The sequence below is a fragment of the Pogoniulus pusillus genome, chromosome Z (genome assembly GCF_015220805.1).
Source record: "Pogoniulus pusillus isolate bPogPus1 chromosome Z, bPogPus1.pri, whole genome shotgun sequence".
NCBI lineage: Eukaryota > Metazoa > Chordata > Aves > Piciformes > Lybiidae > Pogoniulus > Pogoniulus pusillus.
Genome location: NC_087309.1, coordinates 102,628,318 through 102,772,496, shown reverse-complemented (window position 1 = coordinate 102,772,496; position 144,179 = coordinate 102,628,318). Strand labels below are relative to the sequence as shown.

The window sequence follows — 144,179 nt, the reverse complement described above, 5'->3', positions numbered from 1 at the left end:
ATTGGGCCTAATCCTGTTGCCACTTGAAAAGGAAGTGCCTTCTCATTGCCAAGTGTCAACAGGCAAATCCATGGCAGGAGTGCTAAGATGGATGAAGAACAGCAGGATGAATTCCTGATGGAACTGGGAAAATGGTTGAAAGTCTGTGCAGACATACAAGCTAATAGCTTCCTTTTTATTTTTCCCCCTTCTCTGTGTCTTGCCTAAGGCCAAAATAAGACAATGACCCAGCTAAGGAATGGATGTCTTTCAGTGGCCAAAATAAGACAACAATCCAGCTAAGGAATGGATGTCTTTCAGTGGCCAAAATAAGACAATGACCCAGCTAAGGAATGGATGTCTTTCAGTGGCCAAAATAAGACAATGATCCAGCTAAGGAATAGATGTCTTTCAGTGGCAAAAAAACATAGACATCCATTATCCAGAAGGTCTTACTTAGAGGAATCAGTAAAGCCAGCCAGGGACAGTCTTTGAAGACTTGTTTTACAAAGTAAGATGCATTACTTATTTACAAAGCAATAAGTATTAGGCAATTTGGGAAGCTTCACAATTGGCAAACTTCGCACAGGAACTTGCCACATGTTTTAAAATAATTAGAAAACAGGGGAAAAAACACCACCACCAAAACAGTGCAGCAACACATATCTCTCTCCAGGAAAGCCAGCAGGTGGGTTTTTTTTTTTTTTGCCTTCTGTGTGTCTTGCACCAAGCCTGCATGGGAACAAACCTCAGCCATCCGTCTGCTCCCTTTGGTTGGAACTGTTTTCTCAGGTGCAATGCAACAGTGAGACAAGAGAGGGAAAGTGAGATCCAGAGATGAAAGCAAGGAGAGGCAAGATATGGAAAACTAATGAAGGAGAAAGATACTGAAAGGCCAAATGGCAGAGCCATACTACTCCATCAGGCTCAATAACATGGCAAGTGGCTCAGGACCCTTATTGCCTTGTTACAAGTAAATCACAGGTGTGTCCAGGGCAGCCAAGTGCTTCATACTGCTTGGCTTTGGCCATACAAAGCTTCTCCTCTTCTCTTCTCTTCTCTTCTCTTCTCTTCTCTTCTCTTCTCTTCTCTTCTCTTCTCTTCTCTTCTCTTCTCTTCTCTTCTCTTCTCTTCTCTTCTCTTCTCTTCTCTTCTCTTCTCTTCTCTTCTCTTCTCTTCTCTTCTCTTCTCTTCAGGTTTCCTTCTGTGGCATTTGCTGATGTAGTTCAATTTCTGGCAGTGAGAGAGAACATGCTAGCACATGGCATTTAACCACGGCCAGGTAGAGCTCCACTCAAAATGTTCAGAAAGTGTCTCTCTGGCCAAATCCCAGTTTTCACAAGACCTAAGTCATGTCAGGCTATATCATTTGCCAGCTGATTTAAATGAGTTTGGATGGAGCACTGTGTGTGGGAAAAGAGGTGAGAAGGCACTACCATTTTCAATTTCTCCAATCTCTGATAGGCTTTACTGAGGAAAAACCCATCTGGAAACAAACAAGTGAAAAAAAGCTATCAAAACCCAAGGTGTAAGCTAGTGGCCTCATAGACTGCATGGTTTCCAGGTGCTGGGACTTTAGAAACCTGTGAAGTGCTTCCAGGAGCTGGTGCTTAAGAAACATGTGCCCAATTTGGGCTGGGGGAAGCAGCTGGGGACAGTTGAAGCCAGCACCCCAGAGGGACATTTTTCAAGGTCCATATGCACGCCTGCCTAACTGTATCACATATGGCGTGGAGTGGAGGGCTCTGTGAGCAGAATGGGGATGAAAGGCAAGATACAGCTGAAAAAAATGGTGCCATGCCTCGTGCTGGACTTGAGATAAACCATTGTTGCAATTTGGACTTGCACCCCACCAAATGGAAAATTTACCTCCAGAGGAAACTGCCTTAGTTCTAACTTAAATTCCCAGAGACTCAGATATATTTGATAGAACCAATAACAGATTTTTAGAGTGCCCTTCCCTCTTCCCCCTTCTTTCCCAAAAGAAAGAAAATTAGATGTAGAGAGAGGAAAAGGTAAGCACACCCAAATAAATAATCTCACCCTGATTTAGAAGTTAAAAAGAAGAAAAGTTTAACACTAAATTAAAAGGTATCTGAGGTGGGGAAGTTACAAAGGTATAGGGAAAGGAAAACAAATACAAAATGTGTAAATACAAACAGATTTTGATGGTAATGGCTTTGTCCACCTTGTGGGTGATGGCCACATGGTAAGAACAAAGACAACCAGGAACAGGATGGTGATGCAGGGAGGCAGGGAGTGCAGAGAGACAGTGAACCGGAGGTCCCCTGCTTTTATAGACCCTTAGACAGGCAGGGGGAGTGGGCTAACCATGAATCACCTGGTGGTGTTCAGACCCACCTCTGAGGAGGGGTCAAGACCATCTAGGGTCAGGTTCAAGGCCACTTCCCCCTGGAGGGTTAACCCTGTACAGTAAACTTACCACACTGCTCAGAATTTTGGAAGCTAAGTGAAATTATACTTACAAAGGTACTCTAAATAAAAAGTAATAAACATATGCAAGGTAGATTTCACACAGAAACATCCAGGCCAGAAAAGACCCTCAGGATCACCAAGTCCAACCCTACTCAACAAGATTCACCACATCCAAACCACTCTTAAAGACATCCAGGGTTGGTGACTCAATCACCTCCCTGCGCAGCTCACTCCAGTGCCTGACCAACCCTCTCCATGAAAAACTTTCTCCTAATGTCCAGTCTAAACCTACCCAGACTCAGCTGGAGGCCATTCCCTCTTGTTCTGTCTCCAGGTACCTGTGAGAAGACACCAGCACCAGCCTCCCCACAATGATCCTTCAGGTAGCTGTAAACAGCAATGAGGCCAAATTTACAGTTCAAAACCAAGACAATATCCACTGGTACAAGATTTCAGCTCTTCCTTCCCAGACAGAAATAGATCCAGAGGGCCTTCTGTCTCCCCCCACCTTCTACCTTTACCAGGAGTCAAAATATCCAGCAAGCAAGGTCAAGAGAGGCGAGCAGCAAGCAAAAAGTGACAGAGACAGAAAAGGCACACTTGTACTCCAAATGTAAGACACTCCATAGATGAATGGAATTACACACATTTACCTTACTACTATTATATGTCCAGTCGCTATAACTCTTTAATCTAAACTTGAACTCTCAGGGGAAAAAAAAAAATGAATAAATTCAGGCATAGCCTTACATTGAAAGAACCACACTATGAAACTGTGAGGCCACTCTTTACCAATGCTCCCACCTAGTGCTGTAAATAAACAGAGAAGTAGGAAGCAGAAGTGGGGAAAACCCCGAAGCCTTTCTCAAGAGGAATTTTAGCTGAGAAAAAGCAACATAAAAAGCAGGAGCTCTTTTCTTCAGCTGACAGTTAAACACGAGATGAGCTGGAGGAAAAACCTTTCACTTTCACACCCTCTAAAGAGGCCCAAACACATTTGTCCTCCCAAAATGCCAGGCTTTGCTTTTAACTCCTCCCTCGCCACAGCAGGTCTTTCCTCAACAGCTGCATCCTTGATGCTCTGCTTTGCTAATTAGGGGTGGATAGTCCTTAAGAAGTTGTAGTGTACTCATCTGTGTACAGAAAGAGGTAGAAACCATTTTACTCCCAAACAACTCTTCAAGACTTTTTCCATGGAGTGTTTTCTAATGATGTGAATTGATGTGCAGAAAAGTCAGATTTCCCAGTTGTGCGGCTGGGCTTTTTCCTATCTTCAAAGCCAAGCTATTAAAACTACCTTGGTGCTTTCTTTTATGCTCTTTCCTTCTGCAATGATGGGCAGGCTGCTTTTACTTTGCTGCAGTGGAGTAACGACAAGGCAGTGTGGGTTAAATGAGTTAGTCAGAGTGCAGATGCGTTTTCCAGGGGCAAGAGGTTTTGTCATCTGGAGAAGCATGTATCCATTACTGCCTTGGTGCCTGGCAGGCACAGTTGCCTCACCCATCCTGGCTCTACCTTCTGCATTGCAACTGTCTGAAAACATCTCCTAGTTGCTATCTCTGTATGAATATATGGCAAATTTTCTCCTTCCAGATGGAAAAAAAATCCTCTGTTAGAAAAACAGGGATTATAAAATAGATTTTGTCTCCCTTGATCAGTGAAGGTTGTACTTTTCTTTGTGAACAGCTCCCCTGGGGCTGGGGAATTGTGTTGTGAGGTCCAAGTAAGTAGAGGCAGAAACTGCTCACTGCAAAACAGGGAATGTTGCAGATGAGTGAGGTTTAGAAATTAAATGTAGGCCAAAGTTTTCATTGAGGCTTACATGCAAATAACTTATGAAAAGTTACTAAGAAGTCGTTAATGTGTTGCCTTAATCAATTTTTACTTTACAAGGGCAATGGGTTGCCTCTAGCCACCAGCTATTTCAGAGTTACTTGAAATCCACCATGACAAGCACAGGACATGAAATGTTTAAAGTCTTTCATCAACCTACAATAAACCTTTTCCAGCAGAACTTCCATGCAGGTTATGACTGGAGCTGTTACACAGTGCATGGTAGCCTTCCTGTTTGGATAGTGTCCTGCAAAGTGGACCTAGGATGACACAGGATGGGGTGATTTGCTTTTCCTGTCGTCTTGTCCAGGAGAGCATCTCAGGTTTGGAAAACCAAAGAATGACTTTAATAGGGCTGTGCTGATCTGATTCATGGGAATTGTAGTTGTAGCCCTATAGCAATATTGAATTAAAAGTTACAGGGGGTTATCACTAAATCTACTAAAAGAACAACAAAGAACAAACCAAAACAAAATTGCTAAATATTTCCTAAAGCTTTATTTTCAAGGCATGTGGCTGTAAGAAGCAATTTGGCATAGGGTCTTTCTGTTTTTTTTTCCCTTCTTTTAGGGTCACTTTGGGAACAGTTTTTCATCTTTGCATATGGTTGTACCACTCAATGTGATAAAATTCCCATACTGGTCCTGTGCTCAGAAGATTTATTTCTTATTAAAGGATCTCTGTGACTAGCCAAAAATTCCTCCCAGAACAGTTTCATGGAAAACAGTTGCCAGCTCAAAGAGTTTTGATTCATTAAGCAGACTGCTGATAGGAAGTGGACTGGGAACAGTCTTGAATGACTTGTATGAAGTAACTCTCAAACTTTCCGATTTGTTTGACCAGCCCCTGTGTGCACACAGCCACCCTTCTCTTGCCTGGGACTTCAAGAGTGATTCCATGCCTGCAACAGGGACAAGCCAAGACTTCTCATGCAGATCACACTTACCTGCTCATTCAGTCCTACTAAAACCAGTGCAACCAGCAGCCATGGATGATCAAGTCAAACAGGTCAGATGAATGGGAAGATATTTAATGGCATCCAGCTATGGAAAAGTCATACAGTTAACAGCATGCAGCTACAGAGGAGAAAAGCTTATAAAACAATGAAATTGTTTTATATTGTGACACAAACAACATGAACAGAGCACTGTGAAAAACAGGGAGGGGAAATGATCAGGAAATATACATCTATCATGTATCTTCTCAAACTCGTGCTAACTGCTCCTTGCAGTCCTCACTGGTTTGTTTTTTTCCAGCAAGACTATTTCAAGTTGTGGAATCCAGAGAGCATCAGAAAACATCTTGCCTGATTCTAATGTTTGCTGATTGAACGGACAGTTTTGTAATTGAATCAGTGTCCTTGGAGGAGTGACTGTATATTTGTCCAAAAGCATTTTAAAGGGCTTAGCAGCAGCTCGAGACACAACCTCACACTCCACACCACCAAATACACAGCTCATGGGTTTAGCACGCCACTTCCCTGACAGACGGCTTCCTCCTATCATCCAGTCCAACCCATCAGTCAGCCCTATCCAATCCACTATGAATTGTTTGTCCATACACAATCAACCTGTTTTGCCTAAAATCACAACCAAAAGGTGGTGTCTTTTCAAAGCTCCTTTAACACCTTCAATTTGGTGTTTCAAGTAATACCTGGTTAAACATTATTTCTAATCAATTCATTTATTATCCTTAATATTAATTATATTTAAAAGAAAACAAACCAACACAACTAGAATCATAGAATGGCCTCCAGTGGAAGGGATCTCAGAGATCATAGAATCATAGAATCACAGAGAGAGTGATTTCCCATTGGAATAGGCTGCCCAGGGAGGTGGTGGAGGCACCGTCCCTGGGGGTCTTCAAGAAAAGACTGGATGAGGCACTTAGTGCCATGGTCTAGTTGATTGGATAGGGCTGGGTGCTAGGTTGGACTGGATGATCTTGGAGGTCTCTTCCAACCTGGTTGATTCTATGATTCTATGATTCTCCTTCACTTTAACACACAAGGGCAGGCAGACCAGAGCCTCTCAGATAGTTCTTTCTATAAAATGAGCTTATTTAGAGGGGGAAAAAAACAACAACAACAAACTCAGGTATAATTTTGCTATGATCATTACTCCTGTGCAAAACTCCAGACTTCTATTTTTTCCTGCTGGAGTAAACTTTCAAAACATGTCCTTTGACTCAACCCAACAGATCTAAATCTGCTGTAAAATTCCAAGCTGTGCCTAGGGACTCTCTCTACAATTAGGACTTTATAGTTCTAAGTGCTGCAGAAGCATGCAGGAAAGAGGATGTTTTGCCCCATATCTATGACAACATGCAACAAGCAGGGGAAACGAGCACAGGGAAAAAGAGGAGAGAGCAAGACAGCAATATAAGAATCACAGAATCATAGAATGGTCTGGGTTGGAAGGACTTCCAAAGGTCATCTAGTCCAAACCCCTCTGCAGTCAGCAGGAACATCCTCAACTAGAGCAGGTTGCCCAGAGCCCTGTTGAGCCTAATTTTGAATATCTGCACGGATGGGGCTCCAGCCACCTTCCTGGGAAACTTGCTCCAGTATTCCACTCCCCTCATGATAAAGAACAAGGGTAGCTGAGGTGCTGCAAGCTGCTACCAGAAGTCAGGTTGCTGTAGATCTGTTTTCTCCTAGATTGTGCAAACTGCTTCTGCTCTTCTGGCACTTGGACACAAAGACTTGCTGAGACTGGATGATCTTAAGGAATTATGCCTGGCACATGCAGAGCTATTGTTGACAGCTTTCACAAGGTTAAGGGGTGAGCTCTGAGTGTAAGTAGTTGTACCTAAAAATGGAAGTTCTGGAAGAGAAGAATACTGGTACCATTTCACCTTCAGGTACTGTTCTTGAAAATGGTGTGATGCAGAAATGGAAGAAATCCTGGCCTGTATCAGGAACAGTGTGGCCAGTAGGACAAGAGAGGTTATTCTTCCCCTGTACTGCATGATTTTAGATATGTAACTGGGTTGCAATGATGATGTGCTGGATTTTTTTCAAGTTGGTTACTTTCATTAAATATAAAACCAAGCGTGTTTAATTAATATATTCTACTATAACTGTATCCTGCTTATACAAGAGACAAAGACATGGTGGAAATTGAGCTCACTCTTCAGAACTTGGAGGAGCTGTACTGACACCCTAAAATAGGAGTGGGTACCCTACCATGGACCTGGTGGTTCTTATCAATCACTTGTGTGACAGACAGAGATACAGGCTGGGGTTGGAGTGACTGGAGAGCAGCCAGACAGAGAGGGATCTGGGGGTGCTGATTGATACCCACCTGAACATGAGCCAGCAGTGTGCCCAGGTGGCCAAGAGAGCCAGTGGCATCCTGGCCTGCATCAGGAATGGTGTGGTCAGCAGGAGCAGGGAGGTCATTCTGCCCCTGTACTCTGCACTGGTTAGACCTCACCTTGAGTACTGTGTTCAGTTCTGGGCCCCTCAGTTCAGGAAGGACATTGAGATGCTTGAGCGTGTCCAGAGAAGGGCGACGAGGCTGGTGAGAGGCCTTGAGCACAGCCCTACGAGGAGAGGCTGAGGGAGCTGGGATTGGTTAGCCTGGAGAAGAGGAGGCTCAGGGGTGACCTTATTGCTGTCTACAACTACCTGAGGGGTGGTTGTGGCCAGGAGGAGGTTGCTGTCTTCTCTCAGGTGGCCAGCGCCAGAACAAGAGGACACAGCCTCAGGCTGCACCAGGGGAGATTTAGGCTTGAGGTGAGGAGAAAGTTCTTCACTGAGAGAGTCATTGGACACTGGAATGGGCTGCCCGGGGAGGTAGTGGAGTTGCCATCCCTGGAGCTGTTCAAGGCAAGATTGGACGTGGCACTTGGTGCCATGGTCTAGCCTTGAGCTCTGTGGTAAAGGGTTGGACTTGATGATCTGTGAGGTCTCTTTCAACCTTGTTGATACTGTGATACTGTGATGGTAGATAGTAGGGTGAAGACGAGCCAGCAGTGTGCCCAGGTGGCCAAGAGAGCCAATGGCATCCTGGCCTGGATCAGGAACAGTGTGGCCAGCAGGACAAGGGAGGTTATTCTTCCCCTGTACTCAGCACTGGTCAGGCCACAGCTTGAGTCCTGTGTCCAGTTCTGGGCTCCTCAATTCAAGAGAGATGTTGAGGTGCTGGAGGGTGTCCAGAGAAGGGCAACAAAGCTGGTGAGGGGCCTGGAACACAAACCCTATGAGAAGAGGCTGAGGGAGATGGGGATTGTTTAGCCTGGAGAAGAGGAGTCTCAGGGCTGACCTTATTGCTGTCTACAACTACCTGAAGGGAGGCTGTAGCCAGGTGGGGGTTGGTCCCTTCTCCCAGGCAACCAGCAACAGAACAAGGGGACACAGTCTCAAGTTGTGCTGGGAGAGGTCTAGGCTGGATGTTAGGAGGAAGTTGTTGCCATAGAGAGAGTGATTGGCATTGGAATGGGCTGCCCAGGGAGGTGGTGGAGTCACTGTCCCTGGAGGAGTTCAAGCAAAGCCTGGGTGAGGCACTTAGTGCCATGGTCTAGTTGACTGTCTAGGGCTGGGTGCTAGGTTGGACTGGATGATCTTGGAGGTCTCTTCCAACCTGGTTGATTCTATGATTCTATGATTCTATGAAAGCAGGTAATGCCACATGGGGCAGCTCTGGCTGCCAGAGCATTGCTGGTTCAGGAAGTGTTTGGGAGATAAGGAACATGGTCAGAGGTCAGTGCACTGCTGCTATGTGGCAATCAGCATGTCCAGCTGCTGGAAAATGAGGAACTCTCCTTTGATTTTAAGGAGGATACCTTTTATCTGCAATGGTCAAGCTGTCTTTCAGCTGCCTTAAATACTTTCCAGGCAGTTAGATTTTTCCAAATCACCTCTAGACTTTTAAGGAAGAAAAGGTCACAACAACACCTCCTCTTGCAATAGTCCACACCACAAGAATGTCCAATAATTCCTTCACCATCGCGCTCCTGAAATATGGATTTTTCCAGCTGCAGGGAGAGAGTTACTAAGGTGCACAAAACTACTTATGGTGCTTTGCACAGTTTCCCCAGGAGCACACATTTTGATTCACTTTAAGATAATTTAAAGACAGACTAGATGATTAATCTGCCTGTTCTGAACTCAGAGCGAAAGTATCCAGTGTTAATGGATTTCCAGATTTCCGTTTCACCGCAGAGAGAAGACAGCTGTGAATGAAGAGGTTTGATCTGTTGCTCCCAAGGTCCAAAGTCATTAGAGTTCTGGGGGACTGGCACCCAGGCATTTGGGCTGTAAAGTGCTCTGGGCCATTCTAGGGTGCAAGAGCCTAGATGGGGACATTTTCTTCTTGCTGCAATGATATTTCTTTTTTTTTTCCTCTTAGGTGCCCCGGGACAGATGCCTGCCTGCCTTTCTCTCTCTTTAGTCTGCTCTTAGCTTAGATTTCAGCTGGGATTCTTGACAAATGTTTCCTGAGTGCTGGTGTTTGAGTTGTGTCAGCATAGGAATTAAAACCTATTTCCATCTCACAGTAGCCAAAGAATGATACTTACAAAAAAAAAAAAAAAAAAAAAGGTCTTTGTACTGGTTTTGCTATTTTCCTCAGAAACTGGCATTGCTTCCAGGGAAACACAGCTGACACGTTATTTCCATGCTTTTGCATGTCAGCCTCTGTGTTTATGGCCTGCAAAAAGAATTGGATCTTTGGCTTTATACCATTCAACAATTTTGTTCCTCTGGTGCAGGATGGAATGGCCACAGCCTTCTGGCATAGCCTTGCTGCAGACCCTGGCGCAGCCTAACCAAAGCAAGGAGGGGTGCAGTTAGTGTGTTCCTGGGATCCCGTCCTCAAGCAGAAGGATCAGTCCCTGGGGACACAGCATCCAACCAACTGTACTACATCATCAAAGCTTCTACCCTCTGGGGTACTGGCAAGCCTCTGAACAGTGGTTCACAAAGCTCCCAGAAATGATGCCTCCAGGTCACCCACATGTTAAGAATCTTCCATCTCTCCAAGTACCAGTGGTTTTATCTACCTTTCAGCCACCAAATGCTCAGTCAAACCCTGAGAAACAGCATTCTGGAAGGAATGGCTGTGTTGGAAAATACTGGAAAATACAGTGAGTGAGACAAACCTCCCTCAATTACCAGTGGAATGTCAAACTGATGTTGCAGTTGGTATTGACTGTTATTTTTTCCTTCCATTCGTCAGGTTTATTTCTTTTCTTTAGCCTTTTTGAAACAATGTGATGCCTGGATGATCTCCTCCACATAATACCTTTCACAGTGGCTAGGTGCAAGGATTTATTAACAGTGTTACAGGCTAACATATAACAACACTTCAAAGTGAGTTATCCTATAAGCTGAGGTTGCCAACAGGATGATTGTCTCAACATGTTGTTTGAGCTCCAAGAGCCCTGTCAACCCTTTGTACATTGCCAGAAGATCAGCACTGACAGACAAACAGAAGGATGGGATGTGCTCAAAGATCATAAGGATTTAGGAGAGGTGCAGAGTGCCAAAAGAGAGATGTATGTGAAGCAGGAAGATGATGCTTTTCAGCAAACTGTGATGGTTTGGGAGTTACCCTCCTCCCTACTCTTATGAAATCACCCAGACTAGACTCAGCTGTCTGGCAGTTAAGGAATGAAGCTTTATATTCACAGCTTAGCACAATACACAAACAGGTATTTACAATATAGTACAAATATATACAGCTATATACAGTAATAGAGAAACACATTACCCCTCCCAGACATCAGAGTCCCCTGGAGAGGCTCCCAACCATCCTTCTGCCTTCTTGCCAACCCTCTACCTTATCCCAGAGCATGCCTTATGTGACTTTGGAGGATTGGCAAGGGGGGTTAGAAGCAGAATTAGGTGAGTTACACAGCAAAAGCCCACGGAGGAAAGCACAGTCACCAACTCCAACAGGTAGAGACTCTCACACTGTCTTATCTTTGTTTTTGTTCTTGTTTTTGTATGTCTCAGCAAACCTGTGAGGGAAGTAGACATCACCGTTGTTTTCTTTTCACAGCCTACAATCTAATTTGTCTAATTCAGGTATTCCAGTTTGCCTCAAACTAGCACACCAGATATGGAACTATTAATCTTTAATGCTGGATGATGTCCTCGCGTTGAATGTGCTTGCACCTGTCTGATCTTCCACTGAAAGATTGGCTCTGAGTAAGATTTGGAAGGCACATGGTCTCCTCTTTGGCAAATCAAGGGGGAATGGATCAGCAAAGGTACTTTTGCTGCTGTTTGAGTTTATGCTAAAGAACTCCTAGCAGTTGTGGGTAGCTCTGCATCCTGCAGAGTCATAGAATGTTGCTGGCAATAGCTTATCAGAGCAGGGAGGGTGAGAGCTCAAGAAATGCCCAGCACTAGGAAAACTTCCCTTTCCAAAGCTACTGTTAATATTAGTACCCATTTCAAGGGAAGGGTAGCACCAAATGCTATGGAAGCAGTAATCTCTGTAACCATGAGGAAGTCAATTTAAACAATTGCACCACATAAATATTTACCTGGGTGTAAACAGTGTGTGCATTGGCATTGGATTGGGTTGGAATATCCAAGGCAACAGTTCTCAAAACAGTTTGTAAGGACACTGTTCCCTGGATCAGACAGACAGGCTCTGCTTTCAGTTTCTATTCCCTCTTTGCAGCCTCCATGCTTTTGTTGGAAGGTAGGAGAGCCCTGCAGAGGGACCTGGACAGACTGGATGGGTGGGCAGAGGCCAATGGGCTGAGATTGAACAAGGCCAAGTGCAGGGTTCTGCACTTTGGCCACAACAACCCCAAACAGTGCTACAGGCTGGGGTCTGAGTGGCTGGAGAGCAGCCAGGAAGAAAGAGACCTGGGGGTACTGGTGGCTGAAGATGAGCCAGCAGTGTGCCCAGGTGGCCAAGAGAGCCAATGGCATCCTGGCCTGGATCAGGAACAGTGTGGCCAGCAGGACAAGGGAGGTTATTCTTCCCCTGTACTCAGCACTGGTCAGGCCACACCTTGAGTGCTGTGTCCAGTTCTGGGCCCCTCAATTCAAGAGAGATGTTGAGGTGCTGGAGTGTTTCCAGAGAAGGGCGACAAAGCTGGTGAGGGGCCTGGAATATAAACCCTATGAGGAGAGGCTGAGGGAGCTGGGGGTGTGCAGCCTGGAGAAGAGGAGTCTCAGGGCTGACCTCATTGCTGTCTACAACTACCTGAAGGGAGGTTGTAGCCAGCTGGGGGTTGGTCTCTTCTTCCAGGCAACCAGCAATAGAACAAGGGGACACAGTCTCAAGTTGTGCTAGGGAAAGTCTAGGCTGGATGTTAGGAGGAAGTTGTTGCCATAGAGAGAGTGATTGGCATTGGAATGGGCTGCCCAGGGAGGTGGTGGAGTCACCGTCCCTTCAGGTGTTCAAGTAAAGCCTGGATGAGGCACTTGGTGCCATGGTCTAGTTGACTGTCTAGGGCTGGGTGTTAGGTTGGACTGGATGATCTTGGAGGTCTCTTCCAACCTGGTTCATTCTATGATTCTATGATTACCCTAAAACATCTCCCTTCCTGCTATGAACACCTCTCCATACTGTGAATGTCATCACACCATCTCTTTTCTAGAGTCTTTAGTCAGCTCATTTTTACTTTTCCCGCACCAACTGCTACTGCTCATTCACAAACCAAGAGGAAATGCAGTCAATGCTCCTAATGTGTGGCTGTGCTTACGTATGAGGGATCATCCAGTTGAAGAGGGACAGGGATCTGCTGGAGAGGGTCCAGCAGAGGGCTACAAGGATGATTAGGGTACAGGAGGGCATGGCTTATGAGGAGAGGCTGGGGGACCTGGGGCTTTTTAGTCTGGAGAAAAGAAGACTTAGAGGGTATTTGATAAATGCTTGTAAGTATCTGAAGGCTGGCCAGGAACAGGGTGGCAGGCTCTGCTCACTTGCTAGGAGAAGGAGCAATGGGTGTAAATTGCAGCAAAAGAGGTTCTGCCTCAACACAAGTGGTCTAAACCATTTGGTTCATGTGACTTGTTTCTGACTTTTGTTTCTGACATTCAGGTTATATCCTCTTACTGTCAACAGTCCAAAGTGTCTCTTCTTTTGTTATAAAATTTTATCATGACAGAGTCAACACAAGGGGGAACTTCTTTACTGTAAGGTCACAGAGCACTGGAATAAGCTTCCCAGAGAGGTTGTGGGGTCTCCTTCTCTGGAGACTGTCAAGGCCTGTCTGGATGTGTTCCTCTGTGATCTGTGTTAGATAGTATTGTCCTGCTCTGGCAGGGGGATTGGACTCCATGATCCCCTTGGGTCCCTTCCAACCCCTAACATCCTGTGATCATTTCTGGAAAGACCTCCAGCAGCCTGTCCTCATTCAGCTACTTTATTTCTGGTCATGCTGTCAGAGTTTGCTGTTTCAGAGTTTGCTAACAAGTGATCACAGTTCAGCTCAGGCTCTTCATCTCTCCTGCTGCAGCCCTCCAGCGGAGGCGCTTTCTGGGATTTGCAAGGGCTGGTGATACACTGGGCCCCACCTTGCGGCTCAGAAATAATCCTTGGAGGTCAAAAATGCTAGGTATTTTGTAAAGGCAACCCTGTCTTCATGCCTGGAGCAGTGAGCATTCCCCAGCTGTTTCAGATCATCTCTTTTGGCCAATAAAATCTGTGCCAAAAGCATCCTTCATCCTGTCACCTATACATTCTGCAAGTTTTCCACTCTGCAACATCCCATGACCTCTGTTTATTATAAACATCACAACATGGCAAAGATTTCTCACAGGGGAGTGAGTTGCCCTTCAGCCAATGGACAAACCTGGCAAACACCTCCTGGGAACAACCCCCTGAAGATTCCAGTTGGAACTGTTTTGGATAGGTGAGGAAGGGACCTATGGGCCAAACACTACACCTGTATTTCTGGTTGTCCTCCACTTCACTTTTGTTTTGCACGTCAAGTGATTAGCTGAAAAAGAAATGCACTAAATAAAGTCACTTTGTGTACCAGTGTAAAATTTGTTGTAGCTGGATAACCAGCTAGGTAACAGGTAAATACAGTGAATAATCAAACTAAATGGTGATTAATTTTATTCTCTGCTCTTTCCCTCTTGTTCTTGACTCCAAAATGTCTCAGAAACTTTTATGACATGGATGGCATACAAATCATAGTGGCAGGTTTGTAGGAAATGGTGAGTTTGGATGGGAATGTTTCTCTGAGACACACTTAACAGTGTCAGTTGAGGATTCCCACTGTTTGTGAGAAGTATTTCATTTTTCCCACTATCAGCAATAATTACATCTGAGGTGTTCAAAAAAAGGTGGTAAAGCTCTTCTTTGGGAATCTCAGCCATTGCATCCGTGTAATTTCAAACTAAGAACTTGATCCTCACCTTAAAAAAAAGGGGAAGAGGACAAATGTTATTAGGATAATGATAAAGACAGTAGGAAATCCAGGTTCAAAGCCAGTGCTCACCCAAGCATTATCACTGTCCCACAGCCACACCTGTAGCCTTTCACGCCCTGCTTACTTGCTGTTGCAGAGACAACCCAGATCCTTGTTACTTTTTGCCTTTGAAGTGGATCAATATGGACCTCAGTCTTTGTTTTTATTCTCATGAGTTTTCAGGGGTTACACACTGCCAAAGGCAGATTTAGCTCGTGCTTGGAAAGCAGCAGAAGCAGTGCCTATGTTTTAGCTCACGCTTGGAAAGCAGCAGAAGCAGTGCCTATGTTTTAGCTCACGCTTGGAAAGCAGCAGAAGCAGTGCCTATGTTTTAGCTCACGCTTGGATAGCAGCAGAAGCAGTGCCTATGTTTTAGCTCACGCTTGGAAAGCAGCAGAAGCAGTGCCTATGTTTTAGCTCACTCTTGGAAAGCAGCAGAAGCAGTGCCTATGTTTTAGCTCACGCTTGGAAAGCAGCAGAAGCAGTGCCTATGTTTTAGCTCACGCTTGGAAAGCAGCAGAAGCAGTGCCTATGTTTTAGCTCACGCTTGGAAAGCAGCAGAAGCAGTGCCTATGTTTTAGCTCACGCTTGGAAAGCAGCAGAAGCAGTGCCTATGTTTTAGCTCACTCTTGGAAAGCAGCAGAAGCAGTGCCTATGTTTTAGCTCATGCTTGGAAAGCAGCAGAAGCAGTGCCTATGTTTTAGCTCACTCTTGGAAAGCAGCAGAAGCAGTGCCTATTTTTTAGCTCACGCTTGGAAAGCAGCAGAAGCAGTGCCTATGTTTTAGCTCACGCTTGGAAAGCAGCAGAAGCAGTGCCTATGTTTTAGCTCACGCTTGGAAAGCAGCAGAAGCAGTGCCTATGTTTTAGCTCACGCTTGGAAAGCAGTAGAAGCAGTGCCTATGTTTTAGCTCACTCTTGGAAAGCAGCAGAAGCAGTGCCTATGTTTTAGCTCACTCTTGGAAAGCAGCAGAAGCAGTGCCTATGTTTTAGCTCACACTTGGAAAGCAGCAGAAGCAGTGCCTATGTTTTAGCTCACGCTTGGATAGCAGCAGAAGCAGTGCCTATGTTTTAGCTCACACTTGGAAAGCAGCAGAAGCAGTGCCTATGTTTTAGCTCACGCTTGGAAAGCAGCAGAAGCAGTGCCTATGTTTTAGCTCATGCTTGGAAAGCAGCAGAAGCAGTGCCTATGTTTTAGCTCACGCTTGGAAAGCAGCAGAAGCAGTGCCTATGTTTTAGCTCACACTTGGAAAGCAGCAGAAGCAGTGCCTGTGTTTTAGCTCACGCTTGGATAGCAGCAGAAGCAGTGCCTATGTTTTAGCTCACGCTTGGATAGCAGCAGAAGCAGTGCCTATGTTTTAGCTCACACTTGGAAAGCAGCAGAAGCAGTGCCTATGTTTTAGCTCACGCTTGGAAAGCAGCAGAAGCAGTGCCTATGTTTTAGCTCATGCTTGGAAAGCAGCAGAAGCAGTGCCTATGTTTTAGCTCACGCTTGGAAAGCAGCAGAAGCAGTGCCTATGTTTTAGCTCACACTTGGAAAGCAGCAGAAGCAGTGCCTATGTTTTAGCTCACGCTTGGATAGCAGCAGAAGCAGTGCCTATGTTTTAGCTCACACTTGGAAAGCAGCAGAAGCAGTGCCTATGTTTTAGCTCACACTTGGAAAGCAGCAGAAGCAGTGCCTGTGTTTTAGCTCACACTTGGAAAGCAGCAGAAGCAGTGCCTGTGTTTTGGTCCTGGTTTTATAGACTTACATCTTGATGATCCCAAGGGTCTTTTCCAGCCTGAATGCTTCTGTGACCTGGAGTTGTTTTTCTGATTGCAATGGGACCGTCTGGCACTGACGGACAAATGAGACAAGATCGTGGTGTTATGGATGACACTGATGCTGTTTTCTGTGCCTCATCTCACATGATTTTAAAGACTGCTTAAATGGTCTATTTTAGTAAGAACTTCAAGCCTGAAACGATTGATCTCTTTCCAGGGTATGCCTCCTGCAAATCTCTGTGAGCAAGTCAATCAGCTTAATGCAGAAGTAGTTCCCACCAGTGTGTTGAGCACTGCAGCAAATCTGACACAGAGATTTCATAAAAGGGGAATGCTGTTTCCTCCCTGAGAATGGCTGCTGGCCTGTCTGAGGAGCATTTGTTTGTTCTGATAGACAAATGGTCTTATCAAATAGGCACAGATGGTTGGCGTGTGTTCCAGTTAAAATGATGTGGTGGTGCCTTATTTTCTGCCTCCAAGGAGATGTCTAGGGACTGAAAAAGGTATTGGCATCCTGAGTATCTTGAACATCCCACTCTGAGGCATGCTGCTGGGCATCATGGGAAGCTCTGTGCTGGCTTCAGCATCTGAGACCATCAGTGAGAGTCATGATGCCCTGCAGAGCAGGAGCCTTCCCACCCAAATTTCTCTGCATTCAGCAGAATCTCCATTCTATCACCTTTAGTGGCCTGACAGAAGGCAGCTGATTGGTGAGTTCAATGTGTTGTCAAAACAACGTAAATGCTCTAGTGGGAGATGTCCCTGCCTACAGCAGGGGGTTGGAGCTGGATGATCTTTGAGGTCTCTTCCAACCTAGACCATTCTATGATTCTATGAGAGGACTTGTATGTGCCACGAGACTGTTAGCACTCCTTAATGGCAGTTGTTTTAGAAGCAAATCCCTTCCAATGACACCAAACTTGTCACTCTCAGATGTCATATTCCCATTCAGTTATGCTTGCAGTTGCAGTGGGAAGTCCATGCTGCCTTTCATTGTGCCACTACACAGAGACAAGAGTCTGACATGAAGCTGGCTTTAAGCCACGGTACTACCTTTTTGCAGGTTGGCTGAACTTGTTTGCTGCAAAGAAATTCAACCAGACAATGTCAGGCTGATTGTTTCAGAAAAAGCATGGCTAAGGGCATGCCCTTGGCCCTGGTGAGGGAAACCAGGAGCACATTTCCAGAGGTCACAAAGAGGAAACCCCAGCCAAACTCAGTACAACAGGAAACAGAGGGGCTGGCAGCTGGATGGCTTGGGCTTCGTCCCACAGAAAGTCCAGTGGAAACCAACCCCAGTCAGATGGCAGATGGCCGACGAAAAGTCAGTTCAACATGGTCATCAGGGCCCTTTTCCTCTCTGTATTAGACACTTCATTGTGGTATTTATGAATGAAATCTCTTAGTTGACTCTGGGGAATTACCATACATGAAAGAACTATAGACTCAGGAGAGAAAACCAGGATAGGTCACAGAATCACAGAATTAACCAGGTTGGAAAAGACTTTTGAGCTCATTGAGTCCAACCTATAATCCAACACCTTCTAATTATCTAAACCATGGCACTAAGTGCCTGATCCAGTCTCCTTTTAAACACCTCCAGGGCCGATGACTCCACCACCTCTCCAGGCAGCCCACTCCAAAGGCAAATCACTCCTTCTGTGAAGAACTTCTTCCTAACATCCAGCCTAAACCTTCTCTGGTGCAGCTTGAGACTGTGTCCTCTTGTTCTGTCACTGGTTTCCTGGAAAAAGAGACATTCCCCCATCTGGCTACAACCTCCTTTCAGGTAGTTGTAGAGAGCAATTAGTTTCCCCTGAGCCTCCTCTTCTGGTCAGGGAAAACCCAGGTCATGTTTTCACAGGGTGTTGCAGTTTCATTCTCCCATTCAATGGCCATCTCACCCACTAGTGAGTTTGGTGCTGTAGGGCACAGCCACCATACTTCATAATGGATCTCTTGTTGTCAGATCAGTCTGCTTTAACAAGTGCTGCTCTGTCCTGTAGTCACATTTTGGAGCTGAATAGCTCTGCTGCTTGTTTTTCAGGCAGAGCCCATTTGCTCATCTCACCTCCCAAGCACCATGGGCTCAGAGGTCCACATGGTCCCACTGATTTTTCCATAACCCAACTCAGCAACTGTAAGGACTTGAGGTTCTTTGAAAGATAAACCTGCTGATAACCTCAGCCTTTCCAGGCTTTCAGGAAATACAGCTGTTTCCTGCTGGACACTGCTTCAGCATCCTACCTTTCCATAGGTCTTTTAATGGCTTCCTCATCTTCAGCCCTGCATCAGGTCAACCCTTGCAGTCTTATTAGTTCTCTGGCAGTGGTTCAGCAAAGCTTAACTGCATGGAGTTTTTCACCTTTAGGGTGAATCCATTTTATTTACCTTTCCCTACTTTTCTCCTTTTGGTGTGTCCTCATTAAATGTATATTTTGCCTTCTTCCTTCATTACTAGTTTCTGGTGTCCACCTGCATTCTGATGTAACTCCTTCTTTCTTCTTTCCTGTCCAAGCTCTTCTCCAAGAGTGAGGTAAGTACATTACTAATCAGCTGATGCCTGAGTTGACAGTGAGTCAGCTGGGTGACTGAGTTGCTCAACCGAGGGAACCGAGTTCTGCACCAGAAATGGTCTCATTTCCTGGTGGAAATGCTCTCCCATGGAGATGTTGACTTATTGCTCTGGGTTCAGAAAAAAAACCACTATGAAGGTGGAATTCAGGATGGAAACGGAGCAGAGAGAACAAACCTACTACCCTTAACTGAAATGGAAACATTAGCTATTGAGGGGAAATTGCCTAGTCATATACAGACTGTGGTAGAGCCTGGCATCACCTCCATCTGGGGAGACTTGGCACAGTATTTCACTCAGCTGGCTGTATTTCCTCTTTCTTTTAATGACTCCTTGCATTTGTTGACCGCGTTGTGGATCACCATGTTACAGGCAGGAACAGAAAGGAAGGCACAAGATGGCACAGTGACCAAACCACTGCATCGTTTCATGTGGTGGTTTCATGCACAGGCACTGGGCCCCAGGAGCGGGGCATGCACAGGAACCGCAGCCACAGAGTTTCTCAACACTGCTGGCTGCAGGGGTAAATCCAACCATTGATGGGCTAGGGATAGTTAGGAGAGAAGGAGGAGGCAGAAGCCCACCCAGCCTGGTGGTGTGATTACAAAGGCTCATGTAGGTTCACTGATGAGCAATTCTTTGGTGAATGAGTGGATTTGCTTTGTTTTTCATTCTGTGTTTGACTTGCACAGGCAGTGCTAACTAATGAAGTCACGGTTTCCTTTATTAAAATCACACGTATGTCACTGTCAGCTCAGAGCACACAACATGGCTTCCTAGCAAATTTATACACTGTGTGATTCCCTCCCCCCCCCTTAATGAAAAACACACTGTTTTGCTTGGACCATCTCCAGACTTTTCAGTTAAGGAGTTACTCACTGAAGGTGGAAGTATGTGGGAGGTTGCTTTAAGGAACATTACTAGCAAAGCCACTCACTCTGAATATTGGCTGCTCTTTTACTTTATTTGGATGAAGGGCAATATTTTCAAACCCGTCTGAGCTACTTACGAGCCCATGGCCTGTACCAGAGAAATTTCACTGGTGCATGCTGGAGTGAGTGTAATGTTTCTGCTTCGAGAGCTGCACCTTCATGAGGCACTGGAACAAAGGCACCTTTTACCAGTGCAGTTTCTTCTGGTCCCTGAACCAGAATAACCTAAACTGGCACAAGCAATGGTAGACTAGCACGGATGTATTGTTACAAGCAGAGTTGTGTCTCTTCCACTCTACTCAGCAAAATGAGTGGAGCCACATTTGTGTGCGACTTAGGGCACTTGGGAAGAAAAGTGCCTTTGAGCTTCAGCCAAAGTATTCTACCAAAACTTTATGCTTCTGCAGCTGTGTGAGTTCTTTGGGGAAATGCTAGACTTGCCAGTGTAGGCACAGAGCACTAATGTTAAAATAATTACCTCTGTGCTGTGAAGGCTTTCTTTTATAGCACTGTACACTAGAAAAAATAGTAACTTGAATTTTGCATAGAGGACTTAGATGTTTTTTTCTTACATCACTACCTGCTGTCTGCTTATTAATAAAATGTGTAGTTTGGCTACAGCTGTGGTGTAGTAAACCTCCAAAATGCTAGTCAAATGCTGAAGAGAAAGAAAATCTTGAAGCCTGTTGTAACATGTGGTGTGAATGAATAACACCAGTAGCATCTACTGTGGGACACATCCTGCTGCCACAGTTCAACCTTCCTGCAAGCCACTGGAGAGGCAGAGCTGTCATTTTTCCCACCTTCCTGGTACGACCCTTTCATAGCAACAAAGCCATATATGTTCTCTGACACAACCATCTTGGCTGAGTTACAGCTGTGGTGCAGGAGTTAAAGTCAGTGCTGAGGAATCCCTCCTGAGTTCGTTGTGGAACGCTGCAGTTGACATTTCCTGATAACAGCCATTCAAGCCTCAGCCCAGGCAAAATTTACATCCTTGCTTTCTGGGACAGGTATGCAATTACTATGATCCACATTATGGATTCATTATGAGTATATAATTTCTTCCATCCCAACTTGGTTGGGTTCTGCTGTATCCCAAACAGAGATTTTGTCTCTATACAAAATACTAAAGGCAGGGAAGAGGTTAGACCAGTCTGGCTCCATTTCATATCACTGCTTACAAACATATTTTTACCACATCTCTCTTCCAACACAGCCATGTGGCTTACCTGTGGCTGCTGTCCCTGCCAAGGCTCTCCTGACACAGCTGTCTTTCCCCTTCCCTCTCACCTAGTCTTCTTCTCTCTTCTGGTGAGACATAGGCATTCCCCTTCCCTTCCACAGCCCCCTTTGGCCTTTCTCTCCACCACTACAGCCAAGACAGGACAGAAACTGGGGAGGGTGAACAAAACCTCCCCTACCATGTACCTTTCCCTGAGCTCACTAAGCATAGATCAAATTCATAAAATGGCATGGGCAGTTCTTAAGGACTGCAACCTTTCTATAGCACCTGGTTTAGACTGTTTAAAAAAAAGGAAATTGTCATTTATGGATGGCAATTAAAAAAAACAACCAACCAAACCAAACCAACCAATCAAACAAACAAAACACACACAAAATCATTTCTCCCTTTACAGTTGTTCTTTGTGTTTTTCCTGGATTTTGCAGCACCTTGTTCACTAAAAAAAAAAAAAAATTAAAAAAAAAAAAAAGTCTCTCAGTTTTCTGCACAGAAATATAAAAGCAGAATAATTAAAAAAAAAAAAAATCACACAGTGCTAAGTGGAAGTCTTCTAATCCTGCAAGATTTCATGGAGTTTGTCTAAGTGAAATTACTGCCTGTGTTGCAATTGTGTTTTATTTGTGCACTTAGAAGAAGTCATTAAATCTGCCTGGTGTTCCCAGATAAAAATAGACATCACAGCACTGACACTAAGCATGTGTCCAGCTGACAAGAAAAGAGGTCTGACAGTTGAGGGCCCCATTTCTTGCTTTTCTGTCCTGTGCACTCCCTCTGGTAGATTTGGTGTGGATGGATTGTGCTTTTAACCATGAGGATTGAAAAGATGTTTTGTAGTGTGGGTTGGGTTTTCCAATTTTATTTTTTATTCCCCCCCAAGCTATGTTTTTCAGGAATGACAACCCAGAAGGCAGATCAGTGCTTCTGAACTGTCGGCATCTTCTATTTCCAGCACGCTCTTCCTGCTGCCATAGGTCTGTGCAAGCTTGATGCGACCATGCCCAGATCTGTGGCAATCCCTTCCCCTGCACAAGGCTGTCCTCCCTTGCAGCCATTCCCCAAAATACTCACCAGCTCACACTCAGTGGCCCCACCCAGGCTGCTGAAACTGAGATCTCAAAAAGATCTTTCCCTTCCCAAAATGGGGAAATCCTCTCTGTCCCAGCAGAGGAGGGACATGGTCACAGGCACAACAGGTTGCCATTTCCACGACTAAAGCTATCACCAACCCAGATTGTGAGTACATGACCCTTTGGCCAGCAACTTGAAAAGTCTGTTTGCTGCTGAATCCCCATTTGTTGGGTACTGTATGCCCCCCAGAGGAATGTCCCAGCCTGGATATCTAAGGTAAGTGATGTGGGAAGGGCAAAAGAGCCACAGATAAAAGTAATGACAAGAATCAGATTTGTACAGATGTCCACAGGACTACATTTTAACCTTTCATTTTCTCAGATATGGGCTCAGAATCTTCCTCATAGTTACTGTAGTTGTGGTTGTCATTGTCATCCTCCTCTGTCTTTGCTGGACACCTCCAACGGTTAGCACTGACAAAACTTGAGGTCTAGAAGCCCACATGGCATTTCTGATACTAGTAGGTTAGTGCAAGCTTGTGCTGGCCAGATCTGGACCATTCTTGAGACCTATGACAGATCTTCTCCTCTTTCTGCCCCCATGTCTATCCCAAGTCATGCACTCTTCATCCCACTTCTCCTTCCACTGACAGTAGGAGTGCCACGGACAGGAGTGTGTGTACCTCTGACCAACAGGGGAAAGGACAGATGATCTGAAGATTAAACAACAACTCACCTCTATGCTTGCCCATGATAAGATGTAGGAAAGATGTTCCAAGACATAAAACAAAGCCTTTTCCAAACTCTTAACTCAGTTCAGCTCAGGATAGCCTGGTTCCCTAATGTGCCTCTTTAAGAAGTGCCCACCAGGGCAGTCAGCTTGCCTGCACATAATGTCTTTGCTGTAAGAACACATACATCACACTGGCATCTCCCCTGACACAAGAATTCCTAAACAAAGTAATTGTCACTTGCTAGCATCTAGCCGTGGCTCAAAATCAGACCTCAGTGTGAGCAAACAGGATGGGGGTCTGGAAGGCAACAGCAGCTGGACTATCTCAAACCAAGCACATTTTTGAGTAACTCCCTTGAACTAAGGAGTGTTTACATATTTTGGAAAAGCAGGATTGCAAAGAGACACTTGAGGACAAGAAGAATGTACAGACTTCAAAATCTGTGGTAGGACAAGCATTAAAATATCCAGATATCATGAACTCTGTAAAAACAGAGAAGTAAAAAAAAAACAAACCCAAAATCAAAACAATCTAAAACATCCCCCCTCCCCAAAAAAACCCCACAACATCCAACAAAAAAAAAAAAAAAACACCAACCAACCAAAAAGACTCCCAAACAGACAAACAAAAACCCAACCCCCCCAAAAAACCCACCCCCACAGCCTATGGCAGTTCTTGAAGCATCCTTCAATCTCTGAATGGTAAAACACCATTTATATAGAGACAGTTTAATTTTGTTTGTGTTGAGAGTGGGTGGGAAATTGGAAAGCTTCTCCATATTTCAGTTGTCCTTTTGAGCTCTTGATAAATGAAATACACCTAAACCAACAAAGTCTTCCATCAGACAAAAAAAAAAAAAAAAGAAAAAAAAAAGAAAGAAAGGAAAAAAAGAATGTCATAATTCCATGAAAAGGGCATTGTTCTTTCTGAGAGGAAAAATCCCACAATCCAAAATCCATTCCTGAACTTGCCAGCAAGACTTTGAAAGGGTCACAGACCAAATCCTGCAGAGAAGGCAGAGAGTTTTTCCTTGTGCTGTGCCTCCCTGCCCCAACTGTTTTTTTCACTTCCCTGTTCTCTAAGCATTGTATTTATTTATTTCCCATAGAGTCACATAATCATTCATACTGCAAAAACTATTCAGATCATAGAGTCCAAACCTAACACTGCCAAGGCCAGCACTAAACCATGTACTTCAGCATCACATCTACACATCTTTTAAATACCTTCAGAGACAGTGACTTCGCTACCTCTCTGGGCATCCTTTTCCAATGCTTAATAACCCTTTTGATGAAGAAATTTTCTGTAATACCCAGTCTAAACCTCCCCTGGTACATCTTCAGGCTGCTTCCTCTTGCCCTATTGCTTCTTACTTGGAAGAAGAGACGGATGCCCCCCCCACTACAACCTCCTTTCAGGTAGTTGTGGAAGTTGTGGAGAGAAATAAAGTCTCCTCTCAGCCTCCTTCTCTCCAGGAAAAGCAATGCCCATTGCCTTGGCTGCTCCTCACAAGGCCTGCTTTTCAGACCTTTCATCAGCTACGTTGCCCTTCTGGGGACACGGTCCGGCGCCTCAATGTCCTTCTTGTAGTGAGGGCCCCAAAACCGAAAGCACTATTCAAGGTGCAGCCTCATTGGTGCTGAGCACAGGGCACATTCCTGACACAGGCCAGGATGCTGTTGGCCTTCTTGGCCACCTCACCATGCTGCTGGCTGATGTTCAGCTGACTGTCTACTAGCAGCACCAGGTCCTTTTCTGCTGAGCAGCTTTATAGCCACTCCACCCCAAGCCTGTAGTAGTGCGTGGGGTTGTAGTGACCCAAATGCAAGACCTGACACTTGCCCTTGTTAAACCTCATACATCTGGCCTCACCTCATCAATCCATCCTGTCTGATCTCTCTGCACAGCCTTCCTACCTTTGAGCAACACAAATGAGGAACTGGGGGGGCTCTCTGGAGGAGCAACAAGCAACTCTGACAAGAGGTTGATCATGCAACAACTACAGTAGGGAGCAGCAGATCCAGAACCACGTGAAGGTGAAGTGGTAAAGAAGAAGGCTTTAGGCAAAAGTAGTCACATCTGCTCCTGCAGCAGTCCTGTTTGTCCAGCCATGATTGACCTGAAGGAGCAGACCTCAAAAAGCACAAAGCACGATGCGAGTAATCCCATGCTCAGTGCTGGGGAGTATGCCATGGACTCTGGGCATCATCATCCTGGCTCTCAGAGCTCCTGCTCTGCATGCTGCCTACTGCGTGCTGGGGCCATGTCCTGCGTCGCTGCACGTGTTGTGTATTTAATGTTAGCAGACTGTCACATAAACAGCCCAACCTTGCCAGCAAATGCTGATCCAGGGCTTCAAATAAAGAACTCCAGAGGCACTGCCATGCAATTTTCAGCAGGCCTGGTTTGTTTAGCAATTGTGTGTCTTGGCTTTTTGCATGTTATGTCCAGCGATCAAGCTCTGCAGGGCTGCTTTACTTTACACATGTCATACCATGGAAAGCTCAGCACTAGAGCATTAGTTACAAGTTAACAAGGTTTGGGGAAATGGAAAAAAAAAATCAAATTCTTCCTTTTTTATAGTTTTGTGTTTACTAAGGCCTCAGGTGGTAATTAATGCATTTAGAATCATAGAATCATAGAATCAAACAGGCTGGAAGAGACCTCCAAGATCATCCAGTCCAACCTAGCACCCAGCCTTATCCACTCAACTAGACCATGGCACTAAGTGCCTCAGCCAGGCTTTTCTGGAACACCTCCAGGGACAGTGACTCCACCACCTCCCTGGGCAGCCCATTCCAATGCCAATCACTCTCTCTGGCAACAACTTCCTACTAACATCCAGTCTAGACCTCCCCTGGCACAACTTGAGACTGTGTCCCCTTGTTCTGTTGCTGGTTGTCTGGGAGAAGAGACCAACCCCCATCTGGCTACAACCTCCCTTCAGGTAGTTGTAGACAGCAATGAGGTCAACCCTGAGCCTCCTCTTCTCCAGGCTAAACAACCCCAGCTCCCTCAGCCTCTCCTCATAGGGTTTGTGTTTCAGGCCCTTCGTCAGCCCTGTTGCCCTTCGCTGAACATGTTCCAGCACTTCAACATCTCTCTTGAATTGAAGGGCCCAGAACTGAACTCTTACCTTAGGAATGCCAAATTTCTGACACTTGGCTTCTCTGAGTGCATAAATGTTATGGGTCTCTAACAAAAGGCAGGGACTGAATCAGACCTTCATCTAAGACCTCTTCAAATGTAAAATAGGAATTAGCATAGAGTCTTAAACCAGCTATGCTCAAACATCACTGAAGTAATAATTTATTTATTTTTGCATCCAGCTTTTCCTATTTCCTATGGCTTTGCAAATCTGTCTGTGTGGACAGCTTCATTTCTATACATAAGCTGAGCAGCTTTGGTTTAGTCGTTGTATCATCTTCTATGGTTAAATCAAAACTAGGGGCACAGAGTAGAAAAAAAACATGTCTGTGCACAGCAAAACAAGGTAATGGGAGGAGAAATGAGATGGGAAGAGGGAAGAGGAAGAAAGAAATGAAGAGGGAAAGAGGAAATAAGTAGTTTTCTCTGTTCTGGAAAGCTTTTCTACAGAGAAGCAAGCACAGGCTAGAGGTTAAGCGATCCAAGTGTGGATTTGAAAGGAATAAAGACAGGCAGGTAGAAATAAGGATGAAAATTAATTCTTAACTAACTTGCATGAAGTAAGCTCTGTCCCTTTATTGTCTCTGTTCTACTTCACTCCTGAAACAGACCAGTCCATGCCTCTACACAGACACACTTTTATGAGTAACTCCCCTCCACAGCCAAAATACCAGCTCTCCCAACGAAGGGTATTTCTTGCACACTCCACATTGCACATGCTAAATACTTTATTGTACTGGATACAACCTCTAAATATTTACAGTAAGTGCACTAAATACCAATTATTTATTTTTTTTTGCCAAGCCTCACTGGCTTTATCCATGCCTGTGAGTTACAAACATGCTTTTGTTTAATCAGGAAAACAAGTGAACAGATTCCTGAGTCTCCCACATACACTTCTGGTTATCAGAAGTTTATCACAGGCAAACAGGAACATTTCATAGAGGCTCTCTTGTTGAAATGCCAGCAGCTTATCAGTGGGGTTGGATTTCCGTATGTCTCAGAAGACAGCAGCATAGTTTAATTTCCTTGTTTTGTTGGTACTTATTTTTGGTGTTTCTTGTTTGTTTCTTTGTTTTGTTATTGTTGCTGGGTTCTGGGAGGGAATTTTTTTTGGGTTTTGGTTGTTTTTTTTTTCCTACCAACTTCCTTTTGCCTCTCATAGACATAGAAAACTAGATCAGGGTGAAAAACTTCTTGGAAAATCCTTCAAGAGAATAAAAACAGAGAAGAAAGTGGGATATTTCCTTGAGCAGACATGGCTGGACAGGTGAGTGACCTACACCAAGCCTTCACTGCCAGCTTAAGTCATGCCACAGCTGTGACTTCTTTGCAAAGACAGAGTTAAAAATTTAGTAGTAGATCTTGGGGAAACTATTTGAAAACCCTTCATTACTGGTTTACTACAGTCAGACAGGTGTGCTTGGTTTCAGGAATCACTGAAAAGGTACTTCATAGATCTGCCCTTCCTCCTCATGCCAGCTGTCTCCTCGGTGTTTAGCATCCTGGTGAGCAATCAAGAGACGCCAGAGGACATGGTGGTTGGGAAGAAATGCAATGTGTGTCAAACACAGAGTGCATTTTCAGAATGACATGTAAATGCTGTGATGAACACCTCTGCAGACCAGTCCCTCTTTAAAAGTGATAGCAACAGGGAGTTGAAATTCTATTTCATGACCTTTCGTAGAAAAATCAGAGCATTTTCTTTGACCTGCAGATGAGTTCATGATTTATATTCCTTTGAATGCACAACTCTCCACCACTGCAATTGTTGAAACAAACACCACTGCATTTGAACCTCAAGAGGATTTACTTGGACCAGAGGCAGCCAGCAACAAGAATTTTAATGACTGTGGGAGGATCGCTGGTATTTTAAGAAGTCTTCTAAAACCTTTTGAAGGATTTGAGATAAGCAAAAATAAGTGGAGCAATTTTTAATTCCCTATGCACTTTACACCATGTTTCCACATAGCAGAAGCAAGTCCTAAAACTGCACAATGAAGCTGAAGTAGAAGTAAAAGGTAGAAAACATTTGAGATGAAACCAAGTGGCATGGGAACCACTCTAATGAAGAGACTGAATGAATCCCTCTATTCCAAGCTCTGTTTTTTATTCTCTTTGCTCACAGCAGCTTTAATTTCATAAGCTTGCAAAGAAACGCTCAATCCACAGATCAGGTTTCTCAAGGACATAGGGAGATCATGTCAATGAAACAAAGCACTAATTGAATTCTTAAACATGCTTGGTGAGTTCCTCTAGTGGAGTTGTACAAGCAATGTTTGTATCCTGCTGTCTTTGATCTAAAGCACTGCACTTCACCTTTCAGAAGAAAAAGCCACCTGCTGCCAGAAATGCTCCTGGATAAATCTACCCCAAGACTGAAATTTAACTGCTGTCAAGAGTTAAAAAAGCCCAGCTTCGTGAATTGTTGAGAAGGGCTGATCCTTGTATCCGGGCAGCAATTTCCACCTGTGTATCTGTCTTCACAAGGGACTTCTGGAGCCACCTGCATGTTACAAATGATTGCACTCCTTGTTTAAAATTCTTCACCTTTGGCTTCTCCAAAACCATTACACTTCCACCACAGTACACTGGGGTGTACTAATTCTATTAGCTATTTCTTAATATCATCCTGACATCCCATCCAGGAGAGATTCAACATAGAACATGAAAACAGCAGTAAAAATGGCACTTGGAATGGTCAGTCATACCCCTCACCTCATGTGGGGAACCTGGGGACAAGAAACCGTGCTCTCCCTGGATCCAGGGAAGAAAGCAACTATAGGCACTGTTGAGAAAAGGAAACTGCTTTTCAGTCATATGTCCCCTGTCTTTGGAGGCACTCAGCCTCTCCTGTCTTCTGCTTACCTGCACTAGCTCAACCATCACACAGGCACTAAGACAAACTTATGAGTGGCTTAGCAGGCAATTGCTTTTAAACGAGGAAGTTAATATAGCCTGCTCTTCTCTTTCTCAGTACAGTGGAGAGTACACATATCCACAGGGAGTGTATATGGATGAAAAAAAAAAACCACAAATCAACCTTTACATTCACCTACTCTCAAAAACAGGCAGGAAAATAAAGAAAGGTTTTTTTTTGTGCAAAGCAATTCAATACCTTGGTTAACTGGCAGATAAAGCTGTGTTTATCCCCTCTGCCCACTCCACTCCAGTGTCCACACACATTTGGCTTGACAGTAGAGGTGAATTTGTTTTACTGAAAGCAGTGACCAAACTTTCACTTTATTTAGTGAAGCAGCAAAGGACAATTTGCTCAAATGATCTTCCATCCCTCAGCAAGGAACTTTCTTTTCCAAGTAAATTTATGCTTATAAGCATAAAATCCAAGCATCTCTTCAAAAAAAGAGATACTAAAACCTGGGTTTTTTTTTTTGCTGGGCTGACCCTCCTCTCTCTATTTCTTCCCTTCCCAAATGGAAGAATATTGTCCCTTATGTCACATTCCCATATGGTACTCTGAACAATACACTTCTATTTTTTTTTCACTCTGGAACTTTTTGTTGTTGTTGTTGTTGTCATCAGAGAGCCAAATTATGACAAGGAAAACAGCCCCAAGAATTTACTGTTGAGATATATTTTACATTGTTAGGAGAACAGTTTCCCACAGAAAGGTCCCAAGTTTTTTATCTGCAAGATCCCATCTTTGCTCACATTCCCCCCTGTCAAGTTGTTCTAATTAATGTCATCAGTGCCTCTCGGTAATAGAGATTCACACAAGTGGCATTTCTCTTGAAACAGCCACACGTGAAGGACCCCATGTGTCAGCTCAGCTGTTCACAACCATGTGCATGCATAGCTATTATATGGACTGATACATGCACCATACACAGCACAGTGTAACCACTTGCAGCAGATGACTGCTCATGTTGTCTTGGCACAACAAAACAAAGTTATGTTCTCAGTAGCCCACTGCTTTTGAAATGAGGGCTACCTGACTTAAGAGATACCCTGAAAATATTTTTTCAGTGCAAAAATGCAGGTGTTTTGTTTTCAGTTACAAGAAAGGTTCTATTAAAAAGAACCAAAAAACCTCCAAACATATAAACTGCTTTCACATTAAAAATCCCTTTGTATTCTGCCATGAATAAGAAAAGCATTCCAATGCCAAAAGTACCTTCTAGTAATACATATATATATATATATGTATGTAAATCTACTAACTCTGTACGCCTGTAAGAGCTTCAGGGAAGTGCTTTAGGAACTTGTCCATAAAAAGACTTGGGACCCTTCACCTATTACACATGTCACACCACACTTCAAAAAAGAACATTAAATACCTTGTGACTAGAGTACTGTTTATTTCATAATCTAAACAAACACTGGAATACAGTCTATGCTTTTCTACTTTCCTGCAGACTTTACAATGAGCTTTTTTTTTTTTCTCCTTTTTTTTTCACCTCCCCCCACCCCGTAATTAAAACAATCTGCATACACACAGAACATGCATGCTCTCTAACACCAGTAACGAAGGTAAGAAGAGCCAGTTTCCATCATCTTCTTGTTGCCTGTATTAGAAGAAAATACTTTAGTTTTTACTGTAGTTAGGGCACTGTGGCTAAGGATACGAAGACTAGAGCAGAGTTTTACTCCCTGCACAGAAAATGTTCATCACAAGCATGCTGATGGTGATAAATATTACATGTCTATTAAATGATAGGCATACTTTTATCCCCTTTACTCCCTTTTTAAAAAGACTAAGTGGCTACATGTAAATGCGGTGAAGCAGGTATAAGCTTAATTAATCAGAGTTGGTTCAGACTGGCACCAAGACGCAGCAGAGTCTGACAAAGTCTCGGGAAGGCTTTCCACGGGCTATTGATGACCTCCACCACAAGGCATCTGCCTTCTACTTTCTGAAAGTAGAAATCAAAGGCCTTGCAGCACGGCCAGTCCTGCAGACAAAGTATACTGCGCCGGTGTGTCGCGCTCCCTGGAAAAGAAGCTCTTGTAGTCCATTAGTGTTTGAGAAAAACTTGTGAGTGGGTTACCTTCCCCGGAGACGCCTACCCACCCCGCGCCGCAGCGTAGCCCCGCTGCCTTTCGTCAGCCACGTGGCTGGCTGAGGTTTTACACCACTGAGTGGTCATTGCTGTGGACACCAGCCAAGATGGTGTGGTTGAGTGAGGACGCTGACCGGTCTGAGCCTTCAGTCGGGCCATTGGCGCTCTCACTGCGCTGGCAGCAGAGTATCTGCTTGAAGGTTGCGCTCATCTCCTTGTCCCGGTAGGAGTAGATGATGGGGTTCATGGCAGAGTTGAACTCTGCCAGGAGCAGGAAGAATTTTTCATAGGCCAGGACGTTGCACTGCGGACAGCAAACATCTAGGAGCAGCAAGACTAATCCTGGGGTCCAGCAGATTATGAAAGCACCTAAGAAGAGAAAGAGCAGACAAAACACACCAAAACCCACAGATATAGTAATGTGCAATTACTCATCAAAATGCCATGAAAATCATCCAATTGGAAGGGGTAACACTTAATTCTTGTCTTTCCAGAATATCATTCCCACTCTATTTCTTCACCAACCTGATGAGAGGGATGCCTTTCAAAGATCTGTAAATGGTTACGGGCAGCACATCAAAAGAGCAAGGCACTCCCCTCCACACTCACCAAGTGAAACTGCTTGGCAAATACATTTGCATTTGAAGTTGTTAATGAGGGACATTTTTTCCAGCTAGAGACCTCTGTCTAATCAATCTCTTGATCAGGAGAAACAATGCTGCAATTTACTTCCCAAACTAACAACAACAAAGAAAACGTTTCTGTGAGTGCTGTGACCAAAGCATCAGTAAGACAGAAAGAGTGGCACAGGCAGCAATTCTCAAGAAAAAGAAAGCCTGGGTCTTGTTAATCTATTTCAGCCCCATTATGTAATGGAAAGTCCTAAACACACATCCTTCTTGCACTGAAATGCTGTCCCTTCAACAGATCTACTTCTTTTCTTAGGGCTCTATTCAATAGACATTCAGAAGCTCCGCGGGCTTCAATAGTGTAAATACCAAAGAGCCTTACCCTGATTAAAATGCTTTCCCCCTCCTTTCTCTGATTTGCAAAGCTCTGAAGGGAATATGGGCCAAAACAAAATCCGGAGTTCAACACAGAAATAAAACCAGATGCTTTGCACTTTTTTGGAAGTAATGAGTTAAAGAAAGATGCTAACTCCTTGCAAGATAAAAGAGACTTTTAATACAAGCATCACTGGGGAAACCCTTACACATCTACTGTGTCTGAACAAAGATGGTGCTCCTGAGATTTTCCAGGTTGACTTGCTTGACCGAGGTGGAAACCAAGGTCTTACCATCAGCAGGCATGCTGAGTGCAGGCAGCAGCAATAAGGGCTTCCCAGTACTACCCAGTGAGTGCTGTTTTCAAACAGCTTACCCTGTGACTCTGGTATTTATTTGTTAACATATTGCCTCTGGTTTTCCCTGCAGCACCATCCTCTGCAGGTCTAGCATCTGTCTACAGTCAGCCTCCATAGCAAGCGGAATTTTCACCATGCCTGCCAAGAGGGTGCCAGCTATTTGCAGCTTGAGTGGTGGTGACTGTAAGCGGTGCAGACACCTTTCTGTTTGCATACCAAACTTACCTACACGAAACAGAAGAATGTTTTCCAAAGGGCTCTGCAAACATGCTGGGCGTGCCAGGCTACAGTCACTGGTTGCCAAGCAGGCAACCACACACACAGGCTTTATAAATACCAAGAAGTATCAATAAACTGAGCTTGCTTGCAACTGGTGATGCCACAGTGCCACCCAATGCCTATCACTTTGGAGACCAACAAAGCCCACAAAGGGGGAGAAGCTGGAAGCCAAACTGCCAGCTGGCAGTACAAAGCATCAATGTCTTTGGCCAAATGACTTTGTTTGGCATTGGCAGCAATTTTACAGCACAAGGATGAAACTCTCCCACGCTAAAGTGGCACCAAACATATGAACCCACTTCACAGCTTTTGTTTGCAGTTGTTTTATATCCCAGCAGTCTCAGAAAAGAGTACTTGAAACCCATGCAAAGGACTACATTCTTCTGTCCCTTTATCAGTTTCCAGAAGAGCAGAAAACTGCATCTCTTTACTTGCAAGGTAGTTTGCACTGATACAGAGTCTGTGGAGCAGCTCTGATGAGCTGGTTTCTGCAGAAACTAGCCCAGCGTTTCAAACTCAACCACTCACCACTGAAACTTGATGCTGTGTTCAACATACACTGATCTAGTGAGCCAGTGAGGCAGTAGTGTTCCAGTTTGAGCATGCATTTTCTGCCTCAGGAAAAGATCTGAGATGGAAATGCTGCAAGTCGTGGGTTCTACACTCAGGGACAAAAGACAATGACAGCATCCTCATCAGGCCTTAGCAGAGAAGTCCAATGTGGGAACAATGGAGCTGTCAGGAAAGCTCTCCTAGTGCTGTTCAAAGTTGTAATTGAAAGCTTCCAATTTGCCAACATCTTTTTTTTTGTTGTTCTTGTTGATTTTTTTCCCCAGATCTTTTATTAAGAAACTAAATAAGCCAAACAGAATATACTGTTGATATATTTTTTGAGTATGTTAAAAGAAGCAGTACAGTGAGGCAATTAGGATTTTGGCCCTGAGAATGTCCCACAGTCTTTGACAACATTCTGTATGCAGCCCACTTCACTGAACACTGGTCTCAGATGGAGTTTCTGAGCCTTTCCAGGCTTGACCGAAACTCAGATAGCCCACTAGCCTGTATGCTGAGGCCTGACATGGCTGCACTCAAGAAAAAGTGGACTGTGGTTCAGCAAGCAACTAAACACTCTACACGGAGCATGTTAATGCTGAAATAAAGGTAAAAACACAGCGTCACCTTCACACCCAGCTGTCATAGTCTTTGGTTGAGATTATTTCAGCCTTTTTAAAAGAAGGGAGTAAAACAATAAGGCTCTTGGTGAATTGGAGTACAGAAAAGTTGTATTTAAAGATGTGCAGGAAAAGATATGGCACACATGAATCCTTAACACCTAATACAGACACAGGATACATGAGAATTGCCCCCAAAACCTTCCCCGTCAACCAAGCTAAACCACCAAAACCCCAGTGCTCATTTTCTGCCCCCTTTCAGCTGCCTCCCATTCAGGCCAAACAGTCTGAAATCTGCTGCAGCTGGGACCTTGGAGGCTGCAGGCCACAGAGTACTCCTACATAATTACCCAGATAAGAATCCCTCTGGAGAGCTGAAAAGGAAGGGAGAAGAGAGAATGCACTGACTTTGCTGCCCACTTATAAAGTGTTGGCAGGATTATGGGATTGAATAACAAAATGAGGACACCTGAGGATCATGGTATCACAGTATCATCAGGGTTGGAAGAGACCTCACAGATCATCAAGTCCAACCCTTTACCACAGAGCTCAAGGCTAGACCATGGCACCAAGTGCCACGTCCAACCTTGCCTTGAACTGCCCCAGGGACGGCAACTCCACCACCTCCCCGGGCAGCCCATTCCAGTGTCCAATGACTCTCTCAGTGAAGAACTTTCTCCTCACCTCCAGCCTAAATTTCCCCTGGCACAGCCTGAGGCTGTGTCCTCTCGTTCTGGTGCTGGCCACCTGAGAGAAGAGACCAACCTCCTCCTGGCCACAACCACCCCTCAGGTAGTTGTAGACAGCAATAAGGTCTCCCCTGAGCCTCCTCTTCTCCAGGCTAAACAATCCCAGCTCCCTCAGCCTCTCCTCGTAGGGCTGTGCTCAAGGCCTCTCACCAGCCTCGTCGCCCTTCTCTGGACACGCTCAAGCATCTCAATGTCCCTCCTAAACTGGGGGGCCCAGAACTGAATACAGTACTCAAGGTGTGGTCTAACCAGTGCAGAGTACAGGGGCAGAATGACCTCCCTGCTCCTGCTGACCACACCATTCTTGATGCAGGCCAGGATGACCAGGATGGGTCTCTGTAGTTTTTTAGGGGAACCCTTGGAACCCCTCAAACCATGACACCAGCTCTAGAACAGAATGGAAGTCATTACTCTGCAAGTTACTGCTCTGATGCTCATGCCAGGCTTGGAGCTGGGTCAATAACAATGTTGGCAGCCAGAGCATCAAGAGGAGAAACCCTTGCTGCCCATCTCCAGACCCTCCTGGGCAGTGTGAGCTTTTCACTGCCCTGCCTCCCAGCTGCAGACCAGGCTGACTTTCCAGCCTGTGTCCTCCACATGGCAGCAGTGGTAGCAGAAGAGCATGAAGCCTCCGGGACCATACCTTTGTGCAAGCAGGGCTGGCTTCAAGCTTCTCCACAGACTGCTCATCTGTCACCAGGGGGTAAAGGCCATTGAAGCTAGCCTCATTCAGTCTAGTAGGTTTTGTTTTATTTTAGCCCCCGGGATTTTCCTAGCAAAACTTCCCACCGTGCTAACGGCTCCCGCAGCTTATTAAGCTAAGTGCTTGCAAATGGTGACACAAACAATGCCTTGGGTTTTCTCCTTTGTTATTTCACTGTCTGTCCTCTGGAAAATACTGGAAAGCATCACTCACAGTAAGGGCAAGTTAGGTATAATGCAAGTAACGTACAGATGTTGGGCTCCTGTTCAGATTTAGTAAACATAATCTGTTAAAATATTGAATTCTTTCCCTGGAAGGATAAAGGGGAAAAAAAAAAGGACCTGAAATGCTTATTAAAGTGAAATGATACTAAGGTAGGAGTAAGGTTAAATTCTTCTCTTTCCAGAAATATGTTGTGTATTGATTTCATCAAGAATGAAGAACTAAAAATATCACATATAATGAAACAGTGAGATCCAACAGCTCCCTGCTGCCACATTCTAAGAAGCCCTAAGTATAGAGGAAAATTTTGTTGGCTTTTTCTGCTCAGGAACAGAACTGACAGCAGTCCAAAGCACAGCATGAGTAATTTCCAGGTCCATTTTACAGATCTGGCCAAACTCCCATTAACAGTAACATACAAAGCATTCAGTGAAATCAAATCTTCTTGTCTTTGTGGATATGTCATTGTCATGCCATGGTACTAGGAGAGACCAAGACACACAACTAAAATTGCAGTTGGAAAGTACTTGGGTGGCTGAAGACCACTGGTGCCTGAGGTGACACCTCCAATCCTGGCAGTCCTTAGAAGCATTGGCACTGTACAAAGCTTACTGAACTGTTCATTTGCAGCAGGAGGAACACTTCTAAGGTGCACATTCTGCCCTGCGGGTCTGGAAGGCAAGGAGTGTGTGAGGAAGAAATGCCCATCAGGCAGAGAAGCAAACAGCTAGCCATGAGGCAGGAATGCTTGAGGCAGCCAGAGAAATGGCATAGCATCTTCTAAAAGGCCTCAAGAACAAAAGAAGGGAAAGGTCCCCATAGGCTGAGAAGCATTTATCACAGCAGGAAATCAAAGCAGTCATGACATTTATCTCATTTTCTATTGCTGTGTGCTATCTGCCACCCAGGGCTGAATTTCCAGCTCCTCATGAGGAGTGTCTTGCTGCACTGTGGCAGAAGTCCTCTGGAGGCTTTTCCAATGACCACATCACTTCTGTCTTGAACCCTCATCTGGGGCAAGAGTGTGGACTGTATTTCCATGGTAGGTGGATGTTTGGAAAAATCCAGGATAAGCATGATGTAGTCTCCTGGCAAGATTTGATTGCAAGAAAGTAAAATCTGTTGTGGGCAGTAGGTTTATGAAACAACCATGATAAATCACAGACAAAAAAAGAGTTACTAGAAAAAAACAAGAGAACAAAAACCAGTGGAAAAGAAACAAGGCACATGAGAAAAATCAGTCACTCATTACTAGGAGACCAGACTGGATGGCTACTCATGAAACTTCTCAGGCTTGCAAGCAAAGCATTTCATGAGCAATGGGTTTTGTTTTGGTTTGAGGTTTTCTTGCCTTTTCCCTTGGACAGTACAAGTCTGCATTGGTTCTGTGAACATTTGTTTTCCTCTAATTCAACAGTGAAATAAAAGAAGTGTTTCCGCTCCTGCCAAGTCACACAATTCCGTCCCTTGGAGGCTCCAGTGGGAGGCAGCTCTTGTCCATCTATTCTGAAACATCCCTTTAAACCCCCTTAACCATACTGTGTCCCTTGCATGTGCCCTCTCCCACCCGTCCTGAGTGTTGCCCCTGACTTCACTAATTTCTGTCACAGTCTCATATACATCCTGCAAATATAATATTCTGGGATGTATTAGAAGGGCTGTGGTTAGCTGGTTGAGAGAGGTTCTCCTCCCTCTCCATTCTGCCCTGGTGAGTCTGCATCAGGAATATTGTGTCCAGGTCTGGGCTCGTCAGCTCAAGAAGAACCTCAGGGAACTGCTTGAAAGAGTCCAGGACAGAGCCACACAAATGATTCCGGGAGTGGAACATCTTCCTTACAAGGAAAGACTGAGTGAGCTCTTTAGCTCTTTAGCTTGGAGAGGAGGAGACTGAGAGGTGACTTCATTAATGTTGATAAATATATAAAGGGTGAGTGCCAAGGGGAGTGAGCCAGGCTCTGCTTGGTGATGTCCAATGACAGGACAAGGGGCAATGGGTGGAAGCTGAGGTATAAGAAGTTCCATGGAAACATGGGGAAGAACTTTTGCACTGTGAGGATGACAGAACTCTGGAACAGGCTGCCCAGGGGCATTGTGGAGTTTCTCTCTCCAGAGATACTCAAGACCCACCTGGATGCATTCTTGTGTGATCTGGTATAGGTGATCCTGCTCTGGCAGAGGGATTGGACTGGACGAGCTTTGTCCATCTGAAGCCCATATGGAGGGGAGAAATATGGAAATGTGCTCTTTTAGGCAGCAAATAGAGAGAATGGGGAAAAAAGATCTTGCTTGACATTACAGTTTTGGTAAGATTACAGAAACAGGATAAGGCACTACTATACCTAAGACAGAAGAGACCTCTTTCAGCTGAACTGCAGGGATACTGATATTCTGCCTGCGCAAGTCCTCTCTAAATCTCCTGTTCTCAGAGTGGCATTTTTGACGTGTGGCTACACCACCTCTTCCACTGAGACAGCATCAAGAGCTGAAAGCACACCTATCATCACTGCCAGTGACCAGCAGGGAGGAGGGTCTTGTGGCACTTCCTTCAGGCTGAAAACAATGATGTGGAGAGATGATTTGTTTAACAAAACCATGGCCAAAAAAGGCCTACAAAAATGCCTGTGATTTTCCACATCCCAGTACAATTCCACCCTCAGCAGGGAAAGCCACTTGCTATGCTGGTTGAGAAGCAAACTCATTAACTGCAACACAGCTGCCCTTCTTTATGCCCTAGCCATCTGTAAGTTGTATCAATAACCCTCCTTATCACACTGTGGATTATCCTGTGCATAACATGAACAGAGATAAGTCCTGCATGAAATAGTGTTTATTTATAACTACATACTCTTTTCCCCAGATACAAATGTTGGAGAACGAAATCTAAAACTGAATGCTGAGCTATTATACATGCAGAAGATCCACAAAGATCATTTATCACACAGTAAACCCCCAGAGTGCAGGAGTAATTCTTTTAATTCTATTCTGACATCATGTTCTCCAACTCACAACATTACCACAATAAAGCTTATAGTTCTTGGTGGACAAAAACACTTGCTGCTGCTGGGTTTTGTGGTCAACACTCGGGTAAGGTTTGTGTCCATCCATGGAATATTTATGTGGAAGGGGGGAGGAGGAAAGGTTACTACCATATATGGACCAGATTAATACATGCAAAATGATTTTATGCTAAATTTGGCAAATTTTGCAGAACTTCAGATACGAGAGGCTCATCTCCTCATCCACAGTCTCCAAGAGGCTTGGGGAGAATGGCAGTGAAAGACAAACCTTGAAACTCATCCCAGGCTGGGCAGAGCAGCATGCAGCACGACAGTTAGGAATGGCCTTGTTGGAAAGGTGATATCAAAATTCCTTCATTTTAATTAAAGTATCTTGTTCTGGGACTTTGAGCATACTTTATATGAAGTAATGGCTGGATAGTGTAGTAACAAAGAATGTGTGTCTTGCTCCAAAACTTACTTCTCATTCCCAGCAGGAACACAGTATGTGTCTGCCTGAAGTATAGGCTTTCACCTTTGAACTCCTGTGTAGAGAATTTACTTAGTGTTTAAAGCATATCTACCTCTGTCAACAAACCACCCCCTTGCGGAGGTGCCTGACTGCTTTCCTCTTGAACCACTTATCCAGTTTAAAACATGCTAATGATTGAACAAGAGAGCTTCCTTGGGGCTCTGCATGTGCTCTAGCAGAAGCAGCAAGCCATGCCCCCAAAGACTGAGGTTCTAGTATACATTATCACCAACTCACTCTGGGCCTTAATATTTAGTATTTCACCTGTGCCCATTCATCACTTTAATCCTCATCACCTTCTTTCCTTTCAGGAAAAAAAAATTATAAAAGATAATTTGAAACTCTTCCTAAATGGACATAAATTCTTGACCACAACTGACAATCCTGCTGGCATATAGATTCCTTTGCTAAAGGCTGGCCTTTGCTCTACCTGTTCTCTTCCAATGCTTACATCCCCACATTGCTCTTGATGACTTATTCAAATATTCACTCTTACACATTGTGACCTACACATTTAGGTCAAAGTCCTCCTTTTAAACCAGACACATTTGTGCATCTGTATCTGCTGCAGGTAGAGCCAACTGAAGAAACAGCTGACCCACTGTGACATTCACAGGGTGCAGACAACACCCATTAGCCACTAACCCCATTGGCACCACTAGCCACACAATCGCCATCCTTGAGCACAGACAGAAAATGCCTATGGTTCATCTACAACCATCATACCCCTTCAGTGATACCTGGAATGACTGACACCATTGGTCTTCTCTTCCTGCATCAATGTGCAAGCCCAGACCAGAGGTAGTGAAGAGCAGCAATTTTTCCTCAGCAGGATATTATAAAGGACATGTTTGAGTCCTCATGAACTTGCTTTCTGCAGCACTTTGAGCTTGCTGCCAAGTGATGGAGGCAGGGTATGCTGACACTTGGCCTCATGGCTTTCCTTTGAGAGGTCTTGTCTGCTGTGTGAATTGCTATCTGGACCCTGTGTGGCCTTTCTACAGAGCCTGGCACCAGCTACAGATGTTTCAGATACCATGTGGGTCGCCAAATCCTTGCATATCTCTGTAGAATCTGAAACTCTTGAAGTTTGAAACAGCAACAGATAAAAAAGCTGGGCAAGGATTGATAATAAAACAAAACAAACTGAAGAAAGAATGAGATGTGGGTAGGAGTAAGCTATCACAACTAACCCATCTATTTCATGGGTGCTCATTCAACTCTAGCCTAGGTTAGCATTTTCTTAGTCATTCTATGATTTCTGTTTGCAGTCCTGACAAAAGTGTCTGCTGGTCTCTGCCACCTGATCCAGCTGCCCTCAAGTATTCCTTGGCTGGCATCTCTGAAGGAGAAATCAAGCACTATGGGTAATGGAGGAGATGGGACTATTTTTCAACTGGCACCTGCAAACCAAAGAAAGGTGTTCAAATACCTCCTTGTTTCAAGTGTGCACTTGTCATGGTTTTAAAGAACACCTGGCAAAGACAGCACGTGCAAACTGCTTTCCAAAACCAACCAAACAAAAAAATCTCGAGCCCATGGCAGCTTATCTCTGTCCATTACAATCCCACAAGTCAGAAGGTCGTTAAGGAAAAACGGAATTCACCACTGACTTAGTGACTCCAGGAGAGACACAATGTTCCTACTGCCATCCCCTGCTAAAGAGGAGAGTAAGCCTTTTATCTACAAAAAGCATTTTAGACAAAAACAGGAAGTCATTAAACACCAATGGTCAGGATTCCAACTGATTTCTAAATTCATAAAGATATGTGAACCTAATCTCTGAATAAAAGCCTGGCTGTTGCCAAAGCAATCTCAGTATTTATCTCTGTGTAAAGACAAACAGTAGTCCCCATGGAGTTGTGCTGTTGCCAAAAACCTGACACGCAGGGGAAATTTTGGTGCCTTTTTCAACTCCCAGGCAGCCTATGTGAGCCTTTACGCTCTATTATGGACACAAAGGCTCCCATAGTCCCAAATAAGTGATGGGAGCTTGGCTCAAAAAAAGATCACAAAAGCACTCCTGAGGCTCAGGGTACTGGTTTCAGAGGGTCACTGTGACAAAGGACAGAGACAGGACAAAGAAAAGCAGGCAACAGATGTCTAGGGGAAGTTAGAAGCAAGAAACTGCCTTTCAGTCCATATCTGGCAATCTACTTGCATTCCCTAGCTCCAGCTCAGCCAAGATCCTCTTTATGGGTACTGATTGCTCATGGTCATGACTTGGGTCACTGGGCGGGTGACAAACTCGTCCCTAAATGGCAAGAGGATCCTTGTTGTAGGGGTCTGTGTGAGGCTTTCAGGTCCCAGACACAGAACACTCTGGAGGTGACCAGGTCTAGTGGCAAAGAGAACATGCTTACAGAAACATGAAGGCTTGCAACGAGAGGTCATCTGAGGAGGAGCAGGACTGCTGGTAATCTGCAGGCAGGGCTCACAAATCAGTCCTTGTTCTGCCTGCCTCTGCAAGGTATATTTAGCATGCCTGGGACTTGGGTGTTTGACCACTTCTCAAGTACCTGCAGTTTTTGATCACAGAAGAATCATTCATGGCCACGTTGAAACCCTCCTGCTTGGCCCACTTGACCTTTGGAAATCCATAGGCCACCCCCACCCAGCCCCCCCAGAACTCTGGTACTTTCCCGGGGACAGTCGCAATGCAACACTCAGACAACACATTCTGTTTAGCAGATTCCAAACAACTTTGCTACAAAAGATTGTTTAATTGTATTTTCTTTTGTTGTTAAGGACATTAAGTGTTACAGTTATTATGTTTGGACAAGCTCCAGTTGCAACACGAGTTTCCAAATGAAGGCTGGGTTGGTGCAATTTAATATGTAAAGAACTGCTTTGATTCTTACATAAGATGAAACTAATAATATTAGGAGATACTAGCCTCTCTCTGCTTCCTTAATAGGAATAAAATTCGTTTCTCCCATGCTAGTACCAGGCTGTGAATAGGAAAAAGTGTAACAAAAAGGTAGAGATACTTCAAGTGGCTGTATCCGTCAGTTCTATCTCAACTGCAACACAAACGTGTGTGCTTACATTTCTATACAAACATACTGCAATTAATGTGATAATAGCTAGCTGGTTAAGCTGTGGTAGACACCCCTCGAGGGGACTGAATTAAAACCAGTTACACAAACCAGTTTTAAGAAGCAGAATCCACCATGGAAGCTACACTCCCCTGGGAAAACAAAGCGCTTGAGCTTCAAAGTCAACAACGGGGGTTAAGACTTCTTGGTTAAAAAGTACCACTGCAGAATAAATCTTCCTGGAAAATAAGTTCCTCTCTTGGGTATGTTACAATAGCCTGCACCCCCCCCTCCCCCCTCCCCCCAAGACCTTCTAGTCTCTACTTAAATCTTAAATGAAAATATTGCCTTAAATCAGGAGCAGCCCTTGATAGACTACTACAGATAGCACTGTAGCAAGTCACTTTTACACATCACCACTCAAGCAGGACCCAAACTTTCCTAGTGGTAAGTATATACTGACATCTTATAAGAAGAGTAAATTCCATTTTTTTTAGCAACTAATTTTATTTAATCATTTAAACTTAGAATCATAGAGTCCTTTGGGTTGGAAAAGATCTTTAAGGGTCCAATCATTACCTAACTCTACCAAGTCTGTGGCTAAACCATATCTCTCAGCACCAATAGCTGAGAGCGTTCAATAGCTCCAAGTGCAGGGTGCTGCACTTTGGCCACAACAACCCCATGCAGAGATACAGGCTGGGGTCGGAGTGGCTGGAGAGCAGCCAGATAGAGAGGGATCTGGGAGTGCTGATTGATACCTGCCTGAACATGAGCCAGCAGTGTGCCCAGGTGGCCAAGAGAGCCATTGGCATCCTGGCCTGCATCAGGAATGGTGTGGTCAGCAGGAGCAGGGAGGTCATTCTGCCCCTGTACTCTGCACTGGTTAGACCTCACCTTGAGTACTGTGTTCAGTTCTGGGCCCCCCAGTTTAGGAGGGACACTGAGATGCTTGAGCGTGTCCAGAGAAGGGCAACGAGGCTGGTGAGAGGCCTTGAGCACAGCCCTACGAGGAGAGGCTGAGGGAGCTGGGATTGTTTAGCCTGGAGAAGAGGAGGCTCAGGGGTGACCTTATTGCTGTTTACAACTACCTGAGGGGTGGTTGTGGCCAGGGGGAGGTTGCTCTCTTCTCTCAGGTGGCCAGCACCAGAATAAGAGGACACAGCCTCAGGCTGTGCCAGGGGAGATTTAGGCTGGAGGTGAGGAGAAAGTTCTTCACTGAGAGAGTCATTGGACACTGGAATGGGCTGCCCGGGGAGGTGGTGGAGATGCTGTCCCTGGGGCTGTTCAAGGCAGGATTGGACGTGGCACTTGGTGCCATGGTCTAGCCTTGAGCTCTGTGGTAAAGGGTTGGACTTGATGATCTGTGAGGTCTCTTCCAACCCTGATGATACTGTGATACTGTGTGATACTGTGATACTGTAGGTGCTTTTTTTTCCCCTGTGTCAGAAGGGTGTTTGCCATCCTACAGCATACAATTTTACTGTGGTAAAGACAGTATTTCCCATACTTGAAGTGGGAAATACAATGAACAAGCCTGGAAATGTTTCATTGCTGGTGGTAAATATATGGATTCCAGAGGCACCTCCTCTGTGCTTTCATTTGTACTTAACAGGACAAAATCTATACTGATTTAAAGTCTTCAGGCAAACACAGAAGACATAGCTGAAAAAAACATACCTTTATTTCAAAGCATAGCTTCACGAAATCACATTGCTAAATCATGCATAATACAGGTCGGGGGGGAGGAAAGGAGGAAGGTGCATCTTCAGCAAGCCTATTCTCTTCAAAATATAGACCTGTGGAAAACCATGGGAACTAACACAAAAGTTAAAATCGTAGAATTATAGAATCATTTTGGTAGGAAAGGACCTTTAAGATTATCAGGTCCAAACATTAATATAGCACTGCTAGGTCACCACTAAACCATGTCCCTCAGCACTCACATCTACAAGGCTTTTAAACCCCTGCAGGGAAGGGGACTCGTCCATCACTTTTCCAGGCAGCATGTTCTAGGGCATGAGCCCAAGGTCATGCTGGTGGCTGGTGTCACTGTGGTCACTGGCATATGGAAGCCCACTGGCTGCTTGCTGCACATCCCTGGAACCTTTGCTCCCTGGAATGTCAGCAACCAGAGTGGTGGTGTTACATCAAGGTCCTGGGCTGGCAGTTGCCAGGTTGCCTGACGTAACCACAAAGGCTGAAAGTGAGAGCCACTCTCAGATTCAGCCAGCCCAGAAGCTGGAGGAACACTTCTAAGCCTTCAGTGTCTCCTGTGCCATTGCCAGCACAGAAGGGCAGAGGAACAGCCAGCCCAAGCAAGACTGCTTCCTGCTTTCCACCAGGAACTGGTGGGAGAAACACAGGTGGGAGAGGATGGAAGCTGCTGCTGACCTCTCAGACCCAGAAGAGCTGTTGCTTGGTTCCCTAAGTGTCTCAGAGAAACATGAACAAGGCCATGGATTGGGATGACCAGTCATCCCTCCAGAAGAACTGGTGGAGGACATGTCTCTCTCACCTGTGTAGAAGTAACAATTGCCATACAGTCAAAGTAGCCCCTGGTAACACCAGCAACACCAGTGGCAAAGAGACACCCCCAGGTGAAGAAAACACCTCAGTAGAACCTGTTTGCTTGAGCTTAGATTTCTTTTATGCTTCCAGTTTTTAAATATTCCTAATTAAATCTCCATTTAACTAAAAAAAAATGCCTTCTAGTCACCTGTGCTCTGGATGATTCTCTCTCTGACCTCTAGTCAAGCACTAATTTTTCAAGGAAGAAACCAAAGTATCTGAAATCATGACACTGTGGATTCCCTTCATTTGGTTAGTCACTGTCATGGTTTCAGGGGTTCCAAGTTATTCCAGAGTCCCTTAGAAAACTAAGGAGTCAGGATCCATCCCAGGGTATGAGCTGGTCACCCCTGGGTATCATAATTACATTATTCAATCCCATAACCCTGCAAACACTTCAGAAGTAAGCAGCAAGGCCAATTTGCTCTCTCTTCTCCCTGCCTCTCCAACTCTCCAGAGGGATCCTCATCTGGTAACCATGCAGTATATGCCCTGTAGCCCACAGCTTTCAAGGCCACCAGCTGCAGTGAATCTGGCTGGGGCCTAAATGGGAGACAAAAGGGGATAGGAGAAAATGAGCTCTGGGGTTTTTGGTGGTGGTTTTTGGTTTGATTGAGAGGGAAGGTTTTGGGGGAATTCTCATGTATCCTGTATCTGTATTAGGTGTTGTATCTGTTCCTGCACACTTTTAAATACAACCTTTCTGTATTTTCATCTCCAACTCAGTGAGAATGTTATTATTTTACTGCCCTTTTTTCCTTAGAAGAAAAGCAGAATAATCTCAATCTGTCACACTCCTGCACAAAAAACTACTACAGTCACATAAATTTGGAGAGGGAAGAAGGCATCATAGTTTCATTTGCAGGTTTCTAATGCCATTGGTAGAAACCAACAAAAGAAACAGAGGAGTCAACCTCTCCATCCAGTTATCTTCCAAGCTGGCCACTGCTCAGCACAGCACACTCTAACCATAGAATCATAAAATCATGGAATCAACGAGGTTGGAAGAGACCTCCAAGATCATCCAGTCCAACCTAGCACCCAGCCCTATCCAATCAACTAGACCATGGCACTAAGTGTCTCATCCAGTCTTTTCTGGAACACCTCCAGGGATGGTGACTCCACCACCTCCCTGGGCAGCCCATTCCAATGGCAAATCACTCTCTCTGGGAAGTACTTCCTCCTAACATCCAGCCTGTACTTCGTCTGGCACAACCTGGGATTGTGTCCCCTTGTTCTATTGCTGGTTGTCTGCGAGAAGAGATCAACCCTCACCTGGCTACAACCTCCCTTCAGGTAGTTGTAGACAGCAATGAGGTCAACCCTGAGCCTCCTCTTCTCCAGGCTAAACACCCCCAGTTCCCTCAGCCTCTCCTCAAAGGGTTTGTGTTCCAGTCCCTTCACCAGCCTTGTTGTCCTTCTCTGGACATGTTCCAGCACCTGAATCAGACCCCTTGGCTTGCTCAGTATAGAAACAGGAGTGAAAATGCCCAGCTTGCAGCACACAGGTACACAGCACAGCACAGCCAGTAACACATCTGACCCTGTAATGGGGCACATACAGTCTTCTCCTGATCTTGACAGAACTCCATAGCTAATTCAAAACAAGAAGAAAGCAGACACTGATGCACAAACATTTTGCAACACAATGATCATCTAGACTGATAGTATCCCAGAATCACATTATCATTTCAGTTGGAAAAGACCTTTAAGGTCATCAAGTCCAACCATTAACCCATCACTGACAAGTCACCACTAGACCAAGTCCCTCAGCACCACATCTACGAGTCTTTTAAACCCATCCAGCAACAGGGACTCACCACTGCCCTGGGCAGACTGTTCCAGGCCCTAGCAACCTTTTGAGGAGGAAACTGTTTCTCATATCCAACTTAAATCTCTCCTGGTGTAACCTTAAGCATTTTCCTCTCATCATTCAGAAGAACTGCCTTATGAAGACCATGTTCCAAACTTGTCTCTCCCTGAAATTGCTTAAGTACATTTAAAGTTAACACCTGAACCGTGTTGGCATGTATACCTGGAACATAACCAGCCACGGGCCAGGACAAAACCTACCTCATCTTCCATCACCTTTACCAGTAGCAAGGCTGTTACCTGAAAGCTTGATCAGGTAATTACAACAGATGTTGACATGCATCCAATAAACCAGCCATCAGCCATTCAGGTCCTAAGGAGAGGTATCTGGTGCCACTATAGGTACCTAAGGGCTTCTACCAGCTGCTACTCCAGCAAGGCACAAGCCTCCCTAATGCCTGTATCCTGCTTACCTGTCTCTTGTGGACATTGTGGTCTTTCTACGATGACACTGGACATCCACACTTAGAAATCTGTACCACTTCTGTCCTAGAATAAAACTGCACTTAAGCAGTGAAGCACTGATTTAGGCACAAGGACAAAACTTCCCACTATCATCAGATCAATCTGCAGCCTCTCTCAACAGAGACCACCTAGGAAATGACCCATTTATACATCTAACAGCAACAGCTACTACTGTGTTGCTTTTAAAAACAAACGTATGTGCACTGGAATCAACAGTACCTGCAGGATTGCAAATGACTATTTTTATCACAGGTCAGGAATCAACTAATAGAAAAGCTAAAATCATTGAATCATAGAATCATTTTGGTTGGAAAAGACCTTTAAGATCATAGAATCATAGAATCAACCAGGTTGGAAGAGACCTCCAAGATCATCCAGTCCAACCTATCACCCAGCCCTAACCAATCAACTAGACTATGGCACTAAGTGCCTCATCCAGTCTTTTCTTGAAGACCCCCAGGGACGGTGCCTCCACCACCTCCCTGGGCAGATCATCAGGTCCAACCATTTACACAGCACTGACAGGTGCTAAGCCATCTCGCTCAGCACTGCATCTACAAGGCTTTAAAACCTGCAGGGAAGAGGACTCCATCACTTCCCTGGGCAGCCTGTTCTAGTCCATGGCCTAAGGCCATGCTGGTGTCTGGTGTCACTGTGCTCATTTGCATGTGGAAGCCCACCGCATCCTTCAGGACTGAACTGATCCTGGTGTTTTCAGTCGGTTTTCAGGAACAGTGCTCTGCCTTTAGCAGTCTGCTCCTCTGTTCTAAATTTAGCTCCGGTTAAGCAAAGTATAGCACCTAAAAGTGTCCACAAATAGTGCTTGCCTTTTAGCTGCTGTGTTAGCACCACATCCCGTGTCACTGTGGCTTAAAGGTTTGTATATAAATAGCCTCTGAAGCCACAAAAAAAAAAAAAGAGCACTATCATGCAGTTTTGAAGGTTGCTCAATCTGCATGTTTCTGAGGATCTGACTCCACTGACCTCTGGCACACACTTTGCTCCATCATCCCCAAAAAGACTGCAGATTTTGGCTGTGATAAAAAGGAACAATAATAATAATAATAATGAAGAAAAAAAAAAAAAGGAAAAGTACTAAGTCTTCTCTTTCAGTTCAGTTACTCCCACCTATTCATGAAAGAACGACTGTATTACAGCAGGATACTGAAATACTTTCAATGCTGAAACTGGGCTGGTTCCCAGATACCTTCGTCTCTTTCAAGGGTGTTCATGAGACGTACCAGACAAAGGTCATTTAAACTCAGCCCCTATCTCCTAATCAAGGAAGGAAGGCAAATTAGCATTGCTGCTTTCGCTGTAGAGTGCCTTGACTGCAGCTCAGCTTTGTCCCGTGTCTTCTGCTGCTGGGCATGAAAGAACTGTCTCTGTTCCCACTGAACTCTTCTTGGTCTAATGAGACTGCCAAGGATGAAAGTAATTATTTTCTACCGTCACCTCTCTTCAAAGGGCAAAGCAAACTCGACTCTCAGAGAGGCACAGAGAAGGCAAGCTGCTGCATGGGCGGAGTTCATGGCTGTGCTCATGCAAGCCCTCCTCACCGGCCTGTTGGGGAGTGCACTGCTTCTGCTTCTGCAGGACAGGAACCTGAAAATTCTTCCTTTCTAGCATTCCCTGATTGCCAGGGACTTCAGCCCTGAGGGGATAAAGGATTTAAATGACATTCAGTATAAGATCTTTGGCACCTGAAAACTAAACCACGTACAGTTTTTCAAAAGGCATCTTAAAAAATCCTCAGAGAGGCAGCCCAAGCTGATCTGGTAATAATTCACATCAGCATTATGTATGGCAGGGCTGCACTTTACATCTTAAAATAAACACTAATAACAGTTCAGTTAGATGTGGAAGATCAGCTGCACATAGTGCAGACCACACCAATAACTGCTAGAGGCAGAAGATACCTACCTGTGAAAGCATTTGCTTCACACTTGGAAAGCCTCAGGCTGCCTGCAGAGAATGACAAAGCAGTAGCTTCCAAAACAAGAAGCCTAATTTGTTCTGCATGCTCTGAATGGCCCTTAGATACACTTAACCCCCCCTAGTTGATATTTCACACTTTGCCCACTGGCAACATCTGCATGGCACACTGCTCTGATCACTCCATAAGTGCAAGTCGTATATGCAGGGCTGAGCTGTCTGCTCAAAGCACTGCACATAAGCAGGGAGTCAGCTGTCAAAGAAACTGCAATTCTGCCGAATTCCAGAAGCAGTTTTAAAACCAGCTGCAAATGGTGTATCTACATTGAAAGAAAGCCTCTAAAAGAGGGGAAGGAAAAAATAAAAAGGCTCCTCTGTTCTCTTTCTGTGGAAAAACACAAGAAGTTTCTGCAAGGTTATCAGTTCTCCAGAGAAGGTCTTGCTATGTCAAAACCACCTACTGAATTTCAGCCTTCTGTTTTACACAACACAGGGCTGACATCACAGATCTGTGTTGCAAAACAGAAAATCTAAGTAGCATAACACCAGCTGTTGCTCCCCAATAAAAGAACCGCGGAATCAAAACTGTTACCAAAACACAACGGCAACTTCCAGCTAATTGCCTTCAGCAGCTGCATGGGTCTGCAGCTCACCTAGGGGGCTGAGGAGGCAGCAAATGGACCGACGACTAACACAAAATCCATGATGATTAATAAAAACACCTCTCCCAGTTCCTCCTGCCAGCTTCTGGGTTGGTCCATCATAAAAAAGCCCTGCAGCACCAAGAAGATAGGCTGTGCTGCATTGTTCAGTGGTACCAGTGTGTCCAGGAGGTGGGACCTGAAGACACTGGAAGCGTCTTCCATTGCAATGCCGCCTAACTAAAGAACCCACAATGAGTACTTCGCCTTCAGCACACACCCAAAACACTGTATGCAGGACCACTCCGACGTCTTAACGCAGCGATTCTCACAGTAGTTTAAGTTGGATTATTTTGGAACAGACACGCTGATGTATAAATTCAAAAGGTTTCTATGGATGTTTGTTCAGCAGAGATTTCTGGGCTTGCACCTAAGCAAATGGGCGGCTGCATGAGATAAACTGAGAGCTTTGAGGCAAAAGGCTCTCTGATAAGGAAATTTTAGGTTAAAGCAAAGACAAAAAAAAGCAATTATTACGTTTTAAGCAAATTGCTTGAAAAATCCTTCCAGTCAGTGAAGTAATTGCTTCCAAGGAGTAGCTCTGCTGGTTTAAATGAAACACACAGCTCTTGTTTTCTTCTTCAGGAAAGAGCAAAATCGTTATTCACTCGGCAAGAAGCTGAAGGAAGCCAATCAGAGCTAACGTTCATTTCTTTTCAAATGCTTTAACAATGAAAGGAATATTGAAGCAACATTGAGGCAAGTTCCAACACAGAAGCGGCATGTAGAGGAGGTGCTTAAAGGAGGAGCCCTGATGCAAACTCAGACCGGACTTTGCTGGACTTCATTTAAAAGTCTTGTTGATAACATTCTGGCTTCTCACCGTTTTTCTGCAGAGTTCAGATCAGTGGCCATAACAAAGCCTGGCTAGCAAAGCTAGGTATGAATACAGCAAGGCAGAGAGGCCACGTCAGTGCTGCAGGAAAAGCCCATGCCTACAGCTGTTTGTCTTTAATAGGCAAGCTTTGTAGTCTAGGGATTGATCATGGTTGTCTCAAACAATAAAGATCCAAACCCACCTGCATAACAGGATTCAGATCTGCAAATTATGAGGTGAGGTGAAGAGCACAGGTTTTGCTATCTCTTCTTGGAGAGCTGAGCAACAAGGGATGAATCCACTTGCTCCTCCTCCAAAACAAGCCTTCTTTAGTCACCTGGTGATGCCACAAGCATTTTTGCCAATACCAGTTCTCTCTCTGCTGTCCTGCTATCTGAACTTTGATGTTGTAACTGTGCTCATTAACGCCTTGTCTATGCACACAAGAATATGTGGCTGGGAACAGGGTAGCTATCAAGTAGATTTTCCAGACAGACTTCTTGCAACTTTAATGATTCTACAGTATTTCCAGCGCAAATTCTTCTCAAAACATTCACTGCTTATATTTATCATTGAGTATGCTCCTGCCTTAAAGAGCACTTATCAGAGGGGGGCACACACAAGACACGGAATCACAGGAACATTCTGGCTGGTAAAGACCCTCAGGATCACCAAGTTGAACCAATAACCCTACTCTGCAACTTTTACTCTAAACCATATCCCTGAGCACCAACTCTAATGCTTTTTAAAGGATGCAGCATTGGCATACTTTCTGAGGCAGAACGTGGGTACAGGTGCAGAGCAGGTAATGTCATCTGGGCAGGACAGAGTCTTCATTTCCTGCTAACTGAATCATCATTTGGCTGATCTTGTGTCTGAAGTTGACTGTGCGTTCTTCAAAGCATGTAACACTGGGTTCCCATCCGAGCCAGTTTAGTTGGCAAGCTCCAATGTTGTTCTATTTGAAATTCATCCACCCTCCTTCTTTACTATCAGGCAGTTTGTTGTCCTCCTACCTGATTCACAGGCTGGAGAAATCTTGCATTAGTGCTCAAACCACTGGGGTTTTGCAAAACCTCAGCTCCGCATGCCTAAGGAACAGAATGAGTTCTGGACAGATGGGCAGAGTCCAATGGGATGGGGTTCAATAGCTCCAAGTGCAGGGTGCTGCACTTTGGCTACAACAACCCCATGCAGAGATACAGGCTGGGGTCGGAGTGGCTGGAGAGCAGCCAGATAGAGAGGGATCTGGGGGTGCTGATTGATACCCGCCTGAACATGAGCCAGCAGTGTGCCCAGGTGGCCAAGAGGGCCAGTGGCATCCTAGCCTGCATCAGGAATGGTGTGGTCAGCAGGAGCAGGGAGGTCATTCTGCCCCTGTACTCTGCACTGGTTAGACCACACCTTGAGTACTGTGTTCAGTTCTGGGCCCCCCAGTTTAGAAGGGACGTTGAGATGCTTGAGCGTGTCCAGAGAAGGGTGACGAGGCTGGTGAGAGGCCTTGAGCACAGCCCTACGAGGAGAGGCTGAGGGAGCTGGGATTGTTTAGCCTGGAGAAGAGGAGGCTCAGGGGTGACCTTATTGCTGTCTACAACTACCTGAAGAGTATTTGTGGCCAGGAGGAGGTTGCTCTCTTCTCTCAGGTGGCCAGCACCAGAACGAGAGGACACAGCCTCAGGCTGCGCCAGGGGAGATTTAGGCTGGAGGTGAGGAGAAAGTTCTTCACTGAGAGAGTGATTGGACACTGGAATGGGCTGCCTGGGGAGGTGGTGGAGTCGCCGTCCCTGGGGCAGTTCAAGGCAAGGTTGGACGTGGCACTTGGTGCCATGGTCTAGTCTTGAGCTCTGTGGTAAAGGGTTGGACTTGATGATCTGTGAGGTCTCTTCCAACGCTGATGATACTGTGATACTGTGAGTGAGAACACAGAGGGGCAGAAGCACTGCTGGACCCTGCCTCTACTGTCTCAAAACCAGGAGAGTTTTGCCCTAGCATAAATGGGGTCACCCTGTCTCACACAGTGCTGGCTCCTACTTTTCCTCTGAACCAGCCAGAGATATTCCTGTAAGTTAAAGCCTGCTACTTTTGCCTCTCACAGTGACCATCCACTGGCACCTATATTCTGTATATTACTGCAGCTGGATGTACATTACTTCTATAAAGAAATCAAGAAGTTGCCTGCAACCAGTCCACAGCCTGGACATTTCTCACCTCCTCCCCCTTACTTGGCATCACAGAATAATACCTATATTCATCAGGGTCACTCTGGGTAGGAGGTTGTGGTTGGTAAGAGAGCAGTGAATGCAGAGATCTCTCAGGGTTCAGACATGGCTGTCAAACACTGCTGCCCAGAAGCACTTTGAGTGGAAAATTCAGTCACTCTGAGAAGATGGCATAAGGTGCAGGCAGAGGCAAACACATCAAAAAGCAAGGAAATGAGTTTGTCCACACAATACAGCACACACTGTCTGGAGGCTTTGAGATAAGCAGTGAGATACTACATAGAGTAGAATGAGCGCAGAGAAGGGCAGAGGAAAACCCAGGAATGTCTGTTAAGCGCACTGCACGGCGCTGCAGCAGACACAGGTAAACATCTGCAGATGCAGTGTGAAATGTAACCTTCTGCCCAGAAATGTTCTGCAGAGAAATGGGTAAAACAGATTTAAAGTGGCAATTCCAAAAAAGTTGTTTAAAGCACAACAGGGCTGTCTGTGACCTACCACCTCTTTGTCTTTCTCCCTAGTTGTGTTTTCTAATGACACTACGGAAAGCTGTCCCATCAAGCTGGCATCACAAGAGTATGAGCTGTCTCCTTCCTGTCCAGAATAACCAGCAGTATGAACTTGCTGACAAAACCCTTCCTTGCCACAACTCTTAGGTAAGTTTTCTGGGAACACTCATACTTAACACAATCTGCAACGAGCTAAGAGAAGGAAAGGAGTGTGAATTAAGGACCAACCCTGCTGTCTCTCCCCGGCTTATTTAGCACTGCATGGTTTTTCAAAAGCACATTGTTATCACAGGTCTAGAAATTATGTAGCATCACGGCAGCAGTGAATTTGTGTTGCCTGATTGCTAAGACATCTAACTGGTTTGGGTCGTCGTTTTTGTTTTGAGGACTGATGAAAGACAAAAGACTACAATGCTTCCTTGGCAGGGAAAATGACAGCACTCTCTGACAACTGTTGCTGTAAGATGCCCTGGAGGGACTAAGAGAAGGAGTTAAAGCAGCTTTCACTTGTGGCTTCCTCAGAGAAAAGGGCCAAGCAGTTTACAGTAGTTCCCCAAGGGAGAGTCATGGCCACTCTGCATAACATTCCTTGACATCATGGCAATACCAAGGAGCCAAAAACCTCACTCATCAGAGGGAGATCCAAGTCCCAACCCAAACTTTCTACCCTAGTCATCCGTTTGGGTTCAGAAGCAATGAAGCAATGGCTATAATCAGAATTTGAGGGGCTGCTCTTCCCAGGACAGACTCAACACTTACACCGGTACTGGGGTTTTGTTTCAAGCATTTGCAGAAACTCATGGAAAGGACACAATGCAACATGTGCAGACCAAAGGTATATTTTATTAACTCTAGGGCTCATAAACTCTAAGTGAGACCTGGATCCAGAGCTGACTCTGCCACAAGGACAGCTTTGGTCACAGCAGTGACAGATGCCTTGGAAAAAAACTCACACCAAGGGCACAAACTGCAATATGCATGCACACCCTTTAATCTCAAAGGATGAAAATAATCTATTACAAGTTCTCTCCACTTAAATTAAGGAACAGTTCAAACATGAAGTGAGATAGCAAATAACTGAATATTTCCAGATGTTTTCTGTTACTGGTATCTGTCATGTTGGTTCAGGAAGTTTCTGAACCTATCACTACCCTAGCAATTCTTCCCTCACAGCTCTTCAAAATGCTGGGAGTGTGCCAGCCTTTCCCAAGTACTTCACATTTAATTTTCCTAGGGCATGAAAAATGGATGTGTTTAAACAAAGAAAATACACTGCCAAGCTTCCAAGCATGTAGACTGTTGGCTTTTTTTTTTTTTTTTTTTGTTTGGTTGGTTTTTTTTAAGTGGTCAGTCCATGTCACAGAAATGGAGGAGATGGTTTCAGCATGTGATTATATACATCTCTTCTTACCACAATTTTCAGCACAGATGGAACTCCACCATACCAGACCATTGCAAAATGCTGCTTGCAAACTCATATACATGCAGTTTGACAGGCAATTATATCAGGATGCCAGTGCCTTTTCTAAGCACTGTACCAAGACTACTTTCATAACAATAAAAAGTCCTAGCTCTTTAAAACTGCCAGAAGCCTTCCACTTCTGCTGACTTCGTATTGTTAACAGAATCACAGAATTAACAAGGTTGGAAAAGACTTTTGAGCTCATCAAGTACTATCTATCATCCAACACCTTCTAATTAACTAAACCATGGCACTAAGTACCTGATCCAGTCTCCTTTTAAACACCTCCAGGGACGGTGACTCTGCCACCTCCCTGGACAGTCCATTCCAAAGGCAAATCACTCTTTCTGTGAAGAACTTCTTCCTCATGTCCAGCCTAAACCTGCCCTGGCACAGTTTGAGACTGTGTCCTCTTGTTCTGTCACTGGTTTCCTGGGAGAAGAGACCACCCCTCACCTGGCTACAACCTCCTTTCAGGTAGTTGTAGAGAGCAGTAATATCTCCCCTGAGCCTTCTCTTCTCCAGGCTGAACAGCCCCATCTCCCTCAGCCATTCCTTGCAGGGCTGGGCTCCAGCCCCCTCAGCAGCCTTGTTGCCCTACTCTGGACATGTTCAAGCACCTCAACATCTTTCTTAAATTGAGAGACCCAGAACTGAACTCAAGGTGTAACCTAACCAGTGCTGAGTATAGGGGCAGAATGACTTCCCTAGTCCTGCTGGCCACACTATTCCTGATACAGCCCAGGATGCTACAGGCCACCTGGGCACACTGCTGGCTCACGTTCATCTGATTGTCACACATTACTCCCAGGTCCCTCTCTGCCTGGCCACTCTCCAGCCACTCTGTCCACAACCTTTTGTGGTTTATGCTTTTTCACATACATTCAAAGAGATGCTTAGTTATCTTCCCTCTTTAAAAAGAACAGCAGCAATAATAAGCAGTGAACTTAAACTTCACAGAATCACAGAATGTTAGGGGATGGAAGGGACCACGAAAGATCATCTAGTCTAGCCTCTCTACCTGAGCAGGACTACCTATACCAGATTACACTGGAATGCATACAGGTGGGTCCTCTAAAAACAAAAAAAGGATGTCAAAGCTTCTCTAATAAAACTTCTTGCAAATATATTTTCTTCAGTAATTTTGGGGGTTTTGGGGAGATTCGCAGTCAGCAGTGCAATTTGTCCTAGGGATATCTAATAACTGACATTTTGCAAGACTCCCTTCTACTCTGTGAGTCAAGGGTAACTCTTGAGAGTCAAACTGTGAACACAGGAGACCATTCTCAAAACTTTTGGGAGAGAAGTATTGTTGTGGAGTGAAGTGCACAAGGTACAGTGCTTACGAATGGACAGAGTTTTTTCACCATTTCCTAAGGTCAGGACAGGTTTTCAGTAAAACCCTGGTGTTAACCAAATTTAGGACTTCTGCTTCACTCAGCTCTGTATCCAGATCTCTGCACTTGTTTTAAATTGAAAAGGAGATGTTGGAAATTTGAGGCACTGTCCTATGCAGTGTATCTCAGAAAACCACTGTGTCTGTGGCTGAACATCCCTCCTGAAGGGAAGTGCTCACACAGGTACAATTTCTTTCTGGATCAAGCCCTGGCTGGACAGTATCTCTATGCAATCTAGTTTTTCAATTGTTGCTGCTGAGTGAGGTTCTGAGCCTGGCAGCCCATTTCAGCTCAGAGGCACATAAGCTGGGTCCAGTGATGCTGTGGGACAGGGCTGCAATGGTCCTGCAACATCCTCCCATCGCTCATGCTCTCCCACATCATGCTGGTGGCTGGGCTGGCTTTCTGAAGTGCACATGGCTTTCATGCAAGCAAAGCCAGTGCTGTGTATCTGAAAACCTTCTGCACTTTAACACCATCACTCAGCAGTACTTCATGAATGCAGTATGTGGGTATTCAGTGGATTAACAGACTGAAAACTGAAGTGTTCAGCTGAAGAACGATATGTTAATTATTTCCAGTTAATTAGTTTGCTTTGTTTATTTAAATTGATCTCTCCTCACTCTAGACTGAACCACCAAGCCAAGCTTTTCTACTGGAGAAACTACCACAACTCATTTCATGCAGAACACTAGCTAAAGAGCCAAAGATAAGATGCTGGTTACCCTCAGTGAAAGGCCACTTTAATCACTATGATCTACAGAAGCCATATGGCATAATAACCAATATGCATTGCCTTTACCTCTTTTTGTGTGACAATAATAGGAAGGACATTAAGCTATAATGCAGTCTGATATTACTCTCCTTTTGCTGAAGGAGAATAAATCCAAAATGCAACTGGAAGGCAAAGGCCATTCACAAGGCTGAACGTGAGGGAACAAATAAGCAGCAAGTAGTGATCCCTTGGGGTCTAGCAACCCTGCATCTACAATTCCCAATGCTACTTCTGCCCAGGACAAGGGCTTTCTGGGAAACTGGTTGCTAAATGCACAACACACCAAGTGACATTGAGGGGCTGAGGAGAAGAGGGAGATTTTGCAGGTAGTCATTTCATAGTGTGGGCAGGAGCCCCTGCAGAAACATAGGGAGGAAAGAACAGCCAACTGCCACATTAACAAACCTCTGGGGGATACCCAACCCTCAACTGGGGTGACAGGCTTTTTCAACAGAGAGCTCGTTAATAACCCTGTAGTGTGCCTGAGGATAAAAAAAAATGGAAGAAATGCCCAGTTCTTCACATCTTAAGGTAAATCTTGCAAGTCACCCTGCATTCTCAAACCAGAAGGAGAGCAGAACAAGCAAAAAGCCAATCTGCTTATTTTTCCACTTTACTTTGTGACATAAGGAGCACACATATCGAAATAGTAGTAAAAAAAATCTGTAATCTCTTTAAGGAGCAATACATTCCACTGCTGTATATTGCAAAAGATACTTCCAAAAGGCACGTTGTTGAAATAAATTCACAAATCCTCATGGAGCATGCAGACAAGCATTAACTGTGCTTGTAGAAACGAAACAATGCCAGGCATTATCTAAAATGTCAATGTCTTCTGTACTTCACAGCATACACAGTGATGAAGTACTTCAGTGACCAAGGTACTGCAGCACTCCTTCCACTCTCACCTAAGGGTGGAAATGTAACCTCCTTTTCTTTGATATGAATTGTTGGCTTCAACACAAGAATTTCAGTCAGCACATTTCATTTTCTGGGGAAATCATTCTTGAGTTTCTTAAATGCCACTTGTTATGAACTGGTATGTGGGAGTGGGGAAAGAAAGACAGAAAGACAGAGGAAGGAAGGAAGGAAGGAAGGAAGGAAGGAAGGAAGGAAGGAAGGAAGGAAGGAAGGAAGGAAGGAAGGAAGGAAGGAAGGAAGGAAGGAAGGAAGGAAGGAAGGAAGAAGAAGAAAGAAAGAAAGAAAGAAAGAAAGAAAGAAAGAAAGAAAGAAAGAAAGAAAGAAAGAAAGAAAGAAAGAAAGAAAGAAAGAAAGAAAGAAAGAAAGAAAGAAAGAAAGAAAGAAAGAAAGAAAGAAAGAAAGAAAGAAAGAAAGAAAGAAAGAAAGAAAGAAAGAAAGAAAGAAAGAAAGAAAGAAAGAAAAACTTTGCTGCTTCAAATTAACTTTATGGGCAGCTTAAGCTCTGAAACAAAGTACAACACAAATTAAAATTTGACCAATTGATGTATTCATCTTGCCCAAATGTCTTTCCTTCCTTTTACTGTCAACCCTGTAGATTTATTTTCTTTTTAGCCTTTAAAGCTTGTACACCACCCCATCACATCCATTCTGCATATTAAAACAGGAAACCCTTTCAGTAACCCACTGGAATCCGTGTGGCTTCTAGAAGCACAACCTATATTTCAGGTGACTTCAAGCAAGTTAGGTTGAAGACTTGCAAAAAATATCTTCCCTGGACCTGAAAGGTACATCCATCTCAATGCAAACCTGTTTTCATCATTCACACCTGAAACTGAAGTAACTTTGATATCTCATTTATTGCTAGTGCAGTTACCAAGTGGGAAACTGTTGCCTTTCAAACACAGAATCACAGAATGTTAGGAGTTGGAAGTAACCTCTAGAAATTAACTGGTCCAAGCCTCCCTGCCAAAGCAGGATCACCTTGGAAAGGCTGACAAGCAACATACCCAGCCAGGTTTTGAAAGTCTCCTGAAAAGGAGACTCCACAAATTCTCTGGGCAGCCTGTTCCTGGGCTCTGTTATGGTCACCATAATAAAGTGTCTCCTCTTGCTGAGGTGGAACCTCCTGTGTTCTAGCTTGTACCCACTGTTCCATGTCCTGTCTCAGCACCACCAAACAGAAACTATCACCTTCATTTTGACACTCACCTCTCAGATATCTACAGACATTGATAAGATCCCTTCTAACCTTCTCTTCTCATGAGCAGGCACTTAAAGAGTCTACACTAGAAATGTAGCTGATCCTGTGAGCTTTTTGCTATTCTGAAATTGCATGAAAAAAACCTCCATATTTGGCTGAGAAACTATACACTTGAAAGAATCATAGAATCAACCGGGTTGGAAGAGATCTCCAAGATCATCCAGTCCAACCTAGCACCCAGCCCTATCCAGTCAACTAAACCATGACACTAAGTGCCTCATCCAGTCTTTTCTGGAACACCTCCAGGGACGGTGACTCCACCACCTCCCTGGGCAGCCCATTCCAATGCCAATCACTCTCTCTACCAACAACTTCCTCCTAACATCCAGCCTGTACTTCCCCCGGCACAGCTTGAGACTGTGTCCCCTTCTTCTGTTGCTGGTTGCCTGGCAGAAGAGACCAACCCCCACCTGGCTACAACCTCCCTTCAGAGAAGCAGCAGATTTAAAAATGGACATTTAATTCTGATTTATTTAAAATGTGAATCATGACCTCTCTGTATCCTTCACAGGTAGGGAAGATGACATATTTTTCCCAGTTTCACATGCAGGATGAGACTGAAACAGATGAGGATGTCTGTGGAACCACAGGATACTATGTTCATGTCTTGGCTTAACATCCTATGTCCTTCTTATGATGAGGTCACCAGAACTGGACATAGTATTCAAGGTGAGGTCTCACAAGAGCAAAGGGGCACAATCACCTCTCTTGATGCACCCTGCTTTATACAGCATGGTACGAGACAGGAGGAGAGGCTCCAGGCCCCTCACTGGTGACAAAGCTGATGAGGGGCCTGGAAAATAAACCCTATGAGAGGCTGAGGGAGGTGGAGTTGTTTAGCCTGAAGAAGAGGCAGCTGAAGGGCTGACCTCGCTGCTGTCTACAACTACCTGAAGGGAGGTTGTAGCCAGGTGGGAGTTGGTTTCTTCTCCCAGGCAACCAGATCAAGGGGGGTCAGTCTCAAGTTGTGCTAGAGAAGGTATAGGCTGGATGTTAGGAGGAAGTTCTTGCCAGAGAGAGTGATTGGCATTGGAATGGGCTGCCCAGGGAGGTGGTGGAGGCACTGTCCCTGGAGGTGTTTACGAAAAGACTGGCACTTAGTGCCATGGTCTAGTTGATTGGGTAGGGCTGGGTGATAGGTTGGATGGGATGACCTTGGAGATCTCTTCCAACCAGGTTGGATCTATTTCTTTCTATATTTCCACTGAGGAGATGTTAGTAATTTTTATTCTTACAGAACTTCTCTCCTTCGACTTTCACAGCCCGGAGTTAAGTGGGGTTTTTTTGTTAGCCCTTTTGCCAATTAACTGAGAGCAAGGAGCTGTTTTTCAGTCAAAGCTGACATTTATTATGTATTGAAAGAAACCTATTTCCCCATTAAATAGTTGTAACCTGAAAGCAGACACTTCATTGCTTAAGGTAATATATCTAAACTCATGACTATGACACTAAAGGTTTAATTGCAACCCACTTCCATCAAAAGCAGACCTTGTAGCACCAACTGCTGATTAATAGACACAACATGATTGACTTTTTAATAGTTTTTCATTATATTCTTCAATCCTCACACTGCATGCCAGCTGAAGAGACAGAAAAATCCTGCCTGTTCCTCCTATGCTGAAATTAAACTCTTTTTGGCTGGTTGGTAGATTTTTTGTATATTTGTTTGGTTTTTTTTTTGTTGTTGTTTGGTTTTGGTGTTTTGTTTTTGTTTGTTTATTTTTTTTCTTGCTTGGTTTTGGGTGATGTTGGGTTTTTTTTAGGGGGGAGGGAGGTGTTGGGTTTTGGTTTGGATTTGGTTTGTTGGTTTGTTGTTTTCTTTTGCGTAACTGTGTAGAAAGTTTTCCTTCTAGATCCTGAAAGCTGACTGAAATGCACATGTAATAGTGCTAGCACCAAAGCAGTGGCTATGAGGTGCAGCACAGAATCATAGAATCAATCAGGTTGGAAGAGACCCCCAAGATCATCCAGTCCAACTTAGCACCCAGCCCTAGCCAGTCAACTAGACCATGGCACTAAGTGCCTCAGCCAGGCTTTGCTTGAACACCTCCAGGGACAGTGACTCCACCACCTCCCTGGGCAGCCCATTCCAATGCCAATCACTCTCTCTATGGCAACAACTTCCTCCTAACATCCAGCCTGTACTTCCCCCAGCACAACTTAAGACTGTGTCCTCTTGTTCTATTGCTGGTTGCCTGGGAGAAGAGATCAACTCCAACCTGGCTACAATGTCCCTTCAAGTAGTTGTAGACAGCAATGAGGTCAGCCCTTCAGCCTCTTCTTCTGCAGGCTAAACACCCCCAGCTCCCTCAGCCTGTCCTCATAGGGTTTGTGTTCCAGGCCTTTCACCAGCTTCATCGCCTTTCTCTGGACACCTTCCAGCACCTCAACATCTCTCTTGAATTGAGGGGCCCAGAACTGGACACAGGACTCAAGGTGTGGCCTGACCAGTGCTGAGTACAGGGGAAGAATAACCTCCCTTGTCCTACTGGCCACACTGTTCCTGATGCAGGCCAGGATGCCATTGGCTCTCTTGGCTACCTGGGCACACTGCTGGCTCATCTTCCGCCTACTATCTACCATGTCATACAAGAGATTGACAAGCAGCACCAGGTCCATGGTAGGGTACCCACTCCTATTTTAGGGTGTTGGTACAGCTCCTCCAAGTTCTGAAGAGTGAGCTCAGTTTCCACCACATCTTTGTCTCTTGTATAAGCAGGATGCAGTTATGGTAGAATATATTAATTAAACACACTTGGTTTTGTAGTTAATGAAAGTAACCAACCTAAAAAAATATCCAGCACATCATCATTGCAATCCAGTTACATATCTAAAAACATTTAATGGCTTGGTTTTGGGGTTTTTGTTTTTTGTTTTTGGTGGTTTTTTTTAAATTTCCTTTGGTACTCCTTTTATGAACTACAGTTTTCAGTCCTACTTTGTTTAATGCAAGAAAGCAGAATCCACTCTATAAATATGCAACAGATTTACATAGCTTTTTCTCTTTCTCCCTACATACACAGCTCCTGCTTGAAAAATCAATTTCTATGTTACTTCTTGTGCTTCTAGAAATGTAAAAAGCAAGCACTTGAAAGCAACTTCAAACAAGGGATGATGAGAATTATCAATGCCATATGTCAGAGCAGGGTTCTAAGGTTACACCAATATCAGAAGACGGGAAACAGTTCCCAAAACTGCTTTCAGGAGAACAAGGAAGGTAGTGAGGCCAGGGTTAGAGGAAACGATTTCCATGAAAAGAAGATAAATGCAGGAGCTGGCAGCTTTTCCTGCTTGTAAAGCTAAATTCCCTTCCTTTTCTTCAGGACTTGCTGACTTCTTTCATGAAGGAAGATGTTTTTAAAAATCTTAACTGTCCTTGAATATGTGTGGTTATATTAACACATTCCTACTCAGATATCAAGTGCTTTATGGAATTAGAAAGTCACAAGCAGAAAGCTCTTACTGCACCAGAAAGAAATGCTCTTGCACTCCCATCAAACTTATCTGAACCTTTTTTTTTTTTTCCTTTTCTCTTCTTTAAGTAACACCATTGTTTTTTAGTACTAACATCAATGAATTACTATGTCAACCTACTGCAATATGCAAAAGCTGCTCTCCTATTACCATCCCTATGGCAGCAGACAGCCAGTCCTTTGCCATGTATGTCTGGGATAGCTTTACAGAATAAATACTCACTGTGCCATCTGCAGAGCTGAAGGTCACCCTGCCCACAAACTTCAAACCATTCATTCCTGAACACTTCTTGTTCACTGGTGGGCCTGGAAACTAGGTATTTTCACTTAGGGTAGTTCTCCTTAGTCCACCACTTCATAGAATCAGCCAGGTTGGAAGAGACCTCCAAGATCATCCAGTCCAACCTAGCACCCAGCCCTAGCCAGTCAACTAGACCATGGCACTAAGTGCCTCATCCAGTCTTTTCTTGAAGACCTCCAGGGACAGTGACTCCACCACCTCCCTGGGCAGCCCATTCCAATGGGAAATCACTCTCTCTGTGAAGACAGACCAATGCATGGCACTTGAGTGCAAAAGAGAAATGCTTCTGACTTAATAAATGATGCCATATCCCCTGAAGTCAAATTGCCTTCCATCCAAGTTGACTCCTTCTACCAGCTCTCTAGGCATTGATGGAGCTGGATATATGTCCACCAGCAGACCTGCCACATGCACAAGAAGTGCACTTGAATACAGCATTCGTGTATCTCCACATGGATTCAAGGAAAACAAACTTCAGAGATTTCTTTTTTTATAGGCAGAGCAAAGTGAAAGTGTGGCAAGGAAGTTTCCTGAATGAAAACTGCAGAAAGCATTGGGATTCTCTGTTTGTTCTTTGTTGTTGTTGTTGTTGTTGTTGTTGTTGCCTTCAGCGCTACAGAAGAGCATCAAATTAGTCAGTGTGACAGAAATTTACTTAAAAAAAAGTAAAAAAAAGCCTGTCCATCTATGAGCTCAGCAACAGCATCTCCAGCTGTATAAAAGAGAAAAATAGGAAGCTGTTCTGCCAATAAAGCCAGAACTAGAAGAGCTCAGAATCACAATTTTCTTTAACATTCAGATTCAAAATGTATTTACTAAAAAAATGGACAAATGAAGCCCTTTTCTTGAATACTCTTTTCATGCTGAGACAAGAGGGAAGCACAAAGGCTGTTGTATGAAGGCTATCACTCACTACTGACCATTTCCCACCCCACTGACCAGCTGTTGTACCTCAGATGTCTCAGCAAGCTTTCCCACTGGCAAAATTTTGTGTTTTCATGTTAAGAGCCATAGTGTCATTGAAACTACAAAGGCAAAAATGTCGTGGGGTTTAAAATGGTATTGTTCTGTTTTGACAGATTACCTCAGGAATTAGACAACCCAAAATACTTACTCACACTGCTCATGTGCATTGAAGCAACACACAAGAAGGAACTTCTCTCCCACAGAACAGCCTCTTGTTCTCAATGTTTTCCACTGGTGGAAACAAACGGTTGTTCAGTGCCTCACTGAATGCCGTTTTGCAATGTGACAAGTTAACAGCTGGCATTTTTGTTCACATAGTTTCTTAAGCTGAGGGCTTGCTGTATAGTTAGGGGTTGGACTAGATGACTTTTAGAGGTCCCTACCATCCTATGATTCTATGATGTATTTGGACAGTTTTCAGTGAAATGAAGGCATCCTGGCCTGCATCAGGAACAGTGTGGCCAGTAGGACAAGGGAGGTTATTCTGCCCCTGTACTCAGCACTGGTCAGGCCACACCTTGAGTACTGTGTCCAGTTCTGGGCGCCTCAATTCAAGAAAGATGTTGAGGTGCTGGAACATGTCCAGAGAAGGGCAACAAAGCTGGTGAGGGGCCAGGAGCACAAATCCTATGAGGAGAGGCTGAGGGAGCTGGGCCTGTTTAGCCTGGAGAAGAGGAGGCTCAGGGGTGATCTTATTACTGTCTACAACTACCTGAAGAGGCATTGTAGCCAGGTGGGGGGTGGCCTCTTCTGCCAGGCAACCAGCAATAGAACAAGGGGACACAGTCTCAAGTTGTGCCAGGGTAGGTATAGGCTGGATGTTAGGAAGAAGTTCTTCACAGAGAGAGTGATTTCCCATTGGAATGGGCTGCCCAGGGAGGTGGTGGAGGCACTGTCCCTGGGGGTCTTCAAGAAAAGTCTGGATGAGGCACTTAGTGCCATGGTCTAGTTGACTGGATAGGGCTGAGTGATAGGTTGGACTGGATGATCTTGGAGGTCTCTTCCAACCTGGTTGATTCTATGATTCTATGATTCTATGATAAGGAAGGGCAACTGGTATCCCAAAGCTGAAAACACAAGCTGTTGGCTGGACAGGGACATCACCCTAGTTCTTCCAGACTGAAAGTGCTTTGCTTTAACAGTTGGAAACGATGCATCATTTCTAGCTGAAGATGCAAGAAGTTTAACCCAGAAAATCAGTGAGGAAATGAAGCAAAACGTTTACAACTGAACTCCCCACAGAACTATGTGCAGGATAACAAAAATCTATCTTGCCAGCAGCCATTGTGTGAAAGCAGTCTTGTTGTTGCTGCTGCTTCTAGAGGATACATTCCCACCTTCTGTTCCAAAAAAATTAAGCTCAGAAAGCCTGAGATCAGTAGGTCTTGGTCACGTGCCAGCATTTTACATGGAAGTTTCCCTGCACACGTCAGTTTTCCAATTTTTACCTTGGTAACAATTTCTACACTGGGCCTTCAGATCTTCCCAGATACTCAAGTCAGAGCAAATGTCCCACATCACATCCCGCTCTCCACGACTGTGAGGAAGCCCAGATTGTTGAGAACTCGCTGATGGATCTAATGCTGCTAAGCGAAGTCATATGGCAAAGTGAGATATGGCACTAATTCATTTAGTGTGGATTTTCACTAAGTGAACTTCACTCCTTGGGCAGCAGTTTGTTATTTCACCTGGATCCAACAGAAAAGGTTGGACTGTTTTGATTGGGGGTGAGGGTGTGATTTCAAAATCCTAGCATTCATGAGGAAAAATATAAATCAGTTTGATTGGCCTAATTGAAAAGAACACCTACTTTTGCCCCTGCAACTCATTTTTAGAAGACTTTTGGAAACAAAATGCAATCCATGCAAGCAACTGACCTTGTGGTTGTTTTCTGTGGTTTTGGCTTGTTGGGATTTTTGGTTGGTTTGGTGTTTTTTTGTTTGTTTTGTTTTAATCAAAAGCTGAACATGAGTACAAACCAAGAACGGTGCAAGGTTTATCCCTCTCTGGACATTCTTAAAGGAATGCAGGGAGCTTTTCTTTGTCCTTTAAATTTATTTCTTCCCTGAAAAGGTAATAAATTATACTGAAGTCAGGGGAAGGACTTTTATTAAATACGGCCTCATTTCCATCGTATGTAAAGGACTGGATTTACTAAAGGGATTTCCCCCCTTGGAAAATGAAGTAAAATAAAACCACATTCCTGCCTTGGGAAATGATGGAAGTTTCTCAAAGCACAGTTTCAAAGTATCTCAAATGAAAATAAATAATACTTATTCTTAACCGAAGGGAGAAAGAAGGGGGAAACTTCCAAATGCTTTCCCCAGGGTTAAACAATGAATTACACAGGGATACTTGGAATACTTTAAAGACAAGACAGTTACCAGGGATGCATCAGCTTTAGCTGGGGATGCAATAAATTTAATTGGGAGAGGCAGTAAAGAAATTAATCCAGACATTCAGAATGAGACTTCCAACACACCCGATGATGCTCCAGGTCCACAGAAAAAGCCACTTGGATCCAAGGCAACAACAACTTCTGCTTCTGCAAGGAGAGCTTATATGGGCTTGCTTAGAAGAACAAAGTACTTGTGAAGTCTATTTGACATATTGACAACAGTGTAATTTCCAGATGCTGTGTTTATTCGCTTTTCCCTTTCATTACCCTTGCCAGGCAAGCAGTACTGGAAAGAGAATTGGTTTAGGGCTGCTTAAGGAAAATGTCAAAAGATCAACTGGAATTCATTTTACAGGACTCCAAATGGCAATAAAAATGATCAGTGAGTGACACTGAGAAATAGATAAAGTGTCAGAGAGCGCATGTAGTATTGCTTTTACCAGTAGCATCCAAAAAAAAAATCAAATTAGTCTGAAGTGCCTTAAATTTAAGAAACATTCCAATCAGTGCATAATTACATACAGATTACAGCTTAAATCCTTACCAAGTCTTCACATCTCCATTATTTTAACTGAAAACAGAAACCTCTTTTGCTGATGAAATTTAACTGATTTTTAATAGTCCTCTGTGCAATTTTGTCTTCCTTTTATAAAACACTGTTATATTTGTCTAATACAGTAATCAAGCTGTATTTAAGTGAAAAGATGAACATGCATATGTATGAATACAAAAATATTAGCCAACATATTGTAACAGACTTTCTGAAAATGCTGCTTTCTCTCACTGAATCTGAGTGATTTCACAATGAAATCTGCTAATGAATATAATCAATAATATGAACACTTCTAGTCTGCTTCAGCTACTTACAAGCTGAGCACACACTTCTTTTTAAACTCAGTATCAAAATGTTATGAAGATGCATTAAAAAAACCAAAACTTTATCACAGAATCATTAAGGTTGGAAAAGACCTTTAAGGTAATTGAGTCCAACCCCAAGCCAGTTATGATGACCACTAAACTATATCCTGAAGTACCACATCTATGTACTTCTAGAACACATCCAGGGATGGTAACCTCACCTCCTCTCTGGGCAGCTTGTTCCAGTGCTTCACCACTCACTAATGGTTTTTTTCCTACTATCCAATATAAACTTCCCATGGCACAATTGAAGCCCATTTCCTTTCACCCTCTCATCCTGTCACTAGCTAGCTTGGAGACCAACAACGTTCTCACTTACAACTTCCTATCAGGCAGTTGTAGACAGCAGTAAGATTTCTCCTTAGCCTTCTCTTCTCCAAACAACCCCAGCTCCCTCAGCCACTCCTCATATGACATGTCCTCCAAAGTCCTCATCAGCCTCATTGCTCCTCTCTGGACACACTCCAGTACCTCAACATCTTTCCTATACTGTGGGGCCCAGAAGTGATCACAGTACTCAAGCTGTGGCTTCACCAGGGCTGAGTATAGAGGTACAATCACTTCCCTTCTACTGCTGGACACACTGTTTTTGATATAGGTCAGGATGTTGTTGGCCTTCTTGGTCACCTGGGCACACTGCTGGCTCATTCATGCTCATACGGCTGGCCACAAGCATCCCCTGATCCTTTTCCACCAGGCTGCTTCCGACACCCTTCCCCAAGCCTGTAGTGTTGTTTGGAGTTGTTGCAATCAAAGCTAAACCTCACCCCTTTGGCCTCAGTTCATCAATCTAATCTGTCCAGATCGATCTATATTATAGACAGCACCATTGGGCCCTGGAAGCACCATCACACTCTGTATGTGTTAGTTTCCTCCAAAGATCAATCACAACTACTCCACCACTAGTGAGAAAAGTCCTGTAGAATAAGGTGTGCTATAAAAATACCCAACAATGTTAGGATTTCAATGGAGATTTCAATTCTTCATGCAAATATTTGATGATACAGTTTGAAAGCACTGTCACTGTGCAGTTCTGAAAGCACTTATGTGTATTATGTATATACAATAGTTTTGAGGATTAATCTTATAAACCTTATGAGGAGCACTTCATTTAGACATCAGCCACAATTTCCCAGTTTACCCAACTATGGGTTAAGTTCACAGCTCATGTACTTTTAAAATACACTTATCTAAGAACACTGGGACTGCACATAACTGCACCCTGTATGCTAGAACAGAAAGTCATTGATGCTCAGTCTCGTATGGCTGGTGCCAGCTCCAGAGTTTATTGCCCTGTTTTTCTGTCAGGATTAAATCAATATACAAGTGACATGACTGTGACATAGGGGTCAGGCAGGGTTGGTGACTCTGAATGAGTACTCATGCTGGTCACAGGGTAACCTTGTGTATCTGTGGCTTTACATTCTCCCACTTACAGAGAAGAAGCTGTGAAACATGCTGCTCTCGTCTGAACTCCAGCATGATCTCACTGCCCTCCGCAGCTAAGCAAAATCTAACAACATGAAGGAGGAAAACCAGCTGGATGCTGCTCTTTTACAAGGCTAACTCCAAGCTAAGACATTCTCATTTTCAGTAACTTCAGTCAAAATGTTTCTGGAGAGCTTAGCTCTGTTTGTGCCAGCATGGCTCCTCAGGGAGGAGGTGAATAGATGATGTTGTATTCTTCCAGTCACGGGGCTCAGTGTAAAACACTGGCTTCTCCACAAGATCCTCTCACCAGTTGCATTGTACTGCCACAGCTGCCCAGGTGGCCAAGAATTCCAATGGCATCCTGGCCTGTATTAAAAACATGCCCAGCAGAAGCAAGGAAATGACGGTGCCCCTGCACTTGGCTCTGGTGAGGCCACAGCCTGTGTAGCTGTGTTCAGTTCTGGGCATCACAATTTAAGGACACTGAGGTGCTGGAGCATGTCCAGAGGAGAACAACAAGGCTGGTGAGGGCTTTGGAGGACATATCATACAAGCAGTGGTTAAGGGAACCAGGGTTGTTCAGTCTGGAGAAGAGACCTCATCTAAACAAGATCATTCCAGGACCTCTTATTTGTTAACTGGTGAATTATAGGCTCAAAGTCTTAAGATTTGGAAGCCAACAATGATAGGCCATCCCACTTAACCATCTCACACTGCATGAGGATTATAAAAACAAAGACATGACTCTGGCAAAACACAGGGTGCTGTCATTCAGACTGTGGTACTACCTCACAATCTTTTTCTTTCCTACTGGAAATTCAAGTGCTCTTACTCCATGAAAGGAGGAAGCAGGAAGAGATAACTTCAATGCCAGAAAAGACAGCACAGATATTGAAAAAAAACTTTTAAAAGATCTGTCTCTGCAGAAGTTCACATTTTTGATCTTGGAATAAAATGCTGCATATCAAGCAATTAGCAGAAAGGTAGAAGTTACAAATAATGCACATTATTTGCTTAACTGCTGGGCTACAGCATATGTTGACACTCACATGAGCTACCATAGTTATTTGCTGCTTTCCGTCTCTATTTGGTATGTAGCTGTGAAAGAAAAGCTACAGAAGTACAAAAATAAGTCTGTTACGACTGTGGCAGAAAAACAGGGCAGGAAAAAAGCTGTTGCTGAGCAGTTCCACACTTCCAGATGTTTACACTGAACTTCCAGATGTTTTCTTGCATTCATTGGTTTGCTATAATAAGTAAGGAACTGTCTTCAAAGACAGCAAGACAACATTAAATCAAACTGTTTATACAAAAAGAAACTTCACTTAAAAACAAAAACAAAAAAAAATCTATGTCCACATTAGTTTCTAAATCTTACAGAATAAACCATGTTCCTTAAAACAAAGTGGATGGCCTTACAGTCAGGAAAGACCTAAGTGTCTTTTCAGATTCTGTTAAAGAGTAAGCAACCATGAATTCATTGTTTGCCCTTCTCACATCCTGGGGGCTAGCTGTAGGGCCTGACTCAACAGATATGACTAATTTTGTCCAAGCACCATTAAGAACTCACCCAACATAGAAGGGTAATCGGTAAGATTGGTGAAATACAAATAAGAAGGGTTGCTGCTAACATTGTTACCAAAAATTAAGTTATAAAACCTCAGTATCATAATCTTACAGTCTAATGTAAGAGAAGAATGCCCAAAGACATTTTTGGGCACATAGAGAAGATTTATTCGCAAGAGAGGGCAAAATATGGATGGGTGATTAATCAGCACTCAAGCAGGAGAATACACAGGCTAACCCTGCACAGTAACAATCCAAGCCAGTAGTTATCTAGAAGTGCAAGCATCTAAGAACCCCCAGCCTTTTGTGACATTCCAGGCCATGGAAATACAGAGCAGCAGTTTTTCCAGTCCTATGCTCTGAAATTCTTTTTGAGTGCTTTCACTGCTTCTTAAAGCAGTCGTTAGATATTGTTATCCACTGTGGGGACAAACCTGTGGCCTAGCCAACAGTCTTCATCAGAAAAACGGTTTAGCTCTGTCCATAGGAAAATGCAAAGGATGGAGGAGATGACACAAGCTTTCATTTCTCATATCTGCTATGTTTCTGCCAGTTCCCTTGATTACTCGTTTGAACCTAACACATGGTGGTGGCAAAAGACAGCGTCACTGAGCTGTAAGCCAAAACAGACCCAACTATATGGTTATGTGCAATACACAGACTAGCCCTGCCTTAGCCTCAGCACAAAGGAAAGGAAGGCTCTAGAGGAAGAGCTTTATGTTCCTTGTTACTTTTGAAAGATTTCAAAAGCAGCTTTGTTAAAAGAAAAAAGAGCTCAGCTATGAAATCACTTCCTTCTGTTTAAAATATTTTAAGAAATTTAAAAAAAAAAAAAAAAAAGGCATGAAAAGGGGGAGTGGGGGTAAAATAAAATAAAAATCTGTTCTCTGATTTCAGCTTGTCCCTAGGATTCAGCATCCCGCCCGGCTCTGTGGGATGACGCAGCGTGCCAGATCCCGACCGCTCCAGCCAGCGCGTCAAGCGCCCGCAGCCCTCCCCACACAATCCGCCTCTTGTCAGCGGCGGCTGGCGCCCGCCCCGCACACGCTGACAGCATCGCGGCCGGCAGGGCTGCGGCCCCTTCGGAGCAGCCCTTCTCCTCCCGGAGCGAGGCAGCGAGGCTCGAAGAGAGCAGGCCGTGTTAGGCAGCTAGCAAACAAGCAGCTCTTGTGTCAATTCCCTCCTGCCCCGTCCCTCTAAAAGCCAGTGTGTGGATAGGAGCAGAGGAAAAGATGACGGTGTGCTTGCAGCAGCGAGGCTCTGCCTGGGAGCGCAGCCAGCAGGATGACTTCAGGGGCACTCGTTTGTGGAAGTTTAGAAGTTAAACGAACACTTTGTTGCTGCCATAAATCACGAGGGGGTTACATATAGCTGAGCAGCATTTTAACAAGGATCCTAAGAACTGGCTTGCCTTCCTCTGCTAAATCTACCGGCGTTCCAAGCTGCAATCCCTCGCTTCCAAAGGCACTCTCCCTCCCCTCTGAAACGAACTGTCTTCTCCGGGGTCAGTGGGCTGACACACATAGCTGTGGGGCAGTACAGGAGGAGGAGAAGAGATTTTAAGAACAAACTGAAATACTTCCTTTCTCTTCCTCACCTCCAGTAAAAAGTTAGTTTCTGCCTCAACCACAATGTATTCACCCAATCTGCACCACTGAGAAAGGCAGAGGGTCTTTTCCTCTGTTACTGAGGTTCACTGATGCAAAAAACAGCCAGACTGCATGAGATTAATATTTGGCAAGTTGCTCCAGGCAGCCCAAGGCATTCACCTTTTCTGGCTTTCCTGAAGCTGAGGCAGATAAACTTGCAGCACGGTACAGTGACAACCTCTGCGAGAAGGCATTCAGGAAGTATTGAAAAATGAAATTAAATCTTCTCCATCTGAAAATCATAATTCAGACTGGCAAGCAGACTGGAAGCAGTGCCAGAGCACCAGGACACCCATCTGATCAATGAGGCTGACTGAATCATCTACTCAAAACTGAGAGACTGCCCAACCTGTGCTTCAAAGTGATGCTTAGCCTTTTTTCCCCTCTTGTCCCCTATTCTCCATTGGAAGTGAAGTTTGACTAAGAGATGTGACAGAATCATAGAATCATAGAATCAACCAGGTTGGAAGAGACCTCCAAGATCATCCAGTCCAACCTAGCACCCAGCCCTATCCACTCAACTAAACCATGGCACTAAGTGCCACAGCCAAGCTTTTCTTGAAGACCTCCAGGGACGGTGCCTCCACCACCTCCCTGGGCAGCCCATTCCAATGCCAATCACTCTCTCTGGCAAGAACTTCCTCCTAACAGCCAGCCTGTACTTCCCCCGGCACAACTTGAGACTGTGTCCCCTTGTTCTGTTGCTGGTTGCCTGGGAGAAGAAACCAACCCTTCCTGGCTACAGCCTCTCTTCAGGTAGTTGTAGACAGCAATGAGGTCAGCCTTGAGCCTCCTCTTCTCCAGCCTTAACAACCCCAGCCCCCTCAGACTCTCCTCATAGGGTTTGTGTTCCAGGCCCCTCACCAGCTTTGTTGCCCTTCTCTGGACACCTTCCAGTATCTCAATATCTCTCTTGAATTGAGGAGCCCAGAACTGGACACAGCACTCAAGGTGTGGTCTGACCAGTGCTGAGTACAGGGGAAGAATAACCTCCCTTATCCTACTGGCCACACTGTTCCTGATCCAGGCCAGGATGCCATTGGCTCTCTTGGCTACCTGGGCACACTGGTGGCCAAGGGAGCCAAGTGCATGTGTAACTCAGGGTGGCACTCATTAGTTGATGACAATCAATGAATGTTTCTCATCATTCCTCCAGCATTCTGCTTAACACTCAGAAGCATAAACATGTAACTTCCCAAAAGTCTGTCGTTGCCCCTGGGCCTGATTCTTTGCTTTGGGGTTTGGTTGGTTGGTTAGTTGTTTGATTTTGGGTTTTGTTTTGGGTTTGGGGTGGGGTTGTTTGGTTGGGGTTTTTTAATTGGTTTCTTGGAGTTTTGTTTTGGGGTTTTTTGTTTGTTTGCTATTTTGGGGTGTTGGTTACATTTATTTAGAAGAAACAAACAACCAAATCCACAACTGTTTCCCAGCCATCTTTATCTTGCAGCTGTGTCTTGCAGGTGGCAAGGAAGTAAAAGTATTGCTGCTTCTTTATGCTATAGTCCTGTGACTGACATCCTTCAGCCAAAGAAACCACACAGCTTTGGAAGAAAAACACTCAGCCAAACCCTGTCTTTCCAAAATAACACCAAGGTGGGAGATCTAAATACAGGACAAAGTCACAGACTGCGGGTGTCTTTTGTGTTCTTCAAACAGATTTAACAAAATAACACATTCTCTCTCTGTAAATGGTGTTTTATACATATCAGAAGAGGTGCTAGAGGGTGTGCATAACATGGAAAGACTTTAAGTGCACCAGTACAAGAAATAAGATCCTAAGTGAATTTTGAAGAAAGCTTCAACATGTACTACTTGCAGTCCTGAAAAGTCTTACTCCAAACTGCTCTGAAGAATCAGAGATATTAATGAACTATATCATCTGCTAAGCATGAGTCACCTTCAGTTTGGCTAATACTACATAACCTCTGGAGTTGTTCCACTGTTTCCAGAACAATACCTGGAAACAATAAGATATGAGGTATTGCAAGCCTCTACTGTTGTGGCCACACTGGGTGGCCTGTACATCTTCTCTGTGACCCCTGCATGAATGGACTTGCAGTTACCATCTAACCTTGTGGCTGTATACATACCTCTAGCCCCAGACTCGTGTGAGATTAGCTGCTGACTTTTCACTTCCATCCTTTTTTTTTTAAATTTTATTTAAACTGAACCAATCTTTCACATCACAGGAAATATTCCACTTCAGGAGGCAAAACAAGGATCAACCTCCTAAAGAGAAGGCTGCAAAACTTGAATTTTCTGTGTGTTCTTAACCTCATCTTGCCTTCTGTGAGGAATGTCTTGGAGGCAGGGAAGGACAGGTTTTTGACTACCATGCAGTTTTACCCACCACTACAGCTTCTCTCACAAAAATTCATAGAATTTCTTTCCCTGAAGAGAAGAGCAGGATGCATAGGAATGACTGACCAGGTTAGCCAACTACACAGGTCATATTTTAACTACAAAGATAATCACTGTTCCAGAGAGCAATAAGTATATTCTTAAATTAATGTATGAGTTGACACAGTGAGTCACATGAAAAATACTCTGCCATGTTTGTGCAGATAGTAACTGCTAGAAAGCATAAGCTACTGTGTAAAGCCACAGAAATCAGGATGCCAAAGCAAGACCTGGGGCTTTGCAGACTGAGTACAGGTGCATTTCTGGATTTGCAGGGCAATTTCATGATGCAACAAGGTACAAGTATCACTACAGATCTGTGCACTATACTGCAAGATCTCATGGGTGTAAACACAGGTTGAGACAAAGAGACAGCTGGCACCATTCCTGTCTGCCTGCAGCTCACTAACATCTGCAGCAACAAAGAACAACAAACTGCAAAGAACATCACAAGGGAATGGTTCCCAGTATCCAGGCTGTTTTTGCATAAGGAAACTGAGAGCCCTAGATGAAACTCAAATAGAGCCATTCACAAAAAGACAGGAATCTTCCAGTTCCAAAGTGTCTTGTATTTGCCTCCTGTTTCTTTGTTTTCCAAACCCTGAAGCTTAGGCACATCCTGAGCACTGTGCTGAAGCACACCACTGCCTCACATGCTACTGTTTTAGTGAACTGGAACATGTGCCAAACATGAAAGACCAGAGCAAACCGAACATGCAATCCTGCTTAACATGCAGAAATCTTTTAATTAATCAGTAGCTTGGAGCCTCTCGTTCTCCAGATACAGGAATACTGCCTGAAAACACATACAACACTTTTTTTGGGTGGCAAAAAAGATTGAAGAGATACTTCAGTGGAAGACTGAGTCTTCCTTGTACCATTTTAATGTTGCAGATGTTTGGCATCGTCAGAGGCAAAAAGAAAGCTGCTACAACAGCTTTTAAATGTGTATTGCTGAAACAAAAGCAACTTTCATCTCAAGGTCCTAGATTTTCATTAGTTTTGTGTTACAGGGTTGAGTGACCACATCGACAGACACTTCCATAAACAGGGATTGATAGTCTCAACACAGTAACAAATACTGGGGATTACTATTGCCTCCCACCTCTACTAGTCTCTTCCAAATGCTGATGACCTCCCAGGAGCTGGCCATGCATTACTGAAATCATCTGATAAGAAATGGAGCGGGGAGAACAGGGGAGACAGAGCAAGCACTTACCAAGCACAATGACCACAGTCTTTAGGAGGCTCATCATGGTGTCTCGATTCCTGCGGGGTCCAGAGCTGTGTCTGGACATTCTCATAGTCCTTTGGCGAACGTATCCAAAGATATGAGCATATAGAACCACCATGACCACAAAAGTGACCAGGTTGAAAATAGCCCAGAAGACCAGGTAGGAGTCACTATAGAGCGGTGCCATGTTGGAGCAGTGAGTGATATCACAAATACAGTTCCATCCGACGCTTGGTATGGCACCCATGACAATGGCCATAGTCCAGATAACAACAATCACCACCACCACTCGCCGGTTGCTCATCCGAGTGTGCAGCTGCATTCGGAAAACTGTGATGTGCCGCTCAATGGCAATGGCCAACAAGTTGGCTACAGAGGCTGTCAGGCTAGTGTCAATGAGACCCTGACGAAGAAGCCAGGTGCTTACAGTTAATCTTCTAGTGTTGGGTCCTGTGTTGAACATTAAGTAAAAGTAGGCCAGCCCTGCAAAAAAGTCCGCAGCGGCTAAGTTGGCCATTAAGTAATAAATAGGAAAGTGGAATCGGCGGTTGACATAAATAGCCACCATAACCAAGAGGTTGGCCAGCATTATGAAGATGCAGACGGTAATCCCCAGTCCCATTACAAGCTTGCTGACAGTGTTCCATTCAGTGGCTAGATATTTTCCACTTCGGTTATAAAAGAAGGCAATGGTTTCATTGTAGTAGCACTGTGGTTCACTCATGACTGTGGACTAAAAGAAGAGGAGGGGAAAAGGGGAGGAAAAAAAAAAAAGAAAAGGAAAGAAAAAAAGAATGACATCAGAACTGAAAACATATGTACGTCTCCATGGACAAGACATGCACAGGGAGTGGGGAGGGGGACAGGAAGGGAACACGCTTCAGGACAAATTTATTTTTTCAGACCAAATGGCATTCCACAACTCACAAACAATTGCTCTGAGGAGCCTAGTAACAGCAACCAGATTAGAAGCAACCAGAAATGCTTCCATCTGCTCTAGGAGCTGACATAGTTATAAACTGTACATCAAATGAACTTCTGACCAAGCAGACCTGCTGAAAAATTTACTCAGAGAGATGGCCATTCCTTATTATTAAAGTTAACTTTGTTACAGGACACGTTCCTTAGTTTATCAGTGGGCAAAACTGTTGCTTGGAGTGGTGATGAAAGAAGAGCTCCTCACAGAGGAGGATAAGTGGTTTACATTTCTCAGCATAATTTGGCTCATTCAGGTCTCCATCAGAAACATGTCACAGAATCACAGAATTAACCAGTTTGGAAAAGACCTCTAGGATCATCACATCCAACCTATCACCTAACCATTTTAATTAACTAAACCACAGTACTAAGTATCTCATCCAACCTTCATTTAAACACTTTCAGGGATGGTGACTCCACCACCTCCCTGAGCAGCCCATTCCAATGTCTTCCTGTCCTGTCTTAAAAAAAAAAATAAGAACTCTCTAAAAGATTATCAATGTGTCCTAACACTGTGACTTGCCAGGGCCAGGGGCTATGTCTGTTCCTACAGCATGAAGTACATTTATGAACAACACAAAAAGCAAGCCACTGTATTTCTGTTGAACGTGCTATTTTTTTTCCCATCAGCCTCATTTTTAACCAGGATTTGAAATACACCATGATTTTAAGTATAACTCATCTGAACTGGCTTCCAGTCTGAAACGCGAGTGAAGCAAGAAATAAGTAAAGCAATATACGACTTAAATAGATTAAAAAGCATCAAACTTTACTATTAAATTATATTTTGTTATGACTACATCAGGGGACACATGATTAATTTTCGTCACAGAGCACTCAGCGGAGCACAGCTACACATGCAACAGACAAGCCCCATACACCACCAGAATGCAGAAGTTTTACATAAAACTGCTGGCTAACAAGAAAATGCTTAATGAGTTTCCTTCTTCGTTTATAATCAATTACTTGAGGTGCAATTCCCAAAAGGCAAAGCTTGGAAAAAATTAACCCCTCCGAATAACCTAGTTCCTTGTTTAGTATGGCTTAATGATGAGGACATAAAAGTAGTAACTGAAAACAAACCAACCAACCAACCAACACAACACCAACAACAACAAAAACCCCACCACCCAACAAACACAAGTCAAAAAAGACTCTTTCAAAAGAGACAGGACTCTGACATTCTGCTTTAATGTCTGTAAAACTCTATTGACTGAACTTGAATTTTCACAAAAAGAAAAAAAAAGGTGTTTTTAGCATGAATCTAAATCAAAGAACAAATCAAAACCATTAGCCTATGTGAAAATCTTTCCATTAAAGTATGCAAAAAAACCCAACAACCCTATGTTTCGGACAGCTCCAGCCATGCTGCAGGAAATGCTGCAGCTAACCTAAGTTCAGGTTGAAACCAGAAATGTACAGGATTGGGAAAAAGAATTAATAACTGGACTCAAGTGAAAATAATTCCCTTAGAATTGCTCAAATTTATTGCTATTTCCTTTCGTTTCCCTGTGTTTGTCAACACAATTAAGCTAATTCCAATAAAGCAACATAGAAAACTTTTCACCCCAAATGCATTACATGACATTTAGGCTCATGTTAAAGAAAAAAATACTTTTTATAACTGTTTTGCCTGCAACCTAAACATTGATCAGAAACATCTGCGGACACAAGATAAAGAGAAGTCAGGGTAAATAGTATTTCTCAGAACAGTGACTATAAAAGCGTTCATTGTTCCTCTAGGGTACAGCAACTCTTAGGTTAGAAACCTTTCAGCCTTAATTATTTCAGACATTTTAAAAGTTCTTATGTAGAATCTCTCTTGCATAGGAAAAGAAACCAAACAAAACGATTTATAGGGGATACTTCACAAAGGGAGACCTAGCTACAAGACATGTGGCTTTAATTCTTTGTTTAAAGACCATGCGGTAGTAACAGGTCAAGTATAAGAACCCTTGAGGGAGAGAGGAAGTCATACAAATGAATTGTGGCCCTTCTTAAAGCTTGCCAACATCTGCATTAATTATGTGAGTGCCCTGGGTTTTGGTTTAGGTTTTTTTTTTTTTTTTTTTTTTTTTTTTTTTTTTTTTGGGTGTTTTTTTGTTGGTTTGTTCAGGTTTTTTTTGCTGTCTGCAAGACTATCTGGATACAGTCTTACAGTCTGAATTAGAGAGGAGGTCAAGACTCCAGGATCTAGTGGATTTTTGCAGTACTGAAGAAATTCTCTTTGTCCATTTATTTGTAGATCTCAATTTTTGTTTCAGATGACTGCTGCCCGGGGTTTTGGTTTAGTTTTTGTTTTGGGGTTTTTTTTTGTTGGTTTGTTCAGGTTTTTTTTTGCTGTCTGCAAGATTATCTGGATGTAGTCTTACAGTCTGAATTAGAGAGGAGGTCAGGACTCCAGGATCTAGTGGATTTTTGCAGTACTGAGGAATTTCTCTTTGCCCATTTATTTGTAGATCTCAATTTTTGTTTCAGATGACTGCTGCCCGTAGGTAGTGACTCCTGCTCTGCTGTAGCTCCTGTGGAAGGATGCCAGCTACACCTGGCAAAACACATTTTTACTTCAGAAGTTTAAAATGGGGCAGTTAGCACTTCCATTTTGGTGGCTTTGTTTTGCATCTGGGCTTAGAGTGTGGGTTACTTTGATTTTATCATATCCTTTCCAGCATTACCTGCCAGATACCTGCTGGGAACTCAACACAGCAGAGAGGTGGCAGTCTAGGTTTTTAGAAAGTATAGAAGATAACTTTCTAATACAGCTGGTGTGCCAGCCTACCAGGGATGAGGCTCTGCTCAACCTGCTGTTTACAAACAGAGAAGGGCTGGTGGGAGATGTGGTGGTTGGAGGCTGTCTGGGGTGCAGTGACCACGAAATAATGAAGTTTTCAATAGGGAGTGAAGCTAGGAGGGGCATCAACAAAACATCCACACTGGAATTCCAGAGAGCAGACTTCAGCTTATTCAAAGAACTCAAGGAGTGCCTTGGGAAAAAGACCTTAAAAACAAAAGAGTCCAGGAAGATTGAACCTGCTTCAAGAAAGCAATCTCGAAGGCACAGGAACAGGCTGTGCCGATGTGCCAAGAGCAGTGTTGCCGGGGAAGATGACCAGCCTAGACAGGCAAGGGACTTGTGAAGGAATTAAGGGGAAAAAGAGAGCATACCACCTTTGGAAAGAGGGGGTGGTAACTCATGAAAAAATTAAGGATGTTCCTAGGTTGTGTGGGAAGAAAATGAGAGAGGCAAAACCGCAGTTAGAACTTAGACTGGCCACTGCTGTGGATGATAACAAGAAGTGTTTCTATGAATATATTAATGACAAAAAGGGGCAAGGATAACCTCCACTCTTTACTGGACAAGGAGGGAAATGTAGTGACTAGAGATGAGGAAAAGGCAGAGGTATTTAACACTACCTTTGCCTCAATTTTCAATAGCAAGGCAGGTTGTCCTCAGGACAGCTGGCCTCCTGAGCTGGTAGGTGAGGTCAAGGAGCAGAACATCTTCCCTGTAATCCAGGATGAAGCAGTCAGGGACATGGTGAGCCTCCTGGATCCTCACATGTCTATGGGACCAGATGGGATCCATTCTAAGGTGGTGAGAGAGCTGGCAGATAAGCTGGCCAAGCTGCTCTCTATCATTTAACAGTCCTGGCTCACTGGAGAGGTCCCCAATGACTGGAAGCTGCCCAATGTGATGCCCATCCACAAGAAGGGTCAGAAGGAGGGCCCAGGAAATTACAGACCTGTCAGTCTCACCTCAGTGCCATCCAAGATAATGGAGCAGATCATCCTGAGTGCAATCATAGGACACCTATAGGGTGGCCAAGGGATCAGGCCCAGCCAGCACAAATTTAGGAGGCAGGTCCTGCTTGATCCATTTGATCTCTTTTTATGACCAGGTGACCTGCCTAGTGGACATGGACAAGGCTGTGGATGCAATCTACCTGGACTTCAGCAAGGTCTTTGACACTGTCTGCCATAGCAAACTCCTGGCCAAGCTGGCAGCCCTTGGCTTGGACAGGGACACTCTGTGCTGGGTTAAGAACTGGCTGGCTGGCCAGGCCCTGAGAGGCACAGTGAATGGTGTCACACCCAGTTGGCAGCCAGTCACTAGTGGTGTGTCACAGGGATCAATGCTGCACCCAGTCCTGTTTAATATCTTCACTGATGATCTGGATGAGGGAATTGAGTAAGTTTGCAGATGACACCATGTTGGGAGCAAGTGTGGATCTGTTACAGGGTAGGAGGGCTCTGCAGAGGAGCTTGGACAGGCTGGGTAGATGGGTGCAGTCCATGAGTTTTAACAAGTCCAAGTACTGGGTTCTGCATTTTGGCCACAACAACCCCATGCAGCACCAGTCTGCGGACGGAGTGGCTGGAGAGCAGCCAGGAAGAAAGGGACCTGGGGATACTGATTGACAGGCGAGACTGAAGATGAGCCAGCAGTGTGCCCAGGTGGCCAAGAAGGCCAATGGCATCATGACCTGTATCTGTGCTGGCTGTGTGGCCAGCAGGACCAGAGAAGTCATTCTGCCCCTATACTCAGCACTTGTTAGGTTACACCTTGAGTACTGTGTCCAGTTCTGGGCCCCTCAAATTAAGAAAGATGTTGAGGTGCTTGAACATGTCCAGAGTAGGGCAACAAGGCTGCTGAGGGGGCTGGAGCACAGCCCTGCAAGGAGTGGCTGAGGGAGCTGGGGTTGCTCAGCCTGGAGAAGAGGAGGCTCAAGGGAGACATTATTGCTGTCTACAACTACCTGAAAGGAGGTTGTAGCCAGGTGGGGGTTGGTCTCTTCTCCCAGGTACTCAGTGACAGAACAAAAGGACACAATCTCAAACTGTGCAAGGGCAGGTTTAGGCTGGACATTAGGAATAAGTTCTTCACAGAAAGAGTGATTGCCCATGGGAATGGGTGGCCCAGGGAGGTGGTGGAGTCACCATCCCTGGAGGTGTTTAAAAGGAGGCTGGATGGGGCATTTAGGGCCATAGTTTAGTTAATTAGAAGGGTTAGGTGACAGGTTGGACTCAATGATCCTAAAGATCTCTTCCAATCTGGTTTATTCTGTGATCCTGTGGTTCAAATGAAATCTGAGACAAGATTTAATAATTAATACCAAGCCAGGGCTGAACATATGCAACACACATAAGAGTATGTTAAGCACTACAGTCAGTCTTGTTGAATTTAGAAGTACTTGAGCAATTTCAGAGGGACAGCATGAGGCTCACTGGCTGCTTCTCTCATTTTGAAAACAGGAACTGTTTATGTAATGTATTTTGGATAAATTCTGGGGTTAGGGTGTGCTAACAACTGGGCTCTCATTTACAAGTAATCTTTTCAGTCTCAAGGGAAATAAGAACAGAAAAGGAGGCAGTTTGCTGACGGAAGTTCAAAAAGGGGACTTCCCCATGATGGGCTCTCTCAGATGCTAGTGTATATTTTACAGAAAGGTTTGTGACCTCCCAGTTCATGAATATACAAATCCCAAAGCTTTTCATTCACTGGTGATGCTGCTGTCTAACTGAAAAGGCTGAGACAGGGGGGGAAACTCAACATATCCCTGAGTATCGAAAGTGTTAACATACCATAATGGCATATGACCATCCCCTTTCCTGCCCCTGAAGGAAAAGGGGCAGGGAAGTTTATATTTTAATTTCCTGAAGTTTCACTCAGCTTGTTTCATCGCCTGAGTAAGCCAGATGTGCAGTGCCCTGAGATTTACCTCATTCATTTACTACATCTCAACAGCAGTTTCAAACAAACTGAGCTGCAAATTGCCCACATTCACTAAGCCTCTACAACACATTTGTGAAGAAAAATACAACGTCTGAATTATAAACCAACAAGACAGATAAAGTAAATCAGAGTACAAGCAGTCCAAACACAATGCCTTCTTTGACCATGTCAAGTTGATTAAATACTTGAGACACTGTTGTCCCAAATCAAAGTACATGAAAATTCTGAAAACATGGAGTCAATCTCTTAATATTATTAGATGTAATCATAACCACGGTACATACAGACCTGGACATTTGTCACCAAGACTGCTCCTACAGTCAACACCTAGCCATCCCATGGCTACAACATCACCTTGGCACTGGCCTTTCCAGCCACTACCTGTTATACTTGTAGCAGTGAGGAGACTGTAAAGAAGAGCTCCCTTAAGCAATATTCCACGGTTTTGTGCTTGACTGATCCTGCTGCTGGCCTGGCCCTTCATCACACCTTAAAGAGTGGGGTGAGGATTTGGATCCACAACCTGGTGCCACTTGCTCATGGGATTTCCCTGCATCATCAGCACATTACCTGCTTCCTCTCTTATGGAAGAGATTGAGTGGAAAAGGCAATGGCTGCCTGAAGCAGGAAGGTGAGAGGGGACCTCTGGCTTCTGCCGACCCAGTGATGAGCGACAACCCACCTGGTGGGGGTTGCATACAAAGAGATGCTTAGGGTGGAAAACTAACATCAGTAAGTTTTCATAAAGCATGAGTTAGCACAAGGTGACTGAGGGACAAATGACCAGTTTACAAACCTCACTATGATATGAGAGCTGACAGCATTCCTAAGGCCACCTAACAAAAAAAAAAAGAAACAAAATAAAGAAAAGGAAAAGGAAAAAAAAAAGGAAAAGGAAAAAAAAAAAAGAAAAAGAAAAAAAGAAAAGGAAAAAAAAGGGGGGAAATGAAAAGGAAAAAAATGAAAACAAAAAAAGGAAAAGAAAGAAAAGGAAAAGAAAAAAAAGGAAAAGAAAAAAATGAAAAGAAAAAAATTAAAACAAAAAAAAAAAGGAAAAAGGATAGAAATTAAAAGAGATACCTACCTCAGCATGCATGGGTGCACTTATTTCTTGCCAAGAGAAACAGAGCTGCACATTCTTAGAATACTGAGGTCTAACTTTCACAGAGCTTTTAAACCTTGGAAGCCACAAAAATTGTTCTGTATCTAAGAAAAAAAAAAATTAACTCTATGCTCCCCGAACAGTCTGCTCCTGTTTTGTTCTCCCTTTACTGAATTGACCTTGACATGTTACTGTTTTCTTACACAGCACACAAAGAGGAGATGAAAAACAATTTATTTAGCAATGAAATCTGAGGAAAATGACAATTCTGCATGGAATGAAATGCCAAGTACAAGTCATGCAGGCTCCTTAAAGCTGACAAAACTCTGAGATTCATTCTATACAGGATGAGCTTTAAATTCTGAGGTAGTTATCTTCAAAAATAGTATTTGTAGTTCTAAGTGCTACCCAGAAATCCATAAGACATTTCAGAGGAAATGCAGAACTGAAAATGGTTTATAAGGATTCCAGAAGAGCAACAGGTGTCTTGCAGCTTCCCATTTTGTGCAGCAGTAGCACTGATCTCAGCTGAGGTAAATACTGTGATGTTTACCAACACATCAGGAAAGTCAGAGCTGATAAAACTTTTGGGAACTGTCAGCTTCTAATTAGTATTCCCTAAATACTAATTAACAATATGTTTAAAATAATTATAAGTAAGCACAGGAATAACAGAATCAGTATGTAAGCACTTTCTCATCCCGCAACTGCAAAACTGTGAGTTTTGTGAAAACAAAGTTGTAACAGATGAAAAAAAAACATTCAGTATGCAACAGAAATTTCACCATCACCTAATGAAAAGCACAAACTATTGTTCGAACTGCAGAACACTAAACAAGAGGCTCAAAAACAAAGAGGGCAATACAGTGTTCCCTTTACAGACAAAAGCGGAAGTTGAAGAGGTGTTTACCCAAAATTTAAGTGAAAAAAAAAACCAAGAAGTTTCAAAAGTGTTGATTCATTAAACTTTTATCTGTACAAAAGGCATGGTAGGCATAATTTTATCTGCATAATTAAAGCGTGGAACCCTACCACCAAGATGTAACAGCTCCTTATATACCCTTTACCCTAAGTAATGGTTCAAAGGAATTAGAGAAGAGATGAGATAAGATAATAAGATAAGATAAATGATAAGATATGGTGGTTCAGTCACCAATGAAGAACTACTTAATTTCACTAGACTTATTTTGCCCCTTACATCTTACAGAGCTGAAAAGACAGGATGAAATGAGCCTCTTTATAAAGGCTCTTCATAGCCTTTAACTCTGCTATAACATGATAAAGCATAAATTGACTTATGGATCATGTGGTGATAGCTAGCATATCTAATAATTACTTTATTACTGTGCAGTCTCAGAGCTGATAAATGTTCCAACTACTAGAAACTGAACTGAGAAGTTCCTATAGTTCATGCATGAATGTGTAACCCAACGTGTGAGCAAGACCTGGACAGGGTGGAGAGTTGGGCAGGAAGAAATTTAATGAAGTACAACAAGGACAAGTGTAGAGTCTTCCATCTGAGAAATAATAACTCTATGGACAAGTAGAGGTTGGGGACTGATCTGCTGGAGAGCAGCTCTGGGAAAAGGACCTCGGGGTCTCGCTGAATAACAGGATAACCATGAGCTAGCAACGTGCCCTTGTGGCCAAGAAGGCCAGTGGCATCCTGGGGTGTGTTAGAAGGAGTGTGGCTAGTATGTTGATTTCTGGACACCTCAGTTCAAGAAGGACCTCAGGGAACTGCTAAAAAGAGTCCAGCACAGAGCCACAAAGATGATCAAGGGAGTGGAATTCCTCACTTAAGAGGAAAGGCTAAGGGGCTAAAGCTGGGGCTCTTTAGCTTGGAGAGGAAGAGTCTGAGAGGCGACAGGTGAGTGTCAGGAGGAGAGAGCCAGGCTCTTCTCAATGATGGCCAAGGGCAATGGGTGCAAGATGGAGCACGGGAGGCACCATGTGAATGTAAGGAAAAAGCTTTTCACTGTGAGGGTGACAGAGCACTGGAATAGGCTGTCCAGAGAGGTTGTGGAGTCTCCTTCTCTGGAGACGTTCAAAACATACCTGAATGTGTTCCTGTGTGATCTGCTCTAGGTAACCCTGTTCTGGCAAGGGGGTTGGACTGAATGTTCTTTCAAGGTCTCTTCCAAGTCCTAATACTCTGTGACTCTGTGATCTACACAGTCAGTGTACCACAGAGACCAATCAGTCACCAGCAACACTGGAAAAAGAAGCAGTTTGACTGCTGGAAGGTATAATTCACAAGTGACACAGATCCTGTTGGAAACTATGATTACAGCCTCCTAGGCTGACTGTAAAACCAGGGAGGGTGTTGGCCTTTCTTTGTGCTTATTCACTCTCAACTACTATAAACCCAAGTTCAAAAATAGCTTCTGTGGGTTAAAAAAAGGGATGGGTCAGAGCAGGAGGTCCAGCTAATTCCAAAAATGCCTTTCTTCCAGAAGATGCCAGGGTCACTATCAGGTCTGAAATACCTCAACTTAGCCCCACAGCTTTTCAGGATAGATAAATCAGAAGCTGTGCAATTCAAACATAAGAGCATTACTGAGCTGCAGGTCAGAGACACACTGAGGCTGGCCCAACAGGGCCCTAAATTGCTGGCTCTGTGATTTCACCCTGCACTTTCTGCTAAGAAAGTGTGTTTATGCAGTGAGCATAAACACACGCACAGGCACAAGTGCACATGCACATGAAGTCTTTTTCAGTGAAGAATTTCTTAAGCAAGAGGAGATTTAGGACATTTAAAAGTTAGAGGAACTGAGAGGAAACATGCACAGAAAGGCAGAGTAAATCCTTGTGTTGTTTCTCCTTTTCCACAGACACTGAACTTTCAGAGGAGCTGCATCCCTCACAAGCACGACACATATGTTCTAATGAGTGATTTCCAGCTGAGGCAGAGACTCTTTAAATCAAGGCATAGTTCTACACCATCATGTACCTCCTTACATTGCTAGAGTGGCTTAAGCACTTTGATTACTGAAGAATTTTTTTTCTCAGACCACACAGCAGTGCACAGATATTGCAAAACTAAACTAGTTGCTTTTGCCACCAAGAGAGATTGATAGGGCATGGTGAGGCCAAATTGGGTAGCTGAGCCCAAATGCCTCATACAGAGTAAAGAAAGAATTCCTGCTAAGTTCTTCAAGCTTAATTTTCTTTCGGGGGAGCTTTCATGACAATTGGAGCTTCACAAACATTAGCCAAACAAGGATACAGGTTCAATACCTCCTGATAGTCTATCATCTAATTTTGTGACTGAAATGTGCCCACTCTTAATCTTCAAAAAAAGTCTGTGTCATAATGCACACTAAAATTCTCCACTGCTTCAAACAGTTCACTTCCTGGTTGCTTTATCTTCAACCTGAACACCATAGCCAGAGATCTGACTCGCTGTGAGTCCCTGAAGGCTGCTATGCAGGATGACTGCAAGACTTTCCCCAAAGACCCCAGTCCTGGGAACAGCTTTCTGAAGAGTGCAGCATGCAGTCTCTGTGTTGCTTTAGAAGTTACCGGAGTGGAGAAAAAAAATAAATTGAAAATCTCCACCTCCAAAATCCCTAGTGAGTTTCCATGCATAATGAATTACCACATGCATCCTTTGGGCCCAGTATGGTGCTCAGTGAGCCAAGCTGGGAATTAATTCTTGGCTCTAGTAGCTGAGAGTCTGGCCTTTTACACTAAAAATTGCAGTAGGCTACTGGGACTACTTCCATCTCCAGGGCACACCTTCCATAGGTCCTCAGCACTCAAACCAGAAAAGTGGGAGAGGTTAACTTACAAGCAAAATGCTTATTCAAAACGATGTTAATAAACATAGAAAATGTGATTTTTGGAGTAGAAACTGAGACTTCCAAACAGAAATAAAAAGAATGTCCTGTGTTTATCATGGCAAATACTTTTTTTTTTCCTTGAAATACAGGTCAGTTTGCATTTCTTTTGCACTGTTTTGTGAAATATATAAATAGAATACAGAAAGAAATCTTTCTCAGGGCTCTGGTGGCAATGGATTCTCCCTCAGTAACTTGGCCATACAGTACTGAGCAGCTGCCTACTTTGAGCAAAATGGAGATGCATTTTGAACCTCTTCTAATCTCATCTACTACGAAAGCAAACAAACAGATGGAAAAAGATATACTGGTATTTATGTTTCCTCTATGATGCCTGTAACTGGGTGGGTATACTTTAAATCACAAAGTGTTTCTTCCAATCTCACCATTCCCTTTTCTTCTCTGGTCTACATTACTGACAACCACCAGAGGCCTGTTTTGGTAAAAAGGTTCCTTTGTTTACATCTCCAGAAGGTAGGAAAAACAAAATCTGCATATTTGTGGCTATAGAAATTTAATCACCAAATCAAAAATGCAAACTGTCTTTGGCTTTGTTGGGGAAAGCAGTAATAACAGATGTGCCACCTTACAGGAGTCTGTTCTCAAACATCACTGAAAGACAAAAAAGCTACTGAAGATGACCATTCTGTGTCAAGGACAGTCTGAATCTGTTCCACTCTAATTCGAACACAAATACAGGAAAACAGAGAAATACTCAGTATCAGACAGTGGGAGAATTGGGTTTTTGTTCTGGTAACCACATAGCCATGAAAGACCACTATAATGGAAACTGGTCTGTATTTCTCTTTGAAATGGCTGCAAGGCAGTTATCTAAATGTACTCATTTATTTCTAATAAATGGTAGGATCCTCTGTTGGCAGAAGCAGAGAGGGAACGAAGAATTTTTGTCGTTTTCTTGTTTTAAGCATTTCTGAAGCACTGTTGGAAGTCCCTGGTTCATTAAGCAACTGGAGCCCAAATCGTTTCTTCTTCAAAGCAGAATTCATTTCATGTCATTCACAAAGAGAGAAGATACTAATCACTCAGAGTACATTAATCAGCTTAGATCACCATTTGCTATGTTTCCTTTTTGCAAATGTCAAAGCCCACTGGGATGCTAAAAGTTTCTTACAGAATTATTTAACTTTCCACTTACTGCTTTATCAGACTAATCGGGTTGCTATAATATAAATTTCCTTATACATAGTTGAGGTATGAAGTCATTACATGTACCACAAAATATCCCTAACTTAAGCCCCAGAAAGTTCTGCTGCACTTTGTTTCTCTGAGAGCAGAATGGCTTATCGAATCTGAATTTACTAGACTATGCCTTAAATTAAAACTCTGTTGCCAAAAAACTCAAAGCACATTCTGGCTTTTTTTTTTCATTTCATTGACTTAATTGACATATTGTGAATGGTGCCTCAGGACTATTTTCTGCTCCAGGTTTCAGCTATGGATAGCTAAACTACGTTGAAATATTATTTATCCTTCACACTTGAACATAATCAAGACGTATTCAATTTGTTCTCTTAATCACTACTTCCTGCAGCTGGTAACAAGATGCTGGAGGAGGAAGAAAATGAAAGCAAGGAGCTTTGCACAGGTCAGCGTGTAAGAAGATATGAGGAGATGTGACCATAGAAAATGTGTTGCTTCAGCAGAGGATTGCAGAGAGCACCAAGAGCAGTTCTTATGTTTACAAGCTATGATTAAGACTACTTTGAAAGAGCAACTACAGCTTCATACCTGGTATCAAGAACTGGCTTTCTAAAACTTTTCCAAAATGTGAATCTTTTTTTAATCTTACTCAGAAGACAAATCATGAGAAAGATAAAATTTGCAATTAAATTTGCAAGACCTTCCCTCACTGTGGTGCCAACAAGAGCATCTGTGGGATTCAAGCCCATGCTAGGGTGGGCTTCAGATTGCAAAAGGTCCTGCTGAGGCATGTGAGATTCCTCCCCACAGTAAATAATTCTTGTTCACCTTCTGCAGTTAAAGGGCAGAGGATGGGCACAGGAATATTCATTACTGAGATACATACACAGACATACACATACATGCATGGGGATATGAAATAGATTATCATAGAACCATTCAGGTTGGAAAAGATCCTCAGGATCACCAAGTCTAACCATTAAACCCTACCCTACAACGTTCACCCCTAAACCATAGCTCCAAGCACTACATCCAAATTACCTTTAAACACCTCCACGGCTGGTGACTCAACCATTTCCCTGGGCAGTCCATTCCAAGGCTTGACCACTCTTTCTGTGATTTTTTCTTTTACTAATGTCCAGTCTAAACCTACCCAGTCACAGCTTGAGGCCATTTCCCTCTTGCACTATCACTAATTGCCTCTGAGAAGAGACCAGCACCATCCTCTCCACAGCATCCTTTCAGGTAGCTGTAGACAGTAATGAGGTTTTCCCTCAGCCTCCTCTTCTTCAAACTAACCATTTCCAGCTACCTCAGTTGCTCCTCGTAAGATTTATTCTCCAGGCCCTTTGTCAGCTTCTTTGCTCTCTTCTGCACTTGCTCCAGCACCTCCACATCCCTCTTGTATTGAAGTGCCCAAAACTGAACACAGTACTCAAGGTGTGGCCTCACCAGCGTAGAGTACAAGGGGACAACCACTTCCCTACTCCTGCTGGACACAGCATTCTTGATACAAGCCAAGATACCATTGGCTTTTTTGGCCACCTGGGCACAATGCTGACTCAGGTACAGTTACTTCCAAACCTAAACTGATCAAACATTAAGGAAACCCAACTCTGCTGGCAAAAAAGGGGGAAAAAGGGATTAAAAGATAAAGTAAGTTTAAAGTAATGTAACAGAACACTTCTTTTTGTAACTGAGATGCCATGTGGCTCATGAAGATAGCATGCAAGGCTACTTTCAAGTTGTTGGCTTGGTTTTTTTAAAACAAACAACATTCCTTATCACATTAGTCTCTGTCTTCTGCACCACACTGTGGCATCTGCACAGTTTTAAATGGCAAAAAAATGTCCTCCAGGGGAAAAAAAACCCATGCAATTTTCTAGCATAGCCAAAATTCATTTGTATGCCAGCACAAACAAGAAAGGCAAGCCCAGACAGTTTTAGTCTGAAAAGTACTTTACTTCAGCACCTCCATCTGACAATTCATCTCTTTAGCTATGCATAGAATCATAGAATCAGTCAGGGTTGGAAGGGACCACAAGGATCATCTAGTTCCAACCCCCCTGTCACAGGCAGGGACACCTCACACTAGATCAGGCTGTCTGGAGCCTCACCCAGTTTGGCCTTAAACACCTCCAGGGATGGGGCTTTGACCACCTCCCTGGGCAACCTGTTCCAGGGTCTCACCACCCTCATGGTGAAGAACTTTCTCCTAACATCCAGTCTGAACCTACCCATTTCTAGCTTTGCTTCATTCCCCCTAATCCTATCACTATCTGACATCCTAGAAAATCCTTTCCCAGGTTTCTTGTAGGCCACTTTAAGATACCAAAAGGCCACAATAAGGTCACATCAGACCTTACTGTCATCTCACTACAGCCTTGCTGTTAAAAAGCTCTTCAAAGAATTAGAGAATTATAGAGGTTGGAAGGGACCTCTGGAGACCATCTAGTTCAATGAACTCCTCTGCCAAAGCAGGATCATCTAGGGCAGGTCACACAAGAACTCATCTAGCAGGGTTTTGAAAGCCACTGGAGAAAGAGACTCCATAATCTCTCTGGGCAGCCTGTTCCACTGCTCCAGCACCTTTCAGAGGAGAATTTTTCCTCATGTCAAGGCAGAACTTCCCATGCTTCAGTCTGTACCCATTGTCCCTTGTCCTGTCATAGAGCAGCACTGAAAAGAGACTGGACTCTTCTTCTTGACATCCACCCTTCAAATATCTATAAATATTGATAAGATCTCAGCTTTTTCCTCAGTATTCCTGAGAACCTTTTCTTCCCTGATGTGCTGGTTTGAGGATAATTGGAATATTTTAATGACATATATTATATCATTGGTTGTGAAAATAAAATAATAAAAAAATAGAAAATAATCAAAAATAGAATCAAACAGGTTGGAAGAGACCTCCAAGATCATCCAGTCCAACTTGGCGCCCAGCCCTAGCCAGTCAACTAGACCATGGCAATAAGTGCCTCATCCAGGCTTTGCTTGAACACCTCCCAGGATGGCAACTCCACCACCTCCCTGGGCAGCCCATTCCAATGCCAATCACTCTCTCTGCCAACAACTTCCTCCTAACATCCAGCCTAGACCTCCTCTGGCACAACTTGAGACTGTGTCCCCTTGTTCTGTTGCTGGTTGCCTGGGAGAAGAGGCCAACCCCCACCTGGCTACAGCCTCCCTTCAGGTAGTTGTAGACAGCAATGAGGTCAGCCTTGAGCCTCCTCTTCTCCAGCCTTAACAACCCCAGCTCTCTCAGCTTCTCCTCATAGGGTTTGTGTTCCAGACCCCTCACCAGCTTTGTTGCCCTTCTCTGGACATGTTCCAGCACCTCAACATCTCTCTTGAATTGAGGGGCCCAGAACTGGACACAGGACTCAAGGTGTGGCCTGACCAGTGCTGAGTACAGGGGAAGAATAACCTCCCTTGTCCTACTGGCCACACTGCTCCTGATGCAGGCCAGAATGCCAATGGCTCTCTTGGCCACCTGGGCACACTGCTGGCTCAAGTGTGTGTGGGGGGGAGTACCTAACCCACCACACATATATTTAGAAGGACCTGGACAGGCTGGAGAGGTGGGCACAGGCCAACCTCATGACATTCAACAAGTCCAAGTGTAAGGTCTTGCACCTGGGTGAGCACAATCCGACCAATGTATGTTTGGGTGGTGAATGTCTGGAGAGCAGCCCTGAGGAAAAGGGCCTGAGGGTCTGGGCTGATGAAAAGCTCAACATGAGCTGGCAGTGTGCACAGGCAGCCCAGACAGAAACTCTCCTGGGCTGCATCAAGAGAAGTGTGGCCAGCTGGGCAAGGGATGGGATTCTCCCCCTTTACTCTGCTCTTGTCAGACCCCGCCTGGAGTACTGTGTGCAGTTCTGGAGCCCCCAGAACAAGAAGGATATAGAACTGTTGGAGTAAGTCCAGAGGAGGGCCACAAAGATGCTCAGTTTGCTGGGGCATCTCTCCTATAAGGACAAGCTACAAGAGCTGTGGCTCTTCAGCCTGGAGAAGAGAAGGCTTCAAGGAGACCTTATAGTGGCCTTCCAGTATCTGAAGGGGGCCTAGAGAAGAGTTGGAGAGGGACTATTTACAAGGCCTTGTAATGACAGGACAAGGGGTAATGGAAGAGGGGAGATTCAAACTATATGTTAAGAAAGGGTTCTTTAGAGTGAAGGTGGTGAGACACTGGAACACGTTGCCCAGGGAGGCTGTGGATGATCCCTCCCTGAAGGTGTTCAAGGCCAGGTTGGATGAGACTTTGAGCAACCTGTTCTAGTGGGAGGTGTCTCTGCCTATGGTGGGGGGTTGGAACTGGATGATCTTTGAGGTCCCTTCCAACCTAAATCATTCTATGATTCTGTGATTCTATTTATAAGTATTAAGTGTGAAACGTGCTTTGGCTCATGAAAGCAAGATTAGTGTGTTAGTAATTTAAAGTATATTAATTTTATTGCTGTTTTTGGCTTAAAACTGTACCTTTTCAGATAAGAACACTAAATCTGACATTTCTTGTGGTTAATATTCCAACTGAATGACCTTCTTCTTTGCATTTTTCAGGCACAGTAAAAGTCAAATCACAGCGCAGGGCTCACTTGCATGGATTCAATACAGACTGTATTTTGCCATATTTTTTTAAGACTACAGTAGCTGCATAACATGTCAATGTCACACATCAAAGTAAAAGAACATCTTAGCAAACAGTGTTTCAGGAAAAATTATCCCTCAGTGACTCAGAAGCGAGACAAGAGAAAAAGGCAGGACTCAAAGACAGTTCAGCTGCCAGTTTCATTGCGGTCTACTCACCTCAATCACCTCTGGTTGAGACATCATGGAGGATGGCACCAAATCAGTGGGGATATCCATGGTAGCTCAGAATGTCCCTGCTGTCCTTGCACCCTTGCTCTGTACTCACAAATCCTTGGTAGAAACACAGCAGCACTTCCTCAGGCCCTAGTCATGCTGGCATTTGCTCCTAGTAGGAAGGGGACAAAAAATTAAATGTTGAGATTAACAGGAGAACTGTGTATGCAGTCAAAAAGCCCCTTGGATGCTGCAAAACCAGCCTGTGAGTTTGCTGGTTCACAACAGATTTGGCAGAAATTTCAAAGGGCACAACTGAATATGGTCCAGAACAGCAAAACAATCCACTGTACCACACAAACTGAGTAGACTAGGGAGGCTGATGCACAGATCATGTCCACATTTGGAAGGAAAGACTGTCACCTAGAGAGCACTGGAATCGTGTTAAACTTCAGGGGTTTGCCACACCAGAAGAAAAAGCAGTACAAAGCAAAGCAAAACAAAACCAAACAAGAACCAACCAACCAAACCAAACGAAAACCCAAACCCCAACCAAACCAAAACAGCCTTACAGAAGAGTACTCATAGACCTACTTGCTGGAATTTAGGGTACATTTATTTGCTCAACAAATTACTATTTTACAGTTTGGTGATCACATGATCTTTTCCTCTGCGTTAAGAAAAATAATATACACATTTTGACATCCATATCCTTATTTTAACCATGGTTACTTGTTTAGCCAGATAAGCACAGATATGCTACAGGGGAACGTACTGAATTGCTGCATAAAATTTGATCAGATGATCTAACAGAATGAAGCTATTTTCATAACTGTTGTGTTTATCAAGGTTAGACCAGCTTCTGCACACATCTTTGTCCTTTTGTGCACAGAAAACCAAACAAAAGGGCAGGTAACTGTAAATAAATTGCTAAGACATCAATCACATTTTAAAATTCCAGAATGAGGCTGCTGCAGGTTTTTCCCCCGCTCAGTCAGGCCAGGCATGTACAATACAACCCATTAATTAGCCACCACAGAATGGATTTTGTTCTCTGCGTCTACCACTTCCTATTCTGTCAGTCATGACAGAAAACTACTCACACTATGAGTACTCAGCATCCAACAAAACTACCAAAAATCACCCCCCAAACTTAACTGGTATTTTTCAAACTGAGGCCACTGTGCAGTCATGTAGACAATGCTAGCAACATTTCTGACCACCAGCTCGTTTTTGCCCCTGTACTCTGCACTGGTTAGACCACACCTTGAGTACTGTGTTCAGTTCTGGGCCCCTCAGTTTAGAAGGGACATTGAGATGCTTGAGCATGTCCAGAGAAGGGCGACGAGGCTGGTGAGAGGCCTTGAGCACAGCCCTACGAGGAGAGGCTGAGGGAGCTGGGATTGGTTAGCCTGGAGAAGAGGAGGCTCAGGGGTGACCTTATTGCTGTCTACAACTACCTGAGGGGTGGTTGTGGCCAGGAGGAGGTTGCTCTCTTCTCTCAGGTGGCCAGCACCAGAACGAGAGGACACAGCCTCAGGCTGCGCCAGGGGAGATTTAGGCTTGAGGTGAGGAGAAAGTTCTTCCCTGAGAGAGTCATTGGACACTGGAATGGGCTGCCCGGGGAGGTGGTGGAGTCGCTGTCCCTGGGGCTGTTCAAGGCAGGATTGGACGTGGCACTTGGTGCCATGGTCTAGCCTTGAGCTCTGTGGTAAAGGGTTGGACTTGATGATCTGTGAGGTCTCTTCCAACCCTGATGATGCTGTGATACTTAATAAGCCAAGAAATAACAGAGAAGTGCTGTAGGAAAAGTTGCACTCTGCTTGCTTTTCTGAGTCAGTTATGTTTTTTGGTTTGGGTCTTTTTTTTTTCAGTCTTCTTCATTTAAACTCAGGCTTTGCCTGTCACTGTGGAAATTATTCCTCCTTTTTAAGAAGTGTCATCTTAAAATGTCTGCTTCGCGTATCAACACATCTCCGCATGCCTTACATCATACATAGCTTTTGGAATGACTTTGGAATCACTTGGATCACTTTTTCCAGTGACCCCTATTCTTTCCTACTCATTTCTTGCTAGCCACCTTTCATTCTTTCCACTCCTTGCTCCAAATTTCTACTACTATACTCATGGAGAGGACAGAAAATGGAGATTTAGAATCCTTCAATAAAGTCTTCACTGGAAGTCAAAAAATCAAGCTACACAACCTTCAGTCTTCCTGTTCTCTTTTCAAAAATTACAATTTTCCCTCTATTCTGAAATTCACTGCATCTTTTTTGCTGTGCATGACAGATGAAGGGCATGGAGTGCTTCGAACTACTGGTTCTGACTTAGAGAAGCTTTGCTGTTTGACAAAGTGAGTGATTTTCAATAAAGCTCTATCAACAGGTCTCAAGATCCTCAACCACCACATTTCATCATTGTTTCGTGAGCTGTCATAAATGTAACTTAAGTAAGATCCCAGAAAATCTCCGTTTCTTCTCTGTTCAAAACATGCCTAAAGCATGTGCTAGTTTGAAGCTAGGTAGAACGTTTTGGTGAGAAGAACTAGATCACAGGCTGTGAAAGGAAAACAATGGGGATGTCTGCTCCCCTCAGAGTCTTGCTGAAGAAGAAATGAAAACATTAGATAACACTCTCACCATTTTGTCTCCCTCTGGCTGGGCTGCTGACTGAGAAACATCTCTCTAACACACCTTCCATTCACCTTTGCTTCTTAACCTCTTGGCAGAACCTCTATTCTTCTTTAGGACTGGAGTAAGGTTGAGAGGGGCAGGGGGAAGGTGCAGGGGTGGTTGAGAGCCCCTCCTGGGGACTCAGGTTTCTGGGGGGGGAGTTGTGTTCCTGTATTACCTTTTACCTTGTATATTTCTGTCTATAACTGTATATACTGTAAATATCTGCTTGTGTATTGTGCCAGCTGTAAATAAATAGCTTCATTTATATTCCCAGAGCTGGCTGAGTTTAGTCTGGGTAACTTCTAAAGTGGAGGGGGGCAGGGAACACCCAAACCATCACACAGCAACAGTGTCACTGCACCTACTTCACTGCAGCTCATTTTTAGTTTCTTCTAAAATGTAATTATTTTCCCTTAATTCTAAAATGTTGTCACTCTTGGATAATGAAGATGGGGAGAAAATTACAGATGAAGCAAACTTCAAAGAAGACTATCTAGGTCAAAGCTAAAGGTATGCTTAGAATCCTGTCTGCCACATATAAAAGGAAGTAATCATTTTTACTAGGGATCATCACAGAGAAGGAATAAAAACTAAGGTAATAAAAACGTTAACTCTATTCACTCTTCAGCTAGCTCTGCGTATTCCAGGTAGAGCATAAAATCCAATGAGGACTCCAACAGATGAGTGGAGAAATACACCTATAGTAATTTTTCACTACCTTTCCAAAAAGCAGAAGAGACAAGATTAGCAAAAAAACAAACCCTAAGCCTATGACTATTTTGCATTTCCAATTCTGCACCTAGCTGTGTTTTCATTGTTTGTGTTGCACCCATCCTTCAATTTGGCTAAGAAAAGGAAGGCTCTTCTGCGCAGCCCTTACCTCTCAACCTTCTGAGGATGACACACACATTGATCAAGACTTTCTGTCAGGTGCTTGGGCTCCTAAAAGCACTTCAGCTGAAAACAGATAGGACTGTACAAAAGGACTCTCCTCTGATTCCCAACCCACCTCCTCATCCTCAGCAATAATAAAATACAAATACTAAAGGACTGTGATTTCACGGCATTGCAAATCCATTCAGGCAAACAAAGGTGGCTTCTAATATAATACCCGTGTGAGTCCCGAGTGCAGCCCCGTGTTCTTCAAGAGCTACAAATAAAGGGAACAGGATCCCCAAATTAGACTGGCTGAAGGGCATTATGACAGGAAATGCAATCTCTATTAAAAACAAAGTCTGAGAGACAAAAGCACAGGACCAGCTTCTTATAAATTAGCTTCTGATGGCTTGCTGCACTATGAAGCACTGAGGAAAGCACTCGAATTTGGAAGCAGATTCACACATACCATTCCCACACATGGGAACTGCAGGCATCACCAGTGAGTGCCACTCTTCATACTCTTTTCTAGGCAATGCTCTCCTTACTGACTGCATCTGGAGAACTGGTGAAACTGGTAAACATGTGGGAGCTGAATCTAAAATTTGTAAAATCCAGGTCACAGAATTTCCTGTTCTCTCTGAAGGTAACTCAGCTCTCAGAAATTATGTTTCACCATCAACTACAACAATCAGAAAGTAATTTATGGTAATACAGAGAGGTTTTGATTCACTGAGAAAAAAAAAATAAGTCAGCTGTCACTCAGCAGAGTAGCCTTTATCTAATGTATGCTGCAGGAATGCATCCTCATGAAACAAAACATCTTGCTCCTCCACATGCTATGAAGAAGCATCATGGTTCCTGGATCAGCTGTCTGAGACCACAGAAAAGAGGAACACTGCAGTTTTGTCATTACTTCAAGACATCAGGAGAAATGTAATCACGTTACTCCAGAAGCATCCATCCTTGAAGGAACTGCTTCTGGCAAACCTGTTACAATGGCAAAAAAATATTATCCTAATTCCTTCCCAGTTTCATGCACAGTTCACTGCAAGCTGCAGTTTACAACTCCTACATCACAGCCAACTCACCTAAGCACTCAAATATAGAGTGCCTCTGCAAAAGTAGGGTGCTGGGACTGAATGGCAAAAGGGTTTCCACAGTCTGTGGCTATGTCTTCTCAGACAATTTAAGGTGTCCTGCACTGTTGTTATATTTCAGCTTTGACTTTCCACACCTCTACCAAGTATCTTTTGCTACCATAGAGTGACTTTCCAGACTTCAAGTTTCTGGATTCCATTACTTTGAAGATGCTCTTCTGCTCTGACCTTGGAGCTGTTAAATGTGGATTAGCTGAAGAAAGCTACCCTCCCCACATACTTCTGGTAGATAAAAGCCTAACTTACAGTTTCTAAGAGGACAATTTTAAGTCCTAATTGATCCCAGATGGATAGAATCTGTAAACCTACACAGGAAACAAAGCATTTAAACAACACTTACAAGGTGAGAAAAAGATCTGCCATAAGAGTCTCATTTCCAGATGTCACTTCAGAGACATTCCAAATTTCATGTGGCATCTGAAATCTTGGCATCACTCACCTCTGGCAGCCTCCTTCACTAAACAACTGCTGCTTGCAAGCATTAATTTGTAGAAAACAGAAATAAAAGCACGACCTTACCATGGCTGCCTTACACGGCAAAAAGGCAAACAAACACCATACAGGCAAGAGCAGCAGCATAGTCTTGACCTGTCTACCACTTTATTTCACCACTTTCTAAAGTCATGGTGATAATATGAATTTTTAGCTACTTACTACGGACTCATGGAGGTGTTTTACTGCTTTCTAGTAACCACTTGGCTAAGAAAAGAAAAACTACTGATATGCTTCTAGCACACAAGAAAATAAACACGAAAGGCAGAAAAATTGGTTTCAGTTCATGCTGCCAAGAAAACAGCAAAGGTCTTCCTGTTACTCCTTCCTTTACTATAGTGACTGCTAGGAAATACTCCAAAAACTTGGGACTTTCTTTCACAAGTCAGAGAGCACTAGATCTTCCCAAGAGAAAGATACTACCTTTTTTGAGTCCTTATATTATTTTGTGTAAGACCTTTATGACTTCTTATGTCACCTTCAACGGGAGATGGACAGGTTCACTTACAAAAACATAATTCACTTAGCTTAAAACTGTTCTGAAAAAGTTATTTATTTACTAGCAGCTCTTCAAATACTCTTGAAATAGACTTTAAAACAATTGATGAGAAAATCCTACAAAAGCCCCAGAATGTGTCAATGTGATTTCATAAGCAAGCAGAGGTTACCATCATCTAGGAAACAATACTCTCAGCAGACTAGCAAAGGGAAAAGCACACACAAAAATACAGATAGAAAGCTCTTAGTTTCCTGGAAATTGCAAGGCAATCCAAACTCTGATGTCAGCATCAACTACTATGAAACAGTTGCAGCAAGTCTTTACATAAACACAGCAATCCTCTTTTTTTCTCAAACTTTTGCACTGATTGGTTCATCACTGGTTAAAATGAGGGCAGAAGGAGGAAATCACAGAATCACAGAAACATTCAGGTTGGAAAAGACCCTCAGGATCCAACCAATATCCCTACTCTAGAAGGTGCAGCCTAAACTGTATCACCGGGCACCATATGCACGTGCAGACTTGGCAACTCAACCACCTCCCTGGGCAGCCCACTCCAATGGGCTTTTTCTGTGGAAAACAGAAATCCTAATATCTAGTCTAAGCTTACCCAGTTGTAGCTTGAGGCCATTCTCTTTTGCTCTATCACTCATTGCCTCTGAGAAGAGACCAGCACCATCCTCTCCACAATATCCTTTCAGGTAGCTGTAGACAGCAATGAAGTCTCCCTTCAGCCTCCTCCTCTTCCAACTAAACAGCTCAGCTCCTTCAGTCCCTCCTCACAAGATTTATTCTCCAGGCCCTTCATCAGCTTCTTTGCCCAGCTCTGCAGTCTCTCCAGCACCTCCACATCCCTCTTGTGACCAAAACTGAACGCAGTACTCGAGATGTGGCCTCACCAGAGCAGAGTACAAGGGGACAATCACCTCCCTACTCCTGCTGGACACAGCATTCCTGATAGAAGCCAGGATGCCACTGGCCTTCTTGGCCACCTGGGCACATTTCTTGCTCATATTCAGTTGCTTGTCAATTACAACCCCTAAGTCTCCCTCAGGTAGACAGCCCTGCAGCCACATTTCCCCACGTCAGCACCTTGCCATGTCACCTTACGGCATACCTCCTCTTTCCTCTTATGGCATGTCTGGAATGGTGCTTTTGCAAACATCTTGTTTTGTGTCAGAGACCAGACTGTTGAACCTTGAAGTGAGTTTGGTATGTGGTGCAGTCTCACAAATGAATGCGCAAAATGACCTGCAGAAAGCATGTGGAAGTTTACTGGATGACCTGCGGAAGCTTGAGGACAAGCTGAGCTTATTAAAGTGCTTATGGTATTGTTACAGGTTGAAGACAAAGTGTCCTGCCATAAGAGATAAATTCTTCCAGAGTACCAGGGGCCTGGACACCCCCAGAGGGTGGATACAGGAAATTGTAATTTTGTTATTCCATCTCATAATCCTGCATCTCCCCTATATATACTTGAGAGAGTGACCTGCCATTGGAATGGGCTGCCCAGGGAGGTGGTGGAGGCACTGTCCCTGGAGGTCTTCAAGAAAAGACTGGATGAGGCACTTAGTGCCATGGTCTGGTTGACTGGCTAGGGCTGGGTGATAGGTTGGATGACCTTGGAGGTCTCTTCCAACCTGGCTGATTCTATGATTTGTTACTTTTTGGTTATATTTTTACTTTTCACCTTACCTTTTATACTTTTTGGTTATCTTTGAAAATAGTATTTTCCATTTAACCCTCGATTCTGTGTGAATGTTTTTATTTACTCCTTTGGGCTAAAATATTTTCTCTGTCCTTTCACTCTGGGCAGCTCATGTCTCAAACCAGGACAGATATCCACAACCCATAGTTCCTTCCATTTGTGGTCTCTCTCTCTCTCTATTCCAGAGTGTGTTCTGCCTGCAAATGAAGACAACCTTCTACACCCTGTGTTAAGCTGCTCAGCTATTATGAGAGCTGCAATATATTAATTGCTGTGATTCAATAATGAACAAAAGAAGCTGAAGAGAAATAAGAGAGATTTCCAGAGTGATGGCATGGCCTACTGATGTACTCTTGCCTTAAACTCCTTCTGAACAAGAGCAACATGTCATTTTCTTGACTTCAAACTTCTGATGTCTCAGAAAAGAGGCCTTCACTTCTCTTGCCTCAGCAGTTGCTTCCATATGGTTTGGAAGCTGGCACAAAACTCATCGTCCCTGTCAAACTTTGCTGAACATGTATTTGAATGTACACATTCCACTGGTATCTGCCTGGCTATTTCACCTGACACTTATCTAGAAAGCAGGATAAAGATTTTCTGTATTACTACAGCAGTAAGTATCAGAACGGATGTATTACAGTAGCAATTAAACAGGTTTAATAGCAGCTACTCTGAAGGGAGACTGTTAGAGTTGGAAAGCATTTTGTCAATAATAGCATGGAAGACCACATCTATTTCTGATGTTACAGGGACTGATGTGAGCCCTGACTGGATTGCACCTCTGCTCATATACACCCATGTAGCAGAAAGGAGATGGCAGCTATTCAGTAGGTCTTCAGAGCAGCTACCAGCAAACTGCACAAGTTACACCTGTTGTTACAGCACATGCAACATTACCCTCTCTTGTTCCACCAAAGATCAGTTACAGGAACATGCCCCTTCCCAAAGCCTTCCCATCTGTTGCTTCCAGTCACTGGGCAGATTGCATCAAAGACCCATAGAGCTAGAGCATCTTGTCCATTTGGAGGTTGTTCAGAAGCATTAATAAATTCACTGTCAAAACAGACTTGTGAAGTTTTAATGAGGGGTTATGGAAGTCTGAAAGGGAAGTCCCAAAGGAATGGGACGGCATTTCTCAGGCTGGCTGTACCACCACCCCTGGAAACAGTTTCTGTCAGCGAAACTGAAACCAAGCATGTCTAGAGCTCAACTTCACTGTGTAGTAAAAGAGATTTCACTGGACTTTGCTAACAAATGGAAAGGCTCAGACAAAAATACAAAAAACCCTTACAAATATTGCAAAATAAAAATAAATAAAGACAACCACGACATCAAAACAACACAAACCACAAGCAAACAAAAAACTCCCAAACCTGGAGTAAAATACACTTGATTGTCCATTACATTTCCTACTAGAAAGAGTAAGTATCACAAAAGTTACCAGCAGCTCTTAGAAACTAGCCTGATTTTTTCAGTCTCAGGAGAAAGATCAGTGACAGATGGAAGGCACAACAAAACCAAGGTACTCACTCACTTCTGCAGAATAAAACAGGAAACAGGGTAATCTTTTTTATGCTGCTGTTGTGCTAGTACATCACATAGAGACAAAACATGCATCTCAGATCCCTTCTTGCAGTGAGACATCCAAAAATGGCCATACTATTTCTCTTGATCTTCTTGGCTACCTGAGCACCCTGTTCAATCAGCTGTCAGCCGGGACCTCAAGTCCTTTTCTGGACTCAGGAAGGTCACAGAATCACAGAATGACAGGGCTTGGAAGGAACCTCCAGACATCATCTAGTCCAAACCTCCTGCAAGAGCAGGTTTGTGCAGAGCAGGATGCCCAGGACGGTGTCTAGGCAAGCTCTGAACAGATCCAGAAATGAAGACTCCACTCTAGGCAGCCTGTTCCAGCGCTCTACCACCCACAAAGTAAAGAAATTCCTCCTCATGTTTAGATGGAGTTTGCTGTGTTCCTGTTTGTGCCCATTACCTCTTGCCCTGTCACTGGAACCACAGAAAAAAGACAGGTCCCATCCCCTTGACACCCACCCTTTAAGTATTTACAAGATCCTTTTCCTTAGTAATTTCTCTAATCAGTGGTTAATTCACTTTGCCATTTAATGTCAGTTCTTGGCAGATATTATGATGAGACCTTTCCTTTTGCAGGGTGAGTTAATCCAACAGCATCAATTTCTATTTAGAAAATTTCTGCTTACAGAACATCTATTACTGGTGAAGTAATGAACTGTTTAAACACTTCCAGAGCAACTAAGAAAAGAAACAAGGCGGGGGGGGGGAGAGTGGGGGGGGGGGGGGAGAAAAAGATTAGTTTTCCATCCTGCCACAACAGACAAACAACAAAGAAACTGCTAAACAAAATATCATTATGGTTTAAAAGGCAGGGAGGGAGGGAAGGAGGAAGAAAGGTAAACATGCAACAAGAATAATAAGAATAATACGGTATTTTATATGTTTTGCTGTCAACAAATGAATTGTTAATGAAGAGATAAACTGCAACTGAGCTAGTTGGTCCAAAAGTCAGAATGGTTGGCACTAAATCCCCTCTCCTGACATCACTGGCTATATGGTAGTGGAAGGAGATTATGTAATATTCCACCCAGCCACGCTGTGGGCTGCATCTCAATGTGCAGAGCTGCAAGAGCATTAATACAGATGCATTTACAGGGTGTTCCATGCAATGGTGAATGCTTAACAACACCTGCAAAAGGACTGGCAGTGAGGCAGGATGAGACAACCTCCTGCCTAAGCGCTGAGAGCCTGAGAACAGCCCTCTGCCTAGAGTCATTGCTAGCTACCATCTGATCTCCAGTGTGCTGCCTGACCCACTTCAAAATCCTGGGGAGACCAGGGTAAAAGAACTTTAACACCCGTTAAGGGTTAAACTAAATATCTCCCCCAATAACTTAGTGTAAATCTGCACCTGGAAGAGAAAAAGCACTACACCTCAGGGTTTGGAAAGTCAGAAAACTAAATTGTATTTTTACAGTTAAACTAAATACAACAATACAGACAAAATAAACTATCACAGCATACAGCAACCTTAGAGGAGGTGAGGCTGGAGTAAAGCAAAGCAGGAAAGCAGCAGCCTAAACAGTGTCAAGAGGGGGAGATAGCAGCAAGCACAGCAAAGCAGCAAGGGAAGATACAAACTGTGCTTTCAGATATAAAGTTTTGATGCTCCAATGAAATTATATTAACTTATGCATTGCTGTCATTTTATGGCCTATCCTTGGCATGTTCACCTCTTGACTCAGTACTCCAGTACTTTTCCACTTTACAAACAGTGTCTAAGTTTCTCTGTTCGTAATTTTAATATGTCTGAGCTAGATCCCCTGAATACTGAAAGAAATCCCTCTCTTATCCCATGCACATGATCTGCTTTCCAACTTTCCACAGGTGTCTTAGTTAGTTGGTTGTGGTTTGTTTGTTGTGGGGGAGGTGTTTGGTGTTTTTTTTGTACATTTGTTTTCACAATTTCAGCATTTGCATTTTCAACATCCAGAAGTGCAGAACAGAAACTTCACCAAGTTCAGATCTAACCCAGATATCAAACATATCAATGCAGATACGGTCTATTCTAGTTGCTTCAACTTCAGAGCAACAACGCCCTAAGCAATTGACTTACAAGTCATTCAGTGCCACAAAAATACACCACAGAATCAGAGATTTCATTATTGCTGCAGTTCCATGTAAGTAATACATCTGCTACTGCGCTTGCATGATGCTTTCTTTGATTACATTTTGTCAGCCAGAGCATGCATTCCACATAATAGCTACCACAACCACCTCTTAGCCACTGACAGCATGTTTAGCTGCGTGTCACCTTGAAGACTGCTTTACTGAGCACAGTAACAGCTCACTTGCCAGAGCATTCAGCTTTCACTTAAGACAAAACAAAATAAAATAATTACAAACACTACCTTGGGAAACTTAACCTCAACCTTGCCCAGCCACCTGTAAGGCATCTTACACACTCACACAAAAAAAAAAACAGTAAGAGAGTTAATTTAATGAGATCAAACAAAAACACAGAAGTCCCAAAGTTTTTCAAAGGTGCTCCAGGGAAATTTGCAACCTCCTGAAGCTAGAAAAGACTTACAGTTTCCACCACCTCAGTCTTCACTGTCAGGAAGACTGTTAGCCTCCCTTAAGTGAGGAAAAAAGATTAAGTTTTCAGCAGTAATCTGCAGCCAGAAAGAAAATTATTTCAACACAATTAAAAAAAAACAAAACATTGCCCTCACATCCATAGGACTCTTCCACAACATGATAAATCAACAGAGGATTTCAAATCTACGTCATCTGCATTCACAGTGCAGCCTGTTCTCCAGTCAAAAATAAATAAATTACATCAGCAAATCCTTACTGAATAGGAGCTCTGTGGCAAATCAGGAGAAGATAATTGTTCTAATCTCCACAATTAATAGTACAAGTAGTACAAGACTGCTGCTACATCTTCCCTTCAGAAAATACAGCCTGCAAGTTCGGGGAAGATGTCAGGGGGAGCCTCCTTACTCAAGCTAAATGGTTTCATGAACTCTGCTGTGTGAAACTGTCCCTTCTTCCTCACTGCCAGATTAAGGAGACAATCTGTCACCTTATTCATTTACCACACACTGAACTAATTTACAACAATAAAATAGCACCACTGTGCACTGGCATCCCCTGTTAGAATTCTGATCTTGCTAAGCTCTCACGGGTCAAGCAAGTCATCATCTTAGTCATCCTACCAGGACATGATCAGAGTCCTGGTCAACTGCCCTAAAAGAGCAGATCATTCAGAATACATAAAAGAGAAAAATGCCTATTCACAGTTTTTCAGTGCAGAAGAATCAGTAGGTTATATACTACCCAGAAGCATTTAACCAGCAGGGAAATCTTGTCCATATGCCATTTTGTTTTGCTTGTCAACATGCCTCATATCCCTTTCAAGAATGACAAAAGCAGGCTGACCACAGTTATTCACTGGGTTCCACCAAAAGGGCAGACAGTTCAATAGTCTGTAATTAACCTCTGCATGCCTGCCTTCCTACCTGTTCTGATGTTTATCCCAAGAAGTGACCCTCGTATGTGGCCCTTGTGAAGCCTCCTCGGCGAGTAGATTACTTTCAAAATTGCAAGCTGTTAATTCTCTCTGGAGGTGATTTTGCCATGGTTTTTTTGGAGGTTGGTTTGTTTGTTTTGGTAGGGGTTTTTTGTTGTTGTTGTTGTTGCTGTTATTTGGTAGGAGGTTTTATTTTGGTTTGGTTTCTTGAGATTCTTCTGATTTATTCTGGCAAACCAAGAGTTTGATCCTGTGCCCATGAAGTTCAAATGAATTTTGCTGAGGGAGAAGGACACCCGCTGCCCCTAGCACTTGATTTAAGTCCAACCACGCTGAAGTCACAGAAACTCTTAACCATTCTTTCTGCAGCACATAATAAGCTCCTGTTTGTTACTCAGGGCAAAAGGTATTTGAGGAGACAACATTACAGCAGTGATAGAAGCAGAATGGATTCTCACTGTGCTATTACAGCACTTTTCATTTTAATGCAAGTAACTAAGAACATATTGAAAGGAAAACACCAAACATCTTCTCTCCTCTGTGCCAGTGGCAGCAAGCTGCTCACTTAAAAGGGCATTTCTAAGGCACATAAACATCCCATCGCAATGGCAGGAAACTAAATACTGTTGTACCTGATTAAAAATGATTGGTTTTTTTTTGCCTTTCTAGTTTTCTCTGTCCAAAGCAACTAACTCCTTTCCCTTAGGATTCTCTAAGGGATTTGCATCTTTACAATTCTGACTTCTGCTATCAGATGAAAATGCCACATTCTACTAATAAATACAAAACACATTTTGGAAATACAAACTCATAATATTTGACATTGTAATATGTGAAATCATGAACACCTTCTCATCCTATGAGAAGTCAGTTAAGGTACAAACTGGACTTGTGTACCAGCAACAGGCTAGCCCACAGAGCATGCAGCAGCACACTCAGGTTTCTCTGCATGCCAGGATGAAATAGAAAAAAAATCCAACCAAACAGCAAAAAAAACCCCAAGCAGCATTCATAATTTTCTAGTCAAATTTCAATATTATTGCTGAAAGTGTCACAACCACACTGGCCACGACTGACTCAAGTTCCTTTTCCCTGTAATCCTTCTCTCTCTGCTACATTCTGAGGGACTTGAAAACTTATTTACCATTGGACAAAGTTCCAATTTAGTTTGTATAGCAGTCCTTTTAAAGAATCTCTTCTGGGTTTCCCTGACTTAGGTCAGTTTGCACCGTGTAGTGCAATTCTCACTTCCTCAACTTCCCTTCTTGATTATTTCCATATTCTATCTATTCCACAACCATCTCTTGGGCAGCGTTTTCTTGCTATTTTTTAAATCCAAAAATCTTCACCTTCCTGCTTCTCTGAAAAGTTTCTTCTGAGCTTTGTCTGAAAAGTCAAAAAACTCTTCCTGTCTTCCTCAGTTTTCTCATTCTCCTGCAGTTCCCCCCTTAAAACCAACAATCAGGTTGCCTTACCCTTACTATCCATAACCTCTAGAGTTTATTACAGTCATTGTCTATAAGGAATACAGCTTTTCCTAACAATCTCCACTGATCATAGAATCATAGAATCAACCAGGTTGGAAGAGACCTCCAAGATCATCCAGTCCAACCTATCACTCAGCCCTAACCAATCAACTAGACCATGGCACTAAGTGCCTCATCCAGTCTTTTCTTGAAGACCCCCAGGGACGGTGCCTCCACCACCTCCCTGGGCAGCTCATTCCAATGGGAAATCACTCTCTCTGGGAAGAACTTCTTCCTAACATCCAGCCTATACCTACCCTGGCACAACTTGAGACTGTGTCCCCTTGTTCTATTGCTGGTTGCCTGGGAGAAGAGGCCACCCCCCACCTGGCTACAATGTCCCTTCAGGTAGTTGTAGACAGTAATAAGATCACCCCTGAGCCTCCTCTTCTCCAGGCTAAACAAGCCCAGCTCCCTCAGCCTCTCCTCATAGGATTTGTGCTCCAGGCCCCTCACCAGCTTTGTTGCCCTTCTCTGGACATGTTCCAGCACCTCAACATCTTTCTTGAATTGAGAGGCCCCAAACTGGACACAGTACTCAAGGTGTGGCCTGACCAGTGCTGAGTACAGGGGAAGAATAACCTCCCTTGTCCTACTGGCCACACTGTTCCTGATGCAGGCCAGGATGTTTGCTTGTTAAGGATTGCTTCAAGATGATTACTGCTTTGCCACTCAGCAAGGCTGGAGAATCCCTTGCCATTCTCTCTCAGCAGAATGAGTGAGCATCTGGCTAAATTCAAGGGGTGCCGTCTGGTACACACATGCTTCCTCAGACCTTTCAGGAGCTTCTTCAACAGAATGATCAGGTCAGCATAAGATAACACAACTAACCCCCAAACCCATGACAAAAATTGCTTTAAAGCATCTTTACCAACCACATCACCAGCTTCAAGGAACTACAGAAGCAGGCTTACTGGGTTTTTAACTGGTGAATGCTGGAACAGTGACATATCTCTGAATTTCTAATTTCTCTGTTTTAAGTAAAAGCAACATAAACCAGGAAGCAATCACCTGATTTCGACATTATCTCACTACTTTGAATTTCAAAAAGAGAATCATCAGGAAAAAATGAAGAGGAAAAATGCAGCTAGACATCAACCACTGGAAAACAACACAAATCTGCTCAGGATTATGTAAACAAGTAACTACATTGTGGATGGTTTCTCACAGCACAACCACAAGGAAGCTGCTGCCATATGTCAATGTTTTCATAATCTGCACTTTCATCGTAATGACTTCTGAAGTACTGAATGCTTCTAAAATAAGTTATTTCAAAACAGTTTCTGAAACTCTTTTAAAATGGTTTATATCTACTGACAGACTAAATTTGAAGGCCTATCAAAGTTTAAAGTCACCACAGATAGCTCATCATTTAAGATGTGTCCTTCACCACCACAGTCATCATGTGTGCAATTTTGGTGCAAGCTTTGTTTTCCTCCATTATAAACAAACAGGGAAGGAGGGAAGGAAGGAGGGAAGGAAGGAGGGAAGGAAGGAGGGAAGGAAGGAGGGAAGGAAGGAGGGAAGGAAGGAGGGAAGGAAGGAGGGAAGGAAGGAGGGAAGGAAGGAGGGAAGGAAGGAGGGAAGGAAGGAGGGAAGGAAGGAGGGAAGGAAGGAGGGAAGGAAGGAGGGAAGGAAGGAGGGAAGGAAGGAGGGAAGGAAGGAGGGAAGGAAGGAGGGAAGGAAGGAGGGAAGGAAGGAGGGAAGGAAGGAGGGAAGGAAGGAGGGAAGGAAGGAGGGAAGGAAGGAGGGAAGGAAGGAGGGAAGGAAGGAGGGAAGGAAGGAGGGAAGGAGGAATCCCCACACCAAAAATCAAAACACCAAATAACCCACCTAACAACAGAAAACCCTACATACCAGGAAAAAAAAGAAACCAAACCCGAAAATAAACTTCTCATTAAAATTATTCTGAACACTGGGATTGTAAGAAACAGTTCGCACAACACAGTGCTAAGATGCTGGCATGGCCTCACGTTGCTGTTTGACAGAATTTAACTCTTGGTGCATTCTTATCACTGGTTTGCTTGCTAACTAGTGTCATTAAAGAAGACAATAGTAGGTAAAGTCACTTGTATCAAGATATAAATCACCATACAAGATACTGGGATGCTTTTCTCCTGCCTCTCAGCAGGAAAAGCAACAAGAACTTATCTGCTCAAGAACTTAGAGACATGTAATCATTTATTTCGAAGAAGAAAAAAACAGAATGAAACAATGCAACACTTCAGTGGTTCGGCAACAGAGGCTCCATCTGCTAACCCCACCTGATAGGATCCACCTTCTGTTTAAAACTCAGGAAAGTAGTAGCACACTGGCATTCTTCTGAAACAAGTTTGCATTTAACCACTCGGGCAATATCCTTTTCACAAGATAAAAAACATCTGGATGAAAACAGAATGTCACAATTCTCTAAACAGCTTCGAGGGGGGCCAGCATTAAAGCAAATACTTCTTTCTCCTCCCCCCCCCCCCCCCCCCCCCCAACCCCATCCATGAAACAGATGTTCAATCTTCAGGAAGAATGAACCACCCACAAAATACAATAATCTGGAAATTCCAAACCCAGGGAAGTCCACAACTGAGCATGCCAAACCCCAAACCCCTAATTACAAATGTACCATCCTGATACAGATTTAGACAGACCCTGACCAATAGTGAGCAAAGTTTAATTAAGTTTATCTGAAATAGAGATTTGCCAGGCATTCCCCCCTCATCCACCCCAAGGTACTTAAAAAAGTACCTTGAAGACCAGGAGGCATCAGCTTCACGTGGTTCAGGCCAGCACCAGTGCAGACGCAGTAACTGTTTAATCAGCCCCTTAAATTAGAAATAACAGTCATGCTGCTTCAGAAATATTTTTGTAACATCTGCAGCAGTTCAACTGCCTGCTCTCCAGGCCATTTCTGCAGTGCTGTATTTTGCATGGCTAACCTGAACATAGTTTGAAAGAATTTAGAATCGACAATGAGAAAGAATTATCTTAATGACAGGCTTTAAATTCCCTATTCTCATGTCACTGCTTTTTCCCAAGGCCACAAACAAACTTATCTGATGGACAGCAGTGACCCAGAAATAAGATCTTACCTTTGATCTTGCCACGACGGAGGAGGAGCAAGCCCAGTAGCTCAAGACAACAAAAATCCTAATGTTGACAAATGAAAGGTAATTACTTCTTGCCCACCATGTGAGTCTGATGCCCCTGGGACAATACACCCAAAATTTGAGAGTCCATGCTGTAAAAGTCAGGGCTAGTTACAGTTTCTTGGCAGAGATCAAAGACTCTGCACCATATTCTCCAGTGTCTACTGCACCTCAACAACTTCGAGGTTTTGAGGAACAACTTTTAACAATGATCAGAAAGTAATACACTCCTTAAAATACAGCAGTGGTAGCTGTCAGGGATGCTTAGCAGAGAGCTGCAGCACAGTGCTGGGTTTTGGCCTCAGGTAGCTCATGCTGATCATTCCAACAATTCAAGACCTATAAATGTAAAGCAGTTCTGAAATATGTCCCAGAAGGAGAAAGATGAAGAATGCCAGCAAGATTTCATTATGTTTCCCTCTGACCCTTCCCCTCACGATTATCAAGTGAATTTAATGCAGCTTAGGCTGCTGCCTATCTGAATAAGCAGGTAAACAGAGAGGATTAGCACACAGCTTGACTAATTCACTCTAAGAATTGACTTGGATTAACTCAGAGTTGTGTTTAGCAGACAAGCTTTTAGGGAATACAAGAGGTCACATGAATTAAGTAGGTTGTTGTAAATTCACACCACACTTCAGTGATTACTCAACTTCTCTGACCAGGTCCTCAGCACACATATTGCCTTGCAGAAACATCAAATACTTCAATTAGACTATTTAGGAGATATCAAGAATTCAAGTGGAAATCAAAAAAGTCAGTAGGCATAATACACTTAGTATAAAAACAGAACAATATTTTAACACATGCCATGACAGACAAATGTCCAAATGCTACCTAGTCTATTTCACCACTTTTCCAATGCACACCTTTTAAAGAGGAAGAAAGGAGGGAAAAAAAAAAACATTCTAGCAGAGAAAAGTCCAGCTGAATAGCAATGGATTATTCTTAAAAATGAAAACCAAAACTAAATAGTAGTTTGCCTCAAAATCTCCCCTTGGAACCCAGTGCACATTAGCATGGTTACAAACATTAAACACTCACACACACTTCAAAGCCTCCTTAAGACAGTTCATAACAAAAGCATAAGCCATGAAGCATTACTCAGGAACCACTAAGACTCTTTTTTTGTAACTACACAAATAAACCGAGAAGTTCAAGAGAACTAAGCCACAAAAGGAGAACATACTGAAATCCACCCACAAACCAGATTTTTTTAGGCATCTCACAACTGCAACCCACCAGCTGTGTCCACATCACCAAAGTTACAGGACCATGCAGAGATCCTCTGGTCACTGAATAAACCATTTAGGTGTGCTAAGTCTCATATTCAGTCTCCCTGACTGCTGAGTCACTTCTCCTAGGTCAGCCAGCCTTATACTTCCCCTCTGCTCTCATGAGACCTCACCTGAATTACTGTGTTCAACCCAGGGACCCCCAATGTAAGACAGACATGGATTTGTTACAGCAGGTCCACAGGAGTGCCACAAAGACACAGTGCTGATATATCTCTCCTGTGAAGACAGGGAGACATCACAGCAGCCTTCTAGTACCTAAAGGGTCTTACAAGGAAGCTAGAGAGGGCATGTTGTGACAAGACAAGAGGTAATGGCTTTAAACTAGAAGAAGGTAGATTTAGATTAGATGTATGAAAGAGGTTCTTCACTGTGGTGGAGATGAGGCACTGGAACAAGCTGCCCAAGCTGCCCAATGGTTGTGGATGCCCCATCCTTGCTTTGAGCAACCTGATCTGGTGGAAAAAGTGTTCCCACCCATGCAGGTGGATTTGAATGAAATGATCTTTAAGGTCCCTTCCAACCCAAACCATTCTCTGATTCTAAGATTCCATATGAACATGCACCACAGTGAGCTGGCAGAACAGACACTGTTTTGGAGAAACCCAATACTTGGTCAGCTGCTGCATAAGGCCATTACTGGGCAGAAGGGTCCCAGCAGCCTTTGGTCCAACAGCAGTCTCCTTCTAAGGTAACCCTCCAGCGGGGAAGAGTGAAGGAATAGAATCTATCCAAATTCCCAAAGTTTTCCAGTATAGCTATAGTGGCATCCCCCTCTAGTGGAGATGCAGTTTATACGAGGAAAAAGTCCCCACTGCAGGGTCTCAGGGGAAGTTAGTGAAGCCACATATGGAACACTCAGAGGGAGATAAGGGGGGAAATGATGACTTCTTGCACAATTACAGTAGTCAGTTTCATGTTTGAGTTTGCTACCAACTGAGAAATGTCACCTCATCTTGGTAACTCCAAGACAGTATTTTTTCTCCCTCCTCCACATGCCTGCCAACGCTGAAGCACAAAGGAACAGGGTACAGCTTCAACGCCAAAGTCCTTCCCACACTTGTGGGCCACTTTACTAAAGGAAAAAACAACTGGTTGCCACAATAATCATACCAAGAGACCCTTCACAGAGTCTTCGTGTCATCTTCAGAAAAAAATTAGAGCGGGGAACTAAAAAAAACAGTAAACAAGTCTCTCAGCCAGAGCTTTGTCAGTAAAAGCTGGGCAGCTGACTTCTGTTTATAAGAAACTTCGGAGGAAACGCTGAGGACAGAAACACGCAGGACCATGGCAGAAGTGTTTTTTCAGGCATATTAGTTTTAAGGCATTTATGTGTTCTACCATCATGTAATTCCCTCCTGTCATCAGGTTGTCATCACCTTGCACATCTTTCCCTGCATTTTTTTTTCTCTAGTCTGAACCTCTTAGGATACTTTTGCATATGAAATTTAAGCAACCCAAGGCTAGGGATAGAAACATACTACACTTTAAGCTGTGCTATTTCTATCAACTGTCTGCAAAATGGCAATAATTCTAGAGACCTGTTTTAAGACAATTCACTAATTACTAGAATTGCTTTGATCACAGTAACACCCTGAAGTCTCAATCGACCTCCAGTCTCACTTGCATGGGGTATTTGAAACAGGACACTGCAACCGCTGTAAACGAGAAACTGGAAGACCAGGGGAGAAAAAGATTAATTCAAAGTCTTCTCTAGTTTACAAGGTTTCCATACAGGGAAATGCATTGCTCTGAGGTGAATCTCAGAATGTTAGGCTTGGAAGGGATCTCCAGAGATTATCCAGTCCAATCTCCCTGCCAAAGCAGGATCACATAGGGCAGGCCATGCAGAAACACATCCAGGTGAAAGTGTCTGGAGAAGGAGATTCTACAACCTCTTTGGCAGCCTGTTGCAGTGCTCCATCACCCTCACCATAAAGAAGTGTCTTTTTGTTAAGTGGAGCCTTTTAGCTTGTACCCACTGTTTCTTGCACTGTTGCTGGGCAGCACTAAAAAGAACCTGGTACCTTCATCTTGACACCCACCCCTAAGATATTTATAGATATTAATAAGATACTCCCCTCATCTCTCTCCTTTCAAGACTAAACAACCTCAGTTCTTTCAGTCTTCCTTCACAGGAGAGATGTTCAAGTCTCATTATCATCCTGGTATCTCTCTATTGGACTTCCTCCAGCAGATCCCTTACTCTTTTGAAATACAGAACCCAAAGATGGACATAGTATTCCAGGATTTAGGAGGAGCAAAATGAACCTGGCATGTCGTCAGCCATATCAGGACAGCTCTAAAATACCTACAGAGAAATCATGCCCAGTGCAGGTCAAAGGTATTCCACCTCAATTCTACAGCACTGCTTTTCATTTCTGCTATTTCTTGGGAGAAACATCAAGCAAGCAGAAAGACCACTAAACTCAGTAAGTATTTACAACAGTACCTTTCAGGTACAACACATCACATTCAAGACGGTGTTCCCTGAACACTGGGCACCAATCCAGACATAAATTTGACTGAAATTGCTTATTCATCTGCAACATCTCAGGAAAACAATCAGGGAATCCATTTCCTTGACAAGAGGAATGAGGGAGCAGGGACCTTGTTGGAGGCTCTGTGTCTGCAAGAGCATAGCAGTAAGCAGGGGGATAGAAACAGCTGAATACCCTAAAGAATCCTTTGCTGAAAGCCACATCTACAGAATCTAACAATTATGTGGACAGCAAACACATGCTCAAATGTGACACCAGCATGTCCTAGGTGTCACCACAGCATTTAGGACAACACACTCTTAGAACCATGGCTGGTACCTCCTGGTGAAGACAGGAGTGTCTGCAGGCATTCTTGGCATGGCCCAGGGAAACATTAGAGGAATTCTTCAACATCAATAATTTGCCAGTTGGTCACTTCAGCAGAGCTGAACAAAAACACCTTCCAAGTGCAACAGCCAATGTCATACAACACAGCACTAATACAGAGTCTACTGTGCATCACTCTCCTTTGGCATTTACAGGCTTATCATCAGTCTGAATCTATTCTAGTCTACTGCACCTTCCTCTACTAATTTCTAAAATGTTTTTCTTCAATATTTAGTTTTATTTACTCAAAACCAGCAGAAAACTACAAGAATGCCCTAGAAAGCTCAATTCTATAAGCACAACCTGTGGCAAATTAGACCAATTATCTACTTTTATATCCTACATTACATCTTCACAGAATCACAGAACAGTCTGAGTTGGAAGAGAACTTATATATCATCTAGTTCCAAACATCCTGACGCAGGCAGAGATATCTCCTACCAAACCAGGTTGCACAAAGGCTCATTCAGTCTGGTCTCACTTTTGAAGGATAAGGCATTCACAGATTCTCTGGGTAAACCTACAAAACAACACCTTTCCACTGCAGATCATTTTGGGACTACACATATTTTGTAAAATATGTGGTCTCTAAAGGGAATCACTGAAAAAACACCTACCACAATAGGTGTGGAAAGAGCAACTACACAAAAAGTGTATGACTTATTTCTGCTAGCTGGGTTGTTAATGAGAGTGCTTTTAAATGTATGAATAGAAAAGCAAACACACACACACACACACACCCCACCAGCCTTACCTATTAGTTCAGATTTTGATACAAGTAACTGTGAAAATGATTAGTGAAGTACCAACAAAATCATAAAGGTGCCAGGACCCAAAAAAATGACATCAAGAGAGGATTTGAAGAGGCTGGAAAAATCCCACAGCAACCACAAGAAAACAGATTCCACCAAGAAAGTCAGTGAGCACTTGATGTAGGCACGGGAAACAAGGAATTCTATGTCTTGACCACAGTTACTACCACCACAGACACTCCCAGAGCAAGGCATCCTCTCATAGAAGCAAGCTGACCTCCTCCTGATACAGCCATTGGCCTAAGATATTAATCTACAGCCCTCCACTGAGACCCCCTGCCTTCAGCCAGTCTGTTGAGGGCCAGCAGCTGTAGCTGGCACTGCTGATTGACAATTTGCTTTTACTTGCCACTGGGCAATTCACTTTTCCTTGCTAACGCGCTGGGCTAGCACTGCTGGGAGATGAAGGGACAGTGACCACCACTGTACTGGCAGCATCTCTGGAGCCAGTATCAGCCCTTACACATTGTTTTATATTAATGAGGCTGATTTGTAATCCAGCAGCAAGGAAAGATAGGATTTCATCTGCACCAGCGTCCTAGTGACACAGGCAGTGAGGCTGGGGACAGAAAGTGAAGACAAGTTGCTCTTCACACATGGCAGCTACATAATGCCATCCTAGTTCTCTCACTCTGTATCATAGAATCTCAGGTTATTTGGATTATCATAGAATCATAGAATCAACCAGGTTGGAAGAGACCTCCAAGATCATCCAGTCCAACCTATCACCCAGCCCTATCCAATCAACTAGACCATGGCACTAAGTGCCTCATCCAGTCTTTTCTTGAACACCTCCATGATGCAGGTCTGACACTGGCAACAGGTCAAAAGCAGATTGCATTATCTATCACTAAACACTTGTTGAAATCCAGTGCCTATCAACCCTCTACAATGCCCTGCTGCAACAGACACCACACTTGCCATGCTTCCAAGGCACACAACTATCTTCTCCTGAGAAACCTCTTTTTTCTTTCCTGTAAACACCAACCTGAAATATAACCACCTGAAAAATAGATGAGATTCACACAGCATCTCCCCTGACTTCTCAGAAACCAGTAAGTCATTGTTAGAATTTGTGTTAAGCTTAGTACTCCTAAATAATCACCCACCCATCCAAAGACGATATAAATTTCTCTATGCCATAAACAGTATGGGTTTAAAAAAAGAAAGAAACTAAACAGAACTGCAGCTAACTTCTTCACACACACACAAAAAAAAAAAAAAAAAAAAAAAAGAAAAGAAAAGAAAATCACAGCTCTAGTTAAACATACATTTTTCCATCCAGGATAAAAACAATCACCACCAAATGGCCAAAGAACTAAGAAACATCTCTGCAAACTGCTCTCATAAATAATGTACTGGCACCGTTTCACGCTTGACATACACACCCTAAAAATAGGAGGAGGAAGGAGAGAAAGGGGCTTTCAATGAAAACCAGCACGCGTTTCCTTTGCCAGATTTTTACCACTCTTAAAATCTCCAGCATTTTGTACAGAAAGATCTTGCCTTTGATGTCAGTCCAACGCTTTTTTGCTTGCTCCTGCAAGCACTGCAGTATGCAATACGCTTTCTAGCTGGCAAAGAAATGGATGTACTACCTATAGAGTGTGCCTGTGAAATTCCACCCTGCTCAGAAGGTCACTATTGCATGTTAATTCCTGAAGAAAAAACTAAATGGTGTGTAGTGTTCACGGGGTATATTATAGTGTGTTGAATTTCATCATGAATAACCTTCAAACTCATCAGCACTTTTTCCATCAGTTTCAAAAATACACTTCAGGAGATGCCTGCCTGTGAGACACAGTCAGAACCAAAAGCAGAAAGATTATACTGAGCTTGCATACTTTGCACCTTTGCATTTTAAAATAGAAAGTGACAGCATATTTTATCTTGAGTATACCATATGGAAGCCAAAAAAAGACCCCCAACACCCTCCTCAATGCCTCTCAAGTTAAGGTAATTTAAATTAAAATAAACCAGCAAGCACAAAACCGTAATCCAGTTCTCACCAATACAGTACCTGCATGCCCAAAGCTGAAGGCAGTCTTCCTACTTTTGCAACGGGCTATCTTGTGCTATCAATCCACCCTATTTACCACGACTTCAGCAGCAGACCATGCAACAATACAAAGGTGAGAAACAGCAAGGGGAAATGCTTAACTCCCAATTATCCAGCAGGAAGGACAGCCAGGTCATGATCCAACTCCCCAGCAATAACCTTCAAGGAGTCTGGAAAGCAAAATGTGTGGAATTTGGAAAGCAAACTGCTCTCCACGTGCCCTGGTGTGGGACACTGTCCAGGATATTCATCCCAGGAGCGGTCTGAGGAGAAGGAATATGGTTCCCCTCCACTGCCCAGCAGTGCTGCTGGCAGAGGCATACATGCTTTACCCAGACTTCTTGAATCACAGCAGCTACGTGAGTCTGTGGCTGTGTTTTGTCTGCCAGAAGCAAAGGAAGAAGGTTTGCTTTCTTTTTAAGAAGAAATGCTTCTTCACCCTGGGGTAAATGTGCCAGAGCTCACCCGTTTATGAGCACTACATAATTGCCTACATTATGTGGCTCAAGGAGCCAGAACCAGTAAGTAGATGAAAGAGTGAGAAAAAATGTGTGTAACAAACTACTCCTACAGGCTGTGACTGTCAGGAAGTTCTGGAGACTTTCCACTGACCCAAGCAAGGCTATTATTGTTCCTCTATACAGAAAAGCAAAGCTTTAACCACCTCAAAAGGTCTTTTTTCAAGAACTTGTTAGCATAATACAATGATGGAGTGGCCATGTGGGATAGAGACACGTGTATATCACTCAAATTGGCACTAAACAGGCGTCTTTCCTTACCAGTGCTGATGTTGCACAAATGGAAACTGTATTTTCAAGAATAAGTCACTAAGCAATCAAAACTGGCTCTAGAGTGCAACCCTCAGCCAAAGAGTGGCCACACCTTTGTGAGCCAGGTGTGCTATTAATCAGCCTGGATGGCTGGGAAGAGTATAAGACAGTCAAGAAAGAGCAGTGGGTGAGAGAATGAGAGATCTGGACATACAATGGCAAATATTTCTCAGATTTCTCTCCTCTAGCTTCATCAAAAATCAAAATAAGGTCCCAGATCTGCTTCATGTGTTTATAGTCACTTGCCTCATTGCAGCAATGAACATGCAAGAATGCACATGCAATACTTCTACTCAACTTAAAGCAACTATGTATGAATGAAAAAAAAAAAAAAGAAAATGAACATTCAAGTCACTAGAAGCAGAGCAGCAGCTCTTATTCCCTTGACAGAGCTTTCCTATGCCCTGGGGATAATTTTGTGTTTCTGTCAAAACAACACATCAGCCTTGGTCTTGATGCAAAGCCTTTTGATGGCAGTACAGGCTTTAGCATTGACATCTGTGAGCCACGGATGAAGCCTTAAGCATCTGAGCTAGCAATAAAGGAAACTCAGATAAAAGATGAAATATCCAAGTTTAATCCTAATGCTGTACCACTGAGGAATGTTACATTTCTACCGTATCACCTCATAACACACGGAGAAGTCAAAGCTACACATGGGACACTACATAATCACTACCAGTTCAAGCCATTACACCTCCAGTCCTTGATGATCCAGCACTTCTGGGGAGCCATGGCAGTGTTCTTCTTTCAAACTACCACTATATAGTAAGACTAAAAAAAAAAAGACAACAAAGGCAAATAGCTTTTTCTGCACTGCCTTTTATAACTCTGTTTTTGTTTCTCTGCTTTTGAAACCACACTGTTTTTTTTTTTATAAGATTGTTTCCTTTCCTTTTCACACTGCTAAACTGTTAAAAACAATACAACATAACCTATTGTGAAGGAAAAAGCAATGAAATAATGACATATAAAAAAATAACCCACAAATTAAAGATGCTGAAGTGATCAATTATTGTTTGCCCTACCTTCCTTTACACATAACAGTTTTATACTTCTTGTATATTGCTGGTAGCAGCTGCAGTTCAAATCACCCCTTAAATGGATTTAAACTGCATTTGAGTGCCCCTTAAACTACATGCACTTTTCTTCATAAAAGGAATGAAATCTCACAAATTCAGTAAACCCTAATTTTTGAGGGGAAATTATAATGAGGACAACAGCCTCACAGTGTAACCTGGTCCCACTCTCACATATCTTTTAAGTGTTCTTGGACCATCACCAATTGACATAATGAGTAAAAGTTATGAGAGTTCCCCATCCAGCCTTCTCAGTGACAAAGCTGCACCCAGCTTTCCCCTGTGCCCATACAATAATGCACTGACATACACAGCAAATGTCAAGGCAACAGCGTTCAGTGAGTGCTGGCAGGTCACCACCTAGAGGTGCTCAAAGCCAGCTCTTCAGGCATCTAGAGGAGGCAACTGACCTCTGAGAGATAATGCACAAAACTGCTGGGTACTCAAAGTTGAGATGGTGGTGGTCTCCCAAAGACAAAAACAACTCCAAAGTAATACTTGCCTTTCAATTAAAACCTCTGACTATCGGACAAAGCAAACTCAGTATGGAGAGACTACGGAGGAACAATTAACTGTTCACTGAGGTATGATTAATGGCTTGTCACAGCAATGTAAAAGCCAACCCAGATAAGTCCTACCTAAGTTTTAGCTCCAGAGCAGAACGCTTTCTTCAACACACCCTCACTATGGGACACTTCCTGCAAAACCAAGTGAAAGAAAGATTTTTATTTTCTCTTTTCTCAAAAGAGATTTTTTTTTCCCTTGGAACAGCAGGAATTAAATTTTAGGCTCCGTTTCCCAGAGTTACTGATGAAAAGCACACAGCCATTAAGTATCTTTGCACATAGTGATAAGACTGTCTGTTACTCACACGTTAAGTTCACATATTAAGGCTGGGTGCACAATGTAGCATTACTTCAATTTTGCATGTCCCACGTGTTTTGTCTTAAAAGCTGTTTAACCCTTCCACCCTTCATATTTGTTTCGAAGAGGAGAGGAAAAGAAAGCAGACACCAGTCAGTATTTTCCTCTTTCCAACCAGCACCTTTACTGGTAACTTCTCAGAATAAGGCTTACAGCAGCCAAAAGTCTGATAAGGGCAACCTGTAGTAGGGAGTGATAGGGACACCGTATCAAGCATGGAACAGCATTTCTCAGTGTTCCACAATAGTATTTACTTAGTTAACTGCAGCTGAAAAGACAGAACAAAGATAAGTTCATGTATATATGCAAAGGATGAGGCAGTGTCAATCTTTTCTGGAAAAAAGACAGCATTTTGTTCACTTTATATTTAATAAAAACAATAGTAAAGCACAGGCCTACCAAGCTGTTTTGTAAGTTGGAGCACATTATCAGTTAAGGAGAAACAGACGGCACGCCTACAGCCAGCATTAGCAAGCCATAGGACAGAACTTCACCTATCGCCTATGCACACACAGCAGCGCTTCCAGCTCACTGCTGAAACTGCCAGAGTGTATTATTTTAGTACTCCAGTACTCCCCATCCTCGTAAGAGTAACAGGGAGCATGGCATGCAGTCCTGGATGCCAAAGTGAAACATGACTCTGACCTGAGAGTAATTCAGTTTAGACCAAACGGTACAACACACCAAACCTGATTTATCACACAAGAGGCTTTCTTTGAAAAGATGGAATTGCAGCAGTTTTTCAGCAGTAAAACGACAGCATCTATCCCGATTCCCTAACACTTTGGGGCTGCAGGTTGCCTACACAGAAAGCTGTTTTGCCTTGAACGTTTAAAAAATTCCAGCAAAGTAAGGGAAAAAAAAATAAGAAGGAGGAGGAAGGGAGCATTTGTGCAGCTTTTAATTCATTCACAGGCAACAGAAAATCAGAAAGGTGTGAGTTCATTTCATACAAAAAATCCACAAGAAAAAGTTCAGACATTCCAACATTTTCCTGATAAAGGGCCATACAGAAAAACTTCTCATGCTGCTATTGGAATAAAGTTTCTTGAGGGGCTCCCGTTGTGGAGCTAGTTAAAAAGAACATGCCGAAAGGAATGAGAGGAAGAAACTTGGTCCCCCTGGTTCCACCTCTCCTTTTTCACACTTCGGTTTGCTAACGGCTTTTGTCCTAAAGCGTGCTCCCCGCCCCCCTGGTCTTTCTCTACTATTCTGTACCCTCGTACTTGTCATTTATCCTTTCCATGATCTTTACCTCTGTAAACGCCACGGATACACAGACACGGCTTCCATCCGACTTTTGCAGGCTCTTTCTTCGTCTGAGGGACTGAGGAAGTCAGGACAGAGAGGTGGCAACCATTTTTTTTAAATTTTTTTTTTTTAGGTTAGACTTTTTCCACTGCCTTAATTTGGTATAAATAAATCCAAAGAGACCTCACGGGGAAAAGAAAAAAAAATAAATCAGAACAAGCCCAAGTAAGCGAACAGGAGTACCAGCACTGTTAGTGTCCCTTAATCAAACAAGTGTCCATTACTTATTCCGGGCCAGCCCCAGAGATGTTAGACCAGCAGAAACTGCCCGACCCGACGCCAGCAGCCCAGTAAAGTCCACCCTTAACGAGCCCTTCCGCGGACCCTGCCCCATGCAAACGCACCTCCCCCTTGCACTGCTGCACCCCCTCCTCACCGCCCCCCAAAGTTACCGCCAGTTTCAGAGACACTGGAGAAAACAGACACACACACAGAAAGAGGAGAAAAAAGGCGCCGGGGACGCGGATCCCCCAGGGGAAGGGAAATGAGCACCTCCTCCCGGGCGGGGACGGCGGGACCCCGCGGCTCGGCTTCCCGGGCGCTCTGTGGGGCGCTTACCTGCGGGGGCTGCGCGGGCGCGGCTGGAGGGAGCGCGGCGCCGCCGCGGCCGGCGCGCACGGAAGGAGGGAGGAGGGAGGGATAGGGAGGAGAAGGAGAGATGAGGAGGGACGGGGAGGGGACCGGCTCCCTCCGCCCTCGCTCCTCCTGCTTTTGCCGGGCGGGGACCCAGGTGCGCCCCGCGCCTGCCCGCCCTGGTCCGCCGGACCCTGAAGCGGCCCCTCGGCGCGGAATGAAGGCGGCGGGGAGAGCCGGTACCCCTGCGTCCCTCCCCGCTGCGAGGAAGGGGGTTGCCCGCTCTCGACGGCAGAGCTTGGCAGGGCGCGAAGGCTGAGCTAGAATAAGGGCGGTGGGGTTACGGCGCAAAGGCTGCGCGGCGATGGGCGGCTTGTTTCTGCGGCAACCGCATTTCGCCTCCTTCAAAAAGTATGCCGATGGCCGCAAAGACCGTTTGGGAACCCCGGCTACCGGGAGAATCAGTCTGTAGTTTCACCAAGCCACTACAGCTGGACGGGCGCTCCACGGATACGTCTCCACTGTTTGAAGAGCAATTTTACTATACAAAACCAGGTTCAAGTTACTTCTGTACTCCCCCAAAAGTTTTCTTGCAGTGAAACAGCCTGATTTAGTTGGATTGCAGTAGCATCTAGAGGCCGCTTCTGCATGTGCACGCATTGAGTGAGAAGATGAGCATTTTGCACAGCGCTTCTCGCTCACTCGCTGAGAAAGCCAGCGGCTTCCAATCCCCCTGCAGAGATTTTCTAGAGACGTTCCTCACAGCCGTGCAAGCCAGCAGTGCCTCTAGCAGCGCAAAAACCCATAACGAAAGACCAAGCCCATTTAAAGTACACGCTGTTTCCAAAGGAACCTGAAAGCTGCAGACAGTTCCCAAGTCAGATGTTTGTTTGTGTGTCATCAATACAGCAATGACACTGAAATCCCTAACTACTGGCATCACCTGCTGTACCATGGGTATTGCTATTAAAAAGATCCTCAGTATCCACCTGAGAAGAATTTTTGCTGTCATGGCTGGTTAGGGGTCTTTCCCTTTACAAAGCAGTTAATGCATGCCCCTTTGTTTTTCTTTTCTTTGTGTGTGTGCGTGTGTGTGTGTATCAAAACTGGTTGTGTAATGGTAGCTACACATACTTCCACAAGAGAGAATTTTCATCCCCACGCAACCTTGGACCTTGTTTGTGTACTCAGCATTGTGATTTAGCACAGAAGCTTGTCTTCAACATGCAGAAAATTCTTGTTGCAGACCATTCATTTTGGGAAAAGTTTGATTTTACTTGCCTTCAAATCAAGATCCCAAGTGTTTGCAGGGAGTGGTGAAAACACATGTTCTGTTACAAACTCCAATACCTGGTTTACCATCCGTACACTAAGCACTGGACAAGTCTTAATATATTCTCATCTGCACGTGGGCTGCATCCAGGTTGGACAGCAGCTACAGGTTTGAAATGAACGCAAGTTGGATGTCCTCCCCAGTGGTAGAAATGGTGTGATTTGTACACTGGTTGAAAAGCAGGACTTCAGAATGTAAAAGTGATGCCTCCGGTGCTGCAGCCAGATGTTTTCCTTGTGTAGCTTAATTTTGCTCAGCTTTTTGGAACAGAAACTGCCTGCACATGTCTACAGTTCATGCTCCTTGCTCAGCCAGTTGCCCATCTACAATGATAACAACGCAGACTAACTTAAAAACAATCTGAACTTCAAGCAGAGGATGAGCTGACAGGACTTCTGTCTTCGTGGCGAGATCTGCCACCCCAAGTATGCACGAGTATGTTTCAGTGAGACTGTGCAGTTATGAAGATGCTTGGTGGGAAGAACTACTGCATCTGCAAGTTTGGAATTACCACTATCTGGTCTCCACAAAAGTCTCCTCTAGTGTGGTTACTCAGACTTGCTGGTTAGGACATTTTCAGTAGCGACTCTAGCTCCTTATCTTTGAAGGAAAATAGTAGTCCTGTCGCCATTGGGAAAAGCTGATGCACACCTAAGATGGAATTGTATGAGGGCAACATCACACAATCACAGAATCTTAGAGGTTGGAAGGGACCTCTAGAGTCCAACTCCCCTGCCAAAAGCAGGATCACCTAGGGTAGTCTGCACAGGAGTGCAAAGGGTTTTGAAAGTCTCCAGATAAGGAGATCCCACAACTCTCTGAGCAGCCTGTTCCAATGCTCTGTCACCCTCACAGTAAAGAAGTCTCCCCTCCTGTTGAGGTGAAACCTTCTATGTTCAAATTTGTATCCATTGCTGCTTGTCTTCTTGCTGGGTGTCACCAAAAAGAGAAGAGATTGGCACCATCAACTTGACATCTGCCCCTCCGATATTTATAGACATTGATCAGATCTCCTCTTAGTCTTCTCAAGACTAAACAACCCCCCTCTCTCAGTCTCTCTTCAGAGGGGAGATGTTCAAGTTCTTTAACCATCTTCTTGGCTCTCCACTGAGCTCTCTTCAGCAGATCCCTGTCTCTCTTGAACTGAGGAGCCCTAAACTGGGCAGATGTACCTATGGTGACATACAATAAAAAACCCCAAGTGTTTCTGATGCTGTCTTCAGTGAATAGATGTAAAGGAGCAATGGGATGAGATTTAACAAGGCCAAGTGCAGGGTTCTGCACTTTGGCCACAACAACCCCAAGCAGGACTACAGTCTGGCGACAGAGTGGCTGGAGAGCAGCCAGGAGGAAAGGGACCTGGGAGTACTGATAGATACTAAGCTGAAGATGAGCCAGCAGTGTGCCCAGGTGGCCAAGAGAGCCAATGGCATCCTGGCCTGCATCAGGAACAGTGTGGCCAGTAAGACAAGGGAGGTTATTCTTCCCCTGTACTCAGCACTGGTCAGGCCACACCTTGAGTACTGTGTCCAGTTCTGGGCCCCTCAATTCAAGAAAGATGTTGAGGTGCTGGAACATGTCCAGAGAAGGGCAACAAAGCTGGTGAGGGGCCTGGAGCACAAATCCTATGAGGAGAGGTTGAGGGAGCTGGGCCTGTTTAGCCTGGAGAAGAGGAGGCTCAGGGGTGATCTTATTACTGTCTACAACTACCTGAAGGGGCATTGTAGCCAGGTGGGGGGTGGCCTCTTCTCCCAGGCAACCAGCAATAGAACAAGAGGACACAGTCTCAAGTTGTGCCAGGGTAGGTATAGGCTGGATATTAGGAAGAAGTTCTTCACAGAGAGAGTGATTTCCCATTGGATTGAGCTGCCCAGGGAGGTGGTGGAGGCACCATCCCTGGGGGTCTTCAAGAAAAGCCTGGATGAGGCACTTAGTGCCATGGTCTAGTTGAGTGGCTCGGGCTGGGTGCTAGGTTGGACTGGGTGATCTTGGAGGTCTCTTCCAACCTGGTTGATTCTATGATTCTATGATTTTTCAGTTGCTTTGATTTCTGGTAGCATGCTTGCTCAGCCCCGTAATGGTGACTTGCTTTTTGTTCAAGGCTTTTACGATTAGTTCTCACCCCTCCTCTCTTTGTCTAAATAGAAAATATAGGGGAAATTCAGTAAACCTTAGAGAGAGGCAAACATTGAGGGTGCAGGGGAGATCGCATGACCTGACAAAGTTTAATGAATGTAACTTCTATGAGACTTGGCTGTGCTGCTCCGGGGTTTGAAGCATGCTTATGCAATCACACACAGATGTACTGCGTCGCATTAGATAGGGAAGTAGTTTTCACATCCTTCAGTTTGGAAATATGTCTATTTCCAGAAGGAACCGAGTAAGTTCCATGTGCTCAATTTTGTGAATTGATTCAGAACAAAATGTATGCTTCATACGTACACACACACTGATACATTTATATTTCATTCTCAGCCTTCATGCAGTTTTAACTGAGTGCCTGCAAGATTAGTCATACAGACCCAGAAAAGTCAGACATCTAATTCCTTTTCAGTCTGGGCCTGGAAAGTACCTCTCATGTTTTTAATTAAAAAAAATAAAAATTCAGGGAATTTACAGTTAAGAAGTCTCTTCACTCTCTCACTTCTCTATGCATCATACTGTAGTGTTCCTGTAGCAATGGATATTTTTGTTCCAGGTTGGAAATGTGCCAAATCTTTCAGCGAAGTGGATGCTTTGAAGGAGGTGTTAGACAAGACCCACAATTAATGCCTTAATAGGTGAAGAAAAAAATTACAAGTTTCAGCATTATCTGAAATAGGAATAACAAGAGAACTTGAAAAATACTTTCAGTGCTTACTGGTTTTTGATAAGCACTTATATATGTTCCAGTTTCCCAAGACACCACGGTGGGTAATGCGGTGCTACAGCACGTGTTGAGATATGAAGACCAGCTCCAGCAATGCACACAGGGTAGGACTCTCTCTGGAGCTTGATGTTTGTTCATTTGTCATACATAGACTGTTTGAAGCCCAGTGCTCCTGTGTAGGGGATCTGTTCAGAAGAGGATGCGGTGGAATCGGAACAAATAACATCACCCACATTTGGAAAACATGCTGCTCTCCAGACCAGCTTCAGACACATCAGAAGTCCCACAGAAAGAAGGCAGCCCTATCCGTAAAGCCATGACATCTTTGCTGCACTGCAATTCTTCTGCCCTTGTTCAGTCTCCTCTGGCCTCCTGCTATGTATTTACAGCAGCAGCGCGTGACGTCCTGTGAACCACGAACTCCTCTGGAACCTGGAAAGCTCTCAAGGCAGAAAGCAGCTTTTTCCATGCAGAGTCACTCTCTCCCTGCCTCAGCTTCATGCTTCTCAGACTTGAGCTCATCCTAATCCTTCTATAGAGGGCAACAAGGCTAGTGAGGGGGCTGGAGTGCAAGCCCTGTGAGGAGTGGCTGTGGGAGCTGGATTTGTTCAACCTGGAGAAGAGGAGGCTCAGGGGAGACATTATTGCTGTCTACAACTACCTGAAAGGAGGTTGTAGCCAGGTGGGGGTTGGTCTCTTCTCCCAGGCACTCAGTGACAAAACAAAAGGACACAGTCTCAAACTGCACCAGGGCAGGTTTAGGCTGGACATTAGGGAGAAGTTCGTCATGGAAAGAGTGATTGCCCATTGGAATGGGCTGCCCAGGGAGGTGGTGGAGTCACCATCTCTGGAGGTGTTTAAAAGGGGACTGCATGAGGCACTTAGTGCCATGGTTTAGTTAATTAGAAGGTTTAGGTGATAAATTGGACTTGATGATCCTAGAGGTCTTCTTCAACCTGGTTGATTCTGTGATAGCATAGCTGGTTGCTGGAAGCTAATGTGATCATAATACTGCTCCTGCAAACCAGGATTTGGCTTTGCATTGCTTTCTGCTCATGTCCAGTGCATAACAGCAGGACTGTATGTCTATAGCTAAAGGAAAAGTAGATGTTCATGGATGCCTGAACATACTTAGAGTTAGGGATTTTACTACAAAAGCAGAGAATTTGACTGTTCTTATAGTCTCCATGGCAAGGTCTGATTCAGATCAGGCTGCATAGAGCAGCCTATTGCAAGAAACAAGAGCAGCATCAGTCCAAATGATCAAGGTGTTGGGTCTTTATGAAAGGGACTTTGAATTGTCCTGGCGCTTGTATCATCCATGCCCTGAAATGGTTGCACCAGGGTTTATTTGTAAGATGCCTCAGGCATGCAACGGCATGAGTGGCAAATCCAGAAACAACTCATGCAGGACCCACATGAATGTGTTCCTGTGCAGGCTATCCTAAGTGAGCCGCTTTGCAAGGTGTTTGGGCTTAGGGATCTCTTGAGGTCCCTTCCAGCCTTTAACATTCTGTGATTCTGTGACCACAATCCTCAGCTTACTGCAGGTGCTGGAACACACAAGTGCTAATAGCTGTGTGAAGCATACAGAGCTTGTTAAAACGGCTGTAGGGACAAGAGCCAGCATTTTAGGAGAGGAGGCTGGGAAAACTGTCTGTTGCAGTTTCAACACCACAGAGGAGGCAAGACAGTGAGGGGCAGATTGTGAGTTTTGGAATAAGGGCAGAGGTCGGGATAGCTGCAGGTTCCACACAGGAAAAGCAGTGGTGGGAGGCTGGGAATCTGTGTCTTCCATGGGAGAGCAGCAGCACCAAACAGCTTCAGGTGACATCTGTCCTTCAACTCCGAGCTGTGCCTGGGCTGGAGCCGGGGGCAGTGTCACTGCTGCTGTTTTGAGGAAGCTGTTAATTTGCACAAGATGTGTAAAAGACCAACTGGTCTCCAGGGCTCTGATACTTAGTCAGACTTTGATTTTTAGGCCATCTAAGAAACAGAATTCAGTTATAAGTTTTTGAGAGAAGACTGGATACTGAGTTTTGTTCTGATTCATCTCTTCACCAAGCATAGGGCCCCAGTGCTGTGAAAGGACAGAAATCTGCTTTCTCATGAAGATATGGGGAGACATGGAAGAGCTTTACTCCCAGAAAGTGCAGCAGCAGCCAGTGGGTGCATACACTTAACACACCACTCCAGCAGCCACCCCACTGTCTCTAGCTTCCAGATCCAGAGAAAGTAAAATTCTGCCCCAACAGAGATTATTAGCTAACAGACAACATCTAAAATACATAGGTTATCCTGTCTGTGTCCTTCCACCTGAAACCAAATTATATTTTTCTACCAATAAAGTTAGTGCCATACTATGCAGGATTAAAAGAAAAAAGTACTTGGTGAAAGTCTGATGGTTGTCTGTCTGCTGTGTGTAGCTTTGCACACTGGTTTACAGATGTGTATAACTTTTGCCCATCAGCATTTAAAAGTCAGATCTTTGAATAACTGCTGAAGACATCATTTGGGGGAAAAAAAAATGGCAAGTGAAAAATTCAGTCCTACATTGGAATTGCATTCATTTGGGTGATGCTATTTGTCATTAGTGTCTAAGTGTTGCTGTTTTCACTGTAATATAATTTGCTTCTTCTCCCTCTTCCAGAACTTTGTCGTTGTCAACCACTAAACCTTTTTCAAAAGGTGCTTGTGTCCACAGTGGGATGAAGAACACTCATGTTACCAGAGGAGGAGTGGTGTGGAACTGAAGCTTTAACCAAACAAAACTGGAAAAAAACCAAAACCCTTCCAAAACTCGAGGTAGGACCTGTAATACTAGCTGAATGGTAAAGAATTTGGATATATTTAGTTGACGAAAGCTCTCGCTTGAAGGTATGATTGGGTCATTTATGTCTGCGCAGTAACAGCCCCAAAACAGAACATATGAATGCCAGATGGCTGGAACTGTTCCATTAATGAACTGATGCTTTCATTGTTCTGAACTTGAATTTGTAGCTCTTTGCTTATAATGATTTGATTGCGCCATTAAATGCCTTCAATAACCTCCCGATAAATTATTCATACTTTCAAAATGCAGACATGGAGATGCCCCTCAGCCTGCATTTTCCAGTGGCCTTGAATGGGACCTGCAGGTATGCAACACCTCTGGCAGTCAAACTGATGAATACATTTCACGCTGCTTTCTTACTGCTGCCATTTAAATAATGCATTCAGGACCCGTGCACATTATATTCTTCTAAGGCACAGGAAAATTCATTCCAGGTGGCACTCTGTCAGAGTTAATGGGGTTATCCAGTGATGAATACACAGGATAAAAGAAAGTCATGGAGGTGTGTACATAGAGAGAAATTCCTTCCAGATATGTGAAAATAAAAGAACAATGTCAGACACTGGGAGATACAGTCTTCCCTCTAAGCACATACCTCCTTCATTAAACGTAATTCCTATTACAATAATCTTCTTGGTCTGTGGGTTTAATTAATGAGCAGTCCAGGGATCCACTTTTTGTGTATGTTCCCACAGGCACATTCATTTTTCTGGCTTGCACACCTCCTCTGTAAATCTGCTCTCAGCTTCAACATACAACTCCAACACTGCCTGTATCTGCACTGTGGCTCTGCACCTTCCCTTTGTCACAGATAAACCTGGTGTAATGAGGTGACAAATATATCTCTATCACCTATGGGTCTGATACCCATAGCTGAACAGAATTTATGGGCAAGGAGTCTGAGAAAAATAAAAGTCAAAAAAGAAATCCTAAATATTAGTTTAGCGACAAGGAATGGCTTCCTACCAAAGCTGGGCTTCTGCTGTACACCTTACCTTTGAGAAGCTGAAGGGGCTCTAGTTCCCAGTGCTAGAAGTGAAGCCAGATCTCTATTCTTCTTTTACTTCCATTTCAGTTCTTTTAAGGTCATACTTTTTAAGCAAGCTAAAATTAAAGAAAAAAAAATAGGGAGAAAAAGAAGGAAAGCGGTGTAGATGCAGGCTGCTCATAAGACCCTTGGAAAGATACTGTGTTTTGTTCTGTTCCCTGGGGCCTCTGTGCCCCCCTTTTATACCTAGCTTCCACAAATCTCCCCTGGTGTTAGTAGGGATTAGCGATCTCTGATACAGCTTTTTAGGGCAGGGCCACACTGAGAAAGGAGCAGAGGTCAGGTGACAAAGGGAGATTTTGGTTTCCACACTACTTGGCAGGAATGTAGCAGTACAAAGGCAAGCTGGGACAGAAAAAGGCAAGGATACCAGGCAGCAGAGCTGGCAACCCTTTTTGCTAGGAACTTCTTTTTCCCTCAGCAGAATGCAGGTTTTTCCTCAGGTGCTCTGTAAGGTTTGCCCCTCCTGGACCTCAGTATTGTGTCTCAGGAATACAAAAGACAGGGGCTGACCTGCAGCCTGGAAACCAGGCTGTGAGGATGAGGTTAGCCCCACTCTCTCATTTCTCATTCAACCTGGGACACTGTGGGGTATCCAAGACTCAGTTTGCAGGTATTGGTTGCACACTGGAACTGCAGGAAAGCCTTCTGTATCTTTCTGGAATAATGGGCAAGGACCCTCTGGGGAATCTGAAATGGAAACAGACAGGTAAGTTTAGGTCTACTCACCAAGGGAAAGTGAGCCGAGATGATGGAGACATGTCCTGGGAAGCAAAGCCTGTGTAATGCAGAAACCCAGCTGCTGCACCCTCACAAGTGCTTGGCTGGCTGGTTGCCACCACACTGCTTTCCAATTAGGCTTATGCTGCACACTCAAGTGAAATGCCTCTTCCCCACCTCACACAAGCACAGAGGTCATCTCAGCCTTATTCGTTAATAATTAAAGGCTTGGTTGCCTCCTACTATCTGTTGCCATTTCGGGTTGAATCACTGCTTTTGTTTGCAAACTCACGTGTAATATTTGCAACATTTGTTTGCAAATATTCTTGTAGTTCCTTTGTGCTGCCTTCGAAAAGCAGGCAGAGCAAGGGCTACAATGAAAAGCAAGTAGAATGCCAGTGGAGTGGAGCAACAGACCCCTCGACTTCATTAACTAAAGCCACTTTAAATGTGATGAAGGTCTCACTCCATATGTTTTTTAACAGGTGGTCACACCTCCTCTGGTGTCAAATCTGCTGTTTTGAACAGCCACTAGAAACTGGCTGGCTAGAGCCATGGCTCTCAAAGGTTTCTGGGTGCTCAGGTTCTATTTCTTTTAGTAGGGCAACACTGTCGAAAATGTAGAAGGAGGTCTGGTAATTTCCATCGCAACTCATTGGACACATGCTCACCCTGATGCTGACCTTCTCAGCACTGAGTGAAACCAGAAATAGCTCCAGTTCTGGCTTGTGAGCTGTGCATAAAACAAACATGGGATCACATCAGATTTGAGGTTTTAAATGATGCTTTCAGGAGTGAAAACCTCCAAGGCAGGGTAGATCAATGAGTCACCCAAGTAGGGGCTGAGAGAGGGCTCTGAAGGGCATGCAAGTCTGAGGGGATGCCAGCCTGTGAAAGACACCATAAAGGGGCAGTAGAATGAGAAGAGAGAAGAGTCAAAGTAAAGGAACAGCAATGCGTCAATCCAGTCCCCTGTGCAATTCGACACATCACAAAAGGTCCGAGTGAGGCAAAGAGGATGAGAGGAGAGGTGATATGAATAAGCCCAAGATGTTTCTCTAAACGTTTGCTTACTTCTATTTTTCAGTATTAGCTAGAATCACTAGCTAGAAGCTTGTTAACTGGTAATAAATTAAATTAGTTAAGATTTCCTGACACAAAGCTGTGGATTTGGGCCCGTGACAGAAAGAAGACGTCTGACAGGAAGAAGAAAATGGGTTGCTGATTCTTATGATTTTGTGGATAGGGGATGGGAGTAATGGATGCCAGATTGTTCAGGACTGGCAATACCTGAATCTAAGTCCTTGCTCTGACATGGCTAAAGATCCTCAAGGCAGCAGTATGTAGGTGTTTTTGTGGAAAACATGATTTATCAGCCCTCAGTTTTGCACACAAAGGACAAGTAGTCAAGGCAACGTCTGTGGCAGCTATTACACTTAAGGTCAGACTTAATTACTTTTCCCTGAGCCTTCAAATGTAGAAGTTGAATGAAAAGAGCCAGTCTGATTCTGTATGAGTCTGGGCAAGAAACATCCTGCCTTCCAGAAAGTGGTAAGTGTGTCATATGGCAAGGAAAGTAAGTGTGCTGCATTACAGGAGCGAGGCGCTGACCTTTCTGGAGGTTAACAGGCAATGCACAAAATGGAGACTTTTTTGTTCATTAGGAGGAAACATGAGAGTGTAATTAGAAACAGGCCATGCTGTATGGTTTTGCCTACTGCTAGTATTCAACACAGTAGAGTAGAGGAAGGTACTCAGTAGTTTGGGGATTGAAATAACAATTGGAAATGTGACGCACACTAATGTTAAAACACACACTAATGTTTTCCCTGTAGGAGTTAGGAGATTGTCTGCAGTTGAGTCTGTGAGCTTAAAATCTGTTAAAAAATTGGGACTTTTTTTTTTTTTAATGTGATTTTTAAGCATTCTTTTGATGGTATAGGTAACGAAAAGGAGCATACACCTTTCAAATATATCATTAGGAGGGTACAGCAATAGAAGGCAATAAGAAAACTGAGTCTGACCTATTCAAATTGTCCTGGAACCTGTTCATAGCTGACCTTGAGCCAAAATTCGGTCTCCTTCTCCCCAGCTGTGCATGAAGGCTGGAAAAAAAAAAAAAAAAAAGGCCTTTTTCTGTCTTTGAGGTAGGCCTATACACTCTGTAAAGGTTAATGGGAGCTGCAGAAGCATTTGCCCTACAGGAAGGTGGACTAAGAAAAAGCACATTATTAAAATGCTCAACCAAAAGTTTGGTCTTTAGCACCAACAGAGTAAACGAATACATTGAAATTATTATGTTTTTTTTCCTTCTCAGAAAAAATAAATCACAGGAAAGCTGTAGGATGTTGAGGTTGTTGAAGAAGTAGGTCAGGGTACAAGGCTGTTCAACTTTATATACCTTACCACGGAACTGCATGTACTTTCTGCCCTGTACTTAAGCTATTTAGACACTTTAAAACTCTGACCAATCTGGCCCGTTTTCTGCTCAATTGTTACTAGTCAGGAAGAACTTCTTAAGCCAAGGGTTTCCACAACCTCTGGGTCATAGAAATGACTCCTGACTCAAGTGGTGTAATGCCTCAACTACTGGAAGCTGTTCAGCTGGCATCTACAGGGCAAGATTCATGGCCTGTAAAAGCCCAGAGATCCACCCTTGTCTCATACCTAGTTTTCTAGGTATCATTTTGAAGCAGTTATTTTATGGTTACATATCTGTCATCCCAGCAGAGCATCTTACTTTCTGACGCACAGTAAAAAAATAAATGTTTGAAAATACTGTATTGCAAGGAGAAGAAAGAAGATTTCCTTTCATGTGAATGCCAAGTATCAATTTTTATTCTTGAAGGCACCCTTGAGGATTATGAACAAGCGAATGAGCCAAATGAATTCCACTCCTCAGCCTGGGTTCTTCCCAGCTGAGCTGGGTTTACAGGTGTGTGGCAGCTAGTCTTCTTTTATCTCAGGTAGGTGAGTTTACATGGAAACACAAGCACTGAGTAGGTGATGTTACCAATTGTGGGAGATAACTGAAAAATTTGAAGACAGAATGCTTGACTTATCATTGGTGAGATTACTGATATCATGTATAGTCTCTGCATTTTAACTAGCAGTCCATATAATGTACTAAGTAAGCCTTTCAAATGCCATGATTTATTATACCTTTGTGAACTTTGCTAGGATAGCTTTTAAATTGCTTGCATTAAAGGATACATTTTCAGCCAAACACTTCTGGATCCTATCTTTTCTCTCTTGCCTTTTAAACTGTGACCTGTTCTCCATCCCTAGTATGACTCAGCCAAACTTTTTACTGCCGTAAGTGAAGGATTACATTTTGTGGAGACCTAACAACTAACAAGAAGATATGCATGAGGTCATTCACACAGTAACACATGTAAATTATGAAAAATCAAAAAATAAATTACTCTCCCAAACTACAGAGGTTGTGTATGCAGTGATGAGTTAATGATTGAGGTAAAAACCAAGTTCTCAGTGTCAGGAAAGGACTGACAAAAATTAAACGGTCAACACCACTATCTTCACACCTAGGTCACTCAACCTGTGACTGCCACTAGAAATTGAAAGGAGTAGAATAAAACAAAATCTCTTCATCATCAAAATAGCAATATGCCCTCGAATTTTAGCACATTCCTGGGAAGCCTGGAGCAATGCACTCCTTGTGACTTGGGGCAGTTGGTTTCCAGATGCTCTTTCAGTCAGCCAGTCAGTCTAGCAGGGCTTGTGAGCAGTGCTGCTCCTCAAATTGCAGCCCTCCTCATGCTGCTCATTCAGCAGAACAAATAGCCATGCTCCCTGCCATGAAGTTTAAGAATAAACTACAGCAGGACTTCCCCATTCTGCTTCCTACAGGGTCAGGAGCTTAGGCTTTGTTGTGCCAGAGATTTATTTGGTTTATATTGCTGGAAGTAAAAGAGGACTCTGTGTACAAGAGAATAGCAGATTTCCTCTGAAGTGTAAGGGTGCTCCCTGTATGGAGCAGGAAGAGCTCTTTTCAGAATCTTCATCGTGATAAGAATATGCCTCTCTGTATTTTATCTTATTCTAGGTTCCACTCTGCCTCTAGAACTACTGAGATGAATAGATCTACTTCTCTTCTACCCTCACATGACTGTTTTCTGGACAACCTGTAGAAAAAGCATCTCTAAGAATTCACCATCCACAGAAATTGCCTTCAACTTTGAGTGATGGACATAGGACTGGAGGGAGAAGAAGTGTGGGAGGTGGGTAGCATGTGTAGCTCTGTAGTCCACCTGTGAGCTGCGCCTCTACTATAATGCAAATCAGCTTAAAGAATGTCTCAAGAAGCTCAAGGTTTCAGGGTAGAGGAAAGTGAAAATAGAGTCCATCAGGGCATGAGGTGCAGAAAGGAGCTTTGAAAATCTCTGAAATTAATCTGCAGTTTAATATATATATATATATATATATATATATATATATATATATATAAACACAAATATATAAAAACATACATAATGCCTTTTTAAGCTCTTTTCAAATGCTCCACTTAAAAGCATCAATGCAAAATCTGGTGAGAGCAAAAGCAGAGACTGTAAACTCTTTGGGGCAGAGACTGGGTTTTGACAGTCTCTAGCAGAGTCAACCATCATCAGTTTGGAATGGAACCTGTGGCTGTTATAGTTGAAAAAACACAATATAGTTTAAGAAATAAAAATGACCCCATGCACTATCAGAAACATGTGACTTCCAAGTTTGGGTTTCAAACAACATAAAAAGCACATTGAAATTGAGTGGCTTTTCTACGAAGTAAGTTCTCTTCTACCTATTCTTACTGACGCAGACATTGTCCTGGTTTCACTTAAGCTCATTGTAAAGTTGCATTTCACTGACATAATGTCACAGACATGAATTAGAACTCCTTGATGATATCATAGCTATGAAACTTATCTGCTTTTGCTAACCAGCAGTGGAAATGTCACTTCTTACTCTCAGCAGTGTAGAAGATAGTACTTGTGTTGCAGAGACACAGAGAAAGAGGTGAAGCAGGGGCCTCTGACAAAAGGAGGCCAATCTCTAACAACAAAACAAAGCCCGTGCTGGGATTTAGAATCATCGTGTCACATCTTGGAGCTGATTTGTCAAAGCTCCACCCACCACTGTGCAGTGGTAGACTTGATGGCTTGCAGGTGGCAGAACTGTAATAAGCCAGGAAACCATCAAATAAGCACATCTGTAACCCATAAAGTTCCCCTTCTGCCCTGCAGCAAATCTGAAAACAATCTAACTTCGAATGTCCCTCCTCTTGTCCACAAAGCATGTGAAGTATGGATAGGTTAGGAATGAGGACTGGGAACACCAAAGTGCAGACCCAGTTATCAAACACTCTTCTAACTTCATCATTGTTATCTTGGCTGCCACCATTCAGACAAAAAACCTGTGTTAAGGAGAGGCACCTGCCTGAGTTACACAGAGAGAAAAAAACTGGACATAGACCACCAAATCTTGGAAGGATGTGCCATGTTCTGGAGGGTAGGCATCAAGAAGAAAGGGCCAGCCTCTTTTTCCTGGTGCCCTGTGATAGGACGAGGGGCAACAGGCACTTAATGGAACACAGAAGTTCTACCTCAACATCAGGAAATAATTCTTTCCTCTGAGGGTGACATAGCACTGAAACAGGCTACCCAGAGATGTTGTGGAGTCTCTTTCATTAGAGACTCTCTGGGTGTCTAGGTGCATTCATGTGTGAGCTGCCGCAGGTGATCCTTCTTTGGCAGGGGGATTGAACTTGATCTCTGCAGGTCCCTTCCAACCCCTATCATTCTGTGATTCTATGAGTCTAAAGCAGAAATTGATACAAACACAGGAAGAAAACGGAATAACAATTTAAAAGTCATCTACCCTAGTAAAGTAATAACAAAATGGCTTTTGTCTGCAATATCATCCCATGGGTGTAATCTTTTTCCTTTTGCAAATATTATCTGGAGAACAGGCAAGATTTTTGCTTAGTCCAAGTACTGTGGCTGTCTTCATCCTGCAGTCATTTATTTGCTACAAGATTAAGGGAATAAGACAGGTAAGTGGCATTAAAAACAAAGCAACCACCAAACAAATAAACAAAAAACCTCCCCTGTGCCTGAAAGCCCCCACTAAGACTTGATGATTTATGAGGTCTCTTCCAACCTTGATGATATTGTCTGTGAATGTTTTAAAAGCAACACCAATGATGTCACGGATTTGGAAAAGAACGTCCCCTTTTCTCCTGCCAGTAGTAAAATACATGTTTTGTCCTAGAGCCATGGCTGATTTTAAATTTCACATCAAGACCTGATGAACAGGTGATTGGTGTATCTGAGCATTTCAGTGAAAAAAAGCAGTCTGGCGCTTGAAGGCTGAGGGGACTGCTTAAAGCAGAGGCACATACATAAGGACACACACCTCACCTCATTCAGATCTCTTCCTTTCAAAGTATATACAGTTACTGACCTCCTTTGCCTCTTTGTCTTTGTCTGCTGAAGAACGACAGTCAGTTTAGGCTGTGTGAAAGACGTTTAGGTCTGGTAAACATATCTGTCATAGCATCTGTAATACGTTCTTCAGGGTGGTTTAGAGACAAGACTGTCTTGGGTCTTTGAGAAGTGTGCACAGGGCAGAAGCAACGAGTACTGATCATGCCAGAATAGGACATCATCAGCATAGGTGTAAAAGCCATTTATCCCTTTACAACAGATCAATGCATACATTAAAAACAAGCTATGTTAGTGCTAGTGCGTTTGTGTCTAGGTTAAAACATACAGCAGGATGCCATTACACATCTCTGCTCTTTGGTTTGAACCCAGCTTGTCTGCTATGTGCCTTGTGCTGAAGTGAGCAGTCAGTTTTGTGAAAGCTCTTGTGTCTTAGGGCTGCTCCAGAGCTTGTCCGTTGCTCACCTGCTTGCCTGCCCTTTGCTGCACTCTAGTCTTTTACTCTAGTCTTTTAGGTTGGACTGGATGATCTTGGAGGTCTCTTCCAACCTGGTTGATTCTATAGATCTGGAAATTACCTCCTCTTCTCAATCCTGCCTCCCAAGCTCCACCAGTGTACTGCGCAAGATATGCATATGTTAGAACAGGTATCTATGGTTTCTGTACCTTGCAATCAAAGTAAGCATGGCTTTCAGAGATGTCCCAGGTTTGAGCCACCCAGGGCAAAAAGACAGAAAATGTACTTTCCCCCTTCCCAAAGGAGTAAAATAAAACCACTCCACACTGGATTGGAAGTTTAAGTGGAAATACTACTTATAAATATATACGAACAGTATTTAGGTAAAAGGAATACATCCACAAGTTAGGCCAAGTTCTGCACCTGGGCCTACCAGGCTAAAACCTTCCAGAGCCTTCTACAAACTTACACCCCATTCAGCCTCAGCACGCCCACTCACAGGTCAAACTGCCTCCCCACTAGAGACCTTAATATCCTCCACTACAACAGGCCAAGTGTTATAGCTGTAAATTAGCTACCAGCCAAGGCCAGGAGAAGGTCTCTTTCCACCCCTCCCAAATCAAGAGATAACAGAATCACAGAATCATAGAATCAACCAGGTTGGAAGATCATCCACTCCAACCTATCACCCAGCCCTACCCAGTCAACCAGACCATGGCACCAAGTGCCTCATCCACTCTTTTCTTCAACACCTCCAGGGACAGTGACTCCACCACCTCCCTGGGCAGCCCATTCCAATGCCAATCACTCTCTCTGGCAACAACTTCCTCCTAACATCCAGCCTAGACCTCCCCTGGCACAACTTGAGACTGTGTTCCCTTGTTCTGTTGCTGGTTGTCTGGCAGAAGAGGCCACCCCCCACCTGGCTACAGCCTCCCTTCAGGTAGTTGTAGACAGCAATGAGGTCAGCCCTGAGCCTCCTCTTCTCCAGGCTAAACACCCCCAGCTCCCTCAGCCTCTCCTCATAGGGTTTGTGTTCCAGCCTTTCACCAGCTTTGTCGCCCTTCTCTGGACACATTCCAGCATCTCAACATTTTTTGGGTGGGCATCACAGTGGCCAGCTTCCAGTCTTCAGGGACCTCTCCATTGAGTCAGGATAAATGATGGAGAGCAGCTTGGCCAGCACATCTGCCATCTCTCTCAGCACCCTAAGATGGATCCCATCCTGTCCCATAGACTTGTGAGGATCCAAGTGGGTCAGCACATATGTTGGGAGCGAAGAGGTGAGGAAGAGAAAAAGAGAGAGAGAGAAAGAGAAAGAGAGGCAGAGTAAGAGAGAAAGAGAGAATTGACTGCACACCCTTAAATAGGGAGATACAGGATCACAGAAGAGAATAGCAAATTACAAAACCCTGGGCCTGCCTCTGAGACAGGCTACCTTTCCCTCTGGGACTCTGGCATCTGGAGGACTTTCTTTATAGTTTTACCAACCAACTCCTCATTTCTTCTAACCTACAAGACAGCAAGAGGGTAAGGTTATATTTCACATTGAGAAAGGACAGAGATTTGCTCCAAGTTGTGCTGGTAGTTGCTGTTACATCTGAGAACTGAAAGCAGGAATCTGGAGCTTCCAATTGCCAGAACAAAGAAACTAGATTTGTGCAACTTTTGCTCAGCTCTGATTAAAAGAAATTTATTATTTTCTTTAAGAACAAAACTTGAAGGTTTTATGTTTGATGTGTGTCAAAATACGCACAAGTAACATCTCTCTTTCCTGAAACCTGGATTCCATTTACAGACACACAGAAAGGTGAGTTCAGAGCTTAAGAGAGTGAAGTTTGGTTTTTTCCCCTGGAGCTCTGCCTGTTTACACACGGCTGAACCAGAGATATTATGTCCTTGACAACATACTTCATTAATATTTTTGTACATATGCATCTGCACCGCAATCTCCAACTGTTGTCTGTTACTCTGTTTTTCAGTTGTTTAAACTTTTCACCTTCCTGCTGAGTTCCTGATGGAACAGATTCCTAATGCTCTGGTTTCTGGTTTCTGGTGTGGTTGATTTTTATTTTCTTTTTTAAAATATATATTTATTTATTTTATTTTTCAGGCTTGCACAGCTTGTCCAGCACTTCGAGCGTATGCAACAGTGCGACTGATTCTTCTGCCCTTCCTCATTCTGAGGTTCCTCTCTTGGTTTCAGCAGCAGAATCTGCCAAACACGACACTACTCAGCACAAATAAAGTTAGCAGGAGGAGCCACTAAGCGGAAAGAGAACTCCTGTCCTTCAGCCAGGAGTCATTATGATTTCTGTGACAATGCAGATCATGTTGCGCTGTTGTTCCTGCAGTCACAGTAAGAGGAACAGTCAGTTCTCAGAAATAGGAGATTTTATTTTAAGCAGTTTTGCATGGTAGAGAGACCTGAGCTAACACTGCAGCCAGGCTCCTGCAAAGAAAATGTCAGAAAAAAATCCTGAAGTTCAAATCCTCCTCCTCTCCTGGTGATTGAAAATAAAGCTAGAGGGGGCTGAGAGTAGCACGGCAGCCAGCTGTGACTGTGTGAGGATGGCACCCACACAAATCAACCTGAAATTAACCTCCAAAAAAAGTGTCCACAGGACACAGCTGTAGAAAATGCTAGGTCAGATGCTTCAAGAATTAACATTCAGATTTAATTTTAGGTTACATTATCTTGTTCTTTTAATATAAGGAGCACTAGCTTAACTTGCTTGACACAGCAACCACACAGATGGAATCATGGAATCATGGTATACTAGAATGGTCTGAGTTGGAAGGGACATACTCAACAAGATCAGGTTACCCAGAGCCCTGCCAAGCCTCACCTTGAACATCTCCAGGGATGGGGCCTCAACCACCTCCCTGGATAACCTGTTCCAGTGTTCCACTACTCTCATAGTAAAGAACCTGCTCATAACATGCAATGTAAATCTGCTCTTCTGTAATTTGAAGCAATTGCCCCTCTTCCTATGACCACAGGTCTTTGCAAACAGTCTCTTTCCATCCTTCTTGTAGGCCCCCTTCAGGTACTGGAAGGTTGTTAATAGGTCTCCTAAGGGCCTTCTCTTCTCCAGGCTGAACATCACCAACTCCGTCAATCTGTCTTCATAGCAGAGGTGTTCCAAACCCCTGATCATTTTTGTGGCCCTCTTCTGGACCTGCTCCATCTTTGCCGCCTCCTTAGAGTGAATGTCTGTACACACCTTGATGATGGAAACTTTTGTTCTGAAACACAATCTAAATCTTTAGAGACAGAGGGAAACACCGTGGAGAAAGGAAGAGTAGATAGAGTAATGTAAGGCAGAGCATGCACTGATAAAGTAAGTGTTACAGAAGCTCCTAATCTACTAGGGAATGGATCTGAGGGGAAGGAGAAAATGCATACTGGAAGTTAATAATGACAACCAGGGACGACCCAACTCTAGCTGCATGCAGAGCAACTTGATACCAACTCAGTGTGCAAGACTTGTAGAAGCTGAGAGATGTGGAAATCTTCTCAGGAACCAAAAGTGTGGCAATGAAAACTTGCAGTGCTCACTGAAAAACTGAAGAGGGTAGGAAAATCTCCAAGAAAGCAATCAGAGCACGGGAAAACAATGGGGGAGGGGGGGGAGTAATTGAAAACCTAATGATTGAAGCAGAAACTATAGTAAAGCGGGGAAATGCAGAGCCTTCTGCCAAGTGACAGCCTGCAAAAGAAGAAATGGGCCAAATGAAAGCAAAGATGGAAAACATCCTCAGATTGGGGTAAAGCAACACAGGAAACAAACAAACAAAAAAAAGCTAAAAGCACAGGACTTCCAGAGTTAATTCCACCTTAATGCAAGATCCAGTGAGATATGGGAACTTAGCCAAGGTATCATAAACACCACTCCCATAGAAATACAGACAGGAATTGAGAAGATAAAAAACAATAGAGCAACAGGCAAAAGAGTCCTAGCAGTAACACTAAGGATATATGATATCCACCATTTAAAGAAAACTATGGCAGAGCTTGGCAGCAGTGCCTGGAAAAGAAAAAAAGATTCTGCCAGCACACTGGGAAAAAAAAAAAAAACAAACAACAAAACAACACCATTGTGAAAAAATGCCCCAAAGTAAGACTGCAGGAACCTTGGTGTCTGGAATCTTTGTTTAATCTAAAATTTCTCTGCAAGTGCTGCACCCCATTGAGTACAAGGTGCAATGGGTGCAAAGTTTTGGGAACAGTCTGGATATAGGCTTAGCCCTGTATAGACCAGATACAGACACTTAGCATGTTGTACACCTTGAGTGCTGTGTCCAGTTCTGGGCTCCTCAATACGAGAGAGACATTGAGGTGCTGGAATGTGTCCAGAGAAGGGTGACAAAGCTGGTGAGAGGCCTGGAACACAAACCCTATGAGGAGAAGCTGAGGGAGCTGGGGTTGTTTAGGCTGGAGAAGAGGAGGCTCAGGGCTGACCTCATTGCTGTCTACAACTACCTGAAGGGACATTGTAGCCAGGTGGGGGTTGGTCTCTTCTGCCAGACAACCAGCAACAGAACAAGGGGACACAGTCTCAAGCTGTGCCAGGGGAGGTCTAGGCTGGATGTTCGGAGGAAGTTGTTGTCAGAGAGAGTGATTGGCATTGGAATGGGCTGCCCAGGGAGGTGGTGGACTCACTTTCCCTGCAGGTGTTCAAGAAAAGCCTGGATGAGGCCCTTAGTGCCATGGTCTGGTTGACCGGACAGGGCTGGGTGCTAGGTTGGCCTGGATGATCTTGGAGGTCTCTTCCAACCTGGTCCTAGAAAAGCTGTTGCAACAACAAGGAAGAGGAAAATGAAGTGCTCATGGACGAGCTTATGCCAGAAGATACCTCAGGGATCATTTACTCCAACTTCCCTGTGACTGGCAGGAACTCCTCTCAACTAGACTTGGCTGCTCAAGGCTTCATCCAACCTGGCCTTGCCGTCTTGAAGAAGGAATAAACGTGGACACTCTCACAAACTGTCAATAAGGGCAACAAAGCTGATGAGGGGCCTGGAGCACAAATCCTATGAGGAGAGGTTGAGGGAGCTGGGCCTGTTTAGCCTGGAGAAGAGGCTCAGGGGTGATCATATTACTGTCTAAAACTACCTGAAGGGGCATTGTAGCCAGGTGGGGGGTGGCCTCTTCTCCCAGGTAACTAGCAATAGAACAAGGGGACACAGTCTCAAGTTATGCCAGGGTAGGTATAGGCTGGATATTAGGAAGTTCTTCACAGAGAGAGTGATTGGCATTGGAATGGGCTGCCCAGGGAGGTGGTGGAGGCACCGTCCCTGGGCGTCTTCAAGAGAAGATTGGATGAGGCACTTGGTGCCATGGTCTAGTTGATTGGATAGGGCTGGGTGCTAGGTTGGAGTGGATGATCTTGGATGTCTCTTCCAACCTGGTTGATTCTATGATTCTACTGATTCTGTAATAGATTTGCCTTCCACTGATATTAGGGCTGGCCATGTATGGATCAAGAAAGAGTGTACTGACAATACAAATCCTAGCGGGTGTGCATTGGCAGTAGTTGCTGAGGTGGCTGAGACTTCATTGCTGATATGCTCCAGGAGAGTGATTAATAAAAGTGGAATACCTCAGGGTGGGGGGGAATGAAACAAATCTCAGATTCAATTGTGCCAAAGTGATTCTGTTATTCTCAGCAGACAACATCAAGAACACTTTTTTTTTTTTTAATTGGAGTAGTACATAATACTAAGAGAAACAAGAAATATGTGAAATTAAACACAGGAAAGATATCTGAGGTATTTACTCAGCTTAAACAGCCTCCTAGAACCACAAGGCAAGGCGTGCGTGGAGGAGAACCTTTAAGAAGAGGAAGACAGATGCCTGATCACATTTTGAGAAGAGATAGAATCAGTAGTGAGGGAGAAAACAAAGCTAAAGTGTTAAGATCCTACACTGATCACCAATCACACAAGGAGGTACTGCTTCTGCACTTTTGGTAGCACAAATGTCCCTCGATACAGCTCATTTTCACAATGTGTCACAGTTCTCAGGGGTTCTCAGTAATGAAGGGGGGGAGGAGGAAAGCTAGATATTTGCACGGCTGCTTAGACTACATGTACACTACATATATTGCTCTTTGGAAGATAGAGAAGCAACCATACTAACATTTCAAGCCTTTCTGTCCTGGCGATGTGAGACAGTTGTTATGTCATGGCTGTGACCTCTGAGCATGTGATTTTATGCCTTAAAACCTCCAACACTTCTCTGAAGGTTGTAAACCACTGTGCAGCCTCAAGCTGACTGCACTGCATATGTGCAGAACTAAGCTCCTGAATGCTTTGAAAGACCTTTGAGAAAAGCTGGAGGCAGACCATCACCAGCAAAAGACTTAACTTCTTTTTCTCTCTACACTTGACAGCAGGCTGGATGTATTTATCTCATGACAGCAGCATGCTCCATGTTGCTAGCTTTGTGCAGAGTTCTATAACATCATATTCACACAGTAGACTCATTTTCTTGTTACAGTGTATTACCAGATCAAAAATGAGACTTAAATTGCACCTATT

General features: G+C 43.8%; 1 protein-coding gene across 5 annotated transcripts; it reads right to left on the bottom strand.

Annotated features, from left to right (window-relative positions):
* Positions 1–28,193: 28,193 nt before the first annotated feature.
* LPAR1 (lysophosphatidic acid receptor 1) lies at positions 28,194–122,460 on the bottom strand. Of its 5 annotated transcripts, none has more exons than XM_064176690.1 (5): positions 121,916–122,460; positions 121,302–121,480; positions 93,040–93,208; positions 75,399–76,146; positions 28,194–31,490 (listed from the first exon to the last, which is right to left on the bottom strand). In XM_064176690.1, the coding sequence occupies exons 3-5, from the start codon at positions 93,097–93,099 to the stop codon at positions 31,189–31,191; spliced, it is 1,110 nt and encodes a 369-aa protein (XP_064032760.1). In that variant the 5' UTR covers positions 93,100–93,208; positions 121,302–121,480; positions 121,916–122,460; the 3' UTR covers positions 28,194–31,188. The 5 variants fall into 5 exon arrangements, with proteins under 5 accessions (XP_064032760.1, XP_064032764.1, XP_064032762.1 ...); XM_064176694.1 differs by having other exon boundaries at positions 75,399–76,139; XM_064176692.1 differs by lacking the exon at positions 121,916–122,460 and adding an exon at positions 121,750–121,767.
* Between the last annotated feature and the right edge of the window lie 21,719 nt (positions 122,461–144,179).

What these genes read in the sequence shown, in the direction of transcription:
- LPAR1 (XM_064176690.1), bottom strand. Translation starts at nt 93,099, where the DNA reads ATGGATATCCCCACTGATTTGGTGCCATCCTCCATGATGTCTCAACCA. An exon ending in CTCAACCAGAGGTGATTGAG is followed by an intron (nt 76,147 to 93,039) that starts GTGAGTAGACCG and finishes CTCTTCTTTTAG; the next exon opens with TCCACAGTCATGAGTGAACC. An exon ending in GACTGTGGTCATTGTGCTTG is followed by an intron (nt 31,491 to 75,398) that starts GTAAGTGCTTGC and finishes TTCTCTTCTTAG; the next exon opens with GTGCTTTCATAATCTGCTGG.